At 43.0% G+C, this 143,269-nt stretch overlaps 8 protein-coding genes across 16 annotated transcripts in view; 5 read left to right on the top strand and 3 right to left on the bottom strand.

Annotated features, from left to right (window-relative positions):
* Window positions 1-27,856, top strand: part of gpc4 (glypican 4) — a 32,126-nt gene extending 4,270 nt beyond the window's left edge. The window contains exons 2-9 of one of the 3 annotated variants that reach the window (XM_086138809.1): window positions 16,234-16,392; window positions 21,078-21,475; window positions 21,750-21,915; window positions 22,945-23,075; window positions 23,158-23,304; window positions 23,383-23,507; window positions 24,608-24,780; window positions 24,856-27,856. In XM_086138809.1, the coding sequence (XP_085994935.1) occupies window positions 16,234-16,392; window positions 21,078-21,475; window positions 21,750-21,915; window positions 22,945-23,075; window positions 23,158-23,304; window positions 23,383-23,507; window positions 24,608-24,780; window positions 24,856-25,067 (1,511 nt within the window). In that variant the 3' untranslated portion in view covers window positions 25,068-27,856. Of the gene's footprint in view, window positions 1-16,233; window positions 16,393-20,286; window positions 20,598-21,077; window positions 21,476-21,749; window positions 21,916-22,944; window positions 23,076-23,157; window positions 23,305-23,382; window positions 23,508-24,607 lie in introns of those variants that run through there. The other 2 variants (XM_086138818.1, XM_086138801.1) reach the window with 2 other exon arrangements.
* A 605-nt stretch (window positions 27,857-28,461) lies between these two features.
* On the top strand, window positions 28,462-49,699 carry brd8b (bromodomain containing 8b). 5 transcript variants are annotated; one of them, XM_086138783.1, is made up of 19 exons: window positions 28,462-28,540; window positions 30,068-30,164; window positions 30,286-30,355; window positions 30,453-30,502; window positions 30,607-30,729; window positions 30,809-30,889; window positions 30,977-31,041; window positions 32,048-32,211; window positions 32,819-33,004; window positions 33,738-33,834; window positions 34,195-34,337; window positions 36,591-37,029; window positions 37,099-37,136; window positions 37,224-37,423; window positions 37,524-37,616; window positions 37,737-37,805; window positions 38,462-38,747; window positions 45,588-45,632; window positions 48,014-49,699. In XM_086138783.1, the coding sequence occupies exons 1-19, from the start codon at window positions 28,522-28,524 to the stop codon at window positions 48,071-48,073; spliced, it is 2,325 nt and encodes a 774-aa protein (XP_085994909.1). In that variant the 5' UTR covers window positions 28,462-28,521; the 3' UTR covers window positions 48,074-49,699. The 5 variants fall into 5 exon arrangements, with proteins under 5 accessions (XP_085994909.1, XP_085994891.1, XP_085994915.1 ...); XM_086138765.1 differs by lacking the exon at window positions 48,014-49,699 and having other exon boundaries at window positions 45,588-46,652; XM_086138789.1 differs by lacking the exons at window positions 28,462-28,540; window positions 48,014-49,699 and adding an exon at window positions 28,599-29,027 and having other exon boundaries at window positions 45,588-46,652.
* Window positions 49,700-50,683: 984 nt separating this feature from the next.
* On the bottom strand, window positions 50,684-52,396 carry LOC147208649 (DNA damage-inducible transcript 4-like protein). Its single transcript, XM_086138743.1, has 2 exons — window positions 51,877-52,396; window positions 50,684-51,463 (listed from the first exon to the last, which is right to left on the bottom strand). The coding sequence occupies exons 1-2, from the start codon at window positions 52,061-52,063 to the stop codon at window positions 51,018-51,020; spliced, it is 633 nt and encodes a 210-aa protein (XP_085994869.1). The 5' UTR covers window positions 52,064-52,396; the 3' UTR covers window positions 50,684-51,017.
* An 11,809-nt stretch (window positions 52,397-64,205) lies between these two features.
* On the bottom strand, window positions 64,206-99,353 carry LOC147208648 (protein phosphatase 3 catalytic subunit alpha-like). Of its 2 annotated transcripts, XM_086138723.1 has the most exons (14): window positions 99,182-99,353; window positions 86,822-87,022; window positions 82,881-83,005; window positions 81,473-81,584; window positions 79,221-79,366; window positions 76,534-76,673; window positions 75,483-75,560; window positions 73,189-73,283; window positions 72,956-73,081; window positions 71,627-71,704; window positions 71,417-71,501; window positions 70,365-70,462; window positions 69,608-69,655; window positions 64,206-66,370 (listed from the first exon to the last, which is right to left on the bottom strand). In XM_086138723.1, exons 1-14 carry the CDS (start codon window positions 99,204-99,206, stop codon window positions 66,192-66,194), a joined length of 1,536 nt encoding a protein of 511 aa, XP_085994849.1. In that variant the 5' UTR covers window positions 99,207-99,353; the 3' UTR covers window positions 64,206-66,191. The 2 variants fall into 2 exon arrangements, with proteins under 2 accessions (XP_085994849.1, XP_085994858.1); XM_086138732.1 differs by lacking the exon at window positions 69,608-69,655.
* Window positions 99,354-103,683: 4,330 nt separating this feature from the next.
* On the top strand, window positions 103,684-114,464 carry LOC147208647 (ubiquitin-conjugating enzyme E2 D2). The gene is made up of 7 exons (XM_086138708.1): window positions 103,684-103,949; window positions 108,529-108,592; window positions 111,377-111,408; window positions 111,538-111,615; window positions 111,701-111,806; window positions 112,643-112,736; window positions 113,476-114,464. The coding sequence occupies exons 1-7, from the start codon at window positions 103,926-103,928 to the stop codon at window positions 113,519-113,521; spliced, it is 444 nt and encodes a 147-aa protein (XP_085994834.1). The 5' UTR covers window positions 103,684-103,925; the 3' UTR covers window positions 113,522-114,464.
* A 3,139-nt stretch (window positions 114,465-117,603) lies between these two features.
* On the top strand, window positions 117,604-120,634 carry LOC147208646 (CDGSH iron-sulfur domain-containing protein 1). The gene is made up of 3 exons (XM_086138693.1): window positions 117,604-117,769; window positions 118,991-119,193; window positions 120,000-120,634. The coding sequence occupies exons 1-3, from the start codon at window positions 117,703-117,705 to the stop codon at window positions 120,087-120,089; spliced, it is 360 nt and encodes a 119-aa protein (XP_085994819.1). The 5' UTR covers window positions 117,604-117,702; the 3' UTR covers window positions 120,090-120,634.
* A 1,108-nt stretch (window positions 120,635-121,742) lies between these two features.
* On the top strand, window positions 121,743-124,851 carry LOC147208645 (uncharacterized). Its single transcript, XM_086138679.1, has 2 exons — window positions 121,743-122,311; window positions 123,135-124,851. Exon 2 carries the CDS (start codon window positions 123,324-123,326, stop codon window positions 124,224-124,226), a length of 903 nt encoding a protein of 300 aa, XP_085994805.1. The 5' UTR covers window positions 121,743-122,311; window positions 123,135-123,323; the 3' UTR covers window positions 124,227-124,851.
* Window positions 124,852-133,341: 8,490 nt separating this feature from the next.
* Window positions 133,342-142,212, bottom strand: LOC147208644 (uncharacterized). 2 transcript variants are annotated; one of them, XM_086138660.1, is made up of 6 exons: window positions 142,047-142,212; window positions 140,165-140,590; window positions 138,208-138,325; window positions 137,183-137,297; window positions 136,863-137,094; window positions 133,342-134,741 (listed from the first exon to the last, which is right to left on the bottom strand). In XM_086138660.1, the coding sequence occupies exons 2-6, from the start codon at window positions 140,328-140,330 to the stop codon at window positions 134,584-134,586; spliced, it is 789 nt and encodes a 262-aa protein (XP_085994786.1). In that variant the 5' UTR covers window positions 140,331-140,590; window positions 142,047-142,212; the 3' UTR covers window positions 133,342-134,583. The 2 variants fall into 2 exon arrangements, with proteins under 2 accessions (XP_085994786.1, XP_085994794.1); XM_086138668.1 differs by having other exon boundaries at window positions 140,165-140,587.
* Between the last annotated feature and the right edge of the window lie 1,057 nt (window positions 142,213-143,269).

Below are 143,269 nucleotides of genomic sequence, written 5' to 3'. Positions count from 1 at the left end.
GGAGGTCTTTTCCTTTAACAACCAAAATTGTAATGAATACTGTTGTTTTGTAATGCCAAATGGAATACTGTATACAACTACAATGTACAGTAATTACGATTCAGTGTTGTGCTACAGACATTTGCCCTCTTCGAATTCTCATTTCTGCTTTGCAACTTTACTTTCCTGACCTTTCCTATCCAAGCAAGATAAGTCAGAAGTTCTTGGAGGATAGATCATTCGAGTTCTCTAAATAATTAAGAAAAGTGCCTTGATTCAACCTTTATAGCACCTTGAGCAAAGGTTGCGCCTGACCAACGTTTCCAAAAGGTTTACAAAAAACATTCACAAAAAAGGGGTGTCGGATTGTATAGATTGCAAATAAGAAGTTTGGAGTGAGAACAGTATCTTTGGTTTTTTGTAAACATTCAATAACAAGTATATCTTCAGAAATTTGAGGATAATTTGGAGGCAACCTGCGAGAGAGAGTGTTCTTTAAAAAAACAAACAAACAAAACACCCACCATTAGATCAAAGCATAACTACAGTCACCTTCTTTCTGAGGTACCCTGGACCGATATTCCTTTCAAAAATAGTTCTAATGTGAAAGTTCCTGATGCTCTTGGCCCTTAGTTACTGAGGAGATGTCACATACAATCGGTAATGACGTTTAGATCTCATGATGCAGAAGTCTTGTGAACCCCAAGACCGTGGGCAACCTAACCTGGCTTTGACTTCGGCCGAGAGTGGGAGTCCTGCTGCACGTGCCTGTCACCTCTGCGCTGTCTCTCCCCTTTTATCAGCTTCCTGTGAACACAGCAGGGCAGTACCGACATCACTGGCTCTCCAGATGCAAGCAAATACAACAACAATAGGGCACATCGGTGTCCAGAAAAAGTTTAAAAAATAATAATAATAATTGAAAATTGGTAGGATTTGCACGGCACATCTATTCCAAGCTCTGTAAAGCCCTCTTTCTTAAACTTCAATTGGAATGTTAAGTTTCCCCTTAAACTTGTTTAATATGCTCTGTGTGCAACATCAGTTCAAGGGCAGTGTATTCACCGAGAGCCTGCAATTCCATCTCAGCATCTTTTGCTTTAGCCAGGACCTCTACAAATGGCCAAGTGAGCGAGAGATCACTCTGGGGGGTGGATGCTGAGTGCAAGAACAATTGAGTAGCCCCAAATATGCGAACCTTCCTACCCCCTTCCTCACCACATTCCACACCGGACCACCAAGACCCACACACTGGGAACCCCAGAGCTGGGAGCACTCAACAACAAAGAGCTCTGCAGGAATTGACCACGGCATGCAGTGTAAAAGAGTGGGGTGTTTGACTGACAGGAAAGAGTTTGGACCAGTCCAAGTTGATCTGAGTGTCCTGCAGACAAGGGATATATGTTGTGCTGGATATGTTTGTGTAAAACACTGTGATTGAAAGCATGTACCGTCTGACTTCTTTGTAACGTGCTGAATATTTTAGTTGTATACTTGAGTGGCTGCAATGACTTACTGTATTACTATTTGAATCAGAGCGAGTATATCGTCGGTTTACGGTTTATTAGAATGAAACCGAATAACTGGGCCGATGGTCTTTCTTGACGTCGTTTCCACACTTCTAAAAAATGGCAGCGTCTTACCAGAGCGACCTGCTTTCAAGTGTCTTGACGAATGAGCAGCATCTTGAACCATGACGTCGTGTTCACTCTGAATGATATCAATTGGAATGAGAAAACAACTCCGGCATGTAAACTTGGCTTATGACACCGAGGCTGCTGGTGAGCACATAAAAATGGCCTTGTGGTTTTGTGTACTGCTGTACTGCACTGGACTTCTGAACTCTCAATGCCATGACTTCTACTAGTCCTGACAGGGCCACAAGTCCAAATGAGGCCCACTCACTCTTTCGGCCCCTGTTTTTTTTTTTTTTTTTAATGTACCTCATGTATTGTCTGTTACACCTCTTATGCTATGCCTTCAACCATCTCTCCATTATTTGACTGCCTCCTGTTGATTAAGCTGCCTGCTTTTGTGAGTCTTTTTCTGTCCATAAACTGCTTGAAGTAGAAACGGTTCTCGGCTATGGGTATTCCCGAACATCTCCGCCGTGTTGATCCCTTCACGACTTTTGTTGCTCCGCCAACACCAAGGGCTGTAGCCTCTGATCTGAAACTGCAGGTGTGGCCTGAGAGCCCCTTGGGTGATAAAACTCCCTCACTGAAATCATCTCATTACTGTAAACTGCAAGAAGTGAAAACTGAAGATTTCAAGTTCAATTGTCCGTGCCAGTAGTGATGATCGTCATTGCGATTTGTGTGTATTGGAGATTTGTATGAATTGAAAGGTATTTTGGGTTGAAACTTCGCGCTGGTTCCTGGCCAGATGATTTGTAATCCCCGTTAATGACTCCCACATCCTACATCACCCTCTGACAAGGCCCTCGCTCACACTTTGCTCACGTCTCAGAACTGCAATTTAAATGTGCTTCCTAATATTTATCTAATTCTTCTGTTTCTTACTCCCGGTCAGATTTATTTCAATATACAATTGTAGTATTTGAGAAAGGAACAGGAGGTTTTCATTCGGTTTATTTCGTCAAACAAACAACCTTCGAAAAAAACCCTTAGGCGGAGCCTTGGCTGCTGAACCTTTTTGAGCTTGACTCACGAACTGATGCCATTTTTTAGAGCAAAACTGAAATGTCAAACATGATGAAAACAATGGCAGGCTTCCTGCTGGCTAGAGGCAAAAGAATCTCAAACATCAAAGAATATTTAGTTTAACGATGGCTCTGAGGTTGCAAATCATTCGGTTGGTATGTTTTCAGCCTAATGTGTGTTGGCAGAATAATGAGTTCAATGGGAAACCTATTTGACCTGCCAGGCCTTAAATTCTTGTGAATGAGTGGAATGGCAAGCGGCTAAGAAGCACATACACAGTGACCACTTTCTGAACGTTTTGCACCATTCATGACTAAGGTCCATAAAACCATTGTGCTGTCTCTGACGAGTGGTTTTCTTCCCAGCAGCTCAACTGGTGTCCAATGTCGTAAGGCCCAACAGGTATATCAAAATCTCTGTTGCCTCTTTGTAGTGCCGAGCCTCCAGAAACCTAATCTTGTAGCTGACCTCATTCCGCCTGAGGCACTTTGCCAGGCCATGTCCTGCTTTATCATCTGCCGGACATCAACTGCTTTAGGATGGTACATATTCACATTGTCCTTAATGTTTTTTTTTTAAAACATAATGACAATGTGTATTTTGCGTTTAACCTTTTCAAAAGGTTCTGGTGTTTTATCAAAACAGAAGGAGGGCCCTTATATTTCTCTCTTCATCTCATTGTACATAACCAGCACACACATAGGGCTTTAGATTTGTGCGCAACGCAAGTCTAGCGCAAAGCGTGGGCTGGTTGTGAGCATGGGTGGGGCTACCTTTCTTTTGGTATTTTTGCAGATGCGTGCCGTTAGAGACGGGCAGTTTGCACCATTGTGGGTGTAAACCCAGCTGAATCGCTTCATGACCAATGGAAGCATATCAGTATGATTTTGTCTCTTGAAAAGGCTCCATTTGTTCATTCAACTGTAATCACTGACAGAAGAGTCCCATTGTGAAGCACTTGGACTTACATAAAGGCCTTTTTTTTAATATATGCTATGAATTTGCTGTCAGCGAAGGAGAGATCTAGTAAGACAAGCCTAAGGTCTAATGGTGCATAGACTGAATGCCAAATATCAATTCCCCCCTTGTGCCTCACATGGGTTTGATCGCGAGACATGAAAGTCGCTATTCTAAATACCGTTGCCATTTTGGTTCACAGTTCAGCAGCTGTAAACCTGAATATGCCCTTAACTTTCAACTTCCCTAGCTCACCATTCTTCAGATCTGCTCATTTATGGTTCTGCCCCACCTGGTATTGGAAGCTGACGATGAATTGAATTTTAATCGTGATTTGGGTTTTGCCTTCTCTTGGTGTTAAACACATAACCAAAGGAAAACGATTCATGTGCAGAACGGCGCAGTGCATTGCCAAATTCCCGACGTTGTGAAAGAATTGTCAATGGACCATTTTGTGCTTGACAAAAAGAATATTGCGTTATTTTTTTCCCATAATTGCCCCACCCTACAGCCGTCAGTACACTTAGACCGCACAAATTTGTCTGTCCTTCATTGTTTCTCCACATTAACTGCTCACGACGCCGTGTGTGTGTGTGTGTGTGTGTGTGTGTGTGTGTGTGTGTGTGTGTGTGTGTGTTTGTGTGTGTGTGTGTGTGTTTTCAATAACAGCATGTGAGTGATGCGCAAAGTACATGATTGACCTCCACTGGCTGTCGCGAAGTAATGTCTGGCTCTCAGTTCAAATTTACCAACTTGAGCGAATGTAACCCCACCCCCCACTCATGTCGCCTCAAATGCATCAATTGTCTCACCCGCTGGTGTACAAACTTCATTAGCTTTATTTGTAATCGCATTGCGAGAATAACTCAACTGGCTCAGAATGTTGCATTAGGCGTCATGTTTACTTTCTCCCACCTCTTCAGTTGTGATAATTAAGCAGTGCGATATCTTGTTCCCTCCTGTTGTGTATGAAAACACAACTCGCCTCGTCAAATCTTGACTATAAATCCTGCCTTACTCTTTCAAACCCTAATAACCCCTTGTCTCACACGCTCACAAGATTGAACTGGGGTTAAAGGCAAGATGGAATACGGTATGTTACAGAAGCACGACATCAAGCTCACAAAATGTTTGCTGCTTCTCAGAAGGCATAGATTCTGAATGCAACATGTGGGAAAGCTGGAAGATAAGGCCAGTTGTTCCCATCAATCATTGCCAGTGCCTCCGAGTCGTGAAGGTAAAAATGAAAGTTTCACGCCATACTCAGTTTATTGCTTTATTGTTATTTTATATAAACAGACATGAGCATTCTTCCTGGAGAGACTAACGGCTGCTAAAATAAATTCTGGAAATGTTTGTGTGCAGTAGAAATTGCACGAATCAAAAACGTTTTTGCAGCGCCTTCGGCTACGATTCTTGCCTTTTCTATGTACTGTAGATCAGAGATCATGTTGGGCAATGGTGACTGATATGCTGTGACCTCATTGATTTTATTTATTTATTTATTTTGAGGGATGGGGGGCATTCATGAAGTAACTGGCTCAGGGGATGACCCCTAAGTCATTGTCCTTTACTAATCAGTAACACATTTGCAACAGTTTAACAGTGTTTTTCTTAAACCTCCATGCAACGCAAGATCATGAGACATTTTGAAACCTATTAACATTTACTGTCACATCCACCAAATATGGTATTACGAATAATGTCAATCCTGTCATGCCAAATGCGCATCTCTACTGAGGTTCTAAATTTGCCTCATTCTGCTTTGCACGTAAATGTCAGGCATTGTCTTCAGATTATTTCAACGCGAAATGGTGGGACATTTTGGGAGGGGCAACAAACAGTGGTAGTTCCTATTTTCTGTTTTGTGAATGCACTTGGGGAAATGTGCGAGCACCTTGAAATCCCGACAAAGCAGTGACCTGGGAAGGAGTATAGGCAGGGGAGCTTTTGTGCCTGGACAAGAAGCTCGAGATGCCGGCTCGGGTTGGGAGAGGGAAACAGAGTGAGAGGCTGCTGTGATGTTGTGGAATCTCCCCAGGCGCTTCTGGGTAAATGTTCATGGATGACAGCATTTTGGAACACTCACAAGTGGAGAGTTTAAATTGGCAAGAGGACCCGAGTGGTTTAGTAATCAGTAATGGACTCTGGTCACGACAAACTAAGAATGTTTCATCTATCCATGCACTTGGATACTGCCAGTCCTGAAAAACAATTTGCAATGAATGAACAATTTTGTTTATATGCACACACAATGAATCATAAATGTTTGGTGGTAAAAGTGGGAAGTCGTATGTATGTTTTGAAGGCTTTAATCCTCAATTTATTGAAGGAAACATTTTATCGCTGTCATCCCCCAATCCATCTTTTTCTTTCCTTAATGAATTGTCGACATATGGGATCGAAATTCTGTACCAGCAGTTTCTTAAAACCAAAGACTTGGACTCAGGTAACAAAAAAAGTGTGATCGGGACATGACAACATATTTATGCTGATATCACCCCGATGCAAAATCAAGTGGACCCAGACAAAAAGCAGGTATGCTCCAAATTTTACAGTTCAACTACAGCAGTGCACTTGACAGTTAAAACTGCACAGTTGATCGTGTCAAGAATAGCTGGACCGGAAACACTTTTTCATTTGATTCAATTTCGTTTGTGTTGAAAAAGTCTGGAACAGTGGCACTGAAATTCTGAAGGGTGAATTTGGTGTATTGCTTCATTCCTACTTATCATTATTGCACCCCTGTGGCATCGTTAAGTACAGTTGTTGTACATCTTTTGTGTGTCTTCAGCATATTATGGGTGAGCTCCCCCCCCCCCCCCCTTCCCTTTGAAGCGGTTCACATGCGATCGTATTGCCAAGAACAATTCAATATCCTCTATATTTCCTCACTCATCATGTAAGAATGACTGCCTCTTATCAACTGACTGCCGAATGTCCAGCAGTTGAATCGGCTAGCCTCGATGACGGAACTCGCTACCGTGGCTCAGTCAGTCAGATGATGAAGTCAAGTATTTATTGAGTTATGGTTCATGTGTTGCTATGTAGTGCAGCTGCTTGTAAAAAACAAGCAGTCATCAAAAGGTCTTTCCAGTCAGTAGTTGGAATGAATGAGCTGCAGAAAATTAGTGAATCAACGTCATCTCACGTATATGGAAGAGGATTAGGGCTTGCCAACCTTATTTTTTTTTCTTCATTGGCCCTAATCCTCTTCCGTACACATAAAAGCATAAATAAATGACTCACACTTTATTGGAAAAATAAAGATGTTGAGGATGCGTATTCCTGTAGTTGTTGCAAAAGCTCTTGGTGTTAAAGTTTCTAGCTTTCTGTCGTTATTGACACACTCAAGGCTAGTAATGAATAGAGTCATGGGACAGCTGACGTGCACTAAAATTAGTTCCCCACACAGGTCAAGTATGCAGCATTTCTTTGGAATTTTTTGTTTAGTGCAAGTCATTCAGATGAAGCCAACACGCGGATCTGATACAAGCTTATCTGCCATGATTTAGGCATGAACCAACTATTACAATAGCCAATCTAGATTTACGTTTGATTGGTGATTACGAGGCCGCAAGTACTTGTGACTTGAAAAGGAAATCAAAGAGACAAGCATTGACATTGCTACCTCTGCCTAAAAAAATTGATTGAGTGGCACCATTGCTGGACATTCTTGCTCATTTGTCTTTATGAAGTTTAAAACTGAAACTCATCATTGCTTTGGCCATACATATGCCTATAGACGTGCCATTACCTTATTTATGAGAGGATAACTCGTGAAGACAAAGTAGGTGGAAGCATTGCCGTACCCTGATCAAATGCATATGATCAGCCCTGTCTCTAATAATGCTTATTAAGTATTCTCTCCCGTTGTGGTGATTCAGCCTCTGCTCTTGTTGTACCCACATACTGTATGACACATATGGAGTATATAAGATGCAGTTAGGAGCAATACGGGTATGGTTGTTGCAGTTAGTCTGTGCTGGCATTAATTTTTTTTCCCAAGCTTAACATAAACTAGAGAAGTCTGTTAGAAATTGTGAGGTGTCCATCACCTCAATTCATTCAGCCGCACTTATTGAGATTTACAGTATTTAGTGCTGTGAAAAACAATCCCAAACATTCTTCAAACTTGATGTTTATACAAAACAGTTGCCTTTGTGGACAATACCGTGGTGCCTTGAAATACGGTTAACCCTACAAGTTTTTCGACAAGGGAGTCATCATTCGGTTGATATATATATATATATATACTGTATATATATCCATCCATCCATCCATTTTCCGAACCGCTTGATCCTCACTAGGGTCGCGGGGGGTGCTGGAGCCTATCCCAGCCGTCTTCGGGCAGCAGGCGGGGGACACCCTGAATCAGTTGCCAGCCAATCGCAGGGCACACAGAGACAAACAACCATCCACGCCCACACTCACACCCAGGGACAATTTAGAACGTCCAAACAGCCTGCCATGCATGTTTTTGGAATGTGGGAGGACACCGGAGCACCCGGAGAAAACCCACGCAGGCCCGGGGAGAACATGCAAACTCCACACAGGGAGGCCGGAGCTGGAATCGAACCCGGTACCTCTGCACTGTGAAGCCGACGTGCTAACCACTGGACTACCGGGCCGCCCACCTGTGTGTGTGTGTGTGTGTGTGTGTGTGTGTGTGTGTGTGTGTGTGTGTGTGTGTGTGTGTGTGTGTGTGTGTGTGTGTGTGTGTATATATATATATATACTACATTTCTTATATATATATATATATATATATATCGGGATGTCATTCGGGCTTGAGAAATGTAGTCGGATGGTGACTAAGAGAGGAAAGGTAGTCCGCACTGAAGGGGTCTCACTCCCTGAAGGAACAATAGCAGACATTGAGGACAGCTACAAGTACCTCGGTATACCACAAGCCAATGGCAACCTCGAACTGGCAACAAGGAAAGCGGCTACGGCCAAATACCTCCAGCGAGTGAGGCAAGTCCTAAGAAGCCAGCTCAATGGCAAGAATAAGACCCGGGCAATAAACAGCTATGCCCTGCCAGTGATCAGATACCCTGCAGGAATAATAAGGTGGCCAGAGGAAGAGATTCAGACCACGGACGTTAAGACCCGAAAGCTCCTAACCATGCACGGAGGGTTCCATCCCAAATCCAGCACCCTGAGACTGTACGCAAGCTGAAAGGAAGGAGGCCGGGGACTAGTGAGTGTGAGAGCCACTGTCCAGGATGAAACATCCAAGCTCCATGAATACATCAAGGAGAAGGCTCCAACGGATGACGTACTCAGAGAATGTCTCAGACAATGGGGAACAGAAGATGAGGCGCTGGAAGAGGGACCATCATGGGAGGACAAGCCCCTACACGGGATGTACCACCGGACCATAACTGAAGTGGCCGATCTCAAGAAGTCCTATCAGTGGCTAGAGAGGGCTGGACTGACGGACAGCACAGAGGCACTCATCCTGGCTGCTCAGGAGCAGGCCCTGAGCAGCAGAGCCATTGAGGCCCAGATATACCACACCAGACAAGACCCAAGGTGTAGGTTGTGCAAAGAGGCACCTGAGACGATCCAACACATAACTGCAGGGTGTAAGATGCTGGCAGGGAAAGCCTACATGGAACGCCATAACCAGGTGGCTGGCATAGTCTACCGAAACATCTGTGCGGAGTATGGACTGGAAACCCCAAGGTCAAAATGGGAAACACCTTCGAAGGTGGTGGAGAATGACAGAGCGAAGATCCTGTGGGACTTCCAGATCCAGACTGACAAGATGGTAATGGCGAACCAACCAGATATCGTGATCATAGATAAAGGGCAGAGGAAAGCCGTTGTAGTGGATGTAGCGGTCCCAAGTGATGGAAACATCAGAAAGAAGGAACACGAGAAACACCAAGGGCTCAGAGAGGAGCTGGAGAGAGCCTGGAAGGTAAAGGTGACAGTCGTGCCTGTGGTGGTCGGAGCACTCGGGGCAGTGACCCCCAAACTAGATGAGTGGTTGCAACAGATCCCGGGAACAACATCGGACATCTCAGTCCAGAAATGTGCAGTGCTGGGAACAGCAAGGATACTGCGCAGAACCCTCAAGCTTCCTGGCCTCTGGTAGAGGACCCGAGCTGAATGAGGGACGGACACCACCCGAGGGGGGTGAGACGAGGATTTTTTTATTATATAAAAATAAATAAATAATTTTTTTATTATATAAAAATAAATTCCTTGTCTCACCCCCCCTCGGGTGGTGTCCGTCCCTCATTCAGCTCGGGTCCTCTACCAGAGGCCAGGAAGCTTGAGGGTAATGTTTAATTGAAGGGGGGCGGGGGGAGCAGCTGTTGACACAGAGGGCTTGACAGTGGTGTAACAGTGTAGTACGTACATTTAATCGCATATTTCATAATGAACTTTAATTTCAATCTCAACCTTATAAATGGGGTTAGACTCAGTTTATAATCCATTAAATAGTTTACGAAATTGAGAATAATCTCACATGGTGCAACAGCGCTCTGCTTAATTTTAAAACCGAATGAACTCATTTGAAATTAGATTTTACTAATCTCTGATTAGAGCTAATCAAACATTAAATTAAACCTTGTTGGTGCAACTTAGCCCTTTTTATTTTTTTTCTTTTAATTTTAAAAGTAATTTTGTTTCATTTGGGATGTTAAGAAAAAACTCAAACGGCATATTTTAGAATGTTAGTTGAACCTTAAAATCTGAACACAAGTACAGTGTGTTAGTGAATAAAGTGAAATGTAAGCTTGTCTTTAGGACAGCGCTGACATTGAGGGGAGGTAGGAAAATCTGAATTTGGAATGTGCACAAGACACACTTCACCTTTCTTCAACTATGACTGGCACGGTGCCCTCAAGCAAGTCTGCGGTTGGACTGAGGAGCGACTTGATGTGAGTACGTGGGTGTTTGGAACCTCCCCCCTGCCTGCGGCTCCGCTCCAAAGATGTAGTGTAGTTGTCCGTCAGCTCACCGAGTGAATGAAATCTTTGCAACCTGCGGGGGAAATTATATATTGTACTTGCTACTGCTAACACTGTATGACAGTGAACATTTATGGCATGAAATGATAGTCTGAGCTCCTGCTTCTGAGGTTTCTAATGGAGGCCTTGACTCTTGCATGTTTTGTTTTACACCTGCAAAATTGACTCCAGGGGGAGATTCCCATACGTTACTGTGCACAATTATGGATCTTTCTCAACAACTATTATTCTTTTCCTCGTTAAAGGTTGGGGTTTAATTTCAACTTCACACGTCCAACGTGGAATGAAATGATGGCTTTTCCAAAGTTATCATTAAAAAGCTACGCAGTAAAGCCTTTTGAGATGGTGCCGTGAAAGCAAGTTGTTTTCTTTGAGGAAAGAATAATGATTGGTCATAAATTTCTGACTGAATGGTACTTGTATAACATCAAATTTACTCTGAATAATATGCACAGACAACTAGAGACCAGACTTCAAGTAAAGGAGGTGGGGATATAAATGAATATAATACAGGTACAGTATATGCTATATATACAGTATATATATATATATATATAAAATATACAGGTACAGTATATGTGTGTGTGTGCGTGTACATGCAAATTCCACACAGGAAGGCTGGAGCCTGGATTCAAACCGGGATCTCTGAACTGTGAGACGGACGTGCTCACCAGACAATTGCTGTGCCAAACCTACAGTATCTACACCCTCACAGTACAGAAGTCCCGGGTTCGAATCCGGGCTGCAGCCCTATGTGGAGTTTGGATGTTCTCCCTTGCATGGATTTTATCCGGGTACTATAGTTTCCTCCCATATTTCAAAAACATGCATGGCAGGCTAATGAAACACACTAAATTGTCCCGAGGTGAGCGTGAATAGTTATTTGTCTAAGTGTGCCCTGCGATTGGTGGCAACCAGTTCAGGGTGTATCCCGCCTGCTGCCTGAACACACCTGGGTTAGGTTTTCGCACACCCGTAGCTTTAGCGAGGATAAGCGACTCAGATGGATAGATGGATGGACGGATATTTGTTGTGTGTTCCTATCTTCAATCAATCAGTAAAAACAAAAAAACAGCATACTCTGCAAATGCCTGCCAGTCTGTCTTATGGGACACGGCATGACTGGATGTGTAGGAGAACAGAAAATTATTGTACAATATCCAGGCCCAGGGATGCACCTTAAGCAGAAATGTGGAGGCAGGAGGGGTAATCTTATGTCTGTGGGGAGTGCAGATTTACAGTCTTAGTGAACAACGCTCAGTCGAGAGTCATCGTTTTATCTTGATTTATAGTCAGACTTTGTGTTCATGTTTGATTTCAGTTACTTGGCCAGTATAGTTGGTGCTATGGCGCCTACCAGTCACTTTGTAGTCGGATTGTTTTGAAATCAAATGCCTCCACAGTTTTACATTGCAAACATTCCTCACGATAGGAATCGGTATGTACATAATTTATGGCCAATTTCAGTTTATTTTGTACAAATGTGTGTCAGCAGTTGAAGCAAGCAAACAGTCGTGCAACGTGAACTTCTCCCACGTTTTCCTTTACAGCTCTGCTTATAGTTTTTAGCAATGTTTTGAGTTCAGGATGGTACAGAAATAATCCCGCAGGGGCTTTCATGACTTCAAATGGAGTGAATTGAGGGATAAGCCTTTCTATTTATATTTTTTACTTGAATTTGTGACTTTTACGACTCTTAATTGCCAATATGTCTAGTGGTGGGGGTCATGCGTGTTTGTGGCGTTATTATTGGATGACTGAGGTTTGGGCGGTGGGTTGCTGTGTGTGGTGGATGTGCCGGCTGATGGACAAGGGGGTTGTCAGAGGACAGGACCTCTCTCAGAGGAGTGGCTGTTAACCCTTGAACTCACCGGTTAAGCCTGTAGGGTGGTGGTAGTTGACGAGGAGGGAGGGTGGGCAGGGGCCGCAACCTGATGTCTGTCTGGTTCAGGGGCACATGATGGCAGGCAGAGAGGGCGGCAAGGTGTCTAATCAGTTTTTTGTCTGTGAGGCGTTTTCACCTCCCCCGCCATCCTTCTTCTGAGAGAAGCATTTGAAAGGCAGGACAATGTCAAAGGGAAGTGTCTTATTTTATGAGCCATTTAGAGGGGATGGTGGTCTCCCCACAAAGGAAAGCCAGAGAAGTAGTGGAGTGCTGATGAATGCCACGGCACACAATCACGTTTGTTTACAAGGTGGCGTTCACTTGTTTTGACCACCATAAATGGCTATTTTCCTCTTCAGAGTGACACCCAAACAAAGATTTCTCTCTGTGTCTTGTTTCATCTTTGAGGACTTGGGAAGCTGTTGTCCGGAGAGGCCCCTAAAAGGATGATTCGGTTCACCCAAAACAAAGACTATTCATGTCGGTGACTGAACGAAAATAATTGGCAAAGGTTTGCTGTCAATAATTAATGTTGATAATCTTGCACGATGCCGACTTCTATCGACACTCGCTGTCTTGTGCCTCAGGCTTTGTGTGTGTGTGTGTTAAAAAAAAAGACTTCCAAATACCAGGAAGTAAAAAAAAAAAAAAAAAAAGACTTCCAAAGTATGCATGAGCTAAGAACCTTGAGTTTTCAGAGACTTGAATCTTTGAGATAACAATCCAACATTTGTACGGGCATTCCTGTGAAATATCGACCATCTCACTTTTATTTGTGTACTTTGGTAACTAGGGTTATTTTCCATGTGGATATAGCCCTTCTGAGTGCTGTGCAGTGTGGCCCCTGTTGGAGGGTGGGGGGTTGGATGTCTGTAAGACCTGAAAGTTTGGTGTGTGTGCGTGCATGCTTGTGTGTGTGTGTGTGTGTGTGTGTGTGTGTGTGTGTGTGTGGGTGTGTGGGTGTGTGGGTGTGTGTGTGTGGGTGTGGGTGCATGTACCCCATGCTCCCGGTGCCTCCAATCATGCCTGTACAAAGAGCCATGTGTTGAGCGGTGATGTGATGTGTGAATATGTTTAAGTTGGGGCTGCCAGCGTTCACGTGTACATGAACGGGGCCTGCTGGTGTGGGCGAGGTTTGGAGAGAGAGGACTTTGGGGAAAGGACTGTGAGAGAAGTCACTAGAGGATTACATGGACTTGATCCCAGACAAAGGGGTCCAGTTGATGGCGCCAGGGTGCATCCCTCCTTTGGATGCCATTTGAACAACTTTGACTGCACATAACTTCTTCATTAAAACCAGATATTTGTTTTGAATCATCCTCTAGTGAGAGTACAATGCTATATATCCTTATGACCATTTTAATTGCAATTTCACTTTTCTACGTGATAATGTAGTAGATGGAAAAATCACTTCAGTTTATGACTTGTAGTTCAAGCTGTGCGATATAATGATGTACTATATATGGCAGTGTCATATAAACATGTCAGAATCAGAATCTGAATCATCTTTATTGGCCAAGTATGTAGAACACACAAGGAATTTGTCTCCGGTATAACACGCTGCATTAGTATTATCGTAAACAAGGACATGACAAATAGGTATGCAAGGACATTTCGTAATGTAAGTGAACCGTAGTGCGGTGGTACCACCCAGTGACGACTGTGAGGCAATGTGCAAAGTATCAAGCAGAGCAAAAGTGAACAGTGGTAGAATACAATACTATGACAGTTTGTACAGTTGGTGCAGAAAATCATTGAACCATTTTAGAGTGACCAGTAGCAGTATTTGTAGTACAAGAAGAGTGACTACATCAGTGACTGTTTAGGGAGTTAATGGCTAGACGGAAGAAGCTGTTTAAGTGTCTGCTGGATTTGGTGCGCATGGATCTGTAGCGCCTGCCTGAGGGGAGTAGCTGGAAAAGGTGGTGGGCAGGGTGCGGGGGATCCAGGAGGATTTTCCGTGCCCTTGTCTTGATTCTTGCAGTGTGTCCTCAAGAGTGGGTAGGGCGGTGCCAATGATTTTTTCCGCCGTCCTAACTGTCCGTTGAAGTCGGATTTTGTCCTTTTTGTGGCGGCCCCAAACCAAACCGTGATGGAAGAACACAGGATTGATTCGATGACTGCCGTGTAGAACTGTCGTAGCACCTCCTGTGGCAGGCCTCACATATTATATAACCCATTCATTTATTCTCTTATTTCAAGCTTCCTTCTTTGCTCGCCTCTATGGAGGGATTCCTGTTTACTTTATTTTCTTCCCAACTCAGTCATCTGCTAACACCCAGTGAAGCGACGGGCTGCCCGAGCGATGCGAGGATTTTTGCTCATGTTTGCAGGACTATAATTGACCAGTTTAATCGGCAGGCCGATTAATCGGTCTGGCCCTACCTAGATTGTGTTTGCAGTATAAAATGTGTTTCATAAATACATTGGGAAAAAATTGTGATTCATTTTATGTAATTTTTAAGGAAAAATACTCTATCAGGATATATATCATTGGGATATAAAATAACTTACAGTATATCAGCGTATGAAAGGTTATACATTTTCCACGGTTGTCTTGTCGTAATGGGAAGAAGAGCTGTAAATACCCCACACCGATTGCACAGTTACAAAACTAAATTCATCTCTTAAAGCTGAGGATAAAGCTCTTCCCTGTGCAAGTAGCGAGAATCCTTTGCCGGCACCTCCACTTGGGGAAAACTTAACACACCACCTTACATGGCCTGAAAGGGTCCCCATGTTCTCTCTTTTTCTTTTCTTTTTTTTTTTGGCGTTATTGCTGCTGCAGTTTTACATTCATTCTTCTTTTAACTGAATGTAAAAAATGTATCTTTGACAAACTTGACCATGACTGATGTGTGAAAGACTTTTAAGAAACGGTTACGGTAGTTCCCAATAGTTTTGCTTAATTGACAATGACACAGAAACAGTTCTTTGAATCTGTTTTAAAATGGCAATAAAGTTCTGTTCTTGCCACTGCAACATGCATTAGGATGAAATCTTATTATTTATTAAAATAGGATTATAAGTGAGGAGGGTGAAATGCATCTGCGCGTAAGCTGCAACAATGTGCAAGGAGAATAATGCAGCTATGAGCTGTCAGTGACTCCGTTTAGATGCCACCACTATTCAGTCTAATGTAAAAATTCCTCTTTCTGAAACATTTGGAATAACCTGTTAACCACATACGTGAGCAGATGCCTCACACCTAAGAGTCTAGTTCAGTTAAAAGCACAAATGCTTGGTTCAAGCAGAATTTGAACAACGTCTCAGCCACTACTATCTAAGGGAAAGAAGAGTGAGGAATGATTCCACCGCAAATGAGGAGGTCTGTGATTATATGCAAATACCGCAAATTCCCACCATGCAGAGCCAACTGCTGCGGTGGACCAAAACAAAAGGACACATTTCCCGAAGCTGTGCAAACCTTTCTTGGCTGTCCCAGTCTGGAAATACAATTGAGCCTTCACGTGACTAACAGTGAAGCACTTGCGTTTTAACATATCTGGAATAATATCAATGACATCATCGGGGACTCGTCTACTGGACTTTCATCATGTTTGTCATGCGACCCCTAGTGGTAGGAGTATTTTGGGTATGCAACCTGCATGCTTGAGTGTGAAGATGGTCTCATACAGCCTTTTTTTTCTGCAAGTTCCCCCATTATGGAACAAATTTACAGGAGATTCGATATTGTTGTGACACATAATCTTACAGTATTTTTACATGCGTGCTCCCCCCCCCCCCCCCTCTCTTCCAGGAGCGTCATTGAAAGTCTGTCCGCAGGGTTTCTCCTGCTGCACCGTGGAGATGGAGGAGAAGCTGAGCCAGCAGAGTCACTACGATATCAAAGCCCCTGTTTCCAGGCTTAGCAGCAATCTACAGTCGACCTTTCGACAGAGGCATGAGCACTTTGACCGTAAGCGAGCACTCATACACAAACACCAGCTACGTTTCATGCTACAGTACATTTGCGGGCCAAGTGTTCCCCTAACTAGCAGCGGTTTCCGTGCAAGCACCGTGGTTTCTTGACGGACGCTCCCACCTGCCATAGCGTTGCCCTGAGCAGCAGAAACAGTTGGTCTGTGTCCACTGGCCCGTCCACCTGTCTCTCAACATCTCGGTGCCCTCCCTCAGCGGCCCCCTCTATCGGTCTTCCTTCTCTCGAGAGATGCACACGCTCCCAGACGGACCACACACATTTTCAGATTTGCGCTGCCTTTTTCCTCCGTGTGTGCGGACATGTGGATATGTCTGTAAATAGTTGGATCAGATTTCGCCTGTGGAGGGCGGAAGCACTTGGGAACATGCGACACTGCGGAATCACAGAGGAAGTGGCACGAGGCTCTAGACTGTTTGTGCGCTCGCCCAAGCCACCACTGCCGTTCTGGTAGATGTGTTTCTCGGATTAAGATGAAGGGTGTAGTCAGGCTGTGGAAAGGATGATGCAACAGTCATGTTGAGAAGTCGGGTTACTTTATGGATGTGCTATGCATGTCCTATGTGCACATCTGTGCATATGTGGGTCACAGACCTTTACATCTTGTGTGTCTGTGAAAAAGAGCGAAGGATTGTCAGCAACAGGGTGCGTGTGTATTGCAGCCAGATGTGAACTGGAATGTGACGTGTCGGAATGCAGTGGCAGCTCACTCTGTCCCGCCCCTCGCTTTCTCCTTTTGCTGCCCTTTGTCCCCATCTTGCGCCTCTCCGGACATTCCCTCTCGTCCTACTCAAACCTTTCTTTTCCTCCATTTCTTTCTTTCTTCTTCTTCCCTGACCAGATTCGTGCTCCTTTTTGTACTCACGCTGGTCCAAGTTGCTCTCATTTCAATGGATCCTCTCAAATCATTTAAAAGTATCGAAAGGTTATAAATATTGTGTGAATTTTTATATTTCATACAAGAGCAGTTTTTAAAATTATTTACTGGGAATGTCCTGATCATGCTTTTTGGGCACTCTGTGGTTGAAAGTATCTGCTGATACCGAGTCCCCATCTAATATCTCGGCAATGCAATTCAGGAAGAAAAGAGCGCACATCAATGTGTATCTGTTTTTATCTTACTATATGTATTTATATTATATGGACCATTACACCAAATCAGTGGCATTTTCCATTTGTAATTCTCTAATAGTAAAATGACAAGTCCACGCAGCTACGTCGTTGTTGGGTACGTGCGTGACTTCTCTCTACTAGAAACTGCACTATTGATCTTTGACCTCCTTAAATGCAACCAGCGGGGAACAAGCTTGCTTGTCACCAAAACATTTACACTCGTTTAACTTCAATTTGAAGTGAAGTTGTCTGTCGCTCTCTCAGCTTTCTCAACTCTTTGACCATGCCGGTTAGTGAGGAGGGTTCTTTAAATCAGGCAAGGCAGACTATTATTTAGGAGTACCTTTCAGCTTGGCGCTCCCTCCAAACAAGCTGTGAAGACAAACTCATCACTCTGTCTCTGCCTGCAGGAGGGCTGTGATCATCTGAGGTGACGTGTGTGTGTGTGCGCGTGCGTGCGTGCGTGCGTGCGTGCGTACGTGCGTACGTGCGTATCACTCCAACCGCATCGCTACTAAAAAAAATTCTGAAAAAAAATCCCGAAACATTGTGAAATATAAAACTAAGCTGCTAAGATATTTGCACAATTGGATTATTTTGAAGCTTTGTGACGTTTAAATGTTCAGAAATATGATAAATGAACGATCTTTTTTACCTGATACCGAATTAGCTGAAAATCACGTGATTATCCATTTCTGATAAAGTAGAACTCAAACACAGATCCAAATTGATTATACCCCCCCAAACAGTCCATTTTAAACGTCACAAATTTTGTCCGGGAGGTGTCAGCCCAGAGCTGACAGTGAAATTATAGCTTGATTTTAGTTTACCTCTGGTGCCCCCCCCCATGGGCACAGGAAGCTTGCGGCTCTATTCAAACTGTTAGATGTGGGATCTCTTTACAAAGACCCGCTGCGCTTTCTTCCCCTTGCACCATTTGACACCTTTCGCCGCTTATGACATGTTCAGATTGCTGTCCTATTATTGACTCGTTATTCTCCCGACACCCTGGAGCTGACACACAAAGTGCCTATCCTTGTATTAACCGTTCATGAAGATGACATGAACCGCACTGCGCATCTCTGCATAAACATAGCTAGAAATGTCAATGAAAACAGACGTGACTAAGACGCATTTACACACGAACAAATCCAGGAAGTGGTAGTTTGTGATTAGACACGCTCTCACCCTGTGCCTGGAGCTGGAAGTCATGGCCAATTAGGAGACAGAAATAGTCCCCCCCCCCCCCCTTGCCATGATCTCAGCCCGTCTGCCGGCCTTATTACTCTGACCCTGTCCAGCAGAGCAGGCTTATGTGAGGAATTTAAGAACGTGGATTAAAGCTTCTCACAAGAGACACCCTCCGCCAGACATCCAGCAGCAGGAGTGACGGAATCACATCCCATGAGAAAAGCAAGGACTAATTGGCACAAATAGGGGTGCAATTAATTCTTGGGTTGGGATTGGGTGGAGCAGAGTTTAAGGGAACACAGGTGGGGGTGCAAAGAGGAGGAAATGGGAGGGTGTAGTGGGAGGTGTTTTGGATGTCCTGTTCGTATAATGGATTAAGATCGTTGTTTATCATTTCGGGCTCCTATGCAAGATGTGTAGTGAGACAACGGAATGGCTGGAGGGAGGACTGAAGAGGATAGAATTGGCCATTTGTGTCATTCTACATTGAACTTGCTGTGTGTAACCTTTCCTGTAGCAATATCTCATCTCATCAACTTTGCAAGATGCCTGTATGTTGTTGCTCATACTCATAGCACGGAAACCACCTTTTCCTCCTTTCCTCCCAACGGCCTCGTCTTCATGTCCATCAGCAGGGCCCTACATAAAGTTTTTTCAGTCGTTGGGCCACCTTGACCCATGTTGTGTTGACCCCGGTCGATTCATGACATATTATACAAGATAAGTATTTCATATGTAGCATCTTGAAGACATAACATTTAAGCCTTTGTAAGAAAGGATTATTGATGGGACGTTACTTTTGAATTTGTTTTGCAGTATAAAATCTAACAGATTTCTTTTCAACATTTGGCTTTTTTTGAGCTTGGAAAAAAAAGCCATTCCTTATGGAAGGAGGTAACCTGACACTCAAAAAAATTAGCAGTGTGGTAAAAATATCAGTGACGATTGATCAATTTAAATAAGTATTCACTTCACCATTTTATTTCAATCTCAGTCAGTGAAGAGTCCAACTTGGTTTCTTGTCATCTGCTGTGTGTGCCTGTGCATGTGATTTGGGGGCTGCGGTGTTTCCGGTATCCTTGGCAACACAGTGGGGATTTGGAGTTAAAAAAGCCCTCAACTTAACCCACCCCATGCTGCCCTCACTCCTCCCCTTCCCCATTTTTTCTTTTTAGTATGTCAGTCTGGAGTGGACGTGACAGCATTACGAGGGGACTGTGTGCGTGCGTGTGTGTGTGTGGCAAGGAACGTTTAGTGTCTCCTTCTGTGAGAGCATGGGAACTTTACATTTCAAAGGCAAGCTAAGGGCACCCAGAGAAACGGCAGTGGGACAGAAGTTTTGTCTGCACGCGGCAGCGAGGGGAAGAAAGGAGATGAGTGAAAGGGGGCTGTGAGCGCCGGCCTGCATGCATGCACGGCTGAAGGCGACGCGTTTTTCAGTGACTTTGTGGAATTCTCATTTTGTGCAGATTAAGAGAGTCGGGGGGCAAGGGGGACTGGATTATTGAGGGTAGGTGGAGGAGGAAGGGGGTGGGCATTCCTCAGGATGAAGTAGGTCATTGTTCGCTGTCTACTGAAGAGCGATCGCTGAAGGAACTGATGAAGTGAAAGCAGAATAGGGAGGGAGATGTTGGGATGGGTAAAGGCACACAGGTCCGTATATTGGAGGGGAAACAGTTCTCATTATTCAGTAATCCTATTGAAAAAATGCCTCTGAAGGACTGTCCAAGAGAAGCCAGGAGAATCCAAAGCCAATGGAATGTGACAAGAGAAAAAAAATGCCATTGATGATGGTCAGTTTTAATGTAAGGCGATGTCACTGCTGAATGGCCCTTCTGCGATACTGAGCCAAACATTTTCCAACAGCCCGCATTGTTCAGGTTTTGATCCTTTTGCTTACTGTTTTAGCAGGGTTCGTTTACATTTTGATTTTCTTTGGCAGTTTTAGAAACTTCAATGATTGTCTGATTTGTCAAAAAGAAAAGGGAAAAAAAGCATCATGAAAGTATCTTCCTACAAGAGCAGGGGTCTATAATACCTAAGGATTTATCCTTTTTTTTTTGTTACTTATTGTCACCTTCCGTGGTTTCAAATGCGTACATATAGATGCTTCTTTGGCTGAACACCAATCAAAAAATCAATCACGCTTAACTTATGTAGCACCATTGATACAACATTCTTAAATGATGCTGAATCAACAGCAACTCTGCTGAATGCGGCCAAATGGTGCCGTTTTTCTCACTTGCTTAATGATGCAATTAATAAATCCTGCATAATGGTCAGAATTTTAAATGGCACGAAGAGAAGGTTGATTGTTCACTAATGACACAAATCTCCTCCTGTCTTCCACCCCTTTACAGAGTTCTTCCGGGAACTTTTGAAAAATGCAGAGGAGTCACTGCACAGCATGTTTGTACGAACCTACGGGATGATGTACGTGCAGAATGCCGAGCTGTTCAAGAACTTCTTCCAGGCCCTGATGCGGTACTACGTGTCCGGCAGCGCGGCTGTAAACCTGGAGTCCATGCTGTCGGACTTTTGGGCTGACCTCCTGGAGAGGATGTTCCGGTTGGTCAACGTGCAATATGAATTCAGTGACGCCTACATGGAGTGTGTCAGTCGCCACACCGAGCAGCTGCAGCCTTTTGGAGACGTGCCTCGCAAGCTCCGCATCCAGTTGACGCGCGCTTTTGTCGCCGCGCGCACATTTGTGCGCGGCTTAAACCTCATGCCGGAGGTCGTCCACAAAGTCTCAACGGTAAGAGTTAAAGAGGTGCGCTTTTGCCAGCGATAAACGTTTCCCTCGGAATGCGGCGCTGTTTTCCAAACACATATCATTCTTGGCTCCGATTCCATTACAGCCTGATAACATAAACCACTTTGTTTTTTCTGCAGTGACATGTTTTTCCACTGTGCAGAGTGATTAATTGATGATTAGATTATACCGTTTTGTGAAATAATAGTTTGTAAACGAAATAGTCAGTGTCCAAGTGTGTTATTGCGTCAATGTTTGTCTTCACACTGCCCTGCAGGTCAGCGCGTCTCCCAGCTGTGTGCGAGCCGCCATGAAGATGTTGTACTGTCCCTACTGTTCGGGCCAAGTGGCCCTGAAGCCCTGCCAGAATTATTGTCTGAATGTGATGCGGGGCTGTTTGGCCAATCAGGCAGACCTGGATACAGAGTGGAACAACTTTCTTGGTAAGTGACGATAGTAAGGCCCTGCAGAGTAGCTCAAGTCTTGTGTAGAATCTCCATGCCTTTTTCTTTGTATTACACTGCTGTTGGTTTTCAGAGTTGACGACATTTCTCTACCCGTATTGCCATGAGAACATAAGTGGCCTAAAGATATTTGGTTGAAGCTTCTTGACTGTTTACATGAGCTCATTGATTCGAAACCACCGGGCAATGAGTGATGATGGTTGGTTGAGGATGTGGAGGCGGAAGTCCATGCACAACAATGCCTCGCACGGCGAAGCCGACAACAAATTTTTAGTTTACAGCAATGCGTTTTGTTCAGAGTCCATACTGCGGCGCAGGTAGAGGCACAATATAAATCCTTCATACATCCATACTAAGACCGTTACAAATTGAAAATAGTCTGAATTTTTTTTTAAATGTCTCTATGAACATTTTTGAACATAACCCAAATTGTTTTTAAAACGGGTCGTTCGTACCCTGAGGTTCCACTGTATTTGGCTCATCTAAAATATGTGCTTTGGCCCAGTAAAGTTTGGGATAACACTGCATAAACTCTCCATGGAAACACCATCGTCGACTGTCATTTTGCACACACAGCTTCCTGATCAATGTAGATCCATCAGTAGACACAAAGGCACATCCGTTTCATTATATTTATCGTGGAACTCTGTATGATAAGCTAAAAACGTTTGAAATTCTTTTGCTGTTCTGACATACAGATGAGTATTGAAATATGATGAAAGCAAACTATTTCATAGCACAGCTTTGTGGCTTGTGTTTAAAATGTAGCTGTTGTTGTCTTGAGCTGTGACAAAACAAGTTCAAGATTTTTTGTTAATTGCACCACATTCGACCATTAAACCCACTGTTGTGTGTCGGAGCCACCTGGAATTCACAGCCACAGCACGATGCAGATTTTGACTTTAGTTCCCCCTAGTGGACATCATTCGTAACACCAATGCTTGAGGTGGTGGAAGGGACTTTTCCATGAACGATTTCTAACTTTGTAGTTTGTCCGATTGTTTTAAGATGCTATGCTCGCTCTGGTTGAGAGGCTGGAGGGTCCTTTCAATTTCGAGTCTGTCATGGATCCCATTGATGTGAAGATTTCCGACGCTATCATGAACATGCAAGAGAACAGCATGCAAGTTTCACAGAAAGTCAGTATTTTTCCATTTATTGGACAGATGCAAGAAATACACTGAGACTAAATAGCAATTAAGGTTTTTCCTTGGATGGCAGGTATTCCATGGATGTGGCCAGCCTAAACCCAGCATGGCATTCCGCTCCAAACGTTCTGCCAAGGACACGGTCTTCACTGGTCGCTTCCGCCCCTACAACCCTGACGCAAGACCTACCACTGCTGCTGGAACAAGTTTAGATAGACTGGTAAGTTTTAAGATGATAGATATAGAGCACCGTGTGTCTTTTTGTGAGGCAGTGCTTGAGTTGTGTTTTCTAAAACAGACGAGTGATGTAAAGAAGAAGTTGAAACACGCCAAGAAATTTTGGTCCACATTGCCAGACAGTGTTTGTGATGGTGAGAGAATTGCACCTGGTGATGACTGCTGGAATGGAACAGCAAAAAGCAGGTAAATGATTTCAGATAAGCAGTCAGAAGCAGTCTTTTTGTTGTTGTTGTTTTACAGCATACAGTAGAACCCCAATTTAATGGGCTAATGTGGGTGAGGAGTCATACATTAGAGACAAATGAAATGCCCAGTTAAGTTACATAAAAAAGCTTGAAGCTGTTTGAAAACGTTGACAGTTTATCCAAATTGACCTTGCTGGTGCTTGGGTAGCTATAGTGCTTTGCTGATCATGAGCCCTAATATTAGTATGCTTCCTTTTCCCCCCTCAGTTATGATTAGATATGGGCTTGACTAAAAAAAAATCAACTGTATACTGTAACAAAATACACACACACACACACATGACAAGCAATAATAATTATAAACATACAAAGACATGTTCCTTTTGAGCTTTTTAGCTGTGTGCATACGAAGATGCAACTCCATTACCTGAGTGTCGTGCTGACAACGTCTGTTAGCCTGCTGTGATCTGTACTGTATAGCTGTGATCTTTAACAGTAGCCCAACCAAGAAAATACGTGTACTGGTCTCTGCCTGTGGATTGCACCATAGCACCAACAGCAGACAATTCTGTAACAAAGCTTGACGAAGGGGCATTTTCAGTGGACTGGACAATATTTTCCGTTGAATCTGAAGTCTGTTGATTCCGGGTCCATTAAATTGAGCTTCCATTGTATTTACTAATTTGAATGCCCTCACGTCTGGCAAAGGGGAGCCACAGTCACTGATACACGTCATGCTTTTTTTCATGCAATGAGAAAACTCACACAGGAGCTACTGTCAGCCATAGCTCATATCCAGAGACTCATAAAAGCAGGCTCATTGGCAACACACCTACCCCAACAGGCGCCGCACCTTCAAGGCACAAAGATGTACCCAGACATTATTTAATTTTTATTCACGTTTTATTCTTGCATTTGTTGTTTTGTGTTCAAATGCATTTCCAGTGTGTTTAAAAAATGCGATTTAGTAGAATTTAAAAAAAAGTTCTGGGTGGGTCTGTCACCCGTGACCCCGCCCCGCAATAAACGGGACTTCACTGTAGTAAACTGACACCGCCTCTGCTAAACCAGCTAATATTGCTGATATTTGTCACATAGGTATGAGGCGGTTGTCATTGGCAACGGGCTGGCCAATCAGGTGTCCAACCCTGACGTGGATGTGGACATCACAAAGCCAGACATTGTGATTCGAAGCCAGATTGCAGTTCTGAAGGAAATGACAAGTTGGCTGAGAGCTGCGCACAGCGGCAATGATATCTCAATTGATAACGGTGAGAATGCTAAACTTGTAATTGCCTATGAGGATATGTGCAAATACATCACTTTCTGTGTCGCTGTGCACTCAGACGAGGAAGCCAGCGGCGGCGAGGAGAGTGGCAGCGGCTGCGATTCTCCATCCTGTGACATGGATCGGGACATCTACTTCTCCACTCCTCCCAATCCGGTGGATCCTCGGGTTAATCTGGTGCACGGTGAAACATCAGCTGGCGTAACCCTGCAGGGAAGCGTGGCACTGGCGCTCTGCGGGCTGGCCCTGCTTACTGCTTACTTGAGATAAAAGTATTTGGGCCATGAGATGAAGAGAATGACTGAGAATGAGAACGATGGAGTTCAGTGGAAAACTGTCAGAAAGACTTTAACAAGACTGCCTTCAGGACCTCGGACAGTCCACCATTGGAGGGAGGGGATGAGGGGGGGCGGCGGGGGCTCTTCTTAATATTACAATAATTTCACTTTTAATTAATTGTTTGCATGTTTCGAGGACTACAGTGTACAACAATCTGATTCTCATCCCAAGAAAGCCACCTTTCCCACTAACTAAAACCTTGATTCCTTCTGGCTCAGTTGGAGCTACACTATCGTTGTGCCTGCAGCATTAGGAAAACTATGTGTGTCTTATTTCGGCAGTCTCTTCTCGTACTTCAGTGTGTGCCTTCTTTGATGGTGCCGTCTACAAAATACAACCAACACATGGTATCTATGACAGAACAGACCTTCGTCACTGGTGTCCGTCCATCCTACAGACATCTGCAAAAACAAAAACAAAACACCTAGGTTTTAGTAGTTATATTAGAGCAGTGATAATGAGCGTTCATTTCTGACAGTCATTTATCGCTCTGTGTGCAAACTGTGAATCTCTGTGCATTTATTTATGCATGAACCTCCAACAGCCAGTATGAAATTCTGGGAATGGGGAGTCTCGACTTGTTTCTCCTAACTTGGGGAAACAGTGTCGGCTCTTTGTTCTGCGTTTGCCTTGGAAAGATAGCATGTTGTGTCAGGGCTACAGCATTACTTCATACAGTCAATACAAAGAGAGAAGTTACAGCATTTTTTTTTTTTCAGTGGGTGGAATCATTCTTCACAAAAGCTTTGAGGGCTCCCTTTGAGTCCAAACCTGCACAGTTTATATCGGCTCTGAGCCTAATCACAGCTTCATGTCTAAGTTTCTCTGTTCAAATGTTTTGTAGTAAGGTCATACCTCATACATGCTCTCTCTGTCAGTGCAATCAAGTGACTATGGAGTTGAAAGTGTCTTGTAGAGATGTTATCTGTGGCTGGTGCCCCGCTGAATGGAGATCAGGCCTGACAAGGAGCTGGACTCTCCCGGTGTTATCCCTGAAGACGGCAAAGCTGACAAGTCCCAAATGCCCCCCCCCCCCCCCCCCTGTTTTTGTACTGTAAACTCAGTTCGCGACTGAAGATCTGACTTTGTACAGTCTTACATGTTTGAAAGTAATGTGTTTCACACATTCATCTAGACAAGAGAACCAAAAGAGAGTGCTTCGATCAAAAGGAAAAGATTATTTTAATACAGGGTTTTTATGTTGAAGAGGTGCTGTATTTTTTATAGCTATTTTTGGTATGAAGATATATCTTAGGTACTACAGTGGGTTTTGAATGCCACTTTTAGATGGTTGAACTGGCTCGTGTGCAACTTGTTTGCACATTTGTACCTCATACATGGCCTTTTTCGGTATAATTGGACTCCTCGTGAACCATTTCAAAAAATCATTCCTAAACCTCACAGCCGCATAATTTCAACTCATGGATGATGTTGACGTTTTGTCGCAATTGCAACCAAAATGAATGCAATGTGCAGTAGATTTTTTTTTGTTTTGTTATTTTGGGGGGGATCCATCATATATCCGTAGAGTAATTGGCAACTTCTAAAGGTAAAATGAATTTGATTTACTCGAATTGTGTCTGTCAGGTGCTAAAATCCCCTTTGGGTCATATGTTGTTTGGCCAAAAAGCACAACACAAGACTTTCTGTTCATTTCATTATTCTGAGTTATCTTTTTCATTTCATCTCAACAATTGAGGTGACTCTGTACAGTAATTTACAGTACGTGCATCTTCCCTGAAACTGACAAAGATTATCCATAATTAACAATATTCATCGTCACTTAAACATCACAAAGTCTTTCATTTACATTTTAGGGTTTTACATATGCAGTTTTCTGATTTTTTTTAAAGTGGCTTTTCCAAGTACCTTGATGGACCTACAAGATCTGTCCACAGTAAGGACTGGCAGAAAATACTGGTCACCGCCTTTTTGCCTCCTGTTTGGTTTTGAAATTGACAGGTTGATTGTAAGCTCACATGAAAATGTCTTCAACATAAGCGAGCAGTCCAGTCATGAAGACTGAGAATGAATCAGTGAGGACATCACTGTTAAAAATCTCACTTTGAAGGAACTCCTATGCAATCAGTTTAAAATCACGAAGCCTTTACTTAAAATAATTAAGCCTGAGCTTCTGCAATTGAATTTGGCATTGCTGTACTTTAATTTGACCGACATGGTATATTACTAACATTTCTGCTTATGCAAGTCTTTTCGCTCACGTAGAAGAGTTGCATTGAGTGACGAATACCCCTCCAAAAAAATGAACTTTCAGATTAAGCGTTTTGGAAAATGATGGTAAATGTCTGTGCTTGGGGGCCGGACCGCAGGAGCATTTTCCAGCTGGCAGGAGTTGGTTCCGCTGCAGGATGACGTGTTTTTGAACCACAAAACAACTTCGGTCTCGGGACGAAGTTGAGTTGGACAGGTGTTGATGGTCTTTGATATGTCTTCGGCCTACAAGGAAACTGAATGAACTCAATCATCTTTGAGAAGAGAATGTCAGAACAACTGAAAAGAATAAGAGAAGTGTAAATAAAGAGCAGCCATTTTAGATGTCTCTGAAAGAGGCCGTAACATTACAACAGATTTATACATGTCAGAGTATCTCCTAAAAGTTATGGAAAAACAAGATGAGATAGATGTTGAAATGTAAGAAAAAAATGTATATTAAACATTTCTTAGTCTTGTTGAAATAAAGACTGCCAATATTTAACTGATTGTGAACATCTTCGTTTTGTCATCTTTGCATTTTTCACCCGGCTCACAGGTGTAGTCATAACAATGTGGAAAATAGGCAACAGATAATGCCTCAACTTCAATGGAGATATAAGTATTGTATCTACTTCATCCATGCATTTTCTGAACCGATTCATCCTCACAAGGGTCGGGGGGTGCTGGCGCCTATCCCAGCCGTCTTCATGCAGTAGGCGGGGGACACCCTGAACCGGTTGCCAGCCAATCGCAGGGCACACACAGACAAACCATCCGTGCTCACACTCACACTAAGGGGCAATTTAGTGTGTTCAGTAGCCTGCCATGCATGTTTTTGGAATGTGGGAGGAAACCAGAGTCCCGGAGAAAATCCACGCAGGTCCGGGGAGAACATGCAAACTCCACACAGGTCGACGCACAGATGAGGTCGACGCGCTTACCACTGAACCACCGGGCCGCCAAATTGGTGCATCTCGCTGCAGCAAATTAACGTCGCAACGTCTGCGCCGATCATGCCACTTTGACACATTCAATATGGCAGTGACGTTTACGTACAATAACGAGGCGTTCGGTTAGGGGCGGGGTAATTTTATGTCTATGGTGAGTTCCCTTTGTGTACGGCTGAAATTCGTCCGGCGGAAGTTGGGACTTTGGCCTTGTTACAAAAGAAATGGCGAGCGGCATAGGCAGTGAGTAATGTTTTTAGAGCTCTCTGGGGGTTTTCTTTGTAGTTTAGTGCACAGACGTAAAGCGAATATCCCCCAAGCTTTGTTTTTTGTCTTGTTTTAGTTGAAAATCGGAGTTTGATCTGCTTAAAGAAACGTAGCATAGCGTAGCTGTTTGTGTCTCACCATAGTATTCCCCCGTAATAACAGTGGCAAGCTAACGCAGATTGTGTGTCGACGATTCGTTAGCGCGCCTTTATAGTATTTGCCTCTCCTTTCTGCAATTTCTCTTCCCCCTTTCAATCGATCACTGTAACTGCTATGATTTCGTTTCAAGCAATACAGCCTAATTTAAACGGGATGTAAAGTCGTATCAATTAGGCTAGCCACCTACAAATAAACTGGATAATGAATACATCAACTCACCCTGCTTTACGTTAAGTTTTTAGTTTTGGTTTGTTATGCAGTCATGCGGAATGTTTTGGTGTGTTGTCTGCTATAGCATTTTGACGTAAGTAACCCAAAACGATTGACGTTAATGATTCTGTTTTTTTTTGTTTTGTTCTTTTTTACTCAAGATGCACGTATCCCCTATGTGTTTATGTTAATTTATTCTAATTGTACTCCCTTTTAAATTAAGACTGTAACGGTCACTGAAAACAAAAACTGCAATAAAAATGTATTCTCGCCAAAATCACATTTCTTTAAGCATAGGTCACTCAAGTAATTAGCTTTAATTGTGGCTATAAAAATTACAATTCTGACGTAAATCTTGGTTTCTTGAGATTTATGCCATACATTATTGGTTAATGTTCGATTTTATCAATTATATGTACATCACGTTCAACCAAACAACTGTCCATTGATAAGTGTGTTGCTGTTAAAACATTTACGAATTATCTTCAACAGTCACAATATAGTTTAAACTTATTGTAATACGGTATTTCTTGTAAATGTTTATTATCTTGAATTTTGGTTCAATTACTTTATTCTTGTTCACTGCGGTCCAAATTTTACCTTCAGAATTGTATATGCATTCACATATTCATTCATTTTTCAATCCGCTTATCCTCACAAAGGTCGAGCCTATCCCCGCTGTCTCTTGGAAGTAGGCGGGGCGGACACCCTGAACTGATTGCCAGCCAATCGCAGGGCACGCAGAGACGAACAACCATCCGCACTCACACTCACACCGAGGGACAATTTAGAGTGTTCAGTCAGCCTGCCATGCATGTTTTTGGAATGTCGGAGGAAACTGGAATACCCGGAGAAAACCCACACAGGCCCGGGGAGAAAATGCAAACTCCACATAGGGAGGCCAGACCTGGAATTGAACCCGGTACCTCTGCACTGTGAGGCTGATGCGCTAACCACTGGAACACCGGGCCGGCCTTCACATATTGTATTACATATATTGTTTCATATACAAACATAATCAAATTTGTTCAGAATACATTTTTTTAAATGTCAGTCTAACGAAATCAGCTTATCACAAAGCTTCTGAACATTTTATTGGTACTCGGTGCTCACTGTATTTGTGCTTTGTTCCAGAACATAAGATTCTGAATGTGGGGCCGACGGAGCCATGGTCAGTCAGGGAGAAGCTGTGCCTGGCTTCCTCTGTTATGAGGAGTGGTGACCAAAACTGGTAAACCGATAATTCAATATCCCTCCTTTTTATTTATGAACATAGTTTCTAATCTTAGAAGAATATCACTTTGTACGATTGTCTTAACTTGAAGTGACTTTTCCTCTTTGGATACATTTAGGGTGTCTGTAAGTAGAGCCATCAAGCCTTTCTCTGAGCCCGGTCGACCACCTGACTGGTTCTCACAAAAGGTAAGAGATCCCGGCTATTGTCTTCTGAGCTGGTAGCATTGGATTTAATCAATGTCCTCAACATGAGGGATTATTTATTCATCTCCTCATGTTTCAGCATTGTGCCTCACAATACTCTGAGCTGCTGGAAGCCACAGAAGCCCCTAAGTCAGTCCCGAAAAACACATGCACACAGACAAAATGCGAAAACAATGATCTGTTGTTGCGTTTGGCACATTTGTAATTTGTGTTGAACGTGACTTTTGTTCCAGACGTAAGCGTGGTGAGAAGGGGGAGGTGGTTGAGACCATTGAAGATGTAATTGTTCGTAGACTGACTACTGAGAGGATAGAGGAGCTGAAAAAACTACTACGAGACACGCAAGAACAATACAGGTAACCTTTAAAGGAAGCTTTAAAAAATGTATGATGCGACCTTTTCACTCCTCACCCAATCTGTGATTTCTGTCTGCAGGAAGTTGAAAAAGGAAGTAGATCTGATACAGACAGGTCACATGGACCCCCAGCTGAAAGAACAGTGGGCAGAGATAACATTGTAAGACTAGTTCATCCAGTTTAATTGCTTTACTATGTTAAAGCATCCACACTTTTCCTTTCCTTTTCTTTCAATTTACTGCCACAGAAAGAAGAAGCAGGATGAGGAGGAGGCAGAGCAGAAGAGAAAAGCAACAGAAATGGCATATCAAGGTGAGAATTGTCAAAAAATACTGGTTTTGCAAGCTTTTGCAAATTCCTGAGTTGTACTGAAGGCACACCCATCAACTAAAAAAGTGTGCACTTTCAGATTTACATAATAAATCTCTCAGGCCTGAGGGTAAATCTCTTTACTCCTTGGACACTGAACTGCATCTCTTCTTGACTATGGGGCAGCCTTGCTGCATTTTGTCTCCTCAAGATTTAATACCTTGTCTGTTTTAAAGACGATAACCATCTGTCACCAGTAATGAGCTCTTCTACTCTTTTTCTGAGGGTACTTCTAAACAGCGCATAATATGACATACAGTATATGCAGCTTCTGCGATCTTCTCTGTTGTCAAAACTTACAATGGGTACATAAAAATTCTCTGATGACTGCCTCATAAATGCCAATTTGATAGAGTGGTTGGCTAAGGGATCCCAGATGGATTAAGAAAGCTAAATGCAGACCGTGTGTGACATGTACAACCTGGTGAAGGTGACGTTTGATAGTTAGGCAGTGCAAAATGTCAATCGGTTTATCCGGATTTGGTCTTTCTTTGCATGAGCTTCATGACCGAGCTATAATGTTCTGGAAATGATTTAGCAAAATGACAGCATATAAAGAATCAGAATGATACATATATATTCATTCAACTGCCACAAATCATGTGACTGATTTACTGAGAAGTCCGGAAGTTTGCATGCAAAAAGTACAGAATTTTGAAATCTGTTGCCCTTGCTACTTTCGACCTGTACCATCAGGGGTCGCCACAGCGAGTGACTCATTTGTACCCCAGATGGCCTTTTTGTTGTACCTGACTTTTTTTTTTGTTTGTTTGTTTTAATCGGCCGGAACAGTTTTGAGAATGCCTGATTGGTTACACTTTAGTTGTCAGAACCAATGCATTTCCAATTAGAATATTTGTACCAGTTCTGAATCAATACTGTATACTAATTGTTTTAAAGATAAAAAGAAAGTTTAATGACTACAAATATTATTCTCCTTGTCTTTCAGCTCGTCAGGCAATCAAAAACACACCCAAGCGTCTGCCCAGTGTCACTGTTCGGTCCCCTTTGGGGACCAGTCCCACGAACCTGGACTCTCAGATGGATGCATCGGCCCCCCCACCACCCACGGAACCTGCAGGCGTTGTCTCAGATGACACCAGCACCCACTCTGTAAGTGTATGCTTGTCTATGTATTAAAGTCCTGGTCAAACACAAACCCTTTTCAAAGATGCTCCTATTTGTTTGTATTTTGTACCCTCAAATAGTGATTGCTACTCGCCAAGTAACCTATTTGCAGATTGTATTGGAACCTATTCTCTCTTATTAACTGAAACACTCACCTAATAGCTGTTTTATGTGTTCAGGCCAAAGCCAAAAATCAAGCCGAACTTTACTATACTCTAATTAGGGGGATTTTTTTTTTTTAAATCTACAGACATATTAGAAGGGCATTTTAACTGAACAGGCAGCGTTTTAAATCACATTCATACAAATGTAAAATAAGGTTAACCATATTTATGTTACGGAGCTAGGTGTGACGGTGAGAGCATAAAATATGCAAATAGGTGTAAATACATAGGTGCCTTTTTCTTTGATTAGTGTTGTTGTAAGAATTGAAATTTGCAAATCAGCAACGGTTTCCTGTATACCAGCTGTTAGCATGTTAGCTTTCCTCTTGATCTGCCATAACGCTTTTTATAGTCAGTGTTGACTGATTGATTTGATCTCTCTGAACTTTGTTGACCATTCATTTAATGTTCTGCTGCTGCTGCTCTAGGTTCAAGGTGTAGGTTTTTTTCTCCCAGTGACAGAAGCTCCAGGCCCAGGACCTAAAGACCTTACCCTTCTTGTAGAGGACACCTCACAGAAGAGGCTCCTGCCTCAGAAAGCTACACCCCCACCCTCTCCTCTCCTGTCGGAACTGCTGAAAAAAGGCAACCACATCTCAGCCAGCCCCTGCCTTGTGAGAGCCAGCATAGCCTGAATTTTACAATTCAAGAAAGTCACATGATTCGTGAAGCAAAGTAATGTGCACCACAGCCAATTGGACTGTAATGTATCGTCAGCGGTGCATATGGTGTACAGTTGTGCTCCTAAATGTACATATCCCAAGGGTAAACTTAGGAGCACAACCGTGTGAGATTTCAGTCAGGTTACTTTATGAGCAACAGACCCTTCTCTCAAAATGTTTTTTGTTAGGATACTGTAATTGTTATCCCGTGATAGATGCTGTCGAACAATAAAGTTAGACCACAACAATGATGCCAGAGCTGTCTGATGGTCTGTTGAACAAAATGACAAAAGAAGCATGCCTTGTCAGCATTTCTTTCAGTTGATGTTTCAAAAAGGTCTTACAGTTTCATTTCCAAAATGGAGGCCCCTAATTATCCTTCACATTTAAATCTTCTTTTCAAAGTTCTTTATAGTGCTTCAACCAGTTATTTTCCCATTGTGCTAAACCAGCTATTAAGTAAAATAATACTTTTTAGAATAGTCAGTGTTTCTTTGGGATGTGTATTATTTACATCAGGGAATGCTACAAGCAAGATACAAATACTCTGATACATTATTGAGCCCATGTCGACCACTCACAATTTATTGAATAAAGTGTTTTAAAAAAAACAGTAGAAACCTGATAATACCTTGTATACAGACTATGTTTATTTCAAGAAGAACACGTGATTGTGCTCTTGCAGGTTACTGACGGCGACTCCTCTGGAAGTCTTAGCAATGGAATACAGACGTCTGCTGTTGTCACCACCCCATTACCACCGGGCCATGATGTTGTGACAGGTAAATGTACTCTTGACATAAAGTAAGTTTTGGTTTGCTTGTGTCAACATTTGTGTGTAACTGAAACCGTCAATCAAAAATTAAATTTAGCTTGGTCATTCTTAGATTTAGCATACAAGCAATGTAAATGAAGACATGATTGTTAGATTTCCTGGGGAGAATATATGTTTGAATCTTTTGCTTTTTTTTTTTTGGGGGGGGGGGGGGGGTTTCAAGCAAGTACCAGTTCTTTTGTGATTGCTGAGCTAAGAAGAGGCAGGACTCTACATTAATGTCAAACATTGGAGAAGGTCTGCGAGGTACTGCTCACACTTGTTACAGCAACCGTTTCATTGTGTGCTCTCTATTTTTTGTTTGTAGTGGGGGAAGTTGAAGCTGCAGAGAAGGCAGAGCTTGGTGAAGAGACGGGATTAGTAGAAGAAGACCTTGTCGCTGTCTCTTACATGGGAGATGAACTAGATCTGGAAACCGTAGGCGACATCATCGCCATCATTGAGGAAAAGGTACACACTTGGGCTGAGAATACTGTTTTCTTTTATGTAAATAGGGTGGTCTTCAGTCCCCAAAAAAGATTGATTTACAAATCCAATTGCAATCAAGTTGGAACTTTGTGTTAAACACAAATAAAAAGAGAATGCAATGATTTGCAAATAATGTTCAATAAATTACAAAGAAAATATATTTAATGTTCAAACTGCTAAACTTTATTGCCTTTAGCATATAATCATTAACTTTGAATTTTATGGCTGCAACACGTTCCATAAAACTTGGAACAGGTGGCAAAAAAGTTGAGGAATGCTCACCAAAAGGTGCTCATCAATATTCTGGAGGAATCACTGCATGTAAGCGGCATGGCTGAAAACCAACTCTGAATGCACTTGAACTTAATCCCTCAGGCCGCAAAAATAAAAAAGATGTAAATCACCACATGGGCTTAGGAGCACTTTAGAAAGCCAATTTCAGCAAATACTGTTGGGCACTACATCCGTACGTGCAGCTTAAAACCATACTATGCAAAGCAAAAGCCATATATCAACAACACCGATCAACGCCGCTGGCCTATCTGGGCCCAAGCTCATCTGAGATGGACGAGTGCAAAGTGGAGAAGTAAACTGTGGTCTGACGAGTCCGCATTTTAAATTGTTTTGGGAAATTGTAGATGCCCTGTCCTCTTGGCCAAAGAAACATCTGGACTGTTATGGATGCAAAGTTCAAAAGCCAGCATTTGTGATAGTATTGAGCTTTGTTAGTGTCAATGACATGGGTAACTTGCACATCTGCGAAGGCATCATTAATGCTGAAAGGGACATACAAGTTTTCGTGGAAACATGTGCTGCCTTCCAAGCAATGTCTTTTTCATGAACCACCTGCTTATTTCAGCAAGACAATGCCAAAAAGACCCGTCTCCCATTGAAAAAGTGTGGTGCGTTATGAAGTGTAAAATACGAAAACGGAGACCCCGGACTGTTGAAAAGTTAAAGCTGTACATCAAGCAAAAATATGAAAGTGTACCATCTACAAAGCTTCAACAATTTATTGAATGTTGTTAAAAGAAAAGGTGATGCAACACGGTGGTAAACGTGATAGAATCCCAGCTTTATCGGAATGTCTTGTAGCCATAAAATTCAAAGTTAATGATTATTTGCTAATATCAATCATTTTTATCAGTTTAAAAAATGTCTGGTCTTTGGAGTGTATTAAATTAAATATAGGTTGAACATGATTTGCAAATCATTGTATTCTGATTTTAGTTATGTTTTACACAACGTCTCAAATTCATTGGAATTGTGTTGTACAACATATTATGGCTTTCTATGGTTTCGTAGTTGTCCATCTGCCTTAGAAATAGCTATATTTTTTGTGCGGAACACAGCTCAGTTATATTTCAATCATATTTGCATTTTGTATATACAGTACTTGACATCTCAATATTGGGTGGTATATTTTCAGGGTCATTGAAAAGACAATACATGTACCTGTATTGATTTGAGCTTCATTTGAACAGCAGGTGGTAGTAGTCTGCAATACACGCAGAGCTCAGCTGATCCTTTTTTAAATGAACCTTGTCGTCCAAACTACAGTGAAGTCTTAGTTCAAGAACAACCCAATTCACAAACATAGTCGTTTTTCAGCAAAATATTTCCTTGGTTCACAAAGTATGCCTCAGTTGTCACACGGAACGCTTCAGATGTACTTGCTACCGAAGCTACAGTGTGGGAAGGGTCTGTGCCGTGCAGGGAAGCTCCTGCTCGGTGCGCCAATGTGGCGTGTTCCCACACACCTGCACCCGGGTTAATCTGCTTTGTACTATCCCTTAAAAGAAAGGTGCAATAAAGTGTTCATTCATTTCTGTTTCTTTTTATCCAATCCCACAGAAACAAGGTAAGCATAACTTGTTTCTGGGGCTGGAATGATTTAATTCAATTCCATTTATTTTAACTGAAAGAATTGCTTTGGCTTGCAAACATTTCGGGCTGTGAACGTTGTCGGAACAAATGAAGGTCATGAAATGAACCCAGGTTCCGTACAGTATGTTGGGACTTTTGGCTTGTCACTGGCATAATTAGTTTGGCACACTTTTTGGGCGAAATGCCCTTCCTGACACAAACCACGCAGCAGCTACGTATTTGGCAGAAATCAAACCGTCTGCACAAAAGGCTGCACAATGTACCACTACGTTACCAGTACTTCCACTGTATAGAAGACAGGCAATTCGATAAAGCCTAATGGGAAGTCATGCTTGCTGTGCTTCCAAGGTGGATGATTCGGTGGAAGCTTTGGACGCAGCAGCAGTGGAAGCAGCACTGTCTCTGTGTGAAGAGGCCGTCTCAGAAGGACACACCCTGCCCGGCCCCTGGGAAACTCAGGAACTAAAGGAATCAGACTCAACATCCACTGCCCAAGACTCTGAGCACATACAGGAGGATTGCGTTGTGGCCGCACTGTCTGTCCCCACCCCTGTCAGCCCGCATGGCCAAAATCAACCTGAAACGACAAGCACAGAGGAGCAGGTCAAGGGAAACTGTGAGCCAGCTGTGACTGAAAATGACATCACTTTGTGTGGCACCTCTGAATATGTTACTACTGGAGGTGTTGAGACAGAAGAGAGGAACGGAGGGAAGGTGGACACAAATCTTGTCGTGAAGAGTGAAGTGGAGGAGTGGAACCAGCCCGAGGTGAACCCACCATGCCTAGGTGACCTCACAAACACACACATGATGTGCCTGTTAAAAGATGATAATAACGATCATTTTCGGCCCACAGATTCCGAGGACAGTTCTGTATCTGGCAGAGAGTCCAAGGTAATAGGCCTAAACATTATTGTCGATTTGAAAAGTTGTTCTCAATATTCTGCCACTGACCTAATTGCTGCATGTACTTGAAATCAGGAGGTGAAAGATGAGGAAGCAGCGAGCGAGTGTGATCCTGAAGAAGGAATGGAGCTGAAAGAGGAGTGTGGCGAGGGGGAGGGCCCCTATTTGTCAGAAGTGGAGCGAGCAGCCAGCGAGAGTGAAGATGGTTATGGGCCGCCCTCGCAGCGCTACACAGCCGATTCACTGGCCAGCAGCCCTGCCTCTTCCTCCCAGCTGTGAGTATCCACCTGCTCATGTCTCCGTAGCCATAATTTGCATACATGTTTTTTTTTCTTTCTCATTTGGGTCCCATTCCCCATTCTCTGTTCCTACCAGGTCTACATGTGGTGAGGACCAAGAGGCTGTACAGGCCCAGAAAATTTGGAAGAAAGCCATAATGCTGGTGTGGAGAGCTGCGGCTAACCACAGGTGTTGCTCTCCCAACTTTGCCTCTGCCGAGAACACAAATCAACGGTTTTCTGCTGCCATTGTTTTGCACAGTGCTACTGCCACAACTCAACCTCTATTTGTTCAATTTTTTTCTATCAGATATGCCAGTGTCTTCTTGCAGCCTGTGTCAGATGACATCGCTCCTGGTTACCACAGCATTGTACACAGGTGAGATCACAGTCTTCCTGCAATCCATTTGAACAGCTGGGCTATCCAAATATTAACATGTACAACTTGACTTGTGACTGCTTCAGTTTAGGAGTTTTTCACGAGTCTTCGCTTGGTTGAAAATGTTGCTTTGTTCTACGAGCAAAATTTGTAATCTCCAGATAAGCTGCCTCTCCGGGAGAGTGGGACGGGGGCGGAAAAAAGCGACAGTCACTGGTGCACTTTCAGAGCTTTATTGAACCTGATGAGCTGTCAAATACAAAACGGAACCCGAGTTCCAGTAAGCTAAAACTTACAGCCCTGTGCTGACATGCTAACAAACTGGCCTTGTTGCTGATGTCACTCACTGAGCCATGCCCCTCAAAGGCACGCGTACAACACAACCGTTGCTGCTGTGACTCATCTTGTCCCATTGGACAATAATTACAATTTGTAAAACAAATTAATTTCTTGACATTCTCATTTGTTTTGATGTATTGGAGCTTTTATACAATACATTGCCATTTTTCTTTAATAAATATTGCGTAGAACATGCAACCTCTCAGACCAAAATACCGTATTATCCAGCCAAACTTTTTATTTATTTATTTTAATGAAAGTTAAAAAAAAACAACAACAAACAAAATAACATATCTTCCAAACTCATCCTGTCACAGACCAATGGACCTATCTGCAATTAAGAAGAATATCGAATCCGGCGTGATCCGTACAACAGCAGAATTCCAGCGGGACATCATGCTGATGTTTCAGAATGCCGTCATGTACAACTCGTCAGACCACGACGTCTACCACATGGCTCTGGAGATGCAGCGTGACGTCCTGGAGCACGTGCAGCAGTTCCTGGCCACACAGCTCATCATGCAGACCTCAGAGAGCGCCATCTCCGCCAAGAGCCTTCGTGGCAGGGAGGGAAATCGCAAACCAGGCGAGCCAGCTGAGAAGGTGTGTTGAGCAACTTAACTGTGTCGAAAATTACACACTGGTTCCACACATTTGTTTCTTTGAACTGGAACGATATATTTGTTTAGGTCTACCAAGAATCAGATGTTTCAGATTGAATAAATAATCAAATGGCAACCATATATACAAGAATGCTTTGATGGTACTTTTATTAGGTGACTTATATTTTCCAGTTAATAATCCCGCATGTCACGATAAAATACCCATATCTACCAATTCAATCAATCAGAGCGTCGCGACCGTTTTGTCAGTTGTGTTCTGTCAGTGGGCGCGTCGCGCACTGCCTACCTTGCTAATGACTTGCGCGTTTCACACGCTGTACATAATGTAATGATAGTGGAGTGGGATCCTGGCATGGGTTGTGCACTGCAGTTCCAAAACAGCACTGATGGAGTCACCGACGAAAGAAGAAACACAGCCAGCACCTGCCCACAGCCACGTTTGTAACAAGAAAGAAGCAGTGTTTATGCAGACGGACAATCAATTTCATCCATCCATCCATTTTCATCATCGCTTATCCTGCATAGGGTCGTGGGAGGGTGCTGGAGCCTATCCCAGCTTATTTGGGCGAAAGGCGGACTACACCTTGAACTGTTCGCCAGTCAGTCCCAGAGCATATATAGAGACGAACAACCATTCACACCCACACAGCGCCACTGAGTGGTGACCGATCCCACGGTGCCCGCTCACAAGACAGGCGAGTGTACCACTACACCATCAGCATCCCTTGGTCAACTTCACTACATGACACGCTTGCCAATTTAAGACACCTTCATTTCGGCATTGAAACAAGAATATTTTGTGTTACGGCAGCTGCATCATCATCCTAGTCGTCTTTGTAGGTGTGAGTACATGTTGTTGCTATGTGTGCCATTCATTGATATTGCTCTCTCAGTATATTATACATGTTCAAATGTGTTAGTATCATTTTAAAAGTGCGCTTTTAAAGACCTTAAGAAGAAATGAAGTCCCGTAAATGCTGGAACAACATGCCGAGGGCAGTTTGCATTTATTGTGGGGTTGTTCTGAAACCTAACCCCTGCAATGGAGGGGATTTACTGTAGTTTGCTTTGAGCATTGATGTTACTCATTGGACCACTTGCTTGAGTTGGCATGCCCAAGGTCTTGTAAAATGGGGATATGTGGCTGAAGTGATTACAGATTATGGAATTAGAATCAGGGACCTGCGTAACACTTCTCCTTAAATATGTGTTTCTATTCCAACTAAATACAAATCTCCACTGCCTCAGATTATGAATTTAACACTATTTCATTTAGTTAAGAATATACTTTCTTTTACATCTGTGCCTTGCATTGTTCATAGAAATACACTGCACAATTTGCTCCGAGTCTCTGCCACAGATATTTCAATGGTTGTCAACCATCAGCAGTCTATTGGCTGGTTTTCTCCTTTTCCAGCAAAAGTGTGGTATCGCAATCAGCAGTACATTATGAAAAGGGGGAAAAAAACAATTGTATTCCACAGCAAGTCATACCATGATGTGTGATTTTCTATTGTCTTTAACTGTTGAATTTCACATTCCTATGAAGATATACACACATTTACAGACACAGGCAACACACACAGGAAAGCTGAGACATTGTCTTTATGTGCCTGACTATATCCTCCCTGCTCACCCATAAGTGATGTGGTGCAATAATTTCTGGGAAGATATTTTCCTGCATGAGGCTACACTTCTTTTCTTACGTACGTGCGGGCGCGCACCTGTACGTGTCAGCCACTTGACTCGGCTGTTCTGTCACTTGCTGATGTTGCATGAATGTCCAGTGACCTGTTGGTATGTGGTTGAACATAGTTCTTATTAGTAGACTTTACGCGATCAGGGTTTTTGGGGTCGATCAGCAATCATGAAGGTTTGAAAAATAAAAGAAAATACTCGATCACCGATTCCATCAGAAAATGGGGCGATGTATCTATTTAAGTATATTTACTCTACTATAGACCCATGCAAAAATACATTGGAAAAAACAATTTAAATCCCCCAAATTCTTTTTTAAAAACCTGTTGATAAACATGAAATACAACATGTAATGTTAACATGTTCACAACATCTTCTGTGACAGTAATCCAAAAAAAAAAAGCAATACATGATCGCTAGTCAGTCAGGTGACCGCTGCTTTGATTGAAAATACTGAATTACTGTCTTGGTTCAACAGCTGTCGTCACACAAGTAGCTTACGCCTGCTTCTTATTGGCTCATATTGGAAGCTGGCTGTGTTGTACAAGTCCCAGTGCCCACATACCGCATTTATCATTTTGTCATACAGTGTTTGTACACTTTGAACCTGGCGTGTATGTGAAAAAGTAGCATATTCTCAAAGCCATCTGGCGCCGATGTAGCTGTATAGTTTCGGCCCTGTCTATGCAACCTGTATTGACTTTATACACTACTCACAAAAAGTTTGGGATTTTTGCCTTTCGGGTGAAATTTCAGGACAAGCCTAAAATGCATTCAAATCTTGACAGGTGAACTTAAAGTGACCTTCTCTAAGCTTTTGAATGCACATGTCAAACTGTTACATGTTTCTGTACTTTTTGCACAGGTTGCTGTTCTCTCATAAGGAGCTTAACGGCAAAATTCACAATAGGTGTTTGATCCTTGAATCGACCAATAAATCCCGATTCAATTAGAGCTGGTGTTTAAACAATCATGCTGTTCCCATTTTGACATTATGAGACCAAGGTGACACCTAACAATGGATCAATGGTACCTTCCCATTGTGGTGCTTTCAATTGGATGTTCTCAGACGGAAGTGGCCACTGAGCTTAGAGTGTCACGGAGTGTCATCAGCAGGTTGCAACAGAGATACCGAGAGACTGGAAGAATCACAGAAAGATGTAGAAGTGGATGTCCTTTGGCCACATCCCATGGTGATGACCGCTTCATTATGAACAATGTCCTGAGAAACAGGATGATGAATGCCATTCAACTCCAGGCACGTTTAAGGGAGGTGAGAAGCACCCAAGAGTCACGTGAGGCCATTTGAAACCGTTTACATCAGTGTGGACTGCGACTTGCAAGGGTCCCTGACCACACCACCAGGCATAGGCGTCATCGTCTTGCATGGGCCGGGGAGCATTTATGCTGGAGGAGGGACCAGTGGGCTGATGGAAGTCGATTCTGGTTGAGCAGAAATGATGGCCGCCGACGATGTAGGACTTCAAGGAGAGCGCTATGCATCAGCCATCGTTGTCACCAGACGGACTTTTGGTGGTGGCGGCGTTACAGTGTGGGCAGATACGTCCAGTCGGTAAAGAATCCCCCGACACTTTGTGAATGGGACAGCGACAAGTCCATACAACCCGGATAACGTTATTGATCCAGTGATTGTGCCCCAAGATGAACAACACGGGCCTAATTTCATCTTCATGGATGACAATCCTCCAGCGCATCGAGGTCGCGTTATCAGGGAACGGCTGTTGGAGACTGGTGTACCTCAAATGGAATGGCCTGCACTTTCTCAAGACATGGTTCCTATTGAAATCTGCGGGATCAGCTGAGTTGCCGTGTCGAGACTCAAAACTTTGCTCCGCAGAACCTCAATGACCTGAAGGCCGCCCTTCAAGAAGAGTGGGATGCCATTCCTCAGCTGACAATAAAATAAGATAAGATAAGATAAGAAAACCTTTATTAGTCTCGCAATGGAGAAATTCCCAATTCACAGCAGCAAAGTTATGAAAGGAAGAAGTAGGACAACAAAATATAGGAGCTGCTGGAAAGGCAGCCACTCTCGCGGCGCCATTTTGAAGTCAAAATAACACAACACAAGTCAACTTGTGAACAGCATGAACACACTCAAGGGCACATGACGAGTTATTGAGGTGTTTACATTTTTTGTTGTGGTGTACCCACCATTGTTGTTAACTTTAGTTTCAATGAATTGTTTGAGATGAGGAAATCACCAGTGCATCCTTCTGCTTAAATGCCCTACTTTCATATGATATCACTGCAATGTGAATTTTTTACATTTTCCATAAATTTCACCTGAAAGCCCGAAATCCTGAACTTTTTGTGAATACATAGTTGTATCTAATGGCATTGTGAGAATAGCTCAACCTACATTCGGTATGACCGCAGTATATCTCATACCCTCATTTCGCAAAAGTTTAGTGTGTGACTCTCAGCAATGGAGCTATTTCCGTTTTTTTGTACAAACAAGATGCCTGCCTGGTAGTTGCATCTTTGATTGGCTGGAGGTTCATGTCCTGTAACTTAGGCTGATTGATAAAAGATATTTGAACGAAATAACACATGCCATAGACTACACTAAGGGCGCGGAGATGGAACTTTGTGCTTTCACAGCACGAGACAAGGCTGAAAATAAATTAGCTTCTATCATGGACATGCATTTGTGGAACAGTTTCTTTTTACTTCCCATTCCCATTGACTCATGTTTGGGTGTTTGGTAGATTGGATGATTGAAATTGAGTGTTGCACGTGTTGCGAATGTCATCTTTCTGCGTCGATGTTTATCTCGATGACAATGGGCCTCGTTTCTCAATGAGGCAGATGTTGCTTTTTCATTGCAGCAACCAGTACAGTGTTCCTTGCATCTTCTCCACATTTTGACACTGCGACCCAAATCTGGATTAATCGTATCCACGTGTTCAGGTGCCAGTGCATGTGACCATGAAGGGCAATCTCGGCAGGCCTCCTAAGATTGGCTATGTGCGGTCTGCTCCGAATTATCGGGGCAGTGAGCCGCCTGTCGACCATGTCGTCCTGCAAACCTTGTCATCTGTAGAGAACCGCCTACGATACCTGTGTGTGTGTGTGTGTGTGTGTGTGTGTGTGTGTGTGTGTGTGTGTGTGTGTGTGTGTGTGTGTGTGTGTGTGTGTGTGTGTGTGTGTGTGTGTGTGTGTGTGTGTGTGTGTGTGTGTGTGTGTGTGTGGCGTGTGCGTGCGTGCGCGCGTGTGTGTGTGCGCGCGCGCGCGTGCGCGTTTTGAGGGTGAGAAAACGGTCTTCTCGGGGTGCCGCCTTTGCAGCCTGTCTCTGACATCCGCCGTTTTACCAAGGTTCAGTTTGGCGATAGGTGTGACTAGTGCCACAGCTTTGTTTTGAGAACACCATCTTAAAGTTGCCCTATTGGTCCAAATAGGGCAAATGTGGCATGCCAATTCATAGAGCAGATGCCGGACCAGTGTAGCAGGACCCATAGCTCACGCTCGGAGTACCACAAGTTTTCAAAGAAGAGTCCATGGCAAACACACAATAAGATATTTGCAAATGCAAGTTGCAAATGTTGGCACCATTCTCCCCAAAAGCAAGGTGACAACCAAGAAATGACATACCAAACACAAATCTATTTCTATATTGTGCTATGTTCATCTGGATTTTTAAACATTTGGATTCGTCCCAATGAACAGGTAACAAGTTGTCAAAGTTCAAAAATTCAAGTGAATGAAATCCAAAGAAGCAACAAATCAAAGCGATTTGTTTGTATACCGAAGCACTGACACCTTTTGAAATCAAAGGCGATTGTCCAAATCGCTCTTCACTATACTCCCCAAGATAAGGCCAGCCCGAAGTTGCGGCTCATCACAACGTCCTGAAAAATTTCAAAGGATGGCGTTTTGCATTATGAAGGATCGTAATTTGGGGAAGATAACTGACAGTAAATTGTGTGAATGTGTTGTTTTATGGTTGTTGTCAAGGACGAGCATGATATTACTTCATCAGCTTTCAGATTGTGCGGAATTGTGCTTCATCGGCTGTTGAAGCAATGCAGGCTTTTTTTTTTGGGGCGCCTTGCTTGGATGCATCCAGCACGGCACGATTGATTCAATTCCGACATTGCGGTCTCAACATGACATCGACCTAGTTGGAAGTTCAGCCGGGCATCATGAATCTTGGAACATTGACAGTGATTCTCCCATTCCATAAAAATTGTTCATCCATGCAAAGCATCAGAAAAGCGAAACATCAACAATCTTTTTAGGGAAGTTGAGTCAAATGCCTGTCGCAAGTACTTTTGTGAAGCCCGTTGTCATTGCTGAGTTGGACTTGTGCTGCCATTGTTCTGTACCCGTCTTGGGCATGGATCGTGTACGTGTATCAGATGCCTGTGGCTACACATACAGCGTGCCGGTCGCTTGCGCGCCAATGACACTCAAAACAACTGCAACAGTTGCATCACGTATTATTCTGTAAAAAAAAAAAAATTATGCTCAGATTTGAGTGACATAATCTGGCTACTTTGATTAGTTACGTGAGAGTCTAAAATGTTCGGAATGGCTCTCAGTACGGTCGTGCCCTACTGCAAACTACAACCACATGAAGGACGCTGGCGTTTGGTGGAATCTTCAAACCTCCGAAATCATCTCTTGACGAGACCCTCCCAAAAAAAGGTCACGCTTATTCAGCCGTTGCATCATCAGAGAGCAAGTCATTTGCAACACTTTAGATTGGTCAATCACTTGTAAACACGTACACGTGTGGACTACTGTCCAATCGTATAGATTTGTGAGGGGTGGAAATTTATTTTATAAAATTTGCCAAATTTTGACCAAGGAGGTTTTCGGCCACACACCAGCGATGAGCAACATTGTCAAATGAATGCTTCTGCCACAGTTTCTCGTATCGAATACCACCAAATTCTTACAAGTACCTGCTTATTTGCGTACGATTGCGTGTGTTTTTCGTGACCTTTTATTCATCGGTATTTCTTTGGACGCTCGTCTTTGCACTTGCTTACCTGTTTGATGGACACTTGAATGACGCTTGCTTTCTCGCACGCGTGTGTGTGAGTGTGTATGTGCATGTTCTCTCCTTCTCACTCCAATGTGTGTCCTTCTGCAGGACATGGTCCCAATGGCCTCTCCTGCTTTCCTTCTCTCTCTCTTTGTAAGTATGCAGGTTATTGATCAGATCTCACCAGCGGCAGGCCGCGGGCCGGTTCCCGTCCGCGTTTTTGCCATCGCAGCCACCTCATCAGTTCACTCGTCTCCTCTTTTCAGTTTGACATTTCTTGCATGATAGAAGTGTATTGGGCCATATGATTACATCTGTTCAAAGTTTGGGGGGCGGTGATCTTAGTTAAGCGATGACTAATCAGATTTTTTTTAAAAGTTCTTTTCATTTCCATTCTTTTATTGGAAAACAAGACTTTATTTCCCATTGACAGTGCAGAAAAACACACCCAAAAAAGAAGTTGCGATGCTGGTGACTGGTTTGGGATGTGACATGTCAGATGGTGGGCAAAAAAGTTCAATCATTGTTTTCCAAAGTAAAAGCAGGCGTTTGCAAATGGGTTCTTTTGATTGGACGCAAAGCTCATCCCTCTGCTTTCGTGGAGGACGGCGGAAATCTGAGAATATTTACTTTTCAGAGGCTGAACTTCCAAGCACTTGGGCAATTTCACATCAAACAAGGTCTCAAAACCATTCATCCATCATCGAAATCATTATTGATTACGTTGATCATCGATTGTAACTTTCTTATTGTATGAGAAAAATAAAAAGCAAACAAAAAACTTAAACATGACTATGGAGACCACGACGCTGTTCAACCCCCCATAATGAACGCTAATTGTTATTGTCCCAGCAGAGCGTTGGGACTGTTGGAATCGCAGAAGATTTGAGCTCAGTCTGAGCACCGCATAGATTCGAAAGGCTATCTGCCACGTGATGGCCAAGTTAGTCACCTTTTGACCAGTACTGCTACTTGTTGCAACTCAGCTGTCCTCACGGCTTATCGGTGTTTGCTTTGCGAGGTCTACGCACAGTTGACTTTATTCGAATCAGATGAACTTCCATTAACTGCTGTGCACACTGATCGATGCAAAAAATGGACTGATGAGTATGTTGTAACTCGCAAAATCGGTCGACATTTGTGAGCCGTTGGTTGCAACTGTGCGTGGGGGGGGGGGGGGGGGGGGGGTTGGTGCTCACGCGGGTTGCGTCTATTGAAGAAGGCACGGAACAATGGCTCTGGCCTTCCATTGACAGAACGCACACACAAATAGAAAGTTTTCACGGGAGTCACAAGCTACATGAGGTTGCGAACGCTCGACTAAATAAATATGTTGGCTAGATTTGCAGGAAATCCGCATTTCGATACAAAGCAACACGCTCTCCAGCTCCAAAATATTTCCCGGGCAGCATTCACTGTCAAACCAGCCATCCGTTTGTATACTACTGAATTTGAGTGTGAGATGGTGTGCCCGGAATGGTCGCCAGCCTATTGCACCGCACGCATCATCAAACAGGCCGTCGTGTCACACCTAAAGACAACTTTGAGGAGCGCCAGAAGAAAACCCGCGCCAAGACAAGCTTGCAGAGACAATATGCAAACTCTACACGGGCAGGCCTGGATTTGATCCCACAGACTCAGAACGTCATCAAAATGCGTATGTTCCCTTCTTAAAGGAGAATCTAACTCAGGAGCGGAGAGCATTAAACAGATTTATACAACGATGCTCAATAATCACTCACACCGGGATTGTTTTGAAATGTTTTTTTTTTTTACCTTCACCAGCAAGCGCGATATGAGCGTAACCAAGATAAACCACAACCAAGATTCTTTCTAAAACGTCCTAAAAATAACAGCCTGTCATTTTTTTCTGACAAAAATGACTGCTGACTTTGTATTACTTTCTAATTTCATTTCAATGGTAGAATTGAAGGATCTGTTTCCCTCTAAGGATGTTACTGATATGAGCAGCGGTGGCCAGCGTCACGAGATGTTGAAGACAAAAAAATTATATGAATAAAATGTCAATATATGACTTAGGCCGTTATTTTAAGAAGGTGACAATATTGTTAGCGTTTGTAACAACGCTAAACATCAGTGCTTGGCCAACCAATAACATTCCCCTCCTCAGTCCCCCTTAAACCTGGAAGTTCCATCTTTGAACACACACACATTTGAAGTGTGTCGTATTGCTCCATTCAAGGGTTTCTCGTCAGTCCCGGCGCACTGACACGTGCTTCTTTCATGTCTGTATTTTTTTTTTCCCTGTCTGCATGCTCGATAATTCTTTTCTTCCCTTGAGTTGGATTTTCAGTTGATCATCGTTTATTTCTGTTCTCCATCAGAGGAGGAACACCTCCTACCCCCACCTCATGCACCTCACTTACATCCCCTCCCTCTGCCCAGCTGATCTTGATCTTGGACTTTCTCGACCTAAATGTTAATGCTCCTTCTTGCCCCCCCGCCTCCACCGTCCCCTTCCTTCTTTCCACTTGCTTCCTGCTTCCCCCCCCCCCCCTCTTTCTGCACTACAGGATGGCGGCACCAGGGGTCGCCGTAGTGCAATGGAGGCTGACCTGAAAATGAAGAAATAGACTTGAGCAAGACCCCCCTGGAGGCAAAGAAGGAAATGTGTGGCTTTGGTCTCGTAGTTCAGTTGAGAGAGGTGTTCAGTGTGTGGGCCTATCGTGTATTAGCACATGTGCTAGTGCATGTCTTCTTTTCTGTAGATGAGCATACGGTACGTGCGGATGTGTCGATGTCTTTGCATAGAGCGGCATTTTTTTCCCCCTTTTTTTTTACCTTCTGCGGTTGGCCTGTAGGACCATATTCAAACATCTCCCTTGGTGGTGCATTCACAGACAGTTGAGATTGCGGCAAAACATTGGAAAGAAACTTGACTTACTGTGAAATTGGAAGACTTTTCCTGCTCAATCACTTTGCTTTTTTTTTCCACCTGTTGACTTGAATTTTGTTGTCGGTTGAGAAGCAAAGGTGTTCAGCTTTTCTCTGTGTCCTCTGGGGTTGTTTTTTTCCATTGTTTGTAATACAGTATTTATTTTTTAATGGGTTTTGGGGAAGTCATGGCTTTTGAGTTGCTGATTGGAAATTGTCCATTGTGGCAAAATGTAAATAACCATCATTTAGTACTGTTAAGTGGCAATGTTGTTGGGGGGTTTTTTTGCACTATGTTCAGTTGTTGACTCCCATTCTCTTGAGTGTCAGTGAATGCACCACCACAGTTTCTAGATGAACAGTCCATGTCTTCGAGATATGGTGGTGTTCAAAATACTCGATTCAGCATCAGCGGTAACTAGGGCTGAACAATTTTGAAAAATGATGGAATAGAACTTTTTTCATCCTCGATACTGCAATCGTGATTTAGTATGCATTTTTTTTCCAAGGGTCTCATGTCCCATGTACTTTGTTTGTTTCAATCAACACGAGCAATAAATTCATCTGCATTACAAATTAATGATCACATTTATGATACATAAATGTTTTAGTCTTATAGGTCAGGCTTGCGCTAAATTACCACCACAACAACAAATATGAAAGTTGACTTGCAGTCTTTAAAGTGTCCGCTAAAACTTCACAAAATTCTACCGCACAGGTGTGGAATGAAAACACTTCAGTAAATCAGTAGTCAAATTGCAACAATATGTAACCATGTGGACGGCATGTATTAAGCAATTAATCGAGGCACTGAAAAATAAAAAGATACATACCTATTGAAAAAAAGGCTTCTGACCGAAATCGATGCAGCTTTTTTTTTGTTGTTGTTGTTTATTCCCAAATTGCAGCCATTGCGCATTGAAAATTACATTCAACAATGCCGATTTGAATTTGAGTCATTGCTCAGGCCTAGCTGTAACGATGCCAAGACATTTTTCAACTACGTAAAGGAAAGTGAGTAGAACCCAGAGATGCATCCCTGGTCAAAAATGAAGAAATTAGTCAAACCTTGTTGGAGGAGCAGTCGAAAGCGGAGTTAAGTTGTGTCAAGCCAGTTTTGCTGTACTAGCCGCTTAAGATGTTGCCAGAATTTGTGGCGTGATCCAAGACAGCTTGTGTAATGTGTTCTAGATGAAAGCAAAAAAAAATACCTCAACATTTTGTGCCCACATGATGGGACCATTTACAGTTTGTGTTTGGGTAGCAGATCCATGTATCATATGTTTTGTTGTACATTTGTTAAATAAAAGATTTGTTTTGAACTATGATATTGTCCTAATTGCTGTTCTCTTGAAAAAAGGAGTGACTTTTCCCTGCATTCGTTAAATGGATGGAAGTCGAAACCAGGGGCTCTCAAACGGGGCTTATGCATACCCCTGGGGGTATGAGAAGGCACTTCAGGGGGTACATGAGATTTTAAATTATGAAAATTCGCATCTATGGGAAGAATTTAAAAAAAATAGTTGCAGCAGTTGCCCGCTGCCACTAAGGATGACAAAGATCCTCAATGTCTCACTTCAATGCAAAAACACTCCGTTCAGTGCAACAATGCAAGATTTAGTGTTGATCATTGGTAGTTTGTTTTTGTTAATAACTTTTTATCTCTAAATAGTTCAAGAGATACCACTGCAAATGGACTTTCAAAATTGCTTCCAAATGTGTGCTGGTTAAGGACTACTTGGTTGAAAAAATTTTCATAGGGCCATCAGGAAAAAAGGTTGAGCACCGCTGCTCTCAACGATGTTCTACACATACACACGAAAACATTTAAATTGTTTCCATGTAAGTTCAGTTGAGCCTCCAAAGTCTCACACGGTAACTTCCTATATATTCATTCATTCATTCATTTTCCAAACCGCTTAATCCTCACTAGGGTCGCGGGGGTGCTGGAGCCTATCCCAGCCGTATTCATCCAGTAGGCGGGGGACACCTTGAACCGGTTGCCAGCCAATCGCAGGGCACACACAGACGAACAACCATGCACACTCACACTCACACCTAGGGACAATTTAGCGTGTTCAATCAGCCTGCCATGCATGTTTTTAGAACGTGGGAGGAAACCGGAGTACCCGGAGAAAACCCACGCAGGCCCGGGGAGAACATGCAAACTCCACGCAGGGAGGCCGGAGCTGGAATTGAACCCGGTACCTCTGCACTGTGAAGTCGACGTGCTAACCACTGGACTACCGGGCCGCCACTTCCTATATAGAGGGCATTAATTTCACACTTGGGGGGGGGGGGGGAGAAAATGTGAACAAAAGGTTTTATTTCTCATAAATACAAAGCACATTCAAGGAATAAGACCCGCCCCTTCCAGAGGGGATGCATCCAGTGTACACTTGGGACATTCAACAATTTGTGCAAATGAGCAGTCAAGTCAGTAGACATTCAACAATTTACTGTCTGACCCTTTGCTCAAACAAATTCAAATATTCAACTCCGCACAACAATAAGCATGAAGTATAACGTGACGCCAGGTTCAGTTCAGAACCTGTGGATTTGTAAAACCTGAGCTTTAACATTTAGATATGCAACACAGGGCCAGTCATGTGGTCCTTGGGGGCGACCTGCTGCCCCCCTGCTCTAGTTAAACTCGTGGATGACAGGACTGGCAGAGGAGTAGAGCTTTCTCTTTACCAGCTTGTACTCTGGTCTCAGCTTTAACGCTTTACTGCTCTCAAAGATGTGCTTGAGTGATGGCCAGCTGTCATTCGCGTCCGCTTTAAACACGAACGACAGCTCAAATGTCGGGGTGACACTCGAGTCGGGGAAAACGGAGCCCAAAGACTTGAGCCCATTCTTGGTGTCCACATAGAGCCTGATGGAGGCGCCCCGCAGCCCACACGGCTCATCCGTGGAGGAGCGCAGCACGTCGCGACCGACCCGGGCGGTCATCTGGCGGGGGAGAAGCAGCACCTTGCAGTGGAGCACGGAAACCTTGGCCTCCGTTAGGCAGCGCTCTATGTGACGCGTCAAATCTTGTTGAAGGACTCTCTCTTCCTGCTCCAAACCAGCATCCATGTTGGGAGCTGTGAAGGACAGCAGAAAGAGCTTTTCTTAGTTGAATACATTGAAAAAGATAAATGTATACAGTGGACCCATGCTATAGCGCTGGTTTGAAAGTGATCTTTAGCTGAGAAGTCCTCATTTAGATTGGGGACTTGCAATGGGGTAAAGCTGTTAAAGGAAAAAATAATAATACGGTCCATCTGTAATGCACTCCCTGCGATAAACAGGTTCACTGTGTCTGCATATTGTTCTTACATTCCAATATACATTGCTGAGAATCACCAGAAGAGAAATTCAACTGCTCAGCATGACATCAGCTGATTCAAGAACCGCACCACTTGCATCAGAAAGCGTCGCTTGGTGCTTCTTCCGCGACACGAACTAGTTCGATCAGCCCCCACCGCAAGTTATTTGTACTAGTTTGTATACTTACAAAGTGAAGGGTTGTCGGGCTCGTGGCAACTGTCTACGCTTCCCAGTCGAAGCGAAGGGCCTTCTCTTTTTTCTTGACGCAGCGACGAGAGCCTGAAAAAGTACGTTCCCATCACGTCCGTGATGCTTTCTTCCTCTCCCAAGATGGGCACTTTTTTTCCAAAGAGAAGAGCCGGGGTATAGACCATCTCGATTCCTGTGTGTACAACTCCGGTATCTCGTCCGGACGTTGACTTTCTTTCTTCTCCATGTATTGATGAGCGGCGTCAAGTCAGGACATCCGCGGATGAGAGCGGACGAGTTTTGTAGCGGAGGAGTTGGTTGCATCAGCTGAACTCGCGCGTGTGGGCGGGGCTTAGAGCTTCAGAACGTTCCCGAAACGTCTCACGCAATTTGTCCGGACGTTTCGGTCGCCAGGTTAAAGGAAGTGGCACGTAATATAATCTGGTTCAGCAACAGTGTACCTGAAAAAAAAACGCCACCGGGAAATAAAAAAGAAAAATAGCAAACTCTAAATACACAAACACCATGTGAGTAAAAACTTTGACGGCCACTTATTCCTGCACGTAAAACAAATTGTGAGACATCGTGGACACCGCGAGTGAAAACACTGATGCAAGTTGCATCATGCAACGATCCAAATGTAAAAAATAAACAACAGGAATTCTGTGCTGGTTAACGGGTGTTCTTCGTGATTGGGGGTCACTTTGAATACGTTTTTTTGGGGGGGGGGGTTGACCTTACAGCATAGAAGATATATCAAACTACAACGTCAACTGGACACTTACTGAGATATTTTATTTTTCACCGTATGGTTTGCTGTGTTTGGTGCAACCGTCTTAGAGCTACTGTAGCACCTGAAAAACATGCCGAAGAAATATTTTATTTTTATTCCTAATTTTCTGGAATACGACCATCTGATTTAATATGCATTTGATCTGTTGTATTTGATACGGAAGTTGGTCATCAAGGGGGTGGGGGCGTTTTAGGGGTGCTGTAGAGCTATAAAGTATTTCAAATATTTAGAAATTGCTTCTACTCAAGCAACAATCTTGTCAATACAACTATAATTTACACAAGTATATGTTTTGCATCGGGAGGGGCATAACATTTCCTCCAATTCTGGCAATCTGAATCCTTGTACCTCTAAAATACTGAAATAACTTTTCAGGAGATCCCCAAAACACAACACTTCACATTTGTCAGTAATTTGTTAAGGACAAAGAAATATATACACACACACACATGAAATTTACAACATTTTTACAAAAGTTTCAGCCTGACGTCAGCAAATACTATTTAGCATCTGTGAATCAAATATTTCAGCATGACAAAATAAGCCTTCAATTAAAGTCAATAAGGTAAGAAAAAAAATGTCATCATGACACATGAAGTTAACTGTATTCAGGAGTTGCTGCAGCAAATCATCTCTGGAAAAGGCATGTAGTGTGTAAGTGTGTGTGTGTGTGTGTTTGGATGGATGTTTAAAACCTTTTGGCAGACTGGCTTTATGGAAGAAAAAAACTGCGATTCAACATGTTGATTTGTGACACTACAGATACATTTTTGTTTGTCCCGGATAAAAACCTTTCATGACATCCCATTTTAAGATGCTTGTCTTTAAACCGTAATGATCTGACAACAGTGTTACAGTGTATTTTCACAGCTGTTTTGTTTTGTTTTTCAAATGTGGCAACTGTGTGGAAATTGAATTGACAGTTTAGTTGCAATTTGCTTCCAAACAAGCGGTGGCGAGGCTGCGATCACCTGACCTCAACGGGTCCAGACTCGTGATGTGAGCCCTGCCTTACTCACAGTTGAGTAACACCTTAATCATTCGTTCATTAATCCCTTGAGATGTGTTTTATGTTAGATCGCGTTTATATTCATGAAAATGGTCTCCTCATACTAAATTGTCTTTCAGGTCACTCCACAACTGCCACTGTCATGCAACTTCAAAAAACGCATAGTAAGGAAAATGAGTACCTTGCCTAACATTTCTAACTGTGCAATCATGAAAAGACAACATGGAAAGCACTAGACTGCTGAGTCACCGGCTCTGAAAATGTTCCTCCTTCGACATCATGGGTTCTTACCGAAGATGAAGTGAAAAGTTGTTTTCCTCAGAGAAAATAACAAAGTGCAAGGAACACGGCGCAATCAGGAGCGGTGACTGTGACTTAGTGGTCTGATACAATTGTCAATGTAATTTTCCATTTGACTATCAGGAATATAAATCTTCATCAACCAATCAAGCGTTATCACGAGAGCATTTTTCACTCAAACAGTTGGAGCTCGCCACTGTGAACGGCGGGGTAAAGAGACGCACCCACTCACCCAACAAATGATTGATGCAGAAATGTCCGGAATGAAAAAACAAAACAAAACCCAGCTGTGACTGCCAGAAGATAAACACGTTCATCAAGGCTTGCATAAAAGTTTTTAAGTTTGTTGTTAAAGATATGAGCTGCGCTTCTATCATCAGGGAGGATTTTCCACAGGCTTGGACCTTCAATTTATAAAACTCAGTCTTGTTGAATGAATGAAATCAACCAGTTTTATGTATTTTAATTTTTTTTTTAAATGTGCTGTGAATATTCAAATTTATTCACGAGGCAATGAATGGGATTTTATTTTAAACATAAGCAAAGGGATCACTGGTGAGCATCATAAATTTCCTGCATTTAAGGGGAATAAATGCAGATCTCCATTTAAGAAATGTTCTCTTTTTTTTTATCCTTCGAAATATAGAAATATATTCTGACTCGACAAGGAGACTCAAACGTCCAAAACTCCAATGATCCTATATCACAAAGAGAATGATTAAACTGGCTTGTTGAGTTCAACCCGGAAGACTAGCACTCATTGTTAGAATAACATCAGCTTGTCAGCTGACGTCACCTGCTTACAATGCCATTGGTGGAGAACAGGTCTGACCTGTCTCAATCGTCACCCCCCTTGAGGTGAACTCATCCATTTGCAGCTTAGGATTTGTTTAATTACAAAAACACATGCACACAACAAAGCACTCGATTTGCAAGAAACAAAACTGTTCAATTAGATACCTGCTAATAATTTGTATTAAAATATCACTTTTTCCTAGCTGGAGTCATTCATTTCAGTCCTGCTTTGGAAAGGTTCACCAACTATGGCAGGGGCCAAGGGCATCAGGTGCTTCGCAGATGGGTAGCGGCTTAAGTCAAGGACCTTGGCAGTCAGAGCCACGACTACAGGACCTGGTTCTCAGGACATGTTATGTCACTTCTCTGGCAAAAAAAAAGATCCTGAGCTGCTCCCGCACTCCGTCACCCTGGTGGTGATTGGCGGGTTGTAAATGGAAGGAATGAATATATAGGGTGTCCCAAAAAATGTATACACATTTTAGCAGCTGATAACTCAATTATTTATTCTTTCTTTATAGGCTGAACCCATTGAACCGAGTGATGCCAGCCAGACTTGACTTTGAAGAAAGGAAATTTATTCTAAAATGCTACTGGAAATATGAAAATGCAGTAGAAGTGCAAAGACAATTTAGGATGGAGTTTAACAAAAAAAACACCAACACGAGTTACCATCACTCGAATTGGAGATAGGTTTGAAGCTGATTGAACTGTTCAGGACGTCCATAGGAAGCGTTCCGGAAGACCATGTACATCGACAAGCCCCACAAAAGAAGAAAGATTACTAGAAACGTTTCAATGAAGTCCAAGAAAGTCTTTGCTGCAAGCTAGTCGTGAGGTAGCCATGATGTGTGCCACTCCATCGCTTCACATTGTCAGCAGTGTCTGGAGCAGAACGGACATTAGTTTGACTGGTTAGCACATCCGCCTCACAGCGCAGAGGTGCAGGGTTCGATTCCGGCTTCGGCCTTCCTGTGTGGAGTTTGCATGTTCTCCCTGTGCCTGCGTGGGTTTTCCCCGGGTACTCCCCTTTTCTTCCACAGTCCAAAACATGCATGGTACGTTAATGGATCACCTTAAATTGTTCCAAGGTGTGGTTGTGAGTGCAAATGGTCAATGTGTGACCTGCGATTAGCTGGGAAGCAGTTCAGGGTGTGCCTCGCTGACTCCCCAAAGACAGCTGGAATAGGCTGCAGATCGCCTGCTTCCCCTGTTAGGATACGAGGGTCAGATAATGGATCAATGGATGTCTCTTCCACTGTCAGAAAGAATGTCTTAATTATTTCCTGAAACATTGAATACACTTACACTGAAAAAAATTGTGTGTTGAATTTACACAATTTTATTTTGTCAAGTGGTTCGAAGAAAAAAAAGAAAATGAAATGGAATAACAAAACGGGGATGTTTTTTTCGCAGTACTGTTTTGTTTCGTTTGATATACTACATCATGTGACCATGTTTTACAGGTAGATGGCGCTGTTACTTTGCTTTACTAATCTGCTCCTTCATGGCCAAATTATCGCATTTGACCAGGTGGTGGGGATATTGCTGTAAGTCTGTCGGCTATCAAGATCAAGACTATAATGCTCAGTTATGAATTACACCGTCAGAGAGGTATTCATTGAACAATGTGACTGTGTTTAAGTTTACGTTTCTACTGGTGTAGAACTAAACTGTAAACTGGTGTATCATGCTGACTGTTTAATATTTTTGTTTTCTGATTAAACTCCAGTAGTTTGCAACTTTATTAGACTGTCCTCGATATAAAGACTGCGAATTTCTTCTCAACGCCTGTCCATTTCAAATGAAATAACATTAAAATGAAAAAAAAATTATAGCAGTTGTCCTCATTGGGGCCACCTGGAGCCCACGCTATGAACACATGCATGTTTTTGAAATGTGGATGGAAGCCAGAACACGCAGAAAAAAATCTCACTGAACATGTAAACTCCACACAGGAATAAGCAGATATTTTAAACACGAAAACACAATTGGTAATTTATACTTGTGACCCTGTTTTCCTTGGTTGAAGCAGACAGGGACTGGACTCCTCGGCCACATCGCACCACAACACCCCCATTTACACCCGTAGGATGGCAGGCATGTCAATCACATCGTACCCCATGTATATCGGGATACGGATGCAGCTTCTGCGATTAGAAAATTGCGTTCTCCCTAATCGGGATCTGAAAATGAAATGAATTGTTCATCCCTACTACTGTTTGTCATGTTTCGTTTGTGACCAACAGGTGGCATTGTAGTGCTCTCCCTGCAGCTGCACACCTGTTGGTCATTATGTAATTAGAAGTTTAAAAGGACTCCCAGCACGACCACTCGGTGTCGGGTCATTGTTTGCTGCTGTCAGGTTTGTTTCAGTCATGTTTTGGTCACTGTTATATTTCTAGTGATAGGTCCATGAGGCCTCATGAGGCGTGTCGACACACTGTGTTGATACTGTGCTGATACTGTGTCGCTGACCACTGCCACCTGCTGAACCTTCAAAATCCCTGCAGCCAACCCACTTGACAGCATGAACTGATTCATTTGATGATGAAGTGTCTACAAAATCATTCACATCCATGCATTCAAATTGTATCATTCAATGCTTGTTTATTGTTTATTGAACATATAAAATATACAATACAGTAATACACTGGCAAAAAGTGAAGTTAGATATAAAAAAGGAAAAGAAAATAGTCATCGCAATTATATGTTCAAAGGAGTAGGAAGAAGTAAAAACTTATATAAAAAGGGGTAAGACTAGATAATATATGAATTGATCATTTTTCACGACAGAAATGAAAAGGAAAAAGTCTACATATCAACGCTTTTACCTTTATGTGTGCTATACTTATTTATTTTTACAACTTTAGGTTTGTATATACATGCTCATTCGAGCACATTTATGTCGATTTTCTCATGTTTTCTCATATTCGTAATGGATACAGCATTTCATTAATACAATTAATAAATTTATCAATTTAATTCTGATGTATTACTATATTTTACAAATATACATTTTTATCAGCTTAATTCTGATTTGTGTAGCTTTATTGTACTACTCTCTTGAATTTGTTTTTGAACTCCACAAGCGAGTTACTATGTTTCAATAATTTGAAAATCATGTGAATGAGGATGCTTGTGGGCTTTGTCGTCACAAATTTTTATTTAGAAAAATAAGATGCCCCAGTGTTTTAAATTTCAGTCTGTTGCGTTTTTTACATGCAATTTCCCCTGCTGTGGAGAACACACGCTCACAAGGGACAGATGAGGCTGGCGTACAAAGGAACTCCTTTGCGAGGTGGGAGAGGTTTGGGAAAGAAGTGTGTTGGTCCTTCCAGTACAACAGCGGGTCTTGGTCACGTGCAATATTCCCCTGTGCCAGGTATCGCTGGACCTCAGATATTGCATCTGCTGTTGCACCTCTTCCAAGTCTCCCAACCTCATCATCGCCACAGGCCACCTAAAAAAAAACGAAACCCAACAAATTGGCATTTAGAACAGTTTCCAATAACAAACTAATAATGATGAGTAACATGCCTGATGTAGTTGCAGAGGGCTGCGATGATGGTCCGGGCTGGGCCTCGTTTGTGCACCCGATGACACGCACGCACTCAGACCGCAGTCTGGATATGGCCTCCGTGCACCTGGAGGAACTGCGGAATCCAAGTGATTTGAATCTGGGGTCTAGAAGTGTTGCTAAGGTTAACACATTCATAGACTCCAAACTGGAAGCAGTGTCTGTGACTCGACGCTTGAGGTGTTCGTAGAGTTGTATGACTGGCTGTGTGTGCAAGGTTGAAGCGTGGCGCTCAAGTGCATGATAAAGCATTTTCATCATCGGGATGACCTTTGAACCAGACACTCGCCTCTCTTCAGATAACTCCACTGTAGCTTGATGGAATGGAGAAAGCACTAGAAGTGCTTCTCTTATGATGGTGAACTCATCAGCTGTCAGTGGAGCCAAATCTGTCTTTAGAGAGGCCAGAGATACCCACACTGGTTCCCTCTCATCATGCAGCCTTGACAGCATTTCATAGGTACTGTTCCAGCGTGTTGGCACCTCATTGATGAGTTTCAGGGTTGAACGTCCCATCTGTTGCTGCACCTGAGCAAGCTTCTCCTTGGCTGTAGTGCTTGAACGGAAAAATGTGACAATGTGCCGAGCTTTGTTCCTAATGTCTGTGAGTGCAGGGACCTGGTCACATGATTTTCTAACTAATAAATTAAGACTGTGTGCAATGCAAATTGAGTGGCGTATTTGGAGGTGTCTAGTGGATGCGATCATGTTTGGTGCAGAGTCAGTCACAAGACACTTTACTTTGTTGGTTATGGCCTCCATCATGCCCCTTTTGACCTGGGCCAAATTGTCAGCAGTGTGATTCTGTGGGAAATATTGTACTCCCAACACTGATGAACACAACTGCATATTTTCATTAATGTAGTGACAGGTGAGTGCCAAGTAGGCCTCCATGTTCACAGAGGTTCACATGTCAGTTGTTATACTCACTGCCACAGTTTGCTGTACTTCCATTTTCACTTTTTCCCGTTCCTCCTTGTATTTGTCAGCCACCATTTTCTTGATGGTCTGAAAATTAAACCAAAAGCAAATACATTATTGGCGATTCATCTACTATTTTATGGAACTTTCACACAGACCTTTCTTGTCGGCAAAACATATGAGGGTTCAAGGACCTGAATCAGTTCCTTGAACCCTTCACTCTCCACAATGCTGAGGGGCTGGCAGTCCTTGATAATGAAGTTCAGCAGTGCCTGATGAGCAACTGCTTCCTGGAAGCTTGATCGTCATCGTGTCGCCAGACGCACATCCTTATAAACACTGTGTGGCGGGCTTTTGCTGCCTCGACGCCCCCTGGACTGAGTCGACGCCCCCTGCCCTGAGTGACGCAGCCTGGACTGTGTCGACGCAGTCTGGACGCAGTTCAGATGCAGTTCACGTGTCGGTCACGTGATGTAATGAAGCAGCACACGTACAGACACGTGGATTGCTCTGTGAGCCCGACGCAGGTGTCGCTGGACCCATCACTAAGTTTTAGCTTCAATCATGATTTTTGTTTGATACTTTGGACTCTGTTTGTTTTGGATTTACAGTAGTTTTCTCTATGTTTTAATACAATTTGTCACGTACACCCTGCTCCTCCCTCCTGCCTGCTTTTTGGGGTCCTCCACCACCACCAAAACATGACACTGTTACCTTAACACATAAAGGGGTTTTGGTAATTCCATATGCTGCTAATTTAGCGCAGGTATGGCATAAACGTTAAAGCAGGTGGTGGTTTGATACCTGCAGTACATCAAGCACGAAGCGCATCGATTAAGTTTCTCTGGTTCGCTTTCATTCATTCAATTCGTAATTCAGTCCGCATGGATTCGGAATGAACAGTTCATTCCGAACTGGACTACAGCACATTTCATTCTGTGGGGTTCAGCTCTTTTGTTCCTCCGTTACTCGGCAGGAACTATTGTTTGCAAGCCTTACACCTGAAGCACTGTCAAGTTAGAAATGTCTTCCTACGTTTTCCTAGAAATAATTTTGCGCTCTAAATCCAACTTTTCATTTGATAACCGCTGTTTAAAATGATTGTTATACTTCAAGGATTGTTAGTGATGCGGCAGCAGCAGTCCCGGTAGGCCAAGTTAAAGGACAAAGGCAGGCTTTGGGCCATATTTGACCCCCTAGATGTCTGAAATCGCCATCCCTCATGGACTCTGCACACCAAGAATGTCAAAACACATCACCTCTCAGCGGGAGCCACCTGACACCCTTTTGAAGGTGTCAGGCAAAAGAAAATGGCATCCCCCGCAAACACGCAGCACCTTCTTATGTATGATGCACATATATTTAGAACAAAAGCAACAGACAGACTTAGCTGCACTGTGTTATAGTCCCTTAAATATTAGTGCTTCATATCTTGAAGAGTGTGTCGAGATGTGTCAGAAAAAGGTCCGAAGCTAATGTCTCTAAAGATGTATTCTAAAGCCAGTCCACAAACTACGAGCGTTTCCCTAGAGTGAGCCAGACGATCAACCGGCACATCTATAAGGAGACCCTGCGGCCTTCGCTTTGTTCAGTGCACAAGATGAGGTGAAAGTCGTGGCAGGACAACTCGTGGCTGCTTCATGGCAAAGTGCCTTCTCACAATGCCTGACTTGCTCAGTTCCTGGCCAAGACAGGCATTGCCTTGCTGGAGCAAACTCCCTAAGCACATGACCTGACACTGTGTGATTTCCCATGTGGACCGTTTTGAAGATGTGGGCAAAATCAAAGCGGCTGCGACGACGGAGCTGCGGAGAATCATCGCCGAATTCTTTTAGGAGTGTATGAAGGTGTGGCAGAAAAGGCTGGAAAACTGCAGTAGACTCCAGAGGGAGTACTTGGAATAGTGAAATATTGTATTGTACTTTTTTATGACGCACCTCATAGACCACTGAGCTCTGTGGGGATGAAGGAATTATATTTTTACAGCCTAAAATGCATCACTAAGATTTCAATTTGGTGCCTACCTGATCATGTGCTTGCATTTCATTTCTACAATTAGTTCCAGTTCCCAAGTGGAAGAGGATATTTGTGGCTCTGGAAGTAGATCAAATGGCATCAGCTGCAATTTGCTCAGCGCATCTCATGTTGATAAACGTCGACTCGAATGTTGTCAGTGAAGCTCATCATGAGGACATCTGTTGTACAAATAGACTCTCATCCCAGCATCAAACCTTAATTGATTCACGTTTGTTTGTTCTCTCCTCCCAAAGACTCGAAAATAAGCGACATTTCTGGGTCAGTGCCAGTCAGGGAAGAAGGAGGTTCTTCCCAGTTCTGGAGAAACAACAAACAGACGCTGACATCGGAAATAAAGGAAGCACAGTGGTGCCTTCAAATATGAGTGACCCAACTTTTATACAGGCTATCTCACTCTCTCTCGCTCGCTTTCTGTCTCTCTCTTCTTTTTGTTCCTCTCCGTTTGGTTATACTGTCAAACTAGACACAAAGAATTCCAGTGTGTATTTAAAATAGCCACATAGAGTCACTTCGTCACTTTTAGTCTGCTTCTTTCTATCCATTTTCTAATCCTTTGATCCTCACAAGGTTCGCAGTTGTTCTGTAGCCTATCCCAGCTGTCTTCGGGCAGTTGTGTCCACCCTGAACTGGTTGCCAGCCAATCGCAGGGCATACATAGACCAACAACCATTTGTGCTCACAATCACACTTGGAGTGTTCAATCAGCCTGCCATGCATGTTTTTGGAATGTGGGAGGAAACCAGAGAACCCGGAGAAAACCCACGCAGGCACATGGAGAACTCCACACAGGAAGACCGGAGCCGGAATCGAACCCTGCACCTCTGCACTGTGAAGCCGACATGCTCCCCATTTTACCACCTTGTCTGCTTCCTTAATGCAAAAGTCAAGTCAAAAATGTTGCCTTGTAATAGCATGTTCTATATGTTCACTTGTCTAAACATAATATTCAAATTAACACTAGGTATTTGTGCCAGAATGCAGATGGCTAAGGGGGTGTAGAGCCAGGAAAAAACATCATCGCGACCCAACGGCCTCGCTCAAGTCACCCATAGAATGTACCAATGATCTCAACAGTTCCACAGTGGAGATGTTCAGGATGCAGTTGGGGAAATCTTGGCTCCCTCACATTAATTACATTTACCACATATCTTCTTGAAAGAAGAAGGTGACAACACTCACCTCGGTTGGTTTGCTACAGTGCAAATTACAACCCAAAAGCCTCGACACATACAATGTATCTTTGGACTGAATGGTGGTTATTGACTGATTAACACGCAGGCCTCACAGTGCAGAGGTGCAGGGTCCGACTCTGGGCTCCACACATCCTGTGTGGAGTTTGCATGTTCTCCCCGTGCCAGGGTGGGTTTTCTTCGGCTGTCCCGGTGTCCTCCCACATTCCCAAAACATGCGTGGCAGGTCAATGCATGACTCTAAATTGTCACCTTGGTGTGATTGTGAGCGCGAATGGTTGTTGGTCTTTGTGTGCCCTGCGATCGGCTGGCAGCCAGTTCAGGTTGTGTCATGATTCGGTTTAGGGACCAACAGGTGGCACTGTAGGGCTCCCCTGGCAGCTGCACACCTATTGGTCATAGGTAATCAGGCCTCTAAAAGGACTCCCAGCCCGAACACTCGGTGTCGGGTCATTGTTGCTTTTTGCTACTGTCATGTGTGTTGCTGTTTGCTTCTGTTATGTTTAGTTCATTGTTATGTTTTAGTTTTAGTCATGGGTTTTGTTTGATACTTTGGACTTCGTTTGTTTTGGATTTAGTTTTCTTTGTTTTAAATACAATTCTTCAAATACACCCTGCTCCTCCCTCCTGCCTGCTTTTTGGGGTCCACCACCACCGTGCTACGTGACAGAATGACCCGACCACCTGGACCCCGCAGGTAGTAAGGACTGGTCCCTGTTCCGCCATGTGCCTGGCGGAGCGCGTCTGCGGCCGACACCCCTTTCCCCTTTCAGGCAGCGCTAGGGATGCGGCTGTCCTGTTTTCGTCTCGTCAAGCCGCGTCTACGGTGGGCCGAGCCCCGTCCGCGTCTACGTTGAGCCGAGGCTCGTCACGTGTCTGTTGGAGCTGAGTCGCATTCACGTCGACGACGAGCCGTGCTACGTCCACGCCCACGTCAGGCCGAGCCCCTGTTCACGTCCGGCTGTTCCATGTCCCCCGTTACGTCGAGCTCCGTCCACGTCAGGCCACGCCCAGCCAAAAGGATTGCCGTCGCTTTTGCTCCTGTTCCCTGGCGAGGTGAAGGTCACCGTCACTTATAGTTCCTGTATTTCGGCGAGGCGAAGGTCGCCATCGCGATTGTTCCCGTTTTGCGGCGAGGCAAGGATTGCCGTCGCTTTTAGTTCCTGTTCCCCGGCGAGGCAAGCTTTTGGACAACTTTGGGACGTCTGGGATCCGTCCCTTGAGGGAGGGGTACTGTCATGATTCGGTTTAGGGACCAACAGGTGGCACTGTAGGGCTCCCCTGGCAGCTGCACACCTGTTGGTCATAGGTAATCAGGCCTTTAAAAGGACTCCCAGCCCGAACACTCGGTGTCGGGTCATTGTTGCTTTTTGCTACTGTCATGTGTGTTGCTGTTTGCTGTTGGCTTCTGTTATGTTTTAGTCATGGGTTTTGTTTGATACTTTGGACTTTGTTTGTTTTGGATTTAGTTTTGTTTTAAATACAATTCTTCAAATACACCCTGCTCCTCCCTCCTGCCTGCTTTTTGGGGTCCACCGTGCTACGTGACAGGTTGTCACCTTCCTACTGCCCGAAGACAGCTGGGATAGGCTCCAGCACAACCCGCGGCCCTTGTGAGGATCAGAGGATTAGAAAATGGATGGCTGGATGGAGGGGACATGGAGTTTGCAATGTTTCATCTCCAGGAACAAAAGGCCCAGGATTGATACCAAAGTTTCATGCATATTTTATTCAAGAGTAAAAAAAGTGGATCGTCCCAGGGGCATGCTTATAGTGTTAGTGATTGGAGAGTTGAAAACCAAAAGGGTGAGCAAGAGAAGGGAAAGAAAAGACAGCGAGAGAAAGTGAGAATGAGAGAGGGAAAAGAAACCGTGGCACAGTCGCAATGGCATGGCATGGGGTTGCCAGGGGCACATGGTTTCACCTCTCCCACCCAAAGAATCACAGCAAGATCGATCAAGGAGAAACGGAACATAAAAAGCAACAATCGGAGAGAGAGATTAAATATTAAGAATTATGTTTGTAATAAATATAAGCATTGAACCATAAATATCAATAACGAGGAATGAAGATGTATGTGAGTACACAGTTCTTTAAATTGTCACAGCAACACGGCGTACTGTGTTAAAATGTGTCTTGCTGCTTTTTGCTTTGAACTGCACTTTTTTTTAAAAAAAAAATTTTAAACCATGCAATCATGCTTTTGGCTGCCCAATCGCCTGTGCCTCTGTATATTGGGTGGTCATTCAATACTAATTCGTATTTCATTATAAACGATTCCTGTACATTGACAAAGAACAAAATATTGGCTGCGGACTCCACACCTTTGATTCAAAGTGTTCCGTCATTCTGGACAGCGCTAAAAGAAACGGGAAGGCGGTGATGAAAAGAACTGGGAAGAAAAGTCAACCTAAAATCACACAAAGTGAATACAAAAAAATTCAAATTTACATGATGAGCAAACTGTCATTACTCCTCACATTAGCCAGAAAAACAGAAGAAAAAAAACTCTTACTATGGTGAAACACAGAGCACAAATATAATTCACATTACAGTATTATCAAATAACTTAACTGTGCATGCACCAACGCGTTAATATAAATGCTTTACAAAGATGTTTTTCCTCAGACTTCTTTTCTTGAAGAATCTGTTTCTTCTGTAAAATAGAATTTCCTGCTATTCAGGCCAGAGATTGTTGGCCATCACTGCCATTTGGTAGCAAGAGGGTTGCGGAAAGGGAATTAATTTTGAATGACTTCACATTTCAACCACCGTCCTCTCACAAACATGAAGCAATCCATTACTGCTCAACTGCATCTTGCATCAGGTGTGCAATATAAACGTTCCAAGTATGCTATTTACATACCAACGCTCAGGAGAGATACTTCATCACAGCCTAGTTTCCGACATTTTTTTTTCCCCGAGAGCTAGTTAGCCTGAGACCAGAGGGGGTGAGTGGCCCTCCACTCTTAATTCGGTGGAGGTCTTGTGCTACAAAAGCAAATGGGAATGTTCTCCCCACAATAACAGACGAGGGCTCAGATCAGGCTGCGATTATCTTTGCGCATCTTTGCTGGATAAGCCACCGCTCGTTTCCCCCCCCCCCACCTCTATCTTGGTGAACGGCACATTTGTCAAATATAACTGCATGGACACTGTTAAAGCATATCATCCTTCCCATAAAAACATCACTTTTTATACATTTGGTTCCACTTCTCGCGTTTTGCTGCAAACAGGAACAAGACTCTGAAGCTTCCGATGGCCGCACCTTGACCCCATTCGCTCCTCGTCAACGCGACTCATTCCATCTACGCGGCCGCATGACGCTGACGCTGTGCACTCACTGGTGATCGCCGACATGCACAGTGAATAGTCGCCTCTCTCGTTCTGCTCATTTTGTAGTTTCTTTCCTCTTTCTTGCCGCGGGTACAAGGGAGTGGTAGTTCTCTGAATAGAGAAGACTTCCTAAAGTCCGGCCACACTCAAGCCTTAACGTACAGCGAAAAACAAGGAGTAGGTACCGGTAATCATATGAGTGTGCGTATGTTTTGTATGTGTGAAATATGCGTTTGTGTGTAATGCTTTTGCGTATCGAGTCTGACTATGTACAGATTATCGTTCAGGATGGCGCTATACGAGGGTTGAAACTGCAGGAACTGCGTCTGGCCATGTGACAATACGCATCCAATCACTGTATATTGCTGTTGCTATCCGTCCCATTGGGCTCTCCCATATTCATGCGGCCCATGGACAGGCCCACACTGTTGATGGCGTCACGCCGCGGCGGCATTCTCTCGTTGATTCGGTCCAGACCTTTGGCCTCCTCAAAACTGCTGATCCGATGCTGCGGGGAGAAGCCTCGGATGGCTGCGAAGACAAGCAGACGCACAAACAGTGCATATGCAGTTATTATCTGGACGCTTGAAAGAAATGCCTGCATCCAAACTCTTGAAAGAAAAACCCTCTTGACTGAATGTCAGTCCAGCTCGAGTCTAATCTAATTGGCAGAACCTTTTAATGCTTTTGTTTAATACCAGTCAGGACAAGCAGATTATTTAGTCCTGTCTATCTCCCGGAAGCTTTCGGTTTGGATAAACAGAATCTAGTCATACTGCGCTTGTTCTTCTCGCAGTATCTACACACATCAGGCAGCGTTTATCTGTTGTTCTCCATGCTGAGCCCGGATTAGCTGGAGGACCTAACCACTGATCCTAGATCAGCAAAGCCCTTTGGAGGGCGAGCGGATGAAACAAATCACAGCTCTAACAGAAATGGTGGTTCATTTGGTCTCGCAAATGGAGTCGTCATGTTTTCATTTATTTTAACTGCTTAAAACAGCGGACTCATTTAATTAGGCTTAACTACAAGAGTTGTTGCTCCACTTTGTACCGTCAATTGAGGAACAATTGAGGCTTATTCCTAAAGGAAAGAAAAGCAGCCGTTTAATTTGGCCATTTTATATAGTTTCACAAGACAACTTGACAAATTTTTCACAAACGAAAACACAGCAGACCAGGTGACAGTTTCAGCCGCCACCTATCAACAGCATTTGTCATCAATGATGACAGATACTCCCATTGAAAAGCCCCACTGTTCAGACTGCTACTATCTTTCACCAACATGCAGCCACTTACAAATATTCTGCTTCACAGTGGACATCCAACATTGGTCTAAGGGGTCTATTTACATCACAGAAAAAAAACCCACCATACAAGAAATACCCATAATTTATTGACTTGAACAAATTATGGATTGTAGTTATGATAAGTCACAGACAAGGTTATAAATACAAATCCAAATTCAAAAGAGGCTGTGTGAGCAAAGACTTTGTAATGAGTTCACCTTGTGGTGAATTATAGCAAGATACAAGGGGAATATGATGCCTGCAACACAGAATATGTTCAGAAGTTATCCGAAATGCCATGGCTTCGAACATTTTTGTTTGTTTGTTGTCTTTTTTTAGCATGCTAGCTTGTGAACTTGAAATCTCTTTGGCCTGGTTTACGTTCCACCAAGCTGCCCCGTTCAGTTTGGGAGGGAACACTATTTTGGGAGTGGACAAAAATATTTCAAGCAAACATTACCTCCATTTGGCATTGCTTGTACTAAACCTGCCGTGAAAAAGTATTTGCCCCCTTCCTGATTTCTGTGTTCGTTTGCATATTTATCACACACACAGAGAGTTCAGTTCGTCAAACCAATTTTAATATCACACAGAGACAACCCAAAAAGAACATTCTGTCAACAGGGAAACAGGGCGGTGACAGTGAGATGGTCTGTGGCTGCTTTGCTAACTCAGGACCAGGACAACTTGCTGTGATTTATAGGACAATGATGTATGCTATCTAACAGAAAATCATGACGGAGAATGTCCGACAATCAGTTTGCGCCTTCAAACTCAAGTGCTCTTGGATCATGCAGCAGGTCAATGATCCAAAACACATCAGCAAGTCCAATTCTGATTGGTTTAACCCCCTCCCCCATATTAAGGTTTTAGGAGTGGCAAAGTCAAAGTCAGGATTTAAATCCAATTGAGATGATGTAGTGTGACCTTAAATGGGCAGTTCATGCTGGAGAACCCTTCATGGCGAAGTTGAAGCAATGTTGCGAAGAAGAGCAGGCCAAAATTCCTCCACAGCAATGAGAAAAACTCATCACCAATTATCGCAAATGCTTGATTTCAGAATAACCCATGATTAGGTTCAGGGTGCAAGTAGGTTTTGATTTTTTTTTTTTTTGTGCATTGGCATTTAGAAACTGCATTGTGTATTTTGTATTTCCTTGATCAGTCCCTGTGTGATATCAAAATTGCTTTTCTGAACCTGAAACCTTTGTATGTGATAAATATGCAAAGAACACAGAAATCAGGAAAGGGGCAAATACTATTTCACTGCTCTGTAATTGTCGCATAAAAACATGGCTTTTCTCAAAATAAAAAGCTCTCCACAATCTTGTGGTACAAACACAGGCCAGAGCAGGTTTTACAGTTCCAAATCACACCATAGATCTGGAGTATACTACTTGGTGGAAATGTGACTGTTGCATTCCAGGGCCTACGGGAAACCATTATACTGTAATCCCATGCCAGGTCGAATTGCAGTGTTGCTTTCGGTGCTAAATGCCACAGGCCATTGTTTGTATTTTCCTTTGACCGTAATTCTGAGATTTCTTCTTCAAACTTCAAATCCTGGCTTGTGGATGAGCACCAAAGCTCAATATTGCAAATATTTCCCAGTCTTGACTATGTCCATACCGGATCGTGTTCCAGGCCTTCAATTCCACATTGAATAATTGATATGCAAACCATTGCTTTCCACACCTCAGTGATTTTGGAAGAACAGACAAACCGGAACATTGCAGTTAATTAAAGCGTGCTTTTCACCACCAAGCCTTTGTAAACAAAATACTGACACATTAAATACAAGTACCATGACATCAATCTGTTTGGTAAGTGAACAGTGTCAGCGCTTAGTGTATTGAAACAAAGTTGTGGCAATCAGCTCTTTCCAATGCTGTAAATCTCTTTTGCCCTTTTGCGGACAAAGTTAAAAGAAAAGGAGTCAACGTATCCTTTTATATTTATATGACAACAATTTCATCTCCCTCCTCACAGGTTGCTCACAGGAGGAAACAGATTGATTTCATAGTCATCGTCGACAGCATCTATAACATATTGAATAAAAGGAAAAGCAGACAACAAGGGGGCCAGATCCACCTCAACAATGCACACTCCCACCACCAACTGATGTGTGTGCGCGCGCATGTGTATGTGTGTTCCAAAATGATAGTGGCTTTCGAATGTGAACACTTGTGTATGCTAGGAGAGAAAAAGATGAAGAAGGTTGTTATTTAAACCCCCCCCCCCCAAAAAAAGAAAGAATATGAAGAGTATGTTTGTTTGAATATGAAAGTGTTTTAATGTGGTGACTTCAGCGAGCTGCGGTTATCGGCTTTGTTGTGAGAGCGGATGCAGTTAGAAAAGCGTTGTGCATCATGAGTAAAGTAAAAATGGGCATGGGTGGCAAAGAGCGCTTCCATGCTGCTCGCACCCCCCCCCCCCAACCACACACACACACACACGCACGGTGATATGAGTGGCTTTACCTTCGGCATCCTTAACTGTCTCGATGGCTTCTATGGCCTCAATGGTAGCTGAATGATGGTCAGACAGATCAGAAGAGGAAGAGGGGACAGGAAGAAAGACGACAGATTCCGAGAGAGCAGAGTCAAAGAGACGGAGGAGACAACCCCCCCCCCCCCCCAAAAAAAACACGAGTGAAGGCTGAAACATGCTCTGCGCAGATACACATCTCTGGACATGACAGCGTTTGTGGCTCATGGAGGCTTATGAAAAATACAGGCCCTCTGTTGGAAATATGTGTGAAACTTGCACATTGTGTACGCAAAAGCATGTTTCAGGCTGAATCCACGTGAGGCCCGCAGAGCAACGCTGAGGCCGAGGCAGGTTTGAGAGCTCCTGGGGTTAGCGGTACCTTTGGCTCACTCACACACTATCCCTTTCTCTCCTCTCCCCTGATATCCGTCCCCCTCTGTCTCACACGTACAACCAGCAGGCTGTTAGTATCCTCAGCACCAGTGAAGTGAAGTGGAGAGAGGGAATGAGTCCACAAAGCAGAGGGATGACAGGAGATAAACGGAAGTTCAAGAGGAGAAGAGGAAAGAAGGCAAGAAAAGACCTCAGTGTGGTCCAACGCACGTGCTTCCAAGTCTACCATATTTGTAGTTACCTGTGTGTGGATTAATCTATTTTCAAATGTTTGGTGTCTTCAGGAGAGTTCTGGGTTTGGTTTGACAGTCAAGTGTGTTTAAGTGTGTGTTTGCGATTGTGTAAAACACTCACCGCTCTGCAGAGTCTGTTTGCCCCCTGAAAGCACTCCGCTTGGCAGCATACCTGTGGGGGTCAGCCCCTTCAGGGTCAACACGTTCTCACTCTCCTCCCTGGGAAGGCGGGAGAGAAGATGAAGAGTAAGTATAGGAAAAGATAATTTGGTCACAGAAAGTAGACTGTGCTCGGTGTAAAAACAGACACATCTCTATTTTTGTACTGACGCAAGTCTCGGTTAGCGTTTAGGTGAATTTGGTCGACTGCGCTTTGAATTTGAATTTGGGCGTTTTCTATTATCCTCCACCAGGCTCACCTGCCAATTTGGTGAGAAAAAGGAGACTCAATTTTAGACGACCTAAAAGTCTTAATGTAGCGCAGGTGGCGTCACACGAGTTTGGTGTATTTAATGTAGACACAGGCAGAGAGATTCGGCACTTGCGGACGTGTGTCACGGGTGGCATCTTATTTTATTTATATGACAACAGCATGGGACAATCCCTCTGAATCAATATAGAAATCAATTCAGGAAACAAATTAGAATCATTTTAATCTCAAAAATATTTTAACAGCCTCCCATGACTGCAGTGCTCAACAACTTGGGTTATCACACACAGTCGTGGGTGCAAGGTATCCAATACATGCACGGCCGATTACATCGTCCACAAGTGGAGATCTTGCGCTTCCTTGACGTGTAAATGCACTTTGCGCACGTCGATCTCCTGCATGGAATTCAACGTGCCCTTCCGCATGCATGAGGCCTCGGGCACACCTCTCTCGGTGACAAAGTCACAACGGCCCTTTAAGGGGACACCAAAACTGGCTCGTGACTAAAATGAGTTAGACACCCCTGCCCTTAACAGAGTTTAACATAATGGGATTGGAACACGAAATACTTGATCCTTTTACAGTTTTCGGGTGTCTTCTGATTGTCATAATAAAAAAAAAATAGAGATGGTCATGACAGCATTGCCAAATCAAAAAAAAAAAAAAAAAAAATCAAATGAAGGAACGTCCAGGGCGTCAGACTAACACAATACATTCTAGATGCGGTTCTCAAGTCAACTCACCGTAGAACAGAAAACATTTTGGCCATCTTCCCGATGGCACGGATTTTGTTCTTAATCACCTCCTTCCTGGCTGCAGCTGCACTTGCTGTAAAAGAGACAAACAGCATGTTATTAACTGTCACAAAGAAAACTCTTATACGATGGATTCCGAATTGTTAACATTCTGGAATGTTCAGCTGAATCCTTAGTGGTAGTGTGGAGTGTTCTTACCATCGAAGATCTCATCGCCATCATTCATGAGTTCGTCATCAGAGCAGATACTCAAGACGTTCACCAGCATCTCCGTCACTATAGATGGAAATATTCATACTGGGCTCACAACAAAATGACCACATGACAAGTTTTTGTCACATTTTTAATATTGGCCTGAAAAAAAATTCTGAACCTTTGGGATGAAATTGTTTTCTGGCATGTGTAGAACTTCAGCGGGTTCTACCCTTTTTTATCACATATTGGGACTTTATTCCATATTAATTGATGGTTAAAAGCGAAAGGAGCCGAGTCACTCGTGAATCGTGTTCGCGCTGAACACTAATAGAAAACATCTACGTAATATGGACAACACACATTTGTGGTATGAGCTTTGTGTCTGTGGACCTCACTGCCTTGAGAACTCAGAGCGGTGACATCATTTTCTTCTTTTAAATCTCTTCTCAAAACTTACTTTTATTGCCTGGCCTTTAATTTAACTGCTGATTCGACTGCTTTGTTGGTCCATGCATATTTTTTATTACCAGTTATTGTTTTGGTTTTTTTTTTGTTTTGTTTCATTGTTTTAATAGCAAATATTGGAGTCATTATTTATTTTAAAATACTCCCATTTACTTACATTAATTTCTGTACGGGTCATGATTTGAAAAGTGGCATAAAATCATCAATCTTGAGCCGATTCTTATAAACCTGGGCTCATTTTGCGCATTGTACAAATCTCCTTCCTCTATTTTAATATACAGGTAGGTGGTTCGATTTATTTATTTGTTGATTTATTTATTTTTCGTCAATAATTGCGTGGTGTAACTTGTTATGAGATCAGGTTATGGACAGGTGTGATCTTGGTTTGGCCACCACGTGCATGTCTGATGTGGCACAAGGCAATCCAAGGAATGCTCAGGGAGTTTGTGTGGATGCTCAGACACACAGAAAATTAAGAGGGAACATTGGTGGCAGCCTACTTCCTGGTTGACAAACAGATGCGCTTTGGCAGTATGATTCTGGTTGAAAGGCACATAAATTGGTACTACAGAGACCCCAACTTTGAAAATATGTTTGTTCATCGGCACATTTTTACAAGTTCTTGCTTGCCGCTACACCTCAGGTACATAATCTTGATCCCTCAATCTGTTCTACTGCTTCGCGCTTCAATATGTCAAAAATAACAGCGGTGTCCCTTTGCATTTAGTGCTGTTGAACGTGGCTGATGTTACAAGTAACAGCATTGACTACCCTGGTAGAGTAAGTCATGAACAGTAAGTGACGTCATTGCAAAGGGTGCCGGACAAAAATACAACATTATACTGCACGTGTGCATGCGTGTGATACCCTTTTCCCCCACAAAAGGCAGAGACCAGGTAAAGACGTCCATGAAGTTAGGCAGCCAGTACGGGTGAGCAGAGCAGTTGAACTGACGGATGTTCATTACGTTGTTCTCATATTTCAGCACCGCCGCTGGAAACACAAATACACGCACGCACACACTTTAGCTCAACTTTTTGTTGGAATTAACCTGATTAAATATGTAGCTGAGTGTGTATTTGTATTCATGTGGGAGTTACCTTTGTTATTATAGACGTCCAGGTAGTTTGGAGCAGAGAAGATGGTGATGAGTGAAGGAAACCCCGTTGTCTGACTCTTTCTGTACATACGGTACCTATGGGGATATTTTCGTAGAGTTAAAGGTTTGTCGGCTGAAGATTGTGAAGTTTCCTGATCAAAGTGTATGAACCACGTATTGCACAAATATGAAGACTCATGGACCACAAAAAGCATAGTACACAGTTGATGGCCGATAATGGGTTCACCAAACTGAACAAAGAGTACAGCAGCAACAACAAGTGGAATAGTGCTGCCTTAATTGCTGCATTACATTGAGAGGATTTTTTTTTTCCCTCGGCTAACAGATGCTGGGATGGGGTGGTGGTGGGCGGGGATTATGGGTCAGAGACAATGACAACCCCACATGAACATGTATTTTCCCATTCTACATCAGGATAGCTGGTCAGTCTGCTGTAAATAAATCATCGCTTGTGAATAAGGCAGGCTGAGGTTGAATGTAAGGGAAAAAGTAGTGCAAAAACATCACTTGCTTTCCTGTTTTGAGGACCCTTTTGACAGTCATCATTTTAACGTAGTCTTCTGCTGTTACATTTTTAAATTTACTACTGCCGATGAACATTCATCTTACAAACTTTTTGGACATACAAACACTCCTGTGTTAGTTAAATCATTTTTTTACTATTTTCGAGAGTCCAAATTTACAGGGGCGCGTTTTTAGTGTACTCACACGCTGTGCTGCAACATGCTAGGCAGCATGCAGAACAATTAAGAAGCAGAGGCGGAGAAGACTGTCAAGCTCCGGTAATAATTGTTGGTTTTCCCACATGGGAGAGAAAATATACTGGTATACGGCACCTGTGATTATTTTTGTATGCGCTCTTCGTATATGTCGCTTTCCATGTTTCAAAAGTAGCAGTTGTTTCAAAGTTTATAACTAACAAAACATTGAGCCTATTTTTCGTTAGCCAGCCACAGACTTTCTTCAGGTTAAATGATTACGTTTAGATGAAAATGGATGCGTTTACATATCCTATCTAAGACCTATACTGGTGTCTGTAAGGCAGAGACGTGAATTAAATATGTTTAAAGATTAACAAGGGAGTGGCTGGCTGCTTGCTGTGAAAACCGTCAGTTTTGTTTGAGAGTAAAGAGACACGACTTGCATTTGTCTCCTCACCTTGTAATTCATTGCATCTCCACAGTTTCCCATTTCCTGTCAGTGACACAGCGTGTTTCAATAAGTTCAAAGAGGAATAAACCCAAGATGTCAAAACTTGATGTTTTAGTTCTTTTCAGTCAAGCAAGAGTGCGAATTTGCAACAATGTGACATATGTCAGCCCTCCCTGCTCGCTTTGTTGACGAACAAATTCAAACAGCGTGGGTAAATATTCTACAAAGACAAGCTACACATCGGTCAAATCTGTTTATCCAGCCAGCTAATGGTGGATGCGAAACTCGGGTGACTCTCAATTGCTGATCGATGATCATTCAAATTGGTACCACATCTTATATTAAGTACAGTCAGGCCACCCTCCAGGGAAAAAAGACACGTCACTGCCACGATTGTTCATGTATTACGGTAACACATCTCCTATGTGGTGAGAGAGCCGGGTACAGGCAGGGTGCACTCTAAACTGGTTGCCAGCCAATATCAGGGCAGCCGGGTACCCGGAGAAAACCCACGCACTCATGAGGAGAACACGCAAACTCCACACAGGAAGAGTACAGTAATCCCTCGTTTATCACGGTTAATGGGGACCAAAACCACCCGCGATAAACGAAAATGCGACCAATTAACATATACAGGTAAAAAAAAACAAAACATTTTTTTAAGTCCGCATAAAGTTCGTAACCAGTCCGTTTTTTATTTATTTATTTATTTCTATGAATATGTTTGAAAAAATCCGCGATGCACCGAATCCGCGATAAACGAACCGCGAAATAGCGAGGGATCACTGTACCAGCAGGGGCAAAAAGGAAATATATGATTAAAACTAAAGAAGTGGAAATTTGATCGTGATAGACCGTCAAAAGCACTTTCACTTAAATCTGAAGCCACATTTTTAATGTAAAGTAATTTTGGCGAGTGCCTGGATAAAGAAATTGATTTTCAACCTTTTGCAGCCCTATGGCAACAAAGGAACAGCGCCCATCTGTTCCAACATATCTCATGGCGGCCTTGGAGTTTTGCACAGGACATTTTCCTGGTTGTCGTAAGAAGAAAATGTCCTTGTGCATTTGGCTTTTCAAGTGAAAACAAATGTTGAACAACACATTACACAGACATCTTACCCAGCATCCTGTGCTTCATGTGCTCTTATGATAGAAAGCAAGTTGTTGGCCTGTAAAAACTCACACACTGCCGGGTAACTGAGATAGGAAAAGAAGAGGACGAAAAGAAAGTCAGTGAATGTGAATAAAAGCCACCGCAGCACTATAAAACAAAATGCACCCGTTAAAGATCAGCTACACAGAATACACATACAAGCGATATGTAAATATGTAAAAGCAGGACGAGGTTCAAGGTATCTTTAACCCTTTCATGCACCTGATAAAATGAGAAGCTGTCCACTGTAGTAACCGTTGTGCCTGAAAGGGTTAATGTTGCAGAGGCCATGGATACTCTGCCAATATCTTTGATAAAATGCCTTCTTCTAAACTTGAAGAAAATCACTTCTCTATGCAAGAAAAAACTTGTCGTATGAACAACTTCGACACCAGGAACACCACCGCAAATATAAAGAGCGCTTCATCGCTCTTTTAAGTGCAGCTTGTTTGGTTCCATTTCTCAGTGTTGACAGTTTCATGTGCATCTTTTATCGCCTCTCCTCAACACCAGCACCATCATGGACTTCTCCGATGTCACTCTCCCTCTATCTTAATATCACTTGTATCTGGCATGGGGAGCCAGTCGTCATAGCAACAGAATCGTGCAGCTTCCCTTGGGATTGTGGGATATTGTTTCATGCCGAAACAGAACTGCGTGCATGTGTTTTGCAAGCGCGTTGTATTTATGTGTTTGATCACCAAACAGTGTGTCTGTTGTCTGCGTGTGCAAATGTGCGTGTTATGAACTGGCCAAGATTTTCGGCTCCAGTTCTAATCCAAGTGATCGTTGTTGGATCAGATATCGTAGGATGAATCACTCTCTTCTCATCACTATAGCGTCCCAAAGTAATAGCTTGAAGTCCACCTAAAACATATGAGACTTCTGATTTGTAAATTAAAGTCATTCCAGTTTAAACATCACGTTTTACCAGCTTGTTGGGTTGCATCATAACTGGAACAACAGCGTATGACTCTTGTGTACTTTGGACATTGTGCGTGTGTGTGGGGGGGTTACCTATAGAAATAGGAGCAGCCTCTGACTGTATTGTGTCCAAAGTACTCTTGGGTCTTCTCATTGCCAAAATCTTCAAGTGGGTCTGCCCACAACAAGTCACACATGGGCCCAAACGCCGGAGGCTCCTTGAATCGGTCCAACTAGGACACAACATTGACACACAAAAACACATCGACATAAGTCTCACATACTGTACACGAGGGCTATGAGGAAGGGACACACCCATGTTTTCCTCCACAAAATCAGACACACCAGAACATGTCATGTAAATCACAGGAAAGAAAGCAAACACATCACACGTAGACACATACACTATAGATCCTCTCAATAGCAACCCCCCCCCCCCCCACACCAACCAGGAGGTAGAGGATGTCACACCAAAAGATTCACCATGGAAACACTGCCATTAGATGAGGAAGTGTGTGCTCTCTCAATATCTCCACAGTCATGTGGGGAGTTTTGTATGTTGCATTACATTCAGCATGTAGTGTTTTATTTCATGGTCCTTGTGAAAAATCAAAACAGAATTGAAGACATGAAAAACAGAGAACATGAAAATGTTTTCTGCTTGCTTAACATGAAAAAAAACCCCTTCAATATTTACCTCCAAAGTGCAAATTTTCATGAAAACTACGAAGATCTTCTCGGCTAAACACTTTCAGGAGATGTAAAATTAGCTGCGGCTATGATACCAGTTAGCTGCAAAGTCGCCAAGGTTGTTTCGGTCAAGTGACTATCCCTGAAGATATCTGCTGCTAATATTCTATGTGACCAATACTGTATTAAGATAAATAAAAAGAATTATGAAGCAAAAGCTCTTGGATTGGCAAGGGTGTACGGTCATTGGTTAAATTCAGCTAGGATAGGATCCGGCTCATGTCTGATCCTAATGAAGACAGACGCCAGAGGAAATAACGTAGATGGATGGATGGATGGACAATGACTTTACTACTGCACCTGCGTAGGTTAATGGCAGCATATTTTGATTTAAAGTACATACAAGTTTCACATAGTTTCATCAGCGGGGCACGATTGTAATCCTGACAGCACAACAAACCCAAGAAAAACATATAAAAAAAAAAAAAAAAAGAGGACCTAATTACTGGAGAGAAATCAAACATCATCACAGCCAAGGAACCTCCAAAAATGCAGTAGCAAGACAATATTGAATAGCAAATAATGACAGGGCATATCCTCCCGCTTGCAATCAAGTCATTTTTTTAAGTGCATGGCTTGCCACTTTCAAACTATGTCTCCAATACTCACGTCCACACATCTGACACACCCGCCATACGTAACCTAGAAATTTGTGCGTGATCAGAAAAGAGGTGTGACTCAATGAAATCTTAGAATGGCCCTAATTCCCGGAGTGTGGAGTTTTCATGCAACGGGGAATTCTGTAGAAAGCCATTTGGAAAAGATGTCACACTTAAAGTGTGACATGAACTTGATCTGATCTGGAAGTTATACACCAGTGATGTGTGTGCAGCTCATCTAACTGGCTACTTTGAAGGAGAATGTGTTTTAGCAGTCTGTATTCAATAAAAATACTTTCGTCAGAATACTAATTCATGACTGAATGGATGTTTGGAGCCAGTGCAAAGCGAGTGAATGTTGATCAGGTTGCCCAGTACTGTGCCGTGCACAATCAATAACAAATGAGGAAAAAACAATATTTCAGTCTGCTATTAAGTTGATTGCAGTTGTTTGTGGTCAGGGCTCAAGCCCCCATCAGCCTGAAGAAATGGTATTTGCAGGTAAAAAAAAACCAAAACAAAAAAAAAACCACCAAAACAAGTCCACTGGTACTGATCCCTTTTCGCCAATTAATATGACATAATGTCAATGTCCCGCCGTCGGCATAATGTCGTACAGTCACATTCTGGCTGGTGAACAGTTGGTGAGCATATCTGGGCCACCCCATGACTGTGTGTGTGTGTGTGTGTGTGCGTGCGTGCGTGCGTGCGTGCGTGCGTGCGTGCGTGCGTGCGTGCACGGAGCTAAGGAGGGTGTCACACTGAGATGCAGGATCCGGGGTAAAAGTCTTCCAAAGGCTCACTTTACAGTGATCAACTTTAAAGCAGCCACAAGTGGGGAGCTCCTTTTGCTGTTCCTTATAAAAGTCCTCTGTGAACGCTAATCTCCTGCTTGGGCACCAGCAAGTGAGCCCATGATGCTTCTGCCTGTGCTGAATTTAAAGGGAATGAAAGGAGTGCTTCAGTTGGCCAGCAATTAAGTTGGCTATGTTCACTCCCACAACGGGGCAAACGGCTCTAGATGCGCTGGAATTGCACTGCGCATGAAAATAGGGCCCAAAGTCTGCAATATGATGTACCTTCACAAGGTGCTGGACTTATTACGGTCTTTGGATTGTGCAAGAGGAAAGGAACCCACGTTTTTGGGAGTGTGCACACAAGGTGAGATTTAACAGGGCACGCCCTCCTTTTTGTTGAGCTCTACCCTGAATGCGTACATGACACAGTTATAGGAAGTCGATGCGAGGATCTGCACAGCCAAAAAAAGTGCGCTTGGCTTCAGAAAATATGCCAGGAGAATATGCCATTAATCACCCATAATTATTTTCTGCTTTCAAATGTTTGAAAATGTCGAAATTTGATGCAACAAATCTAAACAAAAAAGAGTGAGGTTAGCTCAAATGTGTGCAACGAGATTTTGAGCGTGTGTACCTTTTTGATGTCATCCAGTGTGTGGATCTCTGGTGAAAGGCCCCCGTGCACGCAGAGAAACTGCTGGTTCATCAGAGCTGCTAGGGGCAGGCAATCAAACGCCTCCATGCAGGAGTCATACACCTGCTCCGAATACTTAATCTTACCTGCGGGACATTTGGGGACACAAGTTGAGAGAAGCTCCAAATGTATTTTGGATGTGCTTTGAACGGCCAGTTTGTCACGCAGTGTGTTTGTTTTTGGATTCAAACAAAAGTAGAAAGTGAGAAAGAAAGTGAGAGCGATCAAAGCTGGGACTGAAAGCGCAGTGTGACTTTCATGAGTCATTTATGTATGCACACATGAAAACACATATAGCATGGCATAGGTGCAATATATGCTTTCAAGACTCCACTTCCCTATTCAGGGATTTAAAAATCGGACCCAAATATGAGCATGAAGCAGCACAGACTGTGAGAAAGATTGTTTTGTTCTAAAAACAAATCCTCCTTTGATTTGGCAGCAATATCACTTATGAACTCCAAGAGGACGTATCTTGAAAGTACATTTCACACACGGCCCTGAAAATGAGTTCTAACACAAAGACAATATCACTGGATTAAAATAGCAGAAAGGTTAAAAAAAAAAATCATGAAATCAAAGGAGTAGATGGGCGGATCGTGGATGCAAGACTAACAATACGATAATTTCATGAATAGAAAAAAAGGGAGGACATTTAGAAATGAGCTCCGGTTTCCTCCCACATTCCAAAAACATGCATGGCAGGCTGATTGGACGCTCTAAATTGTCCCTAGGTGTGAGTGTGGGCGTGGATGGTTGTTCGTCTCTGTGTGCCCTGCGATTGGCTGGCAACTGATTCAGGGTGTCCCCCGCCTACTGCCCGGAGACGGCTGGGATAGGCTCCAGCACCCCCCGCGACCCTAGTGAGGATCAAGCGGTTCGGAAAATGGATGGATGGATTTAGAAATGATACAAGAGAGAAGAAAAGAAGGGGGCAACATTTGTGGAGAGTAAGAGGAGAAGGAAGTGGCTGAGGACAGGGGATTTCCTCCAATCAATCAAAGTGAGTATTGGAACAGTGTAGCATTTGTGTGAGCCGAGAGATGTAAAGGTGTGTGTGCGTTTGCCAGGAGTGTCATTGTCATCCACTCCACGTGACTTGTGTATAACAAGAGTTTCATTATTGCCAGGTGTCAGCTCTTTTCTTCTTTTTCTTGTTCTCTCTCTCCCCCTCTCTCTCACACTCACTCACACACACACACACACATTTCTAAAGATACTGCAAAAGCACACACACGCAGCAGATGGTAATTGAGGGCGACCACCATTCGCCAGGAGCACCAGGGGAAATTAGCTTCCTCGTCCCCTGGCCAATCAGACACTGAGGAGGATGTCCCAGAACCAATCACTGTGGGCCAAATTAATTTGCCGCTAATCACCCACTCTTGGACAGGACTCACAGGCAGAGCGGAGTCAGAGAGTAGGCTTAGAAACGATCTGGGAAAGGGATGGAAGAATCAGCTCAAAGAAAGACTCGATTGGGGGGAATGAAGGCTGAAGAACTCAGCTAGGAACATGGTCGAGGAATGGGGAGATAGAGGACCACACTTAATCTGGGATCAAACACTGATACACTATGATACAAAACGAAATACTTTTCCAATGGCATTACTGCACTCCCTCATACGGTACTGTGTGGCGTTTGCATCATTCCGGGCCTGTGTGGGTTTTCTCCGGGTACTAGGGTTTCCTCCCACATTCGAAAAAACATGCATGGCAGGCTGATAGAACACTCTAAATTGTCCCGAGGTGTGAGTGTGAGCGTGGATGGTTGTTCATCTCTATGTGCCCTGCGATTGGCTGGCAACCGGTTCAGGGTGTCCCCCGCCTACTACCAGAAGACAGCTGGGATAGGCTCCAGCACCCCTCGCGACCCTTGTGAGGATTAAGCGGATCGGAAAAGAGAGAGAGAGATGTTTTTTTGAATGTGGGAGGGAGCTGGAGTAGTGCATGCAACCTGAAAATTTGAATCCAGAATCTTGGGACTTCGAGGCAGTTGTTCTAAGCACTAATGCAATGTGCTGCCCAAATTTTAATTCAATAAAATGAGCGATAAAAAAATGCAACACTGTGGAGAAACTGTTGCTCTTATGAACAACTTTTAACTAAGAAATCACACCGCATAAGTGGGAATGACACATAGGATGAACGCACAAGTTGTGATATTTTGAGAGAACAAACGAGTTACTCACATTCTTGTTTGAAGGTGAAATATTCCGTCAGATGTCTACATTCATGATTTCCCCGTAGAAGAAAGAGTGTCTTTGGGTAGAGGATTTTCAGTGACCACAAGTACAGCACACACTAAATGTTCACCAGGGAAAGAGAAAGAATTCAAAGAAGCAAACAAATGACATGATTTGTTGTGTAGATGGTATAAAGATGTAAATGGTCATTCCTCTTTCTTTTGACTGAACAAACAGTTATCTTCAATAATACACACGAAAAAGTCAATAATACAAAAAAGAAAGTCCTTAACATTTGAACAGTGACCAATACATCAAAATAAAAGTTGAGCAAAACATTTAATGAAACACATTCACAAGCATAGACCCTTTTCAAATGCCATTCACAAAAATTGTGAAGGAAATCACACAAAAACGATTGTTCATCCTACATCCTAGCAACATTTCAATATACCGGATAAGAGTAGAGCTAATTTTGCAACATTGAGCGTTTTTTCGTGTCCATTCACATGGTCTATTGTTTTGAATTCTTATCCTATTTGTCGCATCACGCAACTGTCTGTCTAACCACCTCTGCGCAAAATGCAAGCGTATGAAAGGGAACAAAATACAGATTTGAACTTCATATGGCCATAATCAGACAGCAATGGTCAATTTGGGGTAACATGTTGAAGTCAATTGATAGAAAGAGTAAAGGTAAACTGAACAAATGTAACTAGAATAAATGGAATCCAGAATTGAGTTTTCCCAGCTGATATCCTGAAAGGGACTGCTCTACATTAGGTCTGTCTGCCCTTGACGATTGGAACAAAGGTGGACTAAATATTGCTCACCTCCCACCAAACTGTCAATGACATAACACTCACGCTTCACCACGGTTCACTTCAGCAAGACAATGTGATCGCAGAAAAACCTTCATGCACTTGCATCTACTGCACAGAGACAATTTGTGGTCTTGTTGTCGATAATGTCATTAAAAATGATGGGGAAAAACTTTTTTATTTTTTATTTTTTGATGGTTGGGCTCTGTCATCCCTTGCAGATGTCCGCCGTCAATACTCAGAACAAAAACAAGTCAACTTCAGGTCAAATGATTTAACTATTTGTCCGCTCCAAAAAACTTGAACGGCGGAAGACGGGTGGTAGACGTTTCGGTCTTCACAGACACTTGTTGATCCAATCACAAATTTAAGAGCAGCCGTGTTAGGTTCGTGATTGACAGTCAGGGAATAGCCACAGGTGATTGTTCGTTCAAAAGGCAATTAAAGTGTTTGGGAATCTTAGTTTTGTTTGTGGTATATTTACGGTCTTCTAAAGTATCAACGTACACATTTATAATCACTCTAAGGGGAGCGTTAATTATTCGCAATCTGCAGTCAGGCTCGGTCATGATCCAGTGTCGATGCGTTCTCACCTCGATACTGAAATAGCCCCTGTCCACATAGTCCCCCAGGAAGAGGTAGCGCGTGTTGGCAGGGGAACCTCCCACTTCAAACAACTTCATCAGGTCGAAGAACTGGCCGTGGATATCTCCGCACACTGACAATGACATATATCATACGAGGGCATCGTGTCATCCTGGTTGCAGTCACTTTATGCACAGAAGCAATTTGAATTTGTACATTATGCGCCCCCATTCCACTATGACACTTTGGCTGGATCGACACCGCAGATCCAAGTGGGCAATTCCCATTGAATGCCTGTATCCCATTTTTCCAAATGTTTATTCACATGTGACACATCCAATACGGTGTTATCATTCACAGAATTCTTGCAACAATACATAGAAGTACACAAGTGAGGACAGAAGTCAACAATAATACACAATACAAATATTAAACGTGGCACACTGGTTGACCTAGACTGACTTGGCGTAAACTGAGCATTCGTCCCGTCAGCAATTATTGTCGTTATATCAGTGGAAGCTTGTTTTGGGGGTTTTTTTTGTTTAGTTTTTTGGTATTTATTTGTGCATTTTGAGCATACAGTGTAAGCAAACTGCAATGACTTCTGTATGATTATCATCAACAATTGGACCCAACTCCATGTTTTTTTTTTTGTCTCGTTCTGCAGACATGACACTTATCTAAATTCTTCCAAATCGCAATTGTGCCACTTGAACCGTGCAGCATAAATATAGTTTGATTTGCCCAAAACAAATTGTCATCATTCAGAAATGAGTCTTGTGTCACTGTTTCCCACTAAAACTGACCCTCGGCGTTATGTTGAATGTTGTCATTCAGTGAACCCGTAGTTCACAATTCCATTTCCTCAAATATGCATGTTGCATTTCATATCCCAATGTGTACTCCACCACCTGAAATGAGCCTTCTCGTTGGAAGCTGTCACATTGTGAAAGACTTCGGGACCGTATGATCTCCCCATCCCCTCTCTCACCATCTGTCTGCTTTCCCTTAGTCAAAGCGCCCCTCTGCAGCCGCTTCACTTTAGATCTTCCACATCTGTCTGACTGCTGACATCTGTCTGTCCCTTCATCACGTTGCAATCTTTCTGTCTCTGTCAGTTTTGCATCCTCTTTTCAATCTACCTTGAATTTGAGAATGACGTGGGTGAAATTGAGCCATACATATCTGCGTTTTCATTCGTCAATGAGCCTCTGCAAGAATGCCTAGTGGCGTAAACAACCCCCCTTTCCAAAAAAAAAAAATCTCACTGCACAACACAAAACAAAAATGTCACCCCCAAAAAAATGAAAACTGAAATCATGGCGATCTTGTCTCATTTCAATTTGCCCGCAAACATATTCAATGTGGAATTTGGGCCGGTTTAGTTTTTAGTAGCTACTTGCTGGAATCCCTGAGAGGCGGCTACACAGGCTCACTGTAACTTCAGCCATTTAATAGGAGACAATTACCATCACGCAAAACGTGACGGTAATTGTAGGACCCCAAAAAGCAGGGAGGCAGGGAGGAGCTGGGTGGATTGACCAAAATGTATTTAACAAAAAATACACACAGGAGTACAATGGAAAAAAACACTAAGTCGAAGTACCGGTACTCAAAAAAATTATATCAAACCAAACTATAACAGGAAACAAAACATGACAGGAGCACACGTATGCTCACATACTCACAGCTCACAATGACCCAACAAAGACTGACAGAAACTCAGGGAACTAAATACAGGCTAAGTGACGAGACAACGAGAAACACCTGGACAAGACACAAAGGGTTGAGCGAGATGATTGGTTACACACAAGGAACACTCATAACGAGAACAGGTGGCGAAAAAAGGGCACATGAGGAATCCAAACCAAACGTAACCAGACTGAAACATAACAAAATTGAATTGCTTTGTCTGTCACTTTCCATCACTCACATCGGCAGATGAGCAAAGTCCTTTTTGTAATCAATAAATAATCATTTTCAGACAAATTGAGTGAAATTGGATAATTGCCCTGCAGCACCACGAATGATCACTACAGTACTACAGCAACCTAAGTGGGAAGTAATGGTGTAAACAATGGGACCAACATTACCAGGTATTCGCTCAAAAGAAATATTTGTACATTTTTTTTCAAAACAAACAGTCTCCCTTTATTGGAAAGGAATATGTTTGTGTGGGTGTGCACACCCACGTTATGGAAGGGCCAGTCATTCTGGGTATGAAATCATGAACGTAGACATCCGCCGCATCTTGCACTAGCAATATTTGTCTATTTTTCCTCACACATGGACTGCAAATCTCCTCATTAGGTCAGCTCACACACATTGCATTTGCTGTTAGTACGAGTTCTGGCTGGGGAATTCAGATTTTTGTCTTCATCTATTGATTCCAATCTTTTGTCAATTGGATACATCGTATTCCAGTTAGAAGATAAATAAAACATCGTCCCCATTTCCAGCTTTCTTGCCGGCTCCTTATACTGCGCCAAAATTGGAAGTGGGGATTATTCAGAATTATTCTCTCTAATTTACAAGACCCTGTTTGGCCACTAAAAAATACAATGCCGAATCGTTGTGCTTCTCCTACTTTTTTATTGTAGTTTTTTTTCCGACAGTTTAATTTCTATCTTCTGTGTTTCTCCCAAAGCCTGAATATAATTTTTTGCCTATCCAACCATTTCTCAATTCTTTATCGAGATTTTCTCTTCTGTTTAGTACCGTCCGTGAAAACCTGGACTCATCTGTCTCAGTTCTATCTGTAATTATTCACTCATCACTTCGTCTTGCTCAGACAAAAGTAATGTGAGGTAGGTTCTTCTGAGTCAGATTGTTTAGGTGCGGAAGAACTTCGAATAGCAGATCAATATTTCTGTGCCGAAAACAGCAGGTTGCAAATGGTTTGCAATAAACACCTTCTACTCGACCAGCGCAACATCTGCTTGTCTTTCATTGTCCCCGGGGAGCAGTACCTGTGAAAGACTAGCAACGTGGAACAACCCACATAGATTCATCTCACCATTTGCATAAATATACACACACACACACACACACACTTTTGTCAATCGTCTGGATGGGTCGCAGTAAGTATGGTTGTCTTCTAGTTTCAGAAATCTGTTTTCCATTTTGCTTTCCATCAATCTCAATCCATCCTGTCTTCCCACCCGCCATATTCTCCTTGCTTCATGCCATTTCCCTGTCAAGCAAATACATGCAGATATTGTGAGGTGTATAATACATCGATTGTCTCTGGGGGTACATATTTTCTCGTGACGGCGTTATTAAAGGTGAATTAGATCACTAGATAACCACTGAAGGCCCAGCTCCAAAGCTCACTCCCCCCCCCCCCCCCCCCCCACTGGGTATACCTTGTTCGAGAACATTTAAGATGACATTCTTACCTGTAAAATGTGCTTGTAGCACTTCTCCCAGATTTCTTTATACAACCGTAGGCTATACATGGTGGCATTTTTGCTGTAGAGACAGCAAATAATGTGAAAACGCTGCAGCGAAATCAATGTATTCAAGTTAGGCGGGCTTGGGGATCGGCAACAAAGGATGGCGACCGGTGGCTTTGCTTCTGCCAACGGGGAGGAGGCTGCACTGTGAGTTCATTCATATATAAGTCTGTGGTTCAAACATGTACTAATGTATCTGCGAATGTAAGCGAAAGACTTAGCCTGCACCTTAATAATGTAGACTGAATTGGTTGCAACAATGGGGAAATGCAAAGTTATTTGAGGGTAATGACTCGCAATAACTATATTTGTAGAGCATAAAACCTGTGCATCTTGATTTTCGTTTTGCCAGTTTGGGAATTCGGCTGAGCATTTCACGTCGAACTATCGGCACAGTTTTTCACAATGGTGATGTGCAGTCCAGATCTTTTTTTGGTAATCTTCTACTTTTTAATTACTATGAGTAATCAATTTACTGCATCGTAGAGCAATACCTGTTACTGGAGCCTCAATGTCCAACATGGTGCGCTCCTGGCGTAGGATGGCAGCGCCTTCATCGATGATGCGCAAGGCCACCGCCTCCTCCAGCCGGCCCTCCTTGGTGAGGTGAGCTTTGAGCAGGTCCACCCTCGGTCGGCCCTCAGCGTCGAACACTTCCTTCATGGTCAGCCGATGGGCCAGAGGGAAGGGGACCGCTGTGGAGAGAGATCATTTGAAAAGGTGTGCGGATGAAAACAAAAGCGAGCTGGTGTGCACTGTGACTGAGGGATGCACAAATGATGAATAGATGTCTCCTGCAAACATTAGAGGCCCTCTGTGCTCTCCATTATTGAGCTGCACGCTTTGACTCTGCGTGAGTTATGGAGGGTAAGGCGTACTGTAATGAAGCAGGGGCTGCCACAGTTATCAGGGGTGCTTGCCTCTGTTCTGCAGTAATGTCTTTCTTACATAATGAAGGCCCTCAGGCCACTGCTGGAGCACGGGGGGTTGACTGACGACGAGGGTGATACAACGAGAGTGCACAGCTGCACGTGAGGAGTCACAGCCACAAAAACAAGACACGTTGGTAACATTGCGATCATACACGAGCTCGCACAAACTCAGTGGTACGAAACAAAAGGCAGAGGCGTACAGGGCGCATGCGTACATCATGTATGGAACAGTAGCAGTTACAGTACATGGCTGACTGCTTGTTTTGTAAGAGGCACATCACCTGAACACACATGAGATCATATGTAATAAAAGGCATTGTTGCGCAGAATCCACTGAGCCTGTTCGAGCCCCACCAGTGCTAACACAGATAATGGCCTAGATCACACACTAAAAGTAGGCCTGGCTCTTTTTCTCTCCACACACACACACACACACACACACACACACACACACACACACACACACACACACACACACACACACACACACACACACACACACACACACACACACACGTTGACTCTGCTACTTTGTCTCTGTTTTGCACTCCTCTTGCACTGTCTGTTTATTCCTCCCTGTTCGAGATTGCCATGCCTCTTTCTCATTTTTGACGCTGGGAACAAGCGACAATCATCTCTGTGAGGGTTCGCACTCATGTCGGTCAGGATATTTTAACGTGAATTTCACATTCCATTTTGCTAAGGAACAAACACCCAACCCTCAATGACATGGGTACGTCCAGTGCTATAGCTAAGTACATGAAAAACTGCAGGGGTTGTACAAAGCTTGCTCATGGCACGAATGGATCATATTTTTGCCAGATACAACTTCGGTCCTCGTTCCATTGTGTGGTGCCTTACAGTAATCTATTCGCTTTGGTTTGTGGGAGACTGAGAAAACCATACCTCATTGAATGCATCAGTCATATACTGTGTATATATATATAACTATACAGTATATATATATATATACAGTATATATACAGTATATATGTATATATATATACAGTATATATATATACAGTATATATATATATATATATATATATATATATACTGTATATATATAGACAACCACAACAACAACTTTTTAATGTACTACTTAAAAATCACAGATTTTTGCTGATTTGGGTTCGGCATGTGTAAGCTTATGTTATATTATTAATTATCATTTTATGTTTGAGCATCATATTATTTCATGTTAAGCATACCTAAATTATATTCTGTTGTTTAATAATTGCTTAGACATTTTTTTAGGTTGATAGGTTCTGATTGGCTGTTAAAGTAAGAGAAGCAGGAAGTGATTTTAGTTACGGGGGTTGTGTTCTCGGACGTCCTGCGGTGCAGACGGTTTTTTTTCTTTTTCTTTTGCTCCTTTTATTAAACTGCATTGAAGGATTCCATCTCTCCATCTGTCATTCGCAAAGAAGAGCCATCCACTGAAAAACAACGAACCCCTCAACTTACACATGTGTGGACTCTTGCTATTTGTTTTGTGCATTTTGAGGTTTTGCTATTACACTGCCTTTTGCAAGCTCTTTCCGTTCATGTTTCATTTTGCTAGCTTTTTGCTGCCAGCGATTTCTGTTTGTACTTTGTCGGTCCTTTTTCTTTTCTTGAAATAAATGTTTTTGTTATGGATTTTATTTGTGTCTACGTTTGTGGGATCCCATCACCAATCAGTTTGTTCACGAACAGGTGATTTTTTTTTCTGAAACATCTAGCTATGAATTACAATGCATGGTAAAATCTGTATTGTGCAAGCTTTTATTGGTCAAACTTAAAAACCAAAAATGAAAATATCTCAAAAATGTGATTAAAAATTTCATAAAGTCATTTTTAAATCAGTATCAAAAACACCTTTAGGGACACATTGATTAAAATGTTCTGTTTACCAGTGTAATTGGTCTATAACTAGTTCTGACAGTGGAAAAAAGTCGAGTCGTAGCCATGTAGGTACTGTGCTATAGAAAAGAGGCCTTAGCTAACACATGACGACTCGCTACTACCAAATTGCACCTCATGTCTCAATAAGTAGGCCATTACGTAAGCTTAAGAGTGAATACAACACATCAACACACCAGAGCACCCTGACACAACCCAGGACAACAGCAGCTGCCAAACTGGAGAGTCTGCTTTCCGTCACTCCACACAGAGTGCGAGGACCATCTTTGCCTTTCAGGTAGCGGCTGATTAATATTTTAAAAAGTTTGTGCATACCAGGCAGTCAGACAACACAGAAGAGTATAAGTTACTCATGCATGTGACTTCAGAGTTCTGAAAAAAAAAAAGAGAATAAGCCGTGGTCAATGTGTGACTCAACTTTGTAGTCCAGTGGTGTAATGTACATAAACACAAGCTAGTACATACACAGTAACTCAATACGTGCATGCTCCTCGTTTGAGGCAAAACTAAGGCATGTATATGTGTGTGCGTTTGCGTGTGCGCGTGTGTGTGTGCATCTGTGTGTATGCGCACAATCATAAATGTAGAGTCAAGTGTGAACAAGAGGGCAGGGTGTCAAGAGCAGCAGAGAACGAAATGATACTTGGGAAAACCATTTCCAGAAGAGAGCTCGGCACCAATACAGTTTTACCATAAATGTCCTTTTCAACCGACTGCTGACCTTTTCGTTGGCACAAAATACACGCTCTTTTTCATTTTAGTGCAGAAAGACATTTGAATTTGAAGTTCAGGGTTGTTCTTAATCACTACCAAACCTCCTAGTGACAATGCATATTCGGCATCGACAAGATAGCCGTCAGTGGCAGTGTATGATTTCAGCACTGTGGGAGGAGACAACTAATGCAATTGGTGTTTATATAGTGTTTACATTCAGATTTGGTCAGATGGAAAGTAGTCACATAAAACCATCTTAACCTCAATGATTATTCATTCATTATCACCGTAAGGCACTTATGTAGATCACAATTAAGCACTGCATGTAAACAACAAATGAGTGAGTTTATAACTTGATGTGTGTAAGTAATACGACTGTCAATTCAAGTAGTGGTGGAGTAAAATGTACTCTGGAAGAAGTTTTAGAAGCACAAAGACAAGAACATCCCACAAGTTTGTCATTGTTGTTTTGGTTGTAATGCACTTGTGCACAAAAAACTGAATGGTTGTTTGACTATGTGTGCTGCAATTGGCTGGTGACCTATTCAGGGTGTACCCTGCCTACTGCCTGAAAACAGCTGGGATAGGCTCCAGCTCGGCCGCCACGCTAACAGATGGATGGGTGAAGTCCGCAAGATACGTCAGCGATACTTGTCGTTGCGCGTTTACGTCAGTATGGAAAAGTGGAGTCGAATTCATTTGAAAAAGTGCTGTCCTATCGTACGTTGGACAGGAAGCACGTTTTCATCACTCCGTGATTTGGTGACATCATCCAACAAAGGTGTAGGAAAGGTGGCATATGTCATGTTCTGTCTGTTTTAATTGTGTTTCAGATCCAGCTGGAGTGAAGGGCGTTTCCCTCCAGCGGGCGCACCTGTTCCGTATTTCCCCATCAAGCTTTGCCAAGTATTTAAGGACTGCCAAGCTTTCTAGTCTCTTGTCGCATTATTGAACTCGCTCGCTGTTGCGCTTCAAGTGTTCCATAGTTGCTCTTGTTTTTCATTGTTTCTAGTTTGTACGTATTTTTATTTGTTTTCTTATCTTTGGCTTCGCGTTATTGGCTTCTTGATATTTCGTTTGTTTATTTTTGGTGTTCCCTCGTGCCTTGCCTTTTGCAAGTGCTTTTGTTTATGCATTGTTTCTCCTGGCTCCTTGAGACCAGTGATTTCTGTTTGTACTTTGTCGGTGTGCTTTTCTGTAATAAATATTTTTGTTATCGCAATTTGCCTGAGCCAGCATTTCTGGAATCCAAAAACATTATTTGATTCGGTCCAGAACCTGACAGCATAAAGGTTAGCTGACTGGACTTTACGAAGAGGCCCTTCATCACTCTTTAAATAGGCCGACTAAGTGATTAGACGTTTGAAGGCACTTTTGTGACCCTGTGGACAACCTGTCCAAGAATACAACATATCACCAAAAAATCCTCATTTATACAACTCAAGTATTTAAAGTTGTGATGATTATGTCGACAATTTTTTCAATTTGACCTTTTTATGACTTTGAGGGAGAAACAAAGGTAAGTTTCCCCTTTCAAGGGAGGGGCGGGTGATCCCCAACCGTTGCACAATGACAGATGAAATCACTTTTAGGTAGTTCTTACTGACTGTGAATATTCTCATTCATCCATTCACACTGCCTACTGTTTATGTCCTTCGACTTACTCTCCACAGATGAACTCCCAAGTGTGAAATCTATTCAGTGAAAAAGCAGCCAGCTCTGCCAAAAATCTCAACAGCACAGAGCAGCGAAGGATGAGTCCATGACATGGCTTTCAACCAAAGCCCCTAAATTTGTTTGGGCTGCTCAAATGCCCTAAGTGGAGCAGAATTTGATCAGAATGCACCCTCCTACTATTTATAATGGCTAAAATCAATTATAGGGATATTTCATTAGTTTCAGCGTCACAGGACACTATTCGCAAGCAGCGGGGATGTTGTAGCAGGAAGTGACAGCAATGATGAACGGAGAGATTGCAGACATGACTGAAGATGCCATCATCTCTTCAAATTTTTTTGTTCGGAAAACGGGTATAAACATTAAGGAGAGTACTTGTCACATATTTGAAACATTAGATGTCGAACTGCAATAAGACATGTACAATAGACAAGGAGGATCCCTCATTCTTGTGCAACACTGTGTCTACTGATCATCTGTGCGTTTCTAGCCGAGTGACAAGTGTGTGTGTGTGTCAGTAAGTTATTAGATGTAAGTTGCTTTCATCTCACATGATCCCATACACACACCTTCCAAGGTCCTGCATTTTGTTGCTCTGCATGAATAAATAAAATGCAAAGAAGTGGAGGATGAAAGGATGAGACCAAGTCATTAAAAAAGGGGGGGGAGCAAAATCTGGAGTGCATAGAAATTGAAGAGGGAACTGTGTGACTCTTAATAGTCCTTGCGTGCATGCGTGTGTGTGTGTGTGTGTGTGTGTGTGTGTGTGTGTGTGTGTGTGTGTGTGTGTGTGTGTGTGTGTTATCCGCCATCTTTGCCCCAGATCAGCTGACAGGACCGTGGGTATTTGAAGGTGGTGATGGTGGTAGGGGAATAAGCAAAGATATGTTTGAAGTCATTCAATTAATGCACACTACACACATGAAGCGCCATCTGTGTACACTCACACACACACTCACACAAACAGAAACAACAACTCATCCCCTAACAGCCTGCCCTCATTAGACAACAGCTCCCCCCCCAGCCCACCTCGCTCCCTGTTTCCCTCTCTCTCTCTCTCTCTCTCTCTCTCTCTCTCTCTCTCTCTCTCTCTCTCTCTCTCTCTCTCTCTCTCTCTCTCGAGTACTTTCCCTATAAATAGACAGTGCCCTGCCACTCTCCCCACAGGACGCACACAGACCTGTCAAGGTGTGACCCCTGGTTCACGAGACAACATGCAAATTTAACACATTTATGCGCCTAATATGCAGTTCACACAAGGCCTTGGGGCAACCGTGAGGGAATGGGACCGCATGTTGCACTAAAAGAAATATGGCCAGAGTCCCCCAAGCGACGCCAGAAGTGGTGGCTTGCACATGCATGAATACATGCATGCATGTGGGCAACTGTGCAGATTAGATATCAGCAAGCTTTGATGAATTGATATGTTTCTACGTACTCTGAAAATGAACTTTATTTCAAAGAACAATTTATTTCAAAGAACCAGATTCAAAATTATATGTGCATCCCTGGAAATAGGGCAGTTATGATTGAGCCCTTTAAGCTCCGCTTATACGAATAAGCTGCCAAGAAATTGTATGGCATGGCTAAGAAAAAATAAACATAAAACAATAGATGTAATAGAACAATTACACTTGTAAAAAGTTTACATACCTTTTTCAAATGCCATTTATTTGTGACAGGAAAAAAATGCGACCAAGATAAATTCTTGCAAAACATTTTCATAAATTTGTTTGCCTTATAACCGACATGACTCAATTGAATCCTGTTCAAATAATTTTGAGAGGGAAATTAAAAATAACGGCCGGCCCGGTAGTCCGGTGTTTAAGATAAGATAAGATAAGAAAACCTTTATTAGTCTCGCAATGGAGAAATTCCTAATTCACAGCAGCAAAGTTATGAAAGGAAGAAGTAGAACAACAAAATATAGTAGCTGCTGGAAAGGCAGCCACTCTCGCGGCGCCATTTTGAAGTCAAAATAACAAAAATAACACAACACAACACACAGGACACAGACAGTCGTGCAATCTTCACCACTTTTCTGCATACACTTTGTTGTCTGAAGCAGTTATAGATGAAAGAGGAGAGGATCAAAGTGTCCTTTCACCAGTGGGTCAGAGACGTCATGCTGATAATGTGCACACGTCTGCTACAAGCACGTCGACTTCACGGTGCATAGGTACCGGGTTCAATTCCAGCTCCGGCCTCCCTGTGTGGAGTTTGCTTGTTCTCCCCGGGCCTGTGTGGGTTTTCTCGGGGTACTCTGGTTTCCTCCCACATTCCAAAAACATGCATGGCAGGCTGATTGAACACTCTAAATTGTCCCTAGGTGTGAGTGTGGGCGTGCATGGTTGTTTGTCTCTGTGTGCCCTGCGATTGGCTGGCAACCAATTCGGGGTGTCCCCCGCCTACTGCCCAGAGACAGCTGGGATAGGCTCCAGCACCCCCCGCGACCCAAGTGAGGATAAAGCGGTTCGGAAGATGAATGAATTAATTAAAAATAACAATTTGAGAGAGTGTAGTTGCACGAATGTGTGCACACCCTCTTAGTGGGATGTGGCAATGTTCAGCATTGACCAAACATGTTCAAATTTATGGCAAATGGGAGTCAGTGCATAGCTGCCACATAAAGTGCATCAGTTAAACCTTAAATAATGTTCAGTTGTTGTTGTAGGAAGCTTTGACTGAATTTATTTTTTGTTTATTCTGTGTTCTTGCGGAAGTCTGAAACATTTGTGCTAACACTGACTGCTGTTTTGAATTGTTCATAAATTCCCCCATCTGGTCTAAAATGCCGATTCCAACTGAGAAAAAGAGTCCTCATTGACACAAGTCAAATATGTACTGAAATGTGTGCCAATGTATCAATGTCTTTCTTATTTGCAATTTGTCCAACATAAAGTGAAGATCGCTGATGTGCCGGCCGCTAAGCTTTGCTGAGCCAGTTCCATGGGTCAGACAGCCAGTTGTCACATCACCTCGACTGTGACTCTTGTACAGCTAAATGAAAGGCGGCCATGACTCACACTACCAACCTCAGTTGTGCTTACGAACCAAAACGTGCACTGTAACAAAAGTCTCTTGGAGGGCATTACGATGAAACAGAGCTTTGCCACAGACAATAAAGGACCTATGCTCATGGGGGCATAAAACTTTTGCATTTGGCTTCCTCGCCTATCCTTGCGCCTTCTTCGCTCTCTTCTAGGCATTGCAACAGCCGAGCCCGTTGTGACCACACTTAATTTAATGTGATGCTATAAAGCAGCTTGTTTATACTGGCTATTCTGTTTACATTGATAAGAAATGGATACCATACAGACTGGTCAACACATTTATCGAGTCACAGCCACAAAATGGCACAACTTGAATGATGCTATTATTTGATAAAGCTTGCTTAGGTTTAGTTTCAAAAAGTAATGCCCATATTTTATGATAGCATCATTAATCTTTGCGGCTTGAAGATGGATCCTTTTGCAACTAGAGATAAAATGAGGAAGGACAGATGCATTTTTATTCAATCAACATGCTTCATCCCCGCTGAGTGTTCCGCACCGCTTGCTACCAACCACTATGCATGGAGTATTCGTTAATATTATTAGCCAGGAATATGTTTTTACATGCCATGATCCTGATTTAGTTTAGTGCTTACACCAAGCCATGACATAGGCTCCTCAGTGCAGTTGCAGGGCGGTGTCATTACATTCTAACGTTATTCTGCAACAATAAACGCAAAATTGATTGCCAATTCCTCCTTGATTTTAACCAAGTCAAAGAACTAACACTCGCCTTTCCTCCTGAGATTCTGGGGAAGATAGCAATTGATGATGGTAGTGTTGACTTAACATCCAATCATATATTTCCATGTTACTTGCAGATTGCTATGATATGATGTGATTTGACTTATTTACTCTCCAGGGCGAATATAAACACCATTCATACACATGGACAATGCAAACTCCTAAGCGAAAGACTGCAGCTGAGATTGAACACAGAACTGTGAAGCAGATCATGCTCTGTGAACAAGCATTACAGTGCTTGTTGGCATTTGGCTCTGCAATAACATACCTCATATTAGAGGGAATTGTATTTTTTATAAAATGTGAGTCATAAAGGTGCAAAAAGATCAATCTTGTTGCTGTGCCTTGATCCAGCAAGACTCCTTTGTGGCCTTTTCACACGATCTACTCTCCCTCGCTCTGTCGCCTCGCCCCCACACTTTCTGTCCATTCCTACGGGTATGCTTTGTCCTTTGGCTCCATCTCCACACACTTCTATCTGACAAACAGCACTAAAATCCATAACATGGGAACCACCAAGCTCAGTCTAACCGACCTAGTGCTGTCTGTGTGACTGATGTCATCGTCTCCCTTCAGCACAAACACATTAAATCATTCTCAACAGGTGTGATGAACTGCTTTGTGGTTTGTGAGCGAATGTGCTTTTTGAGCGTGTGTGTGTGTGTGTGTGTGTTGTGATGGCTAATGCATGAGGGTATATGCTGCACAATTGCTCTGATGTGGAGGCAGCTGAGCTCTGGTGGGCCAGATGTTTACAACACACAGGGAGAGTAATGATGGTATATTGGAAGGGGAGTTGTTAAGCAGAGTAGAAAACAAACAACCGTCCATCCATCCATCCGTTTTCTATAACACACTAGAAGCCGGAGTCTGTCACAGCTGACTTCTGTTGGGGTCAGGGTACTCCCTGAACGGATCAGCAGTCAATCACAGGACTGACACACACTCATTGAGCAATTCAGGTACATTTAATTACAGTCATCTATTAAAAACGTTACCATAGAGACAACAACTTCACTTTGCATGCAATTGCAGTATATCCTGTTTCCACTCATTCCTGATTTCAGTGTTTATGGAAACCATGTATGTTACTTTTAGAAATATTCATTCATCGATAAATGCTTCAATTTTTCGGACTCAAAACAAAATCGTTCACAATAATGTGTTTTGATATTAGGTGAAAAAAAGTTCCAAGTCCAAAAATCAACTCAACTCAAAAATCTTAAAATGAACTAGTTGAGTTCATCGTTCAAAATTGAGTTCCCAAACTGAAACAGGTGAGTGTTTGGATTGGGTATAAAAGGAGCATACCTGGAAGGCTCCGTTATTCACAAGCAAGGATGAATGGAGGTTCACCACCTTGTGAACAACGATGTGATCAAATAGTCCAACTGTTTAGGAACAATGGTTCTCAATTTCAAGATATTTAGGGATTTCATCATCTCCGGTCCACAATGTCATCAAAACCATTCAGAGAATCCTGAAAATATCTTTGCGCAATTGGCAAGGGCGAAAATCTACATTGAATGGCTATGATGTTTGATCACTCAGGTGGCACTGCTTCAAAAAATGACTTATATGATATGAGCATACAGGGGATCGAGATCACTTCAGTTTGTCGCTACATCTAAAACGCAAGTAAAAACCTTCTGTTGGCCCAAGCTCATCTGAGATGGACTGATGCAAAGTGGAAAAGGGTTCTGTGGTCTGATGAGTCCACATTTCAAATTGCTTTTGGAAAACATGGACATTGCATCCTCTGGGCCAACAGTAGCAGTGGCAGACCTTTTCGATGGGGTTCCACATGTTAGTATTTTATTATTGACATTGGAACCAAAACTTCAATCAGATGGCTGAACAAGTAAGCAAAAGGAAAAAGACGCCCCCCAAAATACCAATATGTGTTCTAAAAATTTGTTTTTTTTCTTGTTTTCCAAAAGTATTGAAAAATAAGTGTGAATGGTTGTTTGGATATGTGTGAACCGTGATTGGCTGGTAACCAGTTTAGGGTGTACACGGCCTAATGCCCAAAGATGGTTGGGATAGGCAAACACCCGCAACCCTCGTGAGGATAAGCGGCTCGGATACGGATGGATGGAAGGCTGGACTTAGCCAATTATGCTATGTGGCTGACGATATATTTTTTTCAATTGAGTTACATATGATCAGTCACGTTAATGAGGGAAACAGTTCTTGAATTCTTTTTACCTGGCCTCATTGTTACGAGTTATAGCACAAAAACTTTACATCTGAATAGGTGTGAGTGGACTTTTTAAATCAATTATAAACAAGCAAACTGTCAAAAATATTTCTGAATATTATTATTTTTATTATTTTGCTTTTTAAACTCTACCATGGCAGCAGGCAGCTTACATTTGTATGTCTCCTCTACTTAGTGTGTGTGTGTGTGTGTGTGTGTGTGTGTGTGTGTGTGTGTGTGTGTGTGTGTGTGTGTGTGTGTGTGCGCGCGCGCGCGCGTGTGTCACACACGCACACACACGTGCGTGCGAGGGGGGGTGCATGCGTGTGTTGGTGTGGGTGACTGGTCGTCTGCATCTTGAATGTTCATGATGCTTTCAATGCCGTTTATAAACAAATGTAATATATTGGATGTTAAAAGGGAATGGAAGTGTTTTAATTTCTACACGATGTGAGGAGGGATGCAGAGGTGCCACATTCAGAAAGAGACATGCCCACACAGCTCCTCCCCTCAACTACGCCCCTGCGAGAATCTCTCTTTCTGCGAGGCAACTATTCATCCACGGTGCTGCTTGAGGGGGGGACCATTCAATATTATCAGCAAGTTCAGAGATCCAGCACCGCCCATGCACATGCGCAAGCGTGCCGTACAATTGTACACACACGCACGCACACAATCGACCAGGAAGTGTATGCACATCTTAGTCTAATGGTCTACGTGCAAAAACTGCAAGCCCCCCCCCCCCCCTTCTGAGCACGACCTACGCACGGAATACCGGGGCATGCCCGGGCGACGCGTCCAGCTGTCAGCTCCGCTTCTTCCGGCAGAGAGACCTTGTGACTTTCTTACCAGTGGGTCGACCAAACATCGTCGCATGTGACAGAGATGCTGCGCCTGTGTCTGCGTGAAACATGTCAGGCTAGGAGTGGTGACTACATAGGCACGACAATCCGTGCAAAGCCCCCTTCCGATAGTCAGCCACGCGTACTCTCTTCAACACATTAAATATTTCATAATCCAATGATGCATTAACAACACAGCATTAGTGCGGCACGAATCGTCGAGATGACGAGTCGTCATCTTGGCGACGGCCCGGCGGGCGACGGACTCTCTCATCTGCAGCCCAGCACATCCTCACTCCATTTTGTCTCTCGTTTGACCGTCAGGCAAACATGAGGTGCAGCCAAGAAGGAGGCTGGAGGAGCGGCAACAAAAGCAACCATCTCTCTCGAACGCGCAAGCCTCGGCGAGAGGACGACCGTGCGTGGATTTAAAGGGCCACGGTGGGGAAGTCAATCTTAAAGACGAAAAACCGAAAGGATGCCGCACACTCGGTCTGGAAAAGTTTTTACTGCATCCTAGCGTTTATAAGCAATCGATCACCTATCTGTGTCTAAAAATAAAACTAGACCGCAAATGTAGGCCAGCCTTTGGAGAAAAAAAAGCAGACGCGCACACGCATACATATAACGTACACATTAAAAACTCAGCATATGATAGGCAGAATTGTTGTAAAACGCTTCCACGAAGCAGCATCCTTTGCTCCCTCCCTGTTCGCGTCGCCGCAACATCATCCCCCGTGACCACATTCACGCCGCATCGCAAAACACGCGCAGAGGCGCTCTTTACCTTTATGTCTGCCTTTCGCTGTCATCGTCACACTGCTCGGCGTTTCATTGGAACAAGACGCTCATCTCCGACACTCGCTGGCTTGTGTCTCCCTCTATCACTCCGTGGGTGACTCTGGAGGGTATTATTCAGTGACAGCGAACCACCGCTAGGAGTAGTGCGCGTACACGGAGCCGGTACATTGCACCCCCCCCCCCTCCTCCTCCTTTGGAAAATGGGGTATTGCCTCGCCGAGGAGCGAATTCTAATAGAATAACGAGGGGAAGACCCTGATTGTGTCGTATGGCGCTGGATACCCTCCCCCGATCCCAACCTCCCCCCACCTACCACTTCTATTCTCCCGCCCTCATCCACATGCACGGTGACTTTATTGAGTGAAATTATGTATTTCGATAACACGTAGGGATGACCATGCTACATAAGAGAAGGAGAGGGCGAGGAACCAGGGAAGGAAGGATGATCACAGCTGAATCAGTGTGCACATCATGTACAGTCGCCGTCAATGGCCGTGCATCGTTCGCCATGTCTACATTTAATCAGCCGGTCCGCGGGAGTTGCGTTGCAGACGGACATCCTGGGAGTCGGAAGCGAGGGCGACTGTGTGTACAGGGGGCTGAGGGGAAAGGTTTTTGATCTTCTGTCACACAACGTGGTGTTGTCGGGTCCTCCTGTTGCAGGTGTCGACGATATGCGCGGGTGCAGGTTGCGGCACTGGCATCATTTGGCGGGTTCTCTGTCTTTTCTCGGTCGGGAAAACCAGCTGTTGGTGCTCAGGTTTTGGGGACTGGGAGGACGGATAGCTCGCGGCATTTGAGGCGGCATGCTTGAATCTCGGATTTGTTTTGGTGAAGATGCTGAGTTTTGTAGGAAAGGGGGGAGAGCTATGGGGGTAGACTGCAGCAGATTCTCACCAAGAAGAAACTCGGGCTCTACCTCTCAATGACGCCCCTGCGAAGTAACAATGTGCAACCGGTCGGCAACACCCCAGAATGGCGAGAGAAGGAACTCCCTCGCATATTCAGTCTCACGCGGGACGACGTGCATAGGCACAAATACGCAACCGGACTATTACTGCCATCCTGTGGAGGATTACATTTACAGTCCAGGGCTTCCCCTTCACGCATAGCTCGGATGACTGTACTGGTCTGACAATTTTGTCACGTGGTCTTCAGATGTGCCAAAAGTACTCACGATGAACTCATAAGCATACCTGTCAACTTTTCGGAGCGCCAACCTGTATAAACTACCAAAAAAAATCCTTATAAAGAGCAAAAAATCCTTGTAACATACCAAAGCATTTTATATGTCAAAATAACGGCAGAAGAAAACCCACGAAATTTTCAATGATACTTATTGTAGAACTCCATAATACAATGTCTGGTTAATGTATAATCATCATTCTACTTCGTGGCATTATCGTGTTCAGAGTTGTATTCCTCCGTTACTTTTTTCACCAACTCCAAATGCTGACCCATCGGCTCGAAGTTACAGCATCCATTCATATTTAGGTACTTTGGAAATGAAAGCATTCGAGTAGACTAGCACCATTCTGGGCAAAAACAAACTGAACTACCTGTTTGGGGGGGACGGACGGAAATTTTCAGAATCCGTATGATATATGCGATACGGCCATATACGCAAGATTCACCACAAAATCCGTATGAACTATGGCTAAACCGTATGAGTTGACAGGTATGCATAAGTAAGATACAAATACGGTACAATGTCATAAAAAAAGCTACTGTTGTTATGTATCCTTGGTGCAACGTTTTCTATCCTACAACTACAGGGCTCACAATTGAACCACTTGGTACAAATAAGTACCGGTAGCCTACTTTGTATGGTTAAAAATGATACATTATTGGTCCAAACTATCAAATGGGTGTAAAGGGGACATATCTGCACCTTTTTGTTCAAATGTAGGGGTACAAACCAGTGGGGCCCAGTGATTGGCTGGTCAAATGGGCCGAATCAATCCTGGCAAACACAGGTGGATCGCACATTTAGGACTACTGTAGTTTGAGGGATTTTCCCACTGTTTAAATATTTGTTTGAATTTTAAGACACCGTGGGTTTTTAAAGCAGGCTCACATACTTTGTTTAGCCCAGAAAGCAGATTAAAATTATTATTTTTAAAAATCAAACATCTGATTAAAATCCATCTTTCTAAAATCCTACTTAAAATGGCAGATTCACTATAGGTTTATAATTAGTAAGAACTGATGTTGAAATCCAAGGATTGACAGTGCAATAGGTTTGACATTCTAGCCTCTATTTTAATATTAAAATGGGCTGCAAATTCTTCACACATTGAATTAGACGACATATTGATTTGGTTATTAAAAAGAGGATTAATCAAACGATCAATTGTGGGAAAAAATTGTTGTCTGGTTATTCCGGTTCTCACCAATACGTTTTGAGAAATGAGCTTGTCTCGATTGATTCATCGCCTTATTAGAGATAATCAGCTGTTCACAGAAAATTTGGGAAGTTGAAAGTGAATCTGATTTTGCTCCATCAACTCTCAGCCATTCTGCAGTTTCTCTTCAATTATGAGAACTGAAACACAACCTAGGTAGTGATTTTAAACAAGGTGACAAACATGTGTGTAAAATTGACATGAAGAAAGTATGTTGAAAAAAGTGTAAACCAAGAATGGTGCTATGTGAACTATAATTATACTGAGAAGACAGAAGAGATGTGTGATGTCAGGTAATACAGAGTGGCTTTGGGTATCTTAATTTAACTACTTGCACGAGACTTTATTTGAGTTTCATATTGAGTAAGTTATTACAATATTCCACTACATCAACAGAAGAGCAATGGTCTACAGTAAAACAGATCAAACAATGGTCTACAGTAAAATAGATCGAACAATGGTCTACAGTAAAACAGATCGTAGGGTACTTTACTTCAATAAATGTGATGACAAACTTGAACTACAAGTGTACGGTGATGCTGATTAGGCAGCTGACATTCGTGACAGGCAAAGCATAACAAATTACTGTATTAGCCTTAACAAAACAGTCCTAATGTTTCATGGAAGACTAAGAAACAAGCTACCATTAGGTTGCTCACATGTGAAGCAGAGTATATGGCTCTGTCTGTACATAGTACAGTTGTTAGGCCATATTGGCAAATTTATATCAATACTGTATCTGCAACCTAGAGCGGCCCGGTGGTCGACTGGTTAGCATGTCGGCCTCACAGTGCAGCGGTGCAACGGTTTGATACCGGCTGTGTACTTCGTGTGTGGAGTTCACATGTTCACCCCGTGCCTATGTGGGTTTTCTCTAGGTACTCCAGTTTCCTCCCACCTTCCAAAAACATGCGGGGCAGGTTCATGGAACACTCTAAATTTTCCCTAGGTATATGAGCGTGAGCACAGATGGTTGTTTGTCTATGTGTGCTCTGCGATTGGCTGGCAACCAGTTCAGGGTGTCCCCCCCCTACTGCCCAAAGACAGTTGGATAGGCTCCAGCACGCCCCGAGACCCTGGTGAGCATAAGCGGATCAGAAAATGGATTCCATTAGACTTCCATGCATGTTTTTGGAATGTGGGAGGAAACCAAAGTTCAAACTCGGGAATTCATGCAAATTCCACACAGGAAGGCTGGAGCCGGAATCGAACCCTGCACCTCTGCACTGTGAGGCGGATGTGCTTACCAGTCACTCACCGTGCCGTGAAAGTGAAATGCAAATATTGCCCAATCTCTATGGATATATACACTGTAGATAGATAGATAGACAGACAGACAGACAGACAGAAATGTCTGTTTCTTAAGTACAGTGTAAGTACTTTTGCTTCTGTCGTAATGGCGTTGCTTCATGTAGACTGTACTAAAGTCTCCCTTCAAAAGGTCTGCATTGTTCAACATCTCAGGTCAAGTCTTCCATTCCTTTCAAACGCATGCATTTATAGATCCTTGTAAATATTGAAATTTAGAGTGATACACAATTACTTTACACGATGATGAACTAGGTTCCTAATTTAGGATGTTAACAATAAACCTCAGCTAATTCAATGGTCGTGTATTGGTACATGTCGCTTGCTGACTTTCTTTCTGATGATGCTGGTTTTGATTCCCGGCAAGCAGGTACGGCACTACACCGGAAATCTGTGTCGTACCGGTAGAGCCCCTCCAGCAATGTATATTACATTTTTAAATATGTTTTTTATTCATTCAATAACGTTTAAAGACAATAAACTCGCATGTAGCTATTCTGTTCTAATCGCTGCTTTCGTGTTTGTGCTGCACTTGTACGTGTGTTTGCTTGGAATGGGCAGGATAGGGGCGGTGGGAGTCAAAAAATTTCAAAGGTTGCCATTGACCTGTGGCACTTGTAATTTTTTAATGCTCTTGAACAAATCCAGTTAAACTCCTTTTACTACAAAACACGGCCACAAGCCAATAAGCGCCAACCTCAAACTTTTCTGCAATGGTTGAGATGTATTATTGTGAAGGCGAGCAGCCGGATGTTCTGTCATTGTTCCTGTTGTGTAGGCACAGGCCCGCTGTGATTTGGTAGCTGCTGCAGTAGGAGGAAGGACCGCGGGTCTAACCCTTCCATCGCTTACTTTCGACTTGGAATTCCTTAGGTAGCTCGTTGTAGTAGCGATCTACGATCGTTTGAGTGTTCTCTGGTCGTGTTCTATGATAATCACGTCGGTGATTTATCAACGGACTGATATCAATCGCCATTTTACCCGCACGTTTTCCCTGGCAGAAGCGCTAGCACAACAATGGCTCTGAAAAGAATCCACAAGGTAAGGAAGTGAGCGCAGAGGCCCTGTATTTCGCAGTTATGTTGGGGGGTTTCCCCGACGTTGTTCTGTAACTGGCCGTCTTTTTGGGGTTATTACGCTTCGCATAATTTCCTGACATTGTCAAAATCGTCGCGACTGGCCTGTGCGTAGATTACCTCCAGCCAGCCATCGACGACAGTTGGGAGGCTAAAGCAATGCGCCGCTTTCGGTCTCTCCAACGGGCCACCTCGATTTACACGACGACTTTGTTTCCCGTGGGTGGTTATCTTCATTTGGCTTACCTTCCACGCGTTTAATCGCCATATGTTGGGCTGTTGGCATTCCCGTGTGAACGACATTACGTCTGCATTCAACTACTTTGCTTATCTGAATATGCCCGTGTGGCTGGCTAACGATGATAAACTCAATGTTTCCTCAGATGAAGCTAAGCTAACACATTAACACTCAGGTAAAACTTGATTGTACTCGCTAATAATTGAGCTTGTCGTCCATCGTATCGTTTTTCGAAGTCTCCCACGCGGATACGATTATTGCTAACTTTATTTCTTATTGCTAATGTGAGTGGCTCAACTCGCTGCTACATTTGACAGTTGTCCCCTTAGCGGCTATGCTAAAGTGAGCTCTCTCAACAACGACCCCTTACGCTCGATTAACTGTTGTCCAAATCGCTCATTTGGATCTTTTAGTGAATGGATCCACACAGTGTATTATTAAATATGGATAAATGTGTTCCGGACGTGAGGACGGATGTCATCTAAAGGAGTTTTGTGCTTGTGCTTTTTTTCATCATATTACTTTGACAATGCGCAACCTTGAAAGGTATTTTACGTGGTTGTGTCAGGAAAAAAAGTTATATCTTGCCATTTTGTTTGTGTTTTGCAACTGACATTTAACCAGACCGTGGGGAAGCTGTAAACGATGTTAGCAGGCCCCACGCGTCGTTCGACTGATGTCGCCTTAGTGACAGCGGGCGAGCCGCAGAACAACGACATACCGTTTCTTAGATCATATTAGCTGGTCGTTGTCTACCAAGTGTTTATACGGCAACCATAAATCTGATTCTGCACTGATGCTGTTAGAGTTGTCCTCGCTCACATTGACACCAGGTAACATTTGTACGGCTGCACCGGCTCCAAAAAAACAACAACTTGTAGTTGACTTGGACCTCTGTCTGAAACTAATTAGAACATAGAGTAATTGTTGTTACTCAGTCCCTAAATAGTATCCATGCTGCCTTCTTTTGTCGCGTGCACTGCCTGCCATATCTGAACTAGTACTACTATTACATAATGCTGCGATTCATTTAGCAATATTGTAGATTCAGTATGTAGCAAATTTGAGTGGACTCTATGCGAGTTTCTGTGGCAGTTCTACAGTCTACCTGGTTGCAGGTGCTTTAGTTTTTTTGTTTGTAAAGCAATTAATTCCAAACCAAACAATAGCAACCACAGCAAAACGAATAAAAATGAAAACCCAAGATTTGAAATGGGGATGGAGGAAATAGCTTTTTAAATCACACCCTTTGTCCACCTGAATGCTAACAGCAAATATACAAAAACAAACCCACACTTATGGCTTTCTTCAACAAAAAAGGAAAGCCATCACTAAAGAATGACTTCTCATTTACCCTCATACCTTTTTAACACTGCCTTTATGAATTTCTGTTTCAACTGGTATAGGTTTTGTTGGCTTTAACATTCCCATCAAAACCTACTCAGATAATTCTTGCAGAATCAGAATCGCCTTTATTGTCATTGTATAGCATACAACGAAATTTGGGTGCCACTCCTTAGTGCATTTCGAGAAAAAAAATAAACAATTGTGTTGTTGTGCGTGCGTGTGTGTGTGTGTGTGTGTGTGTATATTTGCGCTGGGGGATATGGTTACACCGTATTGCGACAAAAGTTGTTCTTATAAATTGATATCAATTATATATTTAATATAACTTTTTTACACTTCAAAATAAGCACCTGGAGAAAAAAAAAGAAAGAATTGATGTAATATTACTTGAAAATATCCATCCATCCATTTTCCAAACCGCTTTATTCTCACTAGGGTCGTGGCGCGTGTTGGAGCCTATCCCAGCTGTCTTCGGGCAGTAGGCAGGGGACACCCTGAACCGGTTGCCAACCAATCGCAGGGCACACAGAGATAAACAACCAACCGTGCTCACACTAGGGACAATTTAGAGTGTTCCATTTAACCTGCCATGCATGTTTTTGCCAGAGCTGGAATCGAACCCAGTGGACGCACTAACTACTCGCCCACCGGGCCGCCGAGAAATGTATATTTGAGATGGTCCAAATGTCTGTTTAAAAAAAGTCAGTGTGTGTGCCTTGTAAGATAAGATAAGATACGATAAGAAAACCTTTATTAGTCTCGCAATGGAGAAATTCCCAATTCACAGCAGCAAAGTTATGAAAGGAAGAAGTAGAACAAGGTTGGTTTAGTTGCATTAACACATTACACAAGCAGACGTAGTTGGCCAGTGGCATGGGAGTAAGTAGAAGTTCCTTTCAATGTCACAGTAAATAGTAATAAACAAGTCTGACAATAAATCAGCCAATCATAACTTTGCTGGATCAATAACAACAGCATGTATAACAAATGCAATGCACTTAGTCACTTGAGGGAATACTTAAGTCGTTTGTGATGACATTTTGCTCACACCTCTGCTGAAGAGATTGGTAATAGGCTTGCGAAGTGTGGTCTCGCTGAGGTACCGTAGTGCGTGTTTCAAACTTAGGTCGTTGCATTCTATTACTTCACAACTGGATGGCATTCATTTTACACACTGAAGTGCATGTAATTGAACGTCAAACTGTAGCTTCTGCATGCAGCACCAAGGGTTGGGGTGTGTGTCCTGATTTATTTGTGTATTTTTGCTTGTTTTTTTTAAATATTGATGTTGAGTGCAATTTGAACTGATATTGATCATGTCTATCGCAATATATACATACTGTATATATCGATATTGAATTCATTCCAAGCCCTAAAAAAAAAAATCTACGCCTGGTTACCAGTAGTTGAATGTGTGTCAAAATTAAGTTGCGTGTAAAATAATGACATCCGTGTAAATTCCTTGTCATTGGCGATGTGTTATGCATTCATTCATTCATTCATTCATCCATTTTCCGAACCACTTCATCCTCACTAGGGTCGCGGGGGCTTGCTGGAGCCTATCCCAGCTGCCTTCGGGCAGTAGGCGGGGGACACCCTCAACCGGTCGCCAGCCACTCGCAGGGCACACAGAAACAAACAACCATTCACGCTCACGCTCACACCTAGGGACAATTTGGAGTGTTCAATCAGCCTGCCATGCATGTTTTTGGAATGTGGGAGGAAACCGGAGTACCCGGAGAAAACCCACGCGAGCACGGGGAGAACATGCAAACGCCACACAGGAAGGCCGCAGCTCCAATCGAACCCGGTACCTCTGCACTGTGAAGTCAACGTGCTAACCACTCGACTACCGGGCTGCCTATGTGTTATGCAGTGCTGGTAAAAATGAATGGTATGTAGAGACAGTAACATGCCTATACACTACTTTTAAGATACATAAAAACTTAATTGTTTGGGTCGAGAAACACTCACGGGAAAATATGTCACTCCCTTACCAGACTGGCAACTCGAGCAACTGCTCGCATTATTTTGCCGTGAACGGCTCTGATTGGTCAATCGCCGGCACGAGGAATTCTTGGCCTGTCGTGCATCAGGTATTTTATCCAACTGTAGGTTGGCCGTGAATTATTATTTTTTTTTTTTGTGTGTGTGATGTGTAGGCATCCATGTAATATTCCACTGTCTTCCAGATTAACTGGCTCCTGATTCCTGCTGTGGCCATTAGGGCAATGTCACAATTTTGTGTTTCCTGTTGTTTAATGTGAGCGAGTAATGTGCAATCGGCCTTGTGATACTCGGACAAACTGGCAGTACTACTTTTCTTCTGCAACATATAGAAAACACTTATCACCAGCTCTTCATTTTTTTTTTCTTCATCCTCTTTTGGTTTTTATTCTTTTTGCATGCCCTGATCGATAAATTTGATTCATTTTCAACAAGCCTGCTTGTAGGGGGCTCACCGATGCCCAATGTGTCATTGCAATGTTCATGAGTTAATTTTTTCTTTTATTCAGACAATGAGGTTCTTATTTTACCTTTGTAGCATTGTGTCATTGATATACACAAATTTAAGCCGTCTGTCGAAGGTGGGGCCCACCTGCCAGTGCCGCTTACCCGGGAAGGATTGAAGGGGAAGGAAGCATCCACCCATCGTGAGCATGTTGCGAATCAATGATTGGACCGAAACACTGGTGGTGGTCGCTGCAACATGTTAATGACTGCGTGGCAATTTTGTTATATTTTTCGTCCCGCTATGGCCGCAAAGGTCAGTCCGCGCCTGATACTGGGTAACAGCTCGTTGTTACTGGGGCATGTTTCCCAGTAAAAGGGGTCTGGCGCCACCTGTAATTTGTACTGTTCAGAATTTTACAAGGTCCAGGTCTTGAAACTTCAATGGATATGATTTTGCTTCGACTTAACTGACTTTTTAACTGCAATTGTTTTTGGTTTGTGTTAGGAGTTGAATGACTTCGCACGGGATCCCCCAGCCCAGTGTTCTGCTGGACCAGTAGGAGATGACAGTACGTTTATCACCTTACTACCATATTCAAGAGTCAAAGTTTTTAAGTATTGACTGAATGTTGTGTTCACAGTCTTAACATTATAACAGCACACCATGCTGTATTTGAATGCATTTCAACAAAACAAGGTCATAAAGCATCATGTCGAACAATTAATTTTGCAACTCAGCTGACTATCCTGCTATTGACTGTATGCCACTACCGTTGAATGGATGCTGCTAGCTCGGTCTGTTCATCTCAGAGCAGGAAGACTGTTTTCATCACATGATCAGTTCAAGACATAGCGAACATGTCACTGAATGACATAAGTGGTACCAATAAAGTAAATGAATCCAAGTCAGTTGCCAGGAAAGATAAATGCCTCAAGCTCCATGTGTCAAATTCATAAATAGGAATATACACTGCATGTATGCAAGTAAACCTTATAAGCGCAGAAACAAACTCTGTTGTACGTATCGATTGAAAAAAAAAACAACCTTTTAAGTAACAGTAGTGTAACGTGGCTAGCAGATCATGTTTTGAAAAATGTAAGAATGCTGAAATTTTACATGGAAGTTCTGCCTCCGAGTGTTGGCATCGTGTGGCGAGTGCCTTGTGACACTGCAGGAGAATACTCATCTTAATGCAAAGTCACTTTTATCACCTTCTCCCAGTGTTAGCTTTCTGGCTGATGACTATTTAGTATGATGGCGGACCCGAGACAGTTTCATTGGTCCACTGTGACATGTTCGGTAATTTCATTGGTCAACCTTTGGGTAAATCTAATAACTGCTTGAAGCCCGTTCATAAAAGTTCATAAATAAACCACAAATACATTAAAAGCCACATGTTTCAAAGCATGAGAAAAGAATAGCGGCTCGTAGTCCAGAAAATATGGTCGTCCTAAAACGGTTGGTCAACTGTATTGCATGTGTAAAACATCACATTAACACAAGATATTAATTAAAGAAGTCTTAACAACCCCTGGGTTACACACGCACTCCAAGAGTATTAGTTCGCTACACTTGAACATTGAATGAAGGTTAATGTACCAACCCAATTCCAATTAAGTTGGGACGTTGTGTTAAACAGAATATCATGATTTGCAAATCAAACAAACTATTGTTTTTAGCAAATAATCCTTATCTCTAGAATTTTAAGGCTGCAACACGTTCCAAAAAAGTTGGGACAGGGTCAATTCATGCTTACCGCTATGATTAATCAACTTTTCTCTTAACATTCAATAAACGTTTGGGAACTGAGGACACTAATTGTTGACACTTTGTAGGTTGTATTCTTTCCCATTCTTGGCTTGATTTACAGCTTTAGCTGTTCAACAGTTGTCTCCGCTGTCGTATGTTAGGCTTCATAATGTGTCACACAGTTTCAAAGGTCTGGACTGCAGGCAAGCCAGCCTAGTACCCGCGCTGATGTGTAAGTTACCCATGCCATTGGCACTAACGCAGCCCCATACCATCACAGATGCTGGCTTTTGAACTTTCTGTCCCTAACAGTCCAGATGGTTCTTTTCCTTTTTGGCCAAGAGGACACAACATCCACTAGTTCCAAAAACAATTTGAAATGTGGAGTTTTCAGACCAAGAGCACTTTTGCACTTTGTATCAGTCCATCTTAAATGAGCTCAGGCCCCGAGAAGCCTGCGGCGTTTCTGGGTGTTGTTGATAAATGGCCTTTGCTTTGCAAAATAGACTTTTAAGTTGCACTTTCAGATGTAGCGCAGGACTGTATTTAAATAAATTGGCTCTCCGAAGTGTTCCTAGCCCTTGTGGTGATATCCTTTACATATGGATGTTTGTTTTTGATGCAGCGTCACCTGAGGGATCAAAGGTCACGGGCATTCAATGTTGGTTTTCAGCTTTGCTGCTTACATGCAGTGATTTCTCCAGATTCTCTGAACCTTTCTATTGTACAAAGTACATTGTTTCAAAAGGTGTTTATTGGCTCTATATGTGGACCAGTTTGACTTTTTCATTGTTGTGTTGACATCTTAATGAAAGGTTAAATATGGTTAAAATAAAATTACCCGCATTCTGCCTTTTTTCTTTGGGTCCTTAATTTGGACAGTAAATAATAATTATAATCGTAATAATAAGCCGACGAGCAGATTTGAGCTGAGCCTACTTGTGCATTGGCAAAAAGGGGCAATAGTTCACAGACTGACAGCCTTTTGGAGAGGCTGAGCGGAAGCTAAGCACCACCACAGCATACCAATGAGCCCGTGCCTAATCAGTTTAATTCAGCAGTTAACACACTGGTTTTAAATTGTGCTCCTTAAGCATGATCACAATATACATACTATTTATTAAATAACATTTCTGTAATGTTTGCGTGCATATGATCACGTATTTGTTGTCTCTCCTGATCTATTCATGGCTTGTTTGAGGGGGGGAGTTTCTCCTTTTTTGTTGTTCTCATTTGGTCTGTTAAATAGTGGTGTATATACCCTCACCCTCTGTAGGTAGGTACAGCACAATGAAATTAGATGCAATATGAAAACTATCTAAAATATACCACTTTTACCTAGATATGACCAATACTATTTAGTGCCGTTTGCAAAATGTTGGTAACCTCTTTTGGTGCCACAAGCAGCTCACCGGTAGACTTCCATCGGCATGTTAAAATAACATGTACAGAGGTTGAAGGGACATGTGAAGGCAAAACCTATTATTAGGCACCAGAAGTCAATACATTCTCCAAAGCAATACTTTTTGATGCAAGTTCATCTGAAAAATGAAGTAGATCCCCCAACTACTGTTCCCTCCTAATCAGCTCCTCTGCGTTTCAGGTTTTCATTGGCAAGCCACAATAATGGGGCCTGTAAGTATTGAACGCAGAGGTCTCTTTCATGTTGACAGGTCCATTAACTTATTGTATGATCCTTAGTTTGTCATCCATGGAGCTTCTCTGTGTATGTTTTAGGCTAAACATTTTTGTGTCCTGCATTAGAATGACAGTCCTTACCAAGGCGGGGTTTTCTTCTTGACCATCCACTTCCCCACAGACTACCCCTTCAAACCACCAAAGGTATGCGAGACAGGAACACCCTGAAAAATGGAAGTGGCAAAACTGTTGCCTCATTGACTTCCTTGTGTGTGTGTGTCTTCTACAGGTTGCATTTACCACAAGAATCTACCATCCAAATATCAACAGCAACGGCAGCATTTGTCTTGACATCTTGCGATCACAGTGGTCTCCAGCTCTCACCATCTCCAAAGGTAAGCGCTTTCAGTCGAGCCTTCAGACTCTCAAAGCGCGTTGACACATTGTGCTTGCTGCACAAGAATCTTCGGGAACCAAGCCAAGCGGTCTTCTTCGCCCAGCTGTCTTTTCACTGACTGCTAAGACGCACAGGTGGCAGTAATGCACGTTAGAAATCATGGAAAAGTTCTTGGATGTCAGGCATGACCTGACACATCCATTTCCACGATTTGTCAGTTGATCCCAACAAAAATCTTTTGGGCCCCTGTCAAATCATCTACCGTATGAATGTCAAGAAATGTTTGTAATTGTTCAATTATGTTTTGACTTCCCCCAAAATGCCACATGGCATGCGGGTACAAAAATGCCAAATGGAAGTCATGCATTGGTTTTGAGCGTATTTTCAGATACGTTTGAACATATTTGCCCGTCAAAAATGTTTACTCCACATTGGCAATTTGAGTAAATAGCCAATGAACAATGTTTGCTTACTTAACTTTCTAATGTATTGGTCCATTATGGGAAAATTGTCCTTCGTATTTGTATGTTTCAATGTACTTGCAAATACGTTTGCCAGTCCAAAATGTTTTCTCCACAATTGGCAGTTCCACCCGTCCGTACGCACTCTGTCATCATTCATAGTTAACTCTTTTATTGTTCCTTTTACTTATAGGAGGTTAACACCCAAAGTAATTTTCTTATTTTGAATTGCATGTGTAAGATGAGTTGCCCCACAACATGTATTACTTTTCACAAATATGTAAACCTGCCTGCACAACATGGAAAATGTCCTGATTTCTTTTTTTTAACTTATAATTTGAATGCTGTTTGAACCTCTTCATGTTCTTGGCAGTTCTCCTGTCCATCTGCTCTCTTCTGTGCGACCCAAACCCGGATGACCCCTTAGTACCCGAGATCGCCCGTATCTACAAGACGGACAGGGAAAAGTATGTTTCCTCTCTCTTCATTTTGGTTCGGTTCAGTTTAGTGTGAAGTACGCAAGAAAATCATACAGTGGCTTGCGAAAGTATTTGGCCCTCTTTGGATTTTCTGACCTTTTGCCATATTTCAGACTTCAAACATAAGGATATCAATTTGGATTTTTTTTTTTGTTGTAGTGAATCAACAACAAGTGGGAGGAAATTCAAATGATATTTTAAACTTTTTTTTTTTAATTAAAAAAAAGTGGGGCGGGCAAAATTTCAAAAGGGGCTATTACTTTAGCACAGCACTATAATTTATTCAGGTGCCCTTAAGAGTGTGTCTGTGTGTATGTCTACTTTCAAACTGTCAGTTACATCCTACATGTTACAAAATAAAATGTTGCTCTTTATCAGGTTGGTTTTGAATAATCAACACATAAAAGGACATTACTTAATTTTTCTCTTAATTTTAATTAGATTTCCTTTCAATTGTTTTTGAATAGGGACAGATGCCACAACACAGACGATTAAAAAAAGCATTTCAAAAATAAAAGTATTCCCCAAGTTATTGACGTCTATGTATGCTTTTTAAACCGAGCTTTATTTTGAAGTTGGACTTAACTGGAAGCTCAAAGGATTCAATAAAATCCGTTTCGGCAACGATACCTCCATTGTTTTTTGTCGCAGTTTTGAGAGACAGAGATCACGGAGTATGATTGAATAACAAAAATTCTCATGATTTGTCAATCTCTGTCTGTTTCAGGTACAACAAAATAGCCCGGGAATGGACAACAAAGTATGCAATGTAGTGTTGGTGAGGCAGAATTGTGGCCAACCAGTTCTATGGCAAAAGTTTGGGAAGCTTGAGATATAAAGAGAAAACAAACACAAAAAAAACAAACAAACAAATGAAAAGTTTAAAATAAGATCTTGTTGGTTTCCATTGGAGTGCTTTCATTGAGCCATGCCTCCCCATCACCAGAGTACCTCTGCCCCATGTGTGTTGATTCTCCTCCCCCGTATGTTTCCATCTCTTTTTGTCTTGCCTCTCCAACCACCTGACACGCCCTCCTTCCCGTGAACTAACAGCCAACTTGCAATGGTAATAAGCGCCTCTTCCTTTGTGCCCCCGCCCTTTTATTCCTCACATCTGACTGCGTTTTAGTTAGTTTCCTTGCGGGTTTGGTTGTCGCCGCCTAAACCCTCACCCACCCACCACAGTTTAAAGCATTCCTTTGAGCATCTAATCTTTGAAGGGACCCATTTCTTTTAATCCGTTTTTGGGGGGGTGGAGGGGCACACAAAATTGGGGGACTTTTTTTTACACTTTGCATCCAATGTTTTAGTTTTTTCTTTTTTGATTCCCATCTGTGGAGAAAGCAGATTGACTGACTGAGTCGAACGGCACTCTGTATTAAATACAATGATGTAACACCCATGTTATATACAACCACATTCACATGGACAACTGTACCGTATTTAAGCATTTATTTTCTCTCCAACCTGTGTAATTTTACCCGCCCCACCCATCCCTCTCCCCATGTCTCTTTAGGTTGCTTGTTTTCTTTTTGTCGTTTGCTTTTTGTTAAATTTAGAGGCTATCATCATAAATGGCTCTGGGACTGGCTTGGGCTCTTGAGTGCGAGGAGAACCCACTCTTCTTGCACAAAACCTCTGTATATTGAATTACCTGAGAGGCTCGTTGAGCTTTGTGTGTTGATTAAACTGTGTAATAAAAACCTGTGACTCTTGTCTCATTTTAACACCTTTTTGAGAGGACGTCGGAGAAAAGACATGGTTATTTAATAGCTTCAGATCCCTTTTTAAAATTCCAACTTAAGTACATTGAGTCAAGTTCTGCGAGTTTCATTCATTCATATATATATATATATATATTACAGTAATCCCTTGTTTATCGCGGTTAATGGGGACCAAAACCACCCGGGATAAACGAAAATCTGCAAAGTAGCGACCAATTAACATATACAGGTAAAAACTTTTTTTTTTTAATGTCCGCAAACAGTCCGTAAGAAGCTGCAAAACAACAGCGAGTCACATAGAGCAACATATACAGTACTGTACTCCATGTATATGAAAAAATACATATTTTTTAATGAATATGCTGAAGTATTTTCAGAAAACATAAAAAACTGAACCAAATACTGATTAATGCTATAATTTCATTTCAGCGCAGAATCAAATGATCTTAAGGTTGTAGCTGATTTTAGCAGAAGGTGGCCAGCATCATGAGATGTTTTAGGCAACCCCCCCCCCCCCCCCCTCAAAGTTTTGTCAAAATATGACTTGGGCCATTTTTAATGAGGAGACGATATATGTTTAACTTTTTTTCATGTGCACGTAAGTGGCAGCTGTTGGTTCAAAATGATGTGTGGTTCATAATTTGGCGACAATTGAATGTCACCTTAAATTTTTAATTTGTGTGAGGAATATCAAGTAAAAGCTAGTAAAATGACACCACATACACCAGAGATGGCAGGGTGGGAATGCTGAGACACAACAGTTGCTTTTACTGCGTTGATTGCCACTGTACATTTTTATACTCAGATTTGAGAGTTTTAGTTTTCAGGGTTGGGAAAACAACACTGGGATTTGAATCTCGTCATGTAGTAGTTTAGCCCCGCCTATGCAGTCCATACAGAGTGTCTTGAATAAATTGGCTGGTAGATTGATTTTATGCGTTGATAGGAAATGTTCGTGTGTAGCACACCTAAAATGACTATGCAGTGTACTTTACACTGCACTAGTACTGTACAGTACAGTATATACGTTACCGCTCGGTTGCGTGAGCAGTTTGTTCTGTCGCCCCCAGATGTTGCCTCGCGAAATTACAAGATTATTTTAGTTGTAGAGAAGTAGACACTTCATTAATTGGAATTGTTTCATGAAGGATTACATAATACGAGTTGCGGACAAGTTACCATTAACAGATTACCAATGGAAACAGTTTAGGCATGTATTAAATGTCCTTGATATTCATTTAAAAAAAACATGTTTCCCTCTCTAGTAAAACAATTGAGCGCACGAGAACAACTGAACATTTTCTCCCCACTACTCCTGCTACTTTTGGCATAGTAGCGTACTTCTTTTTGATCTACATCAGTCATTTAGCTCAACTTTGAATCATTCAGAAATCATCGATGAATTTTCTGTAGTCCGTTTTCTGCAATCTAGAGAAAAAAGGGTTCATACTTTCGCACACCGTTTTTATTTATAAGAAAAAAGTTTTAATAGGTCGTATGAATTTAATTCCACTTCATGGTTGTGTTGATGTGTGGCAAAAGGGCAAAAGGTTCAAGGTGATAGTTCCGTAAGACACCGCTGTGTGTAGATGCCCACGAGTGCAGTTTTGCCCGATAAATAGGAGTGTGCATCTTTTCAATGAAAGGCGATTTGATACGTATCTTGATACATGGGATTTAATACAATTCAAGGGTGGCATTTAAAGTAGAAAATTCAAGTCGGTTCGAGTGAGTGGGATTATGATTTGATTTCACACCATATGGCTCAATTTGAGAGATTGTGATGCAATGAATTTCTTGTTGAAAGTAGGTAATGATTTTACAATCAACTCCAGTAATTTTCAGTACGGTTAATGCGACATTTCCTTCAAAGAGATTTATCGAACATTAAGTGTATTGAGAACTTTTGTCATTTTTATTAGTCGGCGATATGTAATAAGTCTCTTAAACCCAAACTATTGAAGGGAATTACATTCAAAGAAACGCCAAATCAAGAACATCAAACTGATTTGTCACTTTTTGTTCAAGCTATATTGAGACAGTTTCATTCGTTGAGTGTTGATGCACTCACATATTTTGAAGTCAAAACCGATTTTCATACCTGTCAACCTTTCGGAGCGCCAACCTGTATAAACTACCAAAAAAATCCTTATAAAGAGCAAAAAATCCTTGTAACATACCAAAGCATTTTATATGTCAAAATAACGGCAGAGAAAACCCCACGAAATTTTCAATATTTATTGTAGAGCTCCATAATACAATGTCTGGTTAATGTCTAATCATCATTCTACTTAGTGGCATTACTGTGTTCAGAGTTGTACTCCTGCGTTACTTTTTTCACCAACTCCAAATGCTGACCCATCGGCTCGAAGTTACAGCATCCATCCATATTTACTTTGGAAATGAAAGCATTCGAGTAGACTAGCACCATTCTTGGGGGGCGGAATTTTTTAGAATCCGTATGATTTGTGCGATACGGCCATATACATAAGATTCACCACAAAATCCGTATGAACTATGGCTAAACCGTATGAGTTGACAGGTATGGATTTTACGATTCGAATCAGTGTTCGTTACACTGCATTCACATTTTAAGTCAAAACCGATTTTACGATTCGCATCGGTGTTCGTTACACCCCGACCAACTTGCAACAGTTGTCAAACTAGTGTGTACACTACAGAAGCTAACCCCAGTATGGAAGAAAACGTCTCAAGTACTACTTGTGTGTTGAATTGTCTTGTGTGAAGACAAAGACACAATAGCACATGGACTTAAACACTAAACAGGATGTGAATTTTAAAGAAATGTTCTTTGCTACGTCCATGATACTCAAACGTTGATTTTCACCAAAGATCGTAGCCATCAAGCAAGTTCACTTCCTTTACTTCTTACTGTTAATGAAAGAGGCATCTGCTTGTTTGCAAAACATTTCCAGTTGTTGGTACGGTATCTGAACCAATCGAGAAGATGCCGAAGATAGCCACGTGCAAATCTCTTCACCAAGCCAATTTAATCCTGATATTTGGAGACCTTTTGAGATGAAAAAGACCGAAAACGAAACCGGAAGTAGTCCAGAGGTATTGATATGAAGCCTCTTGTGCCTTCTTTGTTATGACGTCTGTGTTGTGGGGTGACGTGCTATAGACGAGACCAACGCTTGCGAAAAGAGGACGGCAGCCGCGTCTGACCTTGCCGCTGACGCCAAGTAAAGAAGCGTCCAGAGAAAAACATGGCCACTCCCGGGCTACCCGCCATTCCACAATTGTCAACCAGCTCGGGAATGAGTTTGTCAAAAGGTAAAGTGCTCAACTATAGCTTCGTAGCAAATTGCGACTGGCCTCGTTGTAACTTAAATAACAAAACTTAGCTCGGCCACCTGACACTTGGTCATTTTATCACAGTTTAAGTGACTGTTTGTTTGGATATATACAACCGGAAGTCACGTCAGCCCCTAAAATGAATGACAACTCGTTCGTGCAAAGTGCTGCAGGGACACCTAGTGCTTTTATTAGGGGCTAATTGCTAGCCCAAATTAAGGCCAATGAGCCAAATATAGTTTACAGCCAGTGGTGAGTTTGAAGGTGATCCAACTTTCTCTCGATGTAATGGCCTTGTGGCTCCCTAGTCACGGGACCTGTTAAGCTTGTTCGTCTTGTGACTTTGGAGACATCTGCTCAAACACCGCCCTCGGGAAAAAAAAACTCCACACATTCCTCCTTAAATGTCGACAGTGCCTTGCAGGCAACGGCGAGAGTATATTTGTCATTCTAGAAATCCTTAGGCGTTTGTTTCAAAATTATGCCTTTCTCAAGTGGAATAAGGAATAGGTCCTTATTCCACTTGGGAAAGGCATCATTTGCTCCCGTTTACTATACTGACATAATATATATTCAATATATGTGTTATAACCTGTGATTGGTTGGCAACCAGTTCAGGGTGTACCCCGCCTACTGCCTGAAGACAGCTGGGATAGGCTCCAGCACGCCCTGCAAGCTTTATGAGGATAAGCGGATCAGAAAATGGATGGATAGATAGATGGATATAATAATAATAATAATAATACATTTTATTTATAAGCGCCTTTCAAGACACCCAAGGACACTTATGTGTTATAATTGCATCAAATTTAAAAGGTGCATCTACCTGTGTCACACAGATGCGAGAGTGATAGGAAAATTCTGCACCTCTTGGGCTTGGATGGTACTGCAATGTTAGCCAGGATGCAGACAAGCTTTATCTGCAACCGCGGGTTGCCATTTCTACATTTTGTCCGGAGCAGGTCTTTAACAGTGACTCACCCCTTTTCAAAAATTCCAAATCCATACATATATACTACTTTACGCCACGTAACACATGAAACCCACAGAAAACATGAAACCGGCATTAGCCAACCCTCAAATTTCATTATTTCGAAATTGTGTCACCCGAGCCTTTGGGTACAAATCCAGCCCTAGCATACACAAAAAAGCCCAAACACTACTTTTTAGTTTAGTTTTCTTGTTTTTGTGTTTCTGCAGAGCATTTCCTGGTCGCAGTGCCTGTTGCGGTTGTTGCAGCCACAGGAGGCTTCCTGGTGAGCCGTTACCTGAGTGGGCGGAGTTGCAAAAAGGGCCCGGTGAACACGTGTATCAACAAAGACAGTCCAAAAGTGGTTCACAGCTTTGACATGGAGGACATTGGCACCAAGGCTGTGTACTGCCGCTGTTGGAAGTCAAAGAAGGTCAGATTTCAAGCCAGTCTTAGTTATTGCCAAAGACTAACATCAGTCTCTGTTACAAATGTGTTTTCAGCGCCCTCTTCTACTAGTTTTGAATACAGTCTTGAATTTCAACATGAGATTCTCAGTAGAAATAATCTGTTTCATGGTCAAACTTCAGCGATAAAACATTGACCAATAGCCGTGTGTGCTTCCCATGTCGCGGTGTGCCGCGACTGACTCTGGGGGGTGGCCTGGGGGCTTCAGTTTCGAATGCACCCCCGTGCTTGACACCGCTCCTCGGCCCGGACCTCGCCATCTATCTGAGGCTAATGCAAACCCAGCATCAGGCATATATTCCCTCTGCTTTATGGACATGACCTTCACCGGAGCATTTTTGGGAACTTCTTTAGCTCTTCTTCTTGCTTGTAATTGCACGGCATCTCATCCAGTGGACCTCGGCACTGCCTGGCATGTTGTGGCAGAAGCTTGTACTACACTGAAGGGGTGCACTCTAAATTGGGGTTTTATTGTGTTCTGTTAAACTTTGAAAAATACAAATAGTGTGCATCTTTGCACTGCGGGATGCCGTATCTTCACGTTGCTCAAAATAGTTGATTGTGTGCAGTTTGTAACATCAGATTGTCAGATGTTGGAACTGTAGTAAACCTCATGTGGGACCACCTGTAACTGTCACACAAGCGCTAAAATGAGCTAACCACTTAGCATTGTCACAGAAAATTTAAATGGTTGTCCTAACTTACAAACCACATTGATTCAGGCTACGAAAATAAGGAGCTGACGTATGAGGTGTTGTTCTTCTGTTGCAGTTCCCTTATTGCGATGGCGCCCATAGCAAACATAATGAGGAAACTGGCGACAATGTGGGCCCTCTCATCATCAAGAAGAGGGAAGTTTGAGCCAACCAATCCCAATTTTGGTGCTCCCTTCTTCATGCCTCCCCTGTTTGTCTGTACGGCGTTGCAAGGACTGTTCACAGTATTATGTTGTCACAACAAATCACAAAATAGAATCTGCTACCACACTCACTGAGGTGAAAGTATGACTGGTACTGCGAAATTAAACATTTGCAGAGAGACGCTGAATGGTCAGAGGTGTTGGTGGTGTTATGGTTTGTTTCTGAAGTTCCACTTGAGCCATCATATAAGGAAACTCAAGGCCTTAAATGAATTCCGTTCCAAGATACACTACAAAGATGAATGTTGCATGTTTTATTTTATGTGCTAAGTGCTTGACGTTTGTCTGACTTAAATCATCCTCTGCGGTTCTGAAAAAATGCTGATCAACTATAATCACTCACTGTGGAAACCCTTTCATGTGCTCAAAGCTAGACTCTCCTTCCCCAATGCTTCTTTTTCTTGAGTTTTTCTACAGTCTAATTCCAGATTCTATTGTCTGCTCTTCTGTATCATGTGAATAAACTTTGCGTTTGGTGGGACTTTGATGAGCGCACCTTGCTTTTTTTGTTTGTTTTTTTTTTTAAATTTAGGAAGTCCTTGCGATCAAAATACCAAAGGTATAGAACCACTGCATTTAAACACTGACCCACGTCAGCCTGGTCGCAGAAGTGTGCGTGCTTGATGAAAGGGGTGGCTGGGCTGCGTTCTGCAGTGTCCACCTCTAGCACCAGTGGCCATTTTAAGACGCGTCATTATGTGTGGTCACCACTAGAAGACGCTGTGTTTACACGAGCAGTCGTGTCCAGAGCGTGTTCACGAGTGTTGGTGGGGGCCCCTGCTGCTGCTATAGTGACACGCGCGCACGCACACACGCACCGGCGCGTGCACAGGCTTATGTGGCTGCGTGCCAGATGCAAGCAGGACTCTCGTAAGAGGTGGAGTGGACTCCCGCGTCTCGTGAGGAGTCACCTGCGAAAGCGGCTCTGGTCTGCGGCCATGTTTATTGTCTGTTCATCGGGCAAACTGACCGGGAGCATATGTAGCCCCAACGTTTAGTTTTTAACGAGTTGTTTTGGGTGTGTTGGCCTCTCACAAAGGAAAGTACGATTCAGAAATAAGATCAAAAACAAAACAAACAAGTAATTCTATTCAGATGTAGATTTAATAGAACGCGCAAGCCCTCAGCTGCATCTGTGTTGACACGACCAAAGCAGACAAATCTATCTCCGAATACGTACTATCAATAATTATAAAAATATAACTATACAAATTGTTATTTGTATGCAGTTTGCACTTGCGTTTACACATAGATCCAATCTAATACCTTAAGTGTTAATAAAACATACACCACCCAATGTATGCACGTATACAAAGTACATTATAACAGGTCAACTGAGGATCCAAAATGAATTGAAATTAAATCCGTTGTTGCAGACATTTAGTTAACACATTTCTGTTCAAAACAGATAGGTAACAATTTCACCCCCGCCCCCTCCCTTCCATCAATGTTGACGTCATCTATCTCAGTGTTTTCCTACTGTTAATGAGCCAGGGCACACATGTCATAAATCACACACATTTTACTCAAGAAAAATACCCCGGCGCACTGGCAACCAAAAATGACAACTATGTTAGGTGAAATGTAACTAGCTGTTGTGTCTGTCACTATACACCGCTGGCATAGGCAGATGAACAAAGTAAATAAATACCATGAAAGGGAGGGAGCGGGGTCCGAGCTTAACATGATAGAGTACTTAAGCAAAGTGATGCAAACTTTGTGTGAACATTTGTTGAAATGGTAACCTGCAAAACAACATTTTACTTTTTTTAAATCGCTGTCACATAATAAGTAACAACCCGGGTGACAACAGACGGGCCAGTGGGGGTGTTTCATGCCTGCTTTTCTTCACGTCTAGGTGTTAAAGTGCTGACTTCCATCCGCATGTTGAAACGTTTGCATGCATTTCCGTGGCTCGTCGTGACCACGACGACCACCACGCCACGGCGGTGTCGGACTGCCGCCGCCGAGTCCACTTCGCATTTTGAGCGACGCCCCCAAATTCCGTGCCGAGTGTTTGCAGACCCTCCGGGACGGAGAGGTGGAGGAGGAATCGGCAGCTCGGCCGTCTGTGTACGCTACAACCAGCACCAACGCCATTAGTTCATGACTTCATCGAAGCTTTTTTATTTTGACAGCGGCGTTCGAACGAGCGTTTTAGAAGGTAAGACGAGACGTTTCCACGCTACTTCCTGGTTGGTTGCCGCTGCTTTGTGCTGTCGCCTTCCGTGCGTGTCGCAGCGACCACTCGGACTGTGGTCAGCGCGCCGTGGCGTCGGCCGAACGTCGTCGTTTTAGGTAACCTCAACCCGGCCCGAAAACACCGACAAGCCTCGCCAATCCACGCAAAAAACACTCCTCCGGACTCTCGGGTGACTGCTACGTGTATCCATTGCTTGATTAACACCGAATTTGTCCATAAACGTGTCCACGGAATATAGCCTGCTTGTTTTTTTTCCCCTCTCTATCCACTGCCACCGCATCGTTGCGCACCTCGCCGCTGCTCGTCGTCGACAGCAGACAAAAGACAGCCTTGTTTTTGGACGCTTCTGTGTGTAGTGTTACCCCGGAAAGCCACATAAGCATGGCTGGCACACATAAGAGCAGTCGTCAAAATGTATTTGAAAAGCGCGCTCCACATTTGACCTGCGCATATGCGCATATCTTTGCATATTGTTGTCGCTCTGTTATTGATTGCATTGATATACCGTGAAATCCTTAAAGGGATACTAACCTCCTGTATGCGGAAATCAGCTGCAACACATGCGCTCGTGCTCGTAGGAGCCGGTTAGCTTCTTTTAGGAAGCTTTCTTTTCAAACAATTGACATTATTATGATGACGACGTTATTGTTATGCATTTGTCACATTCTAAGCACCGCTTGAGCTATGTTAGCCTGCTGTGTTTACTCTGCTTTTTTTTTTCTCTCCCCCCACATTTCTATTCTTAACCCTCCTCCCTTCGCTCTGTTCATGTGTTGCTCCTCAGGACTCCACGGCTGCTGCAGAGAATGGGAATAAGGACACAGGCCAAGGCTTGCCATTTTGGCTGAAGGAACAGGACAGTTGTCAACTCTGCGCGCCGGCGTCAATCCCTCTCTCCCTCACCTCACCTCTCCTCTCTTCCCCCCCTCCGGCGCACACGCAAGGACACAAACCGCCGCCCACATTCACGGCTATGTCCACAGCAGTAGACATTGCTGGCCCTTCCTCGCCAGATCAAGCCAACAGCAGTGCTAAAATCCCCAACGAGCCACTGAGACCCAGCCTCAAGCGCTCCAGCCACCCCTACGGCCTGTCCCATTACATCACCAGCCCTTCCCAAGGCATGGACGTCAAAGGCCTGATCCAACCCTCCCCGGCCCAGCAGCAGGCGGCCCCACCCGGCCCCACTAAACCTCGCCGGGCCCCCTCCTGGCCCGACATGTGGGAGTCGCCCAGCGGGCTACACCTGGCCCATGCCGCAGAGCTGCTGATGCGCGCCGGGCTGCTGGCACTGACCCCCACCGCCACAGAGCAGGCCAGCTCGGGTGCGCAGAGCAGCCAGCCGGCGAAAAGGGACGTGGCGGAGGTGAAGGGAGGCAAGGGGGGCGGCGAGGGAGGAGGATCCGGGCCTGATGAGGAGGAAGAGGACTCTCCCGGATGCAGGACAGACATCCAGCCCTACCTGGGTGCCTGGTTCCCTTTCAGCCCCACTCTCTTGCCTCTCGCTGGGTTCCAGATGGGGGGAGGCCACTGGAGGAGCACGGCAATGGGGGCCGAGGGCATTGAGGGCCTGGTGGCCGAGGGTCACTCTCCCGGCTCTCTGGGCGGTGGCGGCGGCGGCGGCGGCAGCAGGAGGAAGAGGAAGCGGTGCGGAGAGTGCGTTCCGTGTCGGCGTCAGACGAACTGCGAACAGTGCAGCAGCTGCCGCAATCGTAAGAGGGGACACCAGATCTGTAAATACAGGAAGTGCGAGGAGCTGAAGAGGAAGCCGGGAGGTCCTGGGTTTGAGGGCAGAGTGTCCGCATTTGACCTCAGAGGTTCCGACTTTTCTTTGGGCCTGGCGCAGGAGAGAAGCAGCGGCGCCTTGGATGGATAGTAACGTTTGTTGCATTTGTCACAGGATCCTGCTTGGATGATTGTTGAGGAGCTGAAGTGCAAAACACGCACGCACACGCACACACACACACACACACACACACACAGTAGACGCACACTGGACACCATGGTGGTTCAAAGACGTGGACATGATGTTTAGTGCAGAGCTGCACCTCTTCAAGAATGTTCTCACTCGTTCCCATCCTTTCTTTTGACAATCAGTGAATTGGAGAGGAGAGGAGAGAGAGAGAGAGTGACCGAGAGAGAGAGAGAGAGAGAGAGAGAGAGAGAGAGAGAGTGATCAAGAGAGAGAGAGTGAGAGGACACCAATGTGTCACTGTATCGCCGATGACAAAAAAAAAAAGCTGTAAATAGACTGTAAATATCGGGGGAAAAAACATTATGTCTTTTTTACATCCCTTTCCAGTTTGGATGTATTGTGTTGCAGCCGTTTAAAAAGAAAGAAGAAGAAGAAAAAAAAAAGAGCCAAATGTTTTGTTTCCAACAGGGACTCTCAATTCTGTTGTTACCGCATCATCAGTAAAGCGAGTCGTCTAAATTATTTCATGTGCAACTTGTACTGTATAGATCTGTTTGCCCTTTTGAAATAAAAGAAATTGGCCATGCGCGGTTGTCTACACGCTTGTACTCATATTTAATTGGGGGTATGTGTTCGTTGGCCACCGTGCTTCCGCTGATACATGTGCACGCATGTGTGTGTGTGTGTGGATTATGAGTCACCTAATGGCGTGGCAGAGAGCCTTATCACCACCCCACAGACACACACACTCACACCTCCACGCTGCTTGACGAGCACACCTCAGCTGACACACATCACAAACAATCTCCATTCACAACCACGCACACATTGTGACGCAATGTGTTTTTTATTCACAACTCCACATAAGAAAGATCTCAGAGCAGGCTGGGCCGTGTGGGTTTTTCGCTTGTTGCCGTAACGATGGCTGATGTGATAAGACCTTCTTCCTCAGCGCCACACTCCAGGGGACCTCAGGGAAGACGTAACCATGGCAACGGTCGGCCTGAGGTGTCACGCTATAATTGGGCCACGGCTGCACTTCCTGTGCGCCTTCAGTCAGGGGGATCGCAGAAGGACCGTGTGTGTGTGTGCGTGCATCTGTGGGGGTGGGGGGTTGTGTGTGTGTGTTTGTCAGGCGAAAGAGAGAGAGAGGCGCAGCACGCCAGCCAATGCAGGACACTGCCAACTCATGGAGAACAGCAGCGAGCTCCAACATCATGCAATTACAACACTCGCTCTGAATGACAAACACACAAGCTTCCAAGTCCTCACACTCATCTTTCTGCGGCTCTCGCACAACAGCAACATTCTTGGAGCTGCAGCCCCCCACCCCTCGTCGGTCCCTTTCTAGTGATTTGGAGCCTAATCCCCCGCCCTTTTTTTCTGCACGCACGCACACACACACACACACACACACACACACCGGAAATCTGTGTCACCCGCTGCCCAGCAGGTCCAGTGACTCCCTGAACGCCTGCAGTCTGGCTCCACTGGCCTGCAAGATGGCAGGAAAGAAAGGGGGAGGAAAAGGGATTGAACAGGGGACAGGGAGGGGTGGGTGGAGGAGGGGGAAGAGGAGGGGTGGGGGTCGAAAGCGGATCCAGGGAGAGGGAGAGAAGGTGGAGGGTGAACGGGGTTGCGTAGGGGGGCTTGAAAGAGACTTGGTGAAGGGCAGAGAGGGAGGTGGGGGTGGGGGCCGGGGTATTGGAGAGGGTGAAACTGGGAGGGATGAAAAGCAGGCCACAGGAGGGGAAAAAAGAGAAAGATTGACACGCGGGGAGATGGACAGCAGGGGATGGAGATAACGTGGGCCAAACAAAGAAAGAGAAGAGATGAGTGTGAGTTCCTGAGAGTAGAGTGATGAAGGTGATAGAAATGCATTGAGACAGTGAGGCGCGTGAGTGCGTGCCGGGTGGAACGAATGGCGGTCGCGTCAGTCGGTGCCGCTCGGTGCGTGCAATCAAGCAACCCCGTGGCGCCTGCATATGTTGGCAGCAACTCTTCTCGCACTGCAGTGCAATACTTTGCCAGCCTGCACGCTGCAACCTGCGCTGGAGGCGGGGCGGACCCCCACTCGCCAGCCAGACCTTTCCAGTCCTGGCCTCTGCGTCTCATTGTGTGGCAAAATGTCGGACACAACGTAGCATCTTTTAAAACCGCGACACTCTGTCAATTTTCTATTGTGCCCGTCCATACTTGCGCGCGTGTGCTGGGGCCTGTTCCAACTGACTGTGAGTGCGTGGTGCGGTACACCCTGGACTAGTCGCCAGTCAATGACAAGACGCATATCGACAAACAAACATTCATACTCACATCAGGTTGATTTTGAGTCTTTCATGGTTTTGGGTGGAGGTAAATCCGTGCAAGCACAGCTTGATCATGCAAACAGGCGGGAGCAGAGATTCAAACTCCAAACCTCAGAGCCGTGAGGCCTCACCACTTGGCCTCTCATGGGGAGAGCCCACTGCGGTACCCCCCCCCCCACGCAGATGCCTCTACTTCCTTGAAAAGTTCAGCCTCATCTGCCCTCTGGTTGTATTTTGGTGACACTGGGGCCAAAGGGGACTCTTGACCTTTGACCTTTTAAGCTATTAAAGATGGATTTAGATGAGGCCAACATCTAAAAACAGCCTCACCCACCCGTAAATGGTTATAGAGTAATAGATTGATTTTGTCCTTGTCAAATGTTACACTGAGCAGCCGCAATATTAGGGACACCTAAATAAAGATACATTACAAATGCTCTCTCCAAAAAAGTGGTTTTACAAGAATAAAATACTCCGTGTCACTGCTGCGCTTTAACCATAATACCTAATCAGTCTCGCGGGTCACATAATGAATAAGTCTCCCTTTTCAAAGAGAATGCTGGCTTTGATTAACACTGTCAAAGAGCGATTCATTTAAACAATGTTTATTATTATGGTTGTCAGCGTTAGTGAATATTTATGGGGAACATCAGGAAAAGTGACTTTTTAATTGATTGAGCACTGCACCAATACAGTATTTGTGTCTCTGGAGGTGGCCCAGTTCTGAGAATTTGGGTTTGAATCCGGCCTTTGACCATCCAGTGGGCCGTATGAATGTTCTCCCCGCTCTTGTTTATTTTATTGTATTGATTACTATTATTTTTGCATGTTAGGTTCATTGAAAACTCAAAAATGTCCTTATGTTCGAATTCGACGGTGAAATTTTCATTGTCTCTACGTGCCCTGTGATTAGCTGGTCACCAGTCCATTCCGAACCCCGCCTCTTGCCCAAAGTCTGCTAGGAGAGGCTCCAGCACACCTGTGACCCCTTGTGAGGACAACACGGTGCAGAAAATGAATCAATGACTTTCTAGCGCAAATGCCTAACCATCAAGAGTGAAATTAAACAATCAAGTATATCCACAGTATTTTTGCTGTGTGCCTATTTCTGAAAAATGTCTCTGTCAATTCTGTGCTTCCATCACAATGAGTTTTTCCTTTGCTGTGATTGGTTAGACCGTGTCAAGTTTTGGTTCCACTTTCAAGAGATGGCCAGAGACCGGCCACTGAATGACACGCTATTATGGAGAGATGCTATCACTGTCGGGCATAGTGGTGTCACAAATAGCGGCATTACTAGTTTAACTACATTTCTCAGTCGAGTGGTCGTAGCGTCCTTGTTTTCAACATCAAATAGCTTTTGAGTAGTCAAGCTACTTTGGTGATCACATACTGTGTGCGGTATGTCCACAGGAGCTACATTTCCCCAGGCGGTTTTTAACCTTAAATCCAACTCTTCTTTTTGACTTCACATGTGTATCCCCCTAACCGATGTTCGTCCTAGATAGTGTAGGACAAAAATACAGCAGAGTGGGATGGAACCTGTGCAGCTGGAGACAACGTTACTTATCAAGTTCTCACAGAACAGTTTTTCATTCCAGGGTAGACTGGGCAACCCCAAAAGGAAGCTCCTATCAATATCCAAAAAGTGCAACACACATTTAAGGGCAGCCAGTGTTAGTTCCCAAAGTTCGAACAACAATCGGCAACTAAGCTAGTCATCATGACTTCACGAACATAGCTCTAGTAATCAACATATTTTGGACAGCAATAGGGTGAAATCGTGTATGTGTGTGTGTGTGTGTGTGTGTGTGTGTAGGTGTGTGTGAGTGTGTGTGTTGTGCGTGTGTGTGTGTGTGTGTGTGTGTGTCTGTGTGTGCGTGTGTGTTAAGGGAACTAAGGAAGAGGTAGGAAAAATGAGAAGGAGCTGAAAAGTATATTTTTGTCACAAATCCATATTGTTGTGGTCTTTTCGAATAATTCATCTGATACCGTATTTGATAACTAAAAAGAAGCTACATTCAATCGAAGAAAATAACTACATCTGCAACTATAAACAACGAGAAACATGAGTATTAAGTTTGAATTATGTGGTTATTCATACCCCAAAAGTGCAATTACAACATGTTGACATGAAGTAGCTTTCTAATTGGTTAGCTACCTTTGTCATTTTATTGTAGCTTAACTTGCCACATTTCTGGTGGGTAGTTAAGCTTCATTTAATGTAGAATGGCTTGTTTACCTCACTACATTTTCTAGTAGCTTGCCAACCACGGACTCTTATCAGCCAACACTCCATGTGCATGGGTGCAACATCACTGTTGTCATGTCAAAGCCAAATGTAAGTCGAGCTGCAATTAGTTTTGTTTTATGTACACAATTAGCATTGGCTAACGTGCTGTGCTATTGATGTAAAGGAATTCATTCAAATCTCATAGTAATTGGAAGGCGCTTTAGCCAGACCCCAAAAATCTGGAAAACTGAAATGGCGAAAGAGTTCAGTGCCACATATCTCCCAATCTTTGCACACTTTCACCTTTCATCTTTAAACTATGTCGTTAGAAACAAATCTCTGAATTCACTTTATAATGTATGTTAGCCTCTGACAAGCTGCAAATACTTGATTGCTCTGAGAAACGATCGACGCGGTCGTAAATACATCGGTCAATGTATTTGTGTGTTGAGTCGTCCATCTGCCACATACACACATTGTAGTGTAGGAAGTGCTGCCTCCACAAGTACAATGCCTTTCGTTTGTAGCCCAGAAGTAGATGGAGCGTTGTTGCATGTCATTTGCTTGCAAGTTATGGCAAGACAAGACATAGGGGATACCAAGTGCATCATCATTCTTGATCCTTGTGGTATTTTGATGAAAACATGTCACATTCATGGTATTAAAAATGTTATAACCTGCCAAAAAAAAAATCTAACAGTATGTCCTTCTTGAAGCATTCAAAACAATTTCACACGTTTGGTCGCCATTTTAGGCAATGTCAGATGGTCTTCTCTCTCAGTGGTAATGTGTGCAAAAAATTCTGTTAATCTTTAGCCTGCTGCTGGTTGCAGAGTGGGGGGAAAAAAAAGACACCGTGGCTCCAGGAAGTTACGCAAAGCACGCTGATAGTCTGCCTGCCTGCAGCGATAGTTCATCACGGCCTCTTGTCACGCCATCTCATGATGCGGAATCGATTGTTACCACCGAGGATTCAGCTCGGAGCGGCCTTCGCTCCTCCATTTGCATCACTCTCAAGAGCGTTTCCTTTTTAACGGACTGATAAATCTTGAACTGAGTTGTAATTTTGCTGGATTTATAATGAGCATACACCACTAATGGTTGATAAAATACTACTCTCATTAGTTTTCTTCAATGGTCTGCGGTAATCCCTGTAAAATGTGGAAACGCACATGAAATCTGTTTACTTTGTTGTTAACAAAATGAAAACAAGAGCCATCACAATGATCAATAAATAAAGATTCATCTTTCCTTCAGTAGTGTGGTGAAAAATCACACTGTTCTAAGAAAAATCTTTACTATGATATTTTCATGTCCTTTATTCAAATCAAAGCAGATGATTTCAATGTACTCGCTAAGTGGGTGGAAAAATAATCTTTCTGGTAAAAATGGCGTGCGCTTCATTTAAACCGCTTCACTCCCAAAAAGTGTTCCTTTGGTTTAATTTCCAGAAAAGAAAAGAGCGACGCTGCTTCGGTTAACCAGTTAACGTGTCATGGGTTTGCAAATCGTGTGAGAGTCATCAGCTATCTTGAGGCGTTGTTTGAACAAATATCAATAGTTTAAACAGAATTGTTTACTGAGCAGACATGTAGGTGTTTTTGTTTTGTATTTTTAGTGTGTGTGTGTGTTTGGGGACGGGAGGGGGGGGGCAGAAAAAAATTGAATCAATTAGTGGCTTTTTAATGAATTGAACAAAAATATTTAGTACATTGTGACACTATACATGGCTGACGACGGGTACTGGGTGTACCACACCTCTTGCCTAAAGTCTATTTGGCTTTTTTTGTTTGTTTCTAACTTTTATTGAGATATATTTTTGATTAAACATTTTAATGTGCAAGACATTTGAATTGAATTATATGATCTCCTCCCTCCCCCCTATATGTAGGCACAGTTTTTATATTCAAACTGTGAATATTGCTACAGTGGCTTAAAATAATGCCAAATGTACTTTTTTGGGGGGGGGAGGGTGCTTTGTCTCATTTTTGATGAAGATGCAGGCCTAATATACTGTTGTATTTGAATATTGATAATGATGGTGGTACTTGGAGAGACAATTATTTAGGTAGTAGTTGGTGTCAAAAGTTTGAGAACCAGTGTGTTACTGTAACTGCAAGAAATAGGGAGTGTAAAGTGTGCTTTACCCCTTGAGCCAGAGGGTATTGTGACAGAAGCATCCCAAAAAACATGTTCTGTAAAGATGTCATGGAGACGCTCAGAAAAGTTCAATATTGCCGGGGGTGCCAAAACAAACAGCAATATAATGTGGGGGTTTTTCTGGAATTAATTGACATGCAAAATAACAAAAATAACTAGTAGAGTACAAGTAGTAGCCATCTAATCTGATTGCCTGTGCTAATCTAATGGGATCTGGTACTAAATATTACTGAAAGACAGCTGGGAGAGGCTGCAGCATGCCCGCGACCCTTGTGAGGATAAGCGGATCAGATAATGCATGGATGGATGGATGGATGGACATCGATACACATGGACATAATTGTTGGTCCCCCTCTGTTAATGACAGAAAACCCAACGCAGAAATCACTTTAATCTGACAAAAGCGAGAATAAATGATCATTTCATGAAAAATAAACATTGACAATCTGATATTGCTTTTGAAATGGCGGGACGGTGGTCGACTGGTTAGTACGTCGGCCTCACAGAGCAGGAGTAGTAGATTCAATTCTGACACCAGCCTTCCTGTGTGGACTTTGCATGTTCTCCCCGTGCCCGCGTGGGTTTTCTCCAGGTACTTCGGTTTCCTCCCACATTTCAAAAACATGCATGGCAGGTTAATGCAACGATCTAGGTGTGAGTGTGAGCGTGAATGGCCCCCTGCAATTGGCTGGCAACCAGTTCAGTGTGTAACCCGCCTACTGCCCGAAGACAGCTGGCATAGGCTCAAGCATGCCCGCGACCCTTGTGAGGATAAAGCAGAACAGAAAATGGATGGATGGATGCTTCATATATACCAGAAGTAAGCAGCATCCGATAAGGACAATATGCACATTTACGATGTAACAGGAAGTTTTGATATCTTGATTTGAGTGTTTTGGTCTTCTGCAGCTCCTACCAGGCATGTACTCATTTTATATTCGTGCGTTTATACTTGTGAGTACATTTGAGCATACTTGCCAGTACATTTGCACGTATTTAAATCCATCTGAACGTACTCGCAAGTAGGTTTGAATTAAATCAACTACATTAGAACGTTTGAACGTATTTGCCAGTCAAAATATTTTTACTCTCCATTGGCAGCTTCCGTATTTATGACCGTTTGTACCCCAAATGATCTGAAAAGTGCATCAGCGACGGTTGCTCTCCTTTTCACCCGCACTTCAACTTGCGTGGTAGCGTAACTCCAAAAACTCCTGAGTTAAGGTGCTAAATACAGTACAACATCAAGTACATTTTCAATCATGACATTCCACTCTTTGTATGCATTTAATATTGCATTTAATTTTAAACAGATGTGAGAAATAAGGCATTATGTCCAACTGAGAGCTGCAACTTGGCAATCTGAACTCCTGTTTCGCCACGATTACTTCATTATGGAAGGAAATGGTCTCAGGTGTACAGCATGTGATCTTTGACAGGTGCATTGTCACATCACTTGAGAAGTGTCCCGATTTCTCCTACTGGGGCATACATTTTTTTTTAAAAGCACCTGCACACTCTTGCCTCTCACACTTGATATGTGTTCACTTTCTTATGCGGCAAAGTTGACCGCTCTCTCCACAATGCCTGGCTGGGAAACCCTACACTGCCCTGCTAAATATAGTGGGCCTTTTCACACTGTGTGCGCGCGTCTAGTCACATGATCCAAGATATGGGGCGGACGCATACATGCACGCACACACACACACACATGCACACACGCAGACGCCAAATCCTGAGGCTGAGGGTGTGGAGGTGGTGAGGGAATGCTGAGGAGCTTTAATGAGTCGGCTCTGACGTGTTGCTTCCCCGTGACCCAACTGGCATTTGCTCCGTCTCCTCGAGCGTCTCGCCCTCTGTCTCTGCGTCTTAACCACATGCTAATCAGCTTTGTGTGCTCTCTGTTTGATCTCTGGTGGGCTGTTTTCTTGCTGAATAGATAATCGTTGTGAGAGCCGGCCACTATCAACAACCTCCTTGTCTAACACTATTGGAACCCCCCCCCCCCCCTCACTCCAACACACACACACACACACACACACACACACACACACACACACACACATACACACACACACACACAGAATGTCGTCTCGAGACACACAACATCAGAAGAATATATAATAAAGACAAGTATTGTGTCATTTTTCTCCCCATCTTATAAGTCACAAGTGTCAAACTCAAGGCCCGGGGGCCAGATCTGGCCCGCCACATCATATGATGTGGCCCACGAAAGCAAATCAAACATGTTGACTTCTATGATGCTTGCTAAAAATTTAACCAAAATTTCAAATTTTCATATGTAATATACAAGAGAGCCATTGTAAGTTTTCTTGTTACCAAAACCCTCATGACAGTAACTTAAACTACAGTTGAATAAGATACGATAAGAAAACCTTTATTAGTCTCGCAATGGAGAAATTCCCGATTCACAACAGCAAAGTTATGAAAGGAAGAAGTAGAACAACAAAATATAGGAGCTGCTGGAAAGGCAGCCACTCACGCGGCGCCATTTTAAAGTCAAAATATACCATCATTCTTGACTTCCTTATATGGTTTCACAGTCATAACAGCCCTCCAAGGGTACTGGGAATTATAATGTGGCAAGCGACAAAAAATTAGTTTGACACCCCTGATAAAAACCATCTATGTTCAATTTCGCGGGGACAATTTAAACACATGAGAAAGCAACACTTAATACTAGTCATCTTCCACATACTCAATGGCAATGCTTGCTCATGCCATGCTACAACACCTTTTGTTTTGAGGTTGTTTTTTTTTTTTTCTGAACACCCGAAAGGGACACAGTGGAGTTTGGTCTGTAAATATTTGGCATTCACGGTTTATCCTGGCTGTGCTAACCAGTCCACTTGACAACAAATGAAAGTGCTGTGAAGGTTCAACACACTTGCACTGTTATGGCGAGCCGGTTGAATATTTATTTATTTAATAGCTGTATCCTACTTGTGCTTTGCATTGTCCATGAATCGGCTTGTGCAGATATACAAGTACCTGAAATTTTGGGCCACTGAGTGAACTGTACACACCATAATGATGTTCATGCAAAAAGGTCCTCTTGTTTTGTGTTTGTTGTAGCTATTGAGCAGTTTCTTTGAATTATTTGACTTCTATCCTTTGAGTGGACATTTGTCTTTCTGTTTGAGTTGAAGAATGAAGTAGTAAGATGACATTACTTGATCTGTCCTATCATCTCAGTGCACTAAAACTCAGAATTGCTGGGATCATTGTATTTAAACACCGTCACACTGTCAAATCATTTGTTCAAGCACTTTAGAGTAGGTTATTTTCGAGTATGATACTTCACATGCGAACCCACCATAAACACAAGAATACTTGTACCATGAAAACAAAGCGCTGCTGGTTATTAGATTTCATTTGAAAGTTGTCCAAGATGGTGATTGAGCTCTCTGCATATTACTCCATGCCCAATTGAACTTTGGGGTTCGAGTCAGGGTCCTGTTCCGCCTTCATGTGGCCTTGAGCTGGATCACAGATGTCTTAAGTCTGGAGTTACTCTTTGCACAGTACTCATGACATGATTCAGTTCATCAGTCTCTTTGGGGCCACAGCATTGTTTCACAGCAGGCCGAGCGGCATGTTAATGGATCAGTGATGTGCCTCTGGTCAGTAGATGAGCAGGTTTTGCAGGCAACGGAGGCTTACTGAAGCTATGAGAAGGAACAGATCCAAAGGCTTTCCTGAGCTGGGCCACTCTGCCTCCATATTCTGACTTATTCTCTTGAACAATTAAGCCATCTGAGAAGGAAAGTAATGACAACATTAATTAAAAAAAAGTCAGAATGACACTGTCGGCTTAAGTACCTACTTGCAATTATGCAGGTGAGGTATGAGAATAAAAAAACAAGAAAACCTGTAATTGTTTATTGTACAAATCCGTATTCAAATGAAGTTGGGACATTGGGTAAAACGTAAATCATTTTCGACCTATATTCAATTTAATACATTAAAAAAGACCCTGTATTTATTTATTTATCTATTTACTTTCAAATGTTCACAGATTTGGATTTTGATGCCTGTAACATGTTTGGACAGGGTCATGTTAATCACTGTCTTGCATATCCTTTTAACAACACTCATTAAGCATTTTAAGGACACTAATTTTCCCAATTTCTTTTGTAGCTCAACAGTCTGAGGTCTCCGTTGTTGGATTTTGCGCTTCATCATGAGACACATGCTTACAACGGGAGACACAGTCTAAACTGCTAGCAGGACAGGCCAGTCTAATACTATACTGCTTATTGTAACACATGCATTCATTATGTGGCTCGCTATTTTCTTGCTGAAATAAGCATGGATGTCACTGAAAAGGACATTGTTTGGATAGGATATGCTGCCCCAAATCCAATATGTACCTTTTCAACATTAATGGTGCTGTCACAGATGTGTAGGTTGCTCATGCCATGGGCACCAACACCTACCAACTCTTTTGAACTTTGCACAAGTAACAATGTGGATGGTTCTTTTCCTCTTTGGCCTGGAGGATAGGACATCCATGATTTCCAAAATCAATCTGGAATGCGGATTCATCAGACCACAGCACACAGTTGCTCACAAAGTGGTATACCTCAGCGCATCCTTGCTATTGAACAACTGAATTGGGGAAAATAATTAATAAAGAAGGCTACGGTCTGAAACATTATTTGCAGTGCTTCACAGCCTGCAGTGAAATCGCAAAATGTGCAACTCCACAAGGATGCGTTCTAAGACCTAATTCATTTAGTCTAATAATCAGTTTGAACATGAAAGATCTTATCTTTGCAGTGTATTCACTTGAATATGGGTTGAAAAGAATATGCACAGCATTGTGCTCTTTTTTAAAACTTATATTTTACATAATGTCCTAACCTGATTGGAAGTGGGGAAAGTAATAAATAAACAAGGCTAAGGTCTGAAACATTATTATTTGCAGTGCTTCACTGCCTGCAACAAATTTGCAAAATGTGAACCTTCACAAGGATGTGTTCTAAGACCTAACTGATTTAGTCCACCATGCCTTATTGCTTTAATCTTACTTTAGAAATGTGTTGGTTTGATGCATGATGATGGCACAGTTATATATTTTGTCAAGACACAGTGGAACATTACCCCAAACAAACCACTGTCTTACATTCACTTTAAAAAGTTTAAAACGTAGCCTATGACAAGGACTCACAAAAGTGGAAATGATTTTCAGTTCTTTTTTGTTTGTTTGTTTGTTTTTACATTTTACATGCAGCATTGTCAAAACAACCCTGTTAACGACTGACAACTCTGTAAGATGCATTTCATTCATGTAGTTGGCAATGGCACAACACTCATGGGCATTTGTATGGCTCTGAAGACCTCTGTATGGAATGAAACCAAACCACGCTAGATGCAGTAGCACAGTGGTACTGCAGTAAATGTACATGTTGCTGGCACAGATGCAACAATAGCTTGATTGTCTCCCATTATCTCTGAAATTTAACAACAAAATAGGCTTCAAACTGCTGTTGTTTTGTAAACAAATGGTCAAACCTGTACAGTTTTTATACATACCCATGTACTGGAACAATAGTCTTCGAATGGAGTATACAGTATTAGCATGTGCCTGCAGTTGTCTATATGTGCAATGCCATTGGCTGGCGACCAGTCAAGTGGGATAAAAAACCATTAATGGATTGATGGATCGTCACACGATCGTGATAAGTTTCAGAGCAGGGTAAAGTGATGCATTTGACAAGATTTTCATTTGATGCAGGGTCAACATGCTAAACTAACGACACATTTTGTTGGATTTTTACCACGTTTGCTTTTAATCAATCAGTATTTTGTACCTATAAGAGAACTGAACATTGGCAGTTTGTTGTCACCATCAGTGCTCTTTGGTTTTCTCACCTCTGGCCTGTGGGCTGACCCTTTCTGCGTCTAACAGCTGGGCTTTGAGTGCTGGTTTGTTGCCATGGCTACTAAGATGGGGCCTGTAGAGAGGAGCCCAGTCACTGAGATTGTCCGAGCTGCTGCCTGATTCACTGTCACTGCTCTGGCCGGGGTCTTTCAGGTCGTCATCTGCGCTGTAGCCGTCCATCTCATCCTCAGACGATTGGGCGTTTGGTGAGTCGGGGTCATTCTGTGTGCAAAGAAAGCACAATGTTACAATCAGTGGTGGTTATCACATTATCTTAACTTAAACAGCCAACACAAACACATTAACTCACAGCCGCGTCATCAGTGAGGGCGAGCTGGGTTTCTTCTTTAAATCCAAGCTGCCGGGCGTTTTTTCCTGCCTGCGTGTCTGCTGTCTGGATGCCATTCATATTATCAGGATGGAGCCTGTTCCGCAACAGTCGTCATCAGAGGACGGTCAGCAGACAGTCAGTCACAACAGCCTTTGAATCACTCCTCCAATGACTCATTTAGCAAATAACTTGAATAATCCAATAAGGGATGAGTGGACGGCAAGCTAACCCCTTAACTTTAGTTTGCTGTTGTCATTTTATCAAAGGCTAAGTGATGTCATGTGGTCACGTGCTGGGTTGAAGGGCGGCAGGAATCTATGTGGAATGTGCTGACTGAGGATCAAGAGCCAACATGACAGCGAGCGTGAGTTCTCTCATTATGGCACAAAAGTGAGTTGCTCAGTGATGTTATCATGGAGGAGTGAAAGAGGGTTCTGGTGGAAATAAAGCTCTGGTGAACTTCATGTCCAAGAGGGTTAAGACAAGGCTGGAACATAATGCTGGCCACACAAACAAATTGACACTTTGGGCCCAATTTGGACTTTTTCACTCAGGGGTCTTGTCACTGTTGTTCTTAGTTAGCTGTTTCGACAATGTCTAGGTATTGAGTTATTTTGATGGGGCACTAAATTTACACTGTTGCACGAGCTGTACACTGATTACTTTCGCAGCCAAGTGGCATTTTTTTCAGTGTTGCGCCTTGGAAGGATTTAATAGGATGTTGACAAAAATGACTGTTTTTATATGAACTCATGTTTAAATAAACAAAAAGGACTGAACTCTCTTACAAGACAAACACGTACACTGGACATTGTCATCGAGATCTTAATTTAATGTGTTTTTTTTTTATTAATGTAGCTATTTCCAAATGCTTTCTATTTTATCACGAATAATCTGCAGTCATTAGCCATTTTCGACGTTGATGCTGGGATTTCCAAAATCGACTTTCATTCCATAAAAATAATGCGAATGACAGTTCCTCACGTGACTTTGTGGGTGCTAACCTGTTATTGAGAAGGTTCTGGAGAAGTTTGGAGGACCTGAACTCGTCCTCTTCTCCAATCACACGGACACACACATCTCCATCACGACCGAGGAGCCAGCTCACGTGCTTGTTGGTGGCTGCAAACAAACAACAACAAAAAAAGGGAAATCGAGTCGAGCACGTCGCCTCATGGATTGTTATGACGACTTGTTTCCAGAAGATGGTGCTGTCCTACAAATTTATTCCTCCGGCAGCCTCTTTGTCCTTGCTTGCAGATTATTTCTGCCCCCTTGGCCTTTTACTTGCAGATTTAACGCTCTCGTTCTTTGTTAAGCGTGCACCCAAACGAATTTATGAATGCAGCATTGCTGTTTGTATAAAACACACCTGCATGTAAGACCAAAATTATTCGTGCCCTGGCCGAATCTTAAAGTGGACTTTAAATTGTGTTGTGATATTATATTGGAACATTTTTTCTTCCCTCTTTTCTTTGTTATTATGATTATTTTTTTTACATTTTGATAGTTTTTTTCATATCCATTGTTCTGAATTTATAGTTGGTACAAAAGAATGGTGGCAAAGTTTGTGTATTGATCAGGAACATGATTAATTTCCAAAATGTTTAAAATATGAATACAGGTACATGTAAAATATTTAATCCTATCTCGATCACAAAATCTTTGAGACTTTCTTGTGTCATATCAATCCAAACGATACCCATTTTAACAAATATGATTTCACTTTAAGCATAACCTTTTGAACATTTCAAATTTACAATTCCATTCAACACACATACAAAAATAAATATCAAAACAACAGGGAAAGTGAAAATTATTGTTATTATTTTTAACTGATGCTTAATAACTTGCCCTTTTTCATTCGTTCTTTCTAGGTATTGCACTTGCCTTTTTTTCAAAAAAAAAAAAGAAGCTTGATGATTAAAATGGTCACTGCTTGAGAGGACAACAAAGGTAGGGTTGTTGCTTGTTTTACAGTACTGTATATCAAGGGGGGAGTCAAGCCTAAAATCTACATTTCAGTAATATGCTGTATGCGCCTCACTAGTCTAAACTCAAGGTTCTGATTAAAAATAGTGCTTCTGGAATATGAATTTAAAATCCACCTGTTTATATCAATCTCTGGGGGTGACCAGAAAATAAAAATGACATCACAGTTACTCAGGTAACGACCAAACAGCAAGCCTGTTTTCTGAGGTTGGTCATGGACCTGAGGTTCGCAAGCTGGGTCGTGAACTGGAGCCCATCTAGGCTAACATCAGGCTGAAGATGTGGTACACACTGGACGGGACATACATATTGTTGTTGTGTTTTGTTTTCGTTTCTTTAATTGTTACCTTCATTATTATTTTATTTTAAATAAATAAATTTAAGTCAAAAGTACATTTATTATTAAAAGAAATCCTAATTCTATTGTAAAGTTTTTATTATGTATTTGGTTTTTGCCATGCACATCACAAGCAACAAAAGATGCGTGTCGTGTAACACAGACTTGGTTGCCTCAGGTGATGTGGCAGAGGTTGGGTAAACAAAGACTGTAATTTAATATATGGTTGAAACCACAGGGGTTAGTCAATCTTACTCAGCTGCAAACTGGTAAACCTATTCGACTTACGCTGATGGAAGCTATCAGTCACACACACATACATGCGCACACACATACATGCGCACACACACACACACACACACACACTGCAAAGCAAGGACTGCAGGTAGGGATTTTGGTGAACACATGCGAGAGTTGACATAATAAACCATGAAGAACCCTGTAAAGATTTGTGGTTGCCAAAATAACATAGAAAAGGTGGAATAAGTAGGAGAAAGCTGACAAATTAAACAACCTGGAAATATTGGATCCTGTCTAAATAACGATTGTTGCTTTAAATGTGACGTATTTGTCAACCTGTATTGCTTTTCCCAGTTTCTAGTGAACATGAAGTCATGTTTAAGCAATGTTACCTTTCTTTGGCTTTCTTTTGTCTTCTTCTTGCCGTTCCTCCCTCTCCTTCCAACGGCGTACTTGCTCCTCTCTCATTTTGAGGAAGAGGATCCTCTTCTGCTCTTCACTCAGCGCCGCCAGAACCTCCGGCTCAACCCACATCTCCTCCAGGATTTTAGCAAGCATCCTGACACTCTTCTTCAAGCACCGCAACCAGCTGTCAGTGCCGAAGTCGCTAGGTTCACAGTCTCTTGTTTCAGTGGTAGCTGCTTATCATGGCTTGCCCCGGTTTTTGTGCTCAGGTTTCCTCCTCTCTGAATAAGGCAAGGATCAGGTAAAGCCCTGCTATCCTTTGGCTTCCTCCTCAGACCAGAGAGAATATGTTGGACTCTCTTGAGTTGAAGGTGCAATGTGTCCTGATCAGTGGTATATACTGAAGGCTGCTGCTGTGATTTGAGAAGAAAGATGAGAGAGAAAGATGATTGCTACCTCAACGATTTCACCTTTCACACCATAGCGTTCAAATGCGTGTGTGGATTTTCTTTTTTTTACTGTGCATACAGTGAGAAGGTATTGGAAATGCATTCGAAAAAAAAGCCTTTTTTTTTTAAACATATGACTTGCATATCTACAGCCAAAATGAAAATCCTCCTATCTGACAGAGGTGTCAAATCCACGTCCAGAAAGTAAACCGTGGCACGGTTTGTCTTTAGCCACAGGTGCTTCTTCTTCACCATCAGGTAAATGAGCTCTTATACACACATTTTGACTCACACATTTACTCATAAATACAAACACACATAGTTTCAGTAGTTCACCAACACACACACACAGACACACACGGCATTGCTAGGTAGCCATTAACAGCCCAGTTAGTTATTACCGCGGGAAGTCCTCAAAAAGCCCATTCCCAGAAAAGCAAACGCCTTCCTCCTTCAAAGTGTGTAAATAGAAATTCAAAAAGAGCGACTGAGATGTAGCCAATAGCAATTGAGCTGTGTGATAAGACTCAGCCAATTGCTGTTGGAAGGAGGTAAATAGTGTTGAAACATCAGGCCCTACTTTAGGGCATCAGGTGTGGCCACGTGTGAGCCAGATTTGGATTGATAGCATTAAGCTAAAGCTTTCAACGGGCATGCCCTTTAACGTCTGTGGGGCTCTTGGAGCAGTACGATAATTATGATGCCAATTTGGATTTTCACTTAGTGTTGCAAAATTAATCGTAATTACCGCAAACACACAGTGAGTGGCGGTTTGATGTCTTCAATAAATGATGTAACATGTAAAAAGTAAACAAATTACACAAAGTCAAATCAAATGACAAAAACCAGCATCCCCATGCCAGGTTGAAAGCCAAAGGAATCCCCCCCAGCCCCCCATGTTTTTAAAAGTGATTTACAAAAATGTATTGATATAGTCTGTCTGATGTCATGCATCTAAGATACTATATCTGCAGGTGTGTCATGTCTGCAAGACAGGTAGCAATTCTCTACCGGCACCCTAGCTGCTATAGTTAACCAAGCATAGTCAACAGAGTTGCGTGGAGGCCATAAATAGAGAATCAACATTCACAGGCCTAACTCTGTTGTTCCCATGTAAAGACAAAGCTTGCCCTTCTGGCCGTGCTCCAACATGCAAATGAGCTCAGCTCTTACTTGTGCCTTGGCTCACATGCAGAGAAAAGAAAGAGAGTATCTGTGTGCGCGTGTGTGAGGGAGAAAGAGGCGCAAGGTGTGTGCAATGCATACTGAGCGAAAAGTTTTAAAAGTCACCCCATGTGAGAACGCAGTGCCTGCTTTCACAGTGACACAGCAGAGTGCGGGAGACAAATGAAGTGAGGCAGACTCTAGAATGGCGATGACAACAAGGATAAAATGAGAGAGAGAATGAGAGCGGACTTACTTTGTCTGCCAGCCGCCAGCATCTCCTTATACTAGTCTGAGCTTCCTCAAGAGAGCGGTATGATGAGTGTGTGACGTGGGCGCATGGAACAGTGTGTGTGTTTGTGTAGGCATGTGTGCGTGTGTGAGCTCAGTCGTCAGAGGGGTGGAATGCCGTCTCAGCTCTACTCTGCTGCATTTGTACTCAACAGCAGTGGGACGGACCAACAATAAAACTTTGATCTTTTCCCTCCTCTTTCCCCAATCACCTGCCAAAAAAAATGAATCACGTAAAACAAAATAAAGATGCATTTCCAAATAAGTGATCTAAAAACAGCTCAGCGTCATTATAAATGACTCTGAATTAGGCCTACTTCTATCTAGTAAGTACCGTATAAATTAAACCATAATAAGCTCTTTCATATGTCATTGCATCATGTGGACACCACAAACAGGAACTAGCGGGGGGGGGGGTTCATTTTTCCTTACGATTTCATCTGTTTACCAGCGACTCGGTTGTTGATCTTCAGTCTCCTTCCGTTGTTTTCTTCCTGTAGGAAGTCCTGCTGGCTTTGTCTGAAAGCAGTAATCAAAACACCACATGTGCAGGAAAGAATGCGCGCACTGAAGCTGATGACAGGTTGCTGGCACGTTTATTAAGCCACCGCTCATTGTGTTTTCTTTGTCCTTCCTACCTCACAATGCTACCATTTTAGAGTCCAGTTGACGAAGGAGATTGGTACTCACAGACTCTTGAGTATTTATGGCTCTTTCCACTCACTGGACGCTTCATTAGGCACGAGGGTCCAATTCAGAAATTCTTCTGTAACACACACTTTTAGTTTTGTCTGTGAAATATAAAAGATAGCAAGGATCTTTCATTTTAGTACACTTTATTGTTATGCTGGTGATAATTCCACCTGATTATGTGACCCCGTTAGGCCAAAACGGATGTGCCTTTCTCGGAGCCTGCACGTAAATTCCTCAACAAAAACAACAACCTCATTAGTTCTTGTAATTCTACACATGGCAGCACGCCAAATGAAACCACATCGATCAGTGGTCAGGACAGATGAGTTTCTGTCAAAAGTCGAGCCACACTGATACCAGACACCTGTTTGTTTTTCTCTTCGTTTGTCACTGGTGAGACCGAGGAAAGGTCAAGGTTGAGACATGGGAAAAATAGAGCATTGGCATAGTGGGGTCTGAGAGGAACAATGAACAATGACAATCACTCAAAACAAA

This window comes from Hippocampus guttulatus, chromosome 2 (genome assembly GCF_054856545.1).
Source record: "Hippocampus guttulatus isolate MCC_2025c chromosome 2, RoL_Hgut_1.0, whole genome shotgun sequence".
Classification (NCBI taxonomy): domain Eukaryota; kingdom Metazoa; phylum Chordata; class Actinopteri; order Syngnathiformes; family Syngnathidae; genus Hippocampus; species Hippocampus guttulatus.
The sequence above is the reverse complement of the archived record's forward strand: the minus strand, read 5'-3'. Positions and strand labels throughout refer to the sequence as shown.

Bases quoted from the DNA above. Each gene is read 5' to 3' on its own strand.
- brd8b (XM_086138756.1), top strand. From the start codon at position 29,744: ATGCATGTTTTTGGAATGTCGGAGGAAACTGGAATACCCGGAGAAAAC. The intron at 31,042-32,047 runs GTGAGAATTGTC...CTTGTCTTTCAG, and splicing joins AACAGAAATGGCATATCAAG to CTCGTCAGGCAATCAAAAAC. The intron at 33,005-33,737 runs GTGAGAGCCAGC...GTGCTCTTGCAG, and splicing joins TCTCAGCCAGCCCCTGCCTT to GTTACTGACGGCGACTCCTC.
- LOC147208649 (XM_086138743.1), bottom strand. From the start codon at position 52,063: ATGGTCTATACCCCGGCTCTTCTCTTTGGAAAAAAAGTGCCCATCTTG. The intron at 51,464-51,876 runs GTAAGTATACAA...TGTCCTTCACAG, and splicing joins GCCCGACAACCCTTCACTTT to CTCCCAACATGGATGCTGGT.
- LOC147208648 (XM_086138723.1), bottom strand. From the start codon at position 99,206: ATGACAGCGAAAGGCAGACATAAAG. The intron at 83,006-86,821 runs GTATTGCTCTAC...TGTCATTGTCAG, and splicing joins CATTGAGGCTCCAGTAACAG to TGTGCGGAGATATCCACGGC. The intron at 73,082-73,188 runs GTAACTCCCACA...TTGTGTTTCCAG, and splicing joins GGACGTCTATAATAACAAAG to CGGCGGTGCTGAAATATGAG.
- LOC147208647 (XM_086138708.1), top strand. From the start codon at position 103,926: ATGGCTCTGAAAAGAATCCACAAG. The intron at 103,950-108,528 runs GTAAGGAAGTGA...GGTTTGTGTTAG, and splicing joins CTCTGAAAAGAATCCACAAG to GAGTTGAATGACTTCGCACG. The intron at 108,593-111,376 runs GTACGTTTATCA...TCTGCGTTTCAG, and splicing joins TGGACCAGTAGGAGATGACA to GTTTTCATTGGCAAGCCACA.
- LOC147208646 (XM_086138693.1), top strand. From the start codon at position 117,703: ATGGCCACTCCCGGGCTACCCGCCATTCCACAATTGTCAACCAGCTCG. The intron at 117,770-118,990 runs GTAAAGTGCTCA...GTGTTTCTGCAG, and splicing joins GGGAATGAGTTTGTCAAAAG to AGCATTTCCTGGTCGCAGTG. The intron at 119,194-119,999 runs GTCAGATTTCAA...CTTCTGTTGCAG, and splicing joins GCTGTTGGAAGTCAAAGAAG to TTCCCTTATTGCGATGGCGC.
- LOC147208645 (XM_086138679.1), top strand. From the start codon at position 123,324: ATGTCCACAGCAGTAGACATTGCTGGCCCTTCCTCGCCAGATCAAGCC.
- LOC147208644 (XM_086138660.1), bottom strand. From the start codon at position 140,330: ATGCTTGCTAAAATCCTGGAGGAGATGTGGGTTGAGCCGGAGGTTCTG. The intron at 137,298-138,207 runs GTTAGCACCCAC...GTTGCGGAACAG, and splicing joins CAGAACCTTCTCAATAACAG to GCTCCATCCTGATAATATGA. The intron at 134,742-136,862 runs GTGAGAAAACCA...TTTCCTTCTCAG, and splicing joins GGTCAGCCCACAGGCCAGAG to ATGGCTTAATTGTTCAAGAG.